Raw genomic sequence first — 118,270 nt, 5'->3', positions numbered from 1 at the left:
TCATGGGCAACACCTTATAATACAGCCTGCATTTTACGGTGTAACTTCCCGTCACTCATCATGTCATTTCCCGGAACTTACGATGTAACTTCCTCGTATGAATCCGTACATGTAAAAAACATTTATGTAGCACTTTTCAAAAGCAAGTTTACAAAGTGCTTCACAGACATAAAAACAGAAAATACACAGTGCAATCACAAATTAGAATAAGTTCAACGCAATCAATAAATAGAGAGACAATGAATAAAGATCTTGAGAATAAATATATGAATAAAAACGTAACAAAAAAAATAACAAAAACTTTTAATTAAAAGCCAAAGAAACTGGGGCCGGTGCCCACTGTAGAGCCCCAGGCCATAGGCTCATTCTCACCTTTTACCTTTAGATAAATTTGCCTTTTCATGTGGGCCCCACATGAGTTGATGGACGGCTATTTGGGATTCATTTAGGTCACTCAGTTGAACCCCAATAAAATCAATCAGCACCATATAGACACCATATATGGACATGGTCTGGAACATACTGTCATTGATACCTATTCTGGGTTTTATTCAAGAAAGTTATCCAGATGAGCACTGGTGGACTGTTTAGTTATGACTAAATCAGAATGAAATGCCCTATAGAGTTCCTCTATATGTATATCTGGAATGAAGTGTCCTCATGGTGCCCTTTCAGTGGAAGAAAACATAATAGTGCCCTGTAAAGAACCCTCAAAAATGAGAAAATATGATATGCCCTTTAAATGAGGAGGATGTAATGCAGTGCCCTATGATGGTGTTGTGATGGGGTGAGCTGGAGGTTCTGTATGGGTAAAAAAAAAAGGGAAAAAGTACAATTTAGGGCTTCCCTAAGTCTAACATACTGAAGTGCAGACTTGGGTGCTCTTTCAATGAAAAAGGTGCCCTATAGGGTGCACAGTATGGGAGAAAAACATTGTAAAGTGGGGGCCTATTGAATGCATCAGGTGACCTTTATATTTTTTCATCCCTGCCCCTGAGACAGCCTGAGTCCGCCACTGCAGATGACTCAGGAAATCAGCTTCTTAGATAAGATTGCTGACCTGCATTCAGAATTATGATCAACTTAGAAACACTAAATGTTTAAGTCCAATTCTTCAATGATGTGTGTAAATATTCATAATATAAAGGTCAAACATGACTGAGTGGTTCCTTATTTTTTGCATTTATTTTCTACAGCTTAGCAGAAATATAGTCCACCGCATCCAACTGTGCAAACCCAGGGTTGCTTGACACAAGAGATGTTCTCTGCAAATCTGCTGTCACGGCATGTTGCCCTGTCTGTCACCTCCCCCCATCACCTGTCATCATCACCTGTCATCTCCTAAACTCTGTGTAGCTTTTCACAACACAGAAGCTAAAGTTAGTGACATGCAAAATGAAAAATTCAAAAGCAAATGACTTTCAAAGAAGAACATAATGTCATCTCAATGCATATTTGCATAATTGTTAATAATATACATATATCATATACAGTATTTACAGTATGTGTGAAAAATTATATTATTGGTCTTGAATTAAACTTTTTCTTCAATTATCAGATAAATAAAACTGTTTATAGTTTTAGAACAGCAGCAGTTTAAATAATAGCATGGCCTATTTTATGACGATAACACTGTGATAGCTATCAAACAGTTCTGTCCTCTTGTCACTGAAGTCATATGAACAGCTCCGGTCTTAAGGAAACACATGATGTATTGTGTGTCACATTTGTTGAGAATTTCGTGATAATAAAACTAGAAACTGTTACTTAACTGCAACAGAATCAAAAGAGGGCTGTTAAGAAATTCTGGTGAGCCAAACATTGGCCAACAGAAAAACAGATCAGACAGCAAAATAACAAAACAACAGAATCATGTTGTCCAGCATCAAAACTGCTTCTTCAAACACTATGTTGATCTAAATGCATCAAATGGCTTTTAGCCTTCATGAATATGTGGATGGAGGGTTTAGGGGTTGGACAGTTCTTATGGGAAGGGTCATTTATTTGAGTGAGTCATAACCTTAAACCAGTCACATCAAAAAAATGATCAGTTTCATCACTGTTGGTGCTCTTTTGTCTTTTTTATTGGCGTATATAGTGCTGTGATGGTTTGGCAAAACTTTGGAAAGGCTTCACATAGGGAAACTTCAACCTGGACTATATTTTCCCATCTTTTTGTGTCTAAGTGACTAATGGGGACAACAATTTCTGAAATTGTTCCAGTATTGAGTGAGAGCGCTTCAGCCGGCACCTTGGTTAGACACAACAACAAACAGACAGGATCAAGCAAAAGGTAAAGAAAAACATTTTATTTCTCAATATGGTCCTTTCCATAATGTTGTCAGACACTTTTATTAGACACAAGCACTTTTATTGGACGTACATTGATAGAAAGCTATTGCCCCATCAGATTACAGTGCAGCCTGTTTTGCGGCTGCTGGCTGCAGTGCTCTCACTCAATACTGAACCAATTTCAAAAATTGTTGTCCCCATTAGTCACTTAGACACAAAAAGATGGGAAAATATGGTTCAGGTTGAGAAATAGCGAAGTTTCCCTTTAAGTTGAGGTTGTATGAGGCCAAACTGGGTGTGAACCTGATGGGGGTTTGCATATTGTGGAGGGATACTGCCCTCTATTGGTAAAGCACAGTATTACTCCTATAAGACAACTCACCCTTACAAATTAAATAAAGTAAACAGCAAAAGACACAACTGGACAAAATACAGATATTAAAATGCATATAACGTGTTTAGTAACAGTACAGCTATGGATTTCTGTGTATTTTAAATTAAAAGGTAAACAAGTGCAGAAAAACAACAGTCTTTTACAGACATAACAGGAGACTCAGAGGTCATATGAACTGTTAACGTGTGCTGGTTTGTGTCTGTTTTTGTTCTTGTTATTAGGATTAATACTTTTAATTAAAATCAATACATAGCTTTATTGACTGAGTGTCCACCTGGAAAATGCAAATTTAAAAGCATACACATGTAATGCAGTAAGTATTTTACATGAAAGAAATATTTTTGGTGCCTTTGTGTATTATTTATATTTCAGTTTCTTTTGTGCAAATATCAAGTTCACAGCTCATTTTCTAACAACAATAAATGCATTTCTTTTTGCTTTCACACAGAAATCAAACGCAGGATAAAAGTATAAATATCCAACTGACGCAGTGATGCATTGAGTAAGTCTTGATCTCTGTGTGCTCATCCTTTAAATCCTCACGTGTAAAATATTTACTGTTTTTCTTAATTGCTTTGGCACATTTCTTGAAATATTTTTAATGTTCTTAGCACTGAAGATGCAAAACACTAAAGTTAACCTACAAAAGACTGTTACTCACCCAAAATATTAAGTTATTGAGTCAATGAATAAGTCATTGAAAATGAAACATTCCTGCGAAATTGTGTAAAACCAAGGTGGTTGAAATGATTTTGTCAGAATGACAGTGGACTCTGGAAGTGTGCTCCTCATCTCCTCATCTCCTCATCTTCAAACAGTCTTGTCCTTCATGTTTTCACTGACACTGAATGCCTGCTGCACCAGACTGTTATTTTCCTGAAGCACACTGAGTTGCTGTTGTGTATCAAAGTAAAAACTTTTCAGACACTGATTCAACAGTACAAGGTTTCACATTCCACTTTGTAAAGCAAAAGAACACTTAGACTTGCATGTAATGTGAGGAAAAACAATTGTATTTTCCTGCAGTGGTCACACAACACAGTAAAATACAATAAACAGAACAAAACTGAAAATTAAAACAAAACATAGGTCTACTATATGCAGCAGTGTATCAAGAAAATAAAATCACAGTGCTGGGAATCACAGGACATCCTGTCACTCCTTTCTGCTTGGCTACAGATTATCGTCACCTCCTTGCAATGCAACGGGGGAAGCATTGTCTTGTATGCTGCAACCATCTGCACACTTCTGCTGTTATGTCATCACAAGCAGCATCCAGTGCAGCAAGCAAAGACATTATATTTTGTGGTCGATGATCGTACACCTCCACTTTTATACCGCCGTTGCCCCCGTCCAATGTTCATCTGAGCAGGCTCCTCCATGTTCACAAGTTGTAGTAATTCTGTTGCCCTCAAGCTCTATGAATCTATAAACACATACTCATGACTTACACATGTAAGCTAAGTGGACAGTACATGCCATTGGTTGATCTAAGATGTGAGAAACTCCCCATTTGTAAGTGAAGTTTGAGTTTCACCTGACAACAAACTTATTGGTATAGCAGACTTTACAACCACTCTATATCAATGCAATATATGTAACATGGGCTTGGCAGATTTTGGCAATTAGATTGATTATTCTGCATGTGATGAATTACACAATGAAGGAATTCTAACATGTTTGAGAGTAAAACTATTCAACTGAGAAGAAACATGTACAACCAATAATTGTTTAAATTGTAGACAACTGTGATCAGTCATTTGCCTAAATGTGCCAAAACATTTGCAAATAGTGACAAAGAATGAGAAATGCTGTTTCTGATGTGTACAAAATGTGAAGAATTTCATGTATTGTTTTGATAACGTCAGCTGTTATTCGAGATCTGAGCCAAAGCAACTGAGAAAAACTGTGAGACTGTCACAACCTTTCAAACTTACTGTGCTTTCAGTTTTCTAGTAGTGTCACAAAAATAAGTGATAGCAGATTTATCTTTAAATTCAATTAGTAACATATTTGTCAAAATCAAATTTTAGTGGAGTTTATCACATTTCTCAACAACATGGTGTAAACACATTTACACCAAATGGGGAAAAAGTGAGTTTTCTGATCCACAGTTACTGAACATGCAGCAGGCAGAGATCAGAGAAAGATAATGTGAAAGTAAACTGTATGTGTTGGTTTGTTCAGAGAGAGAAGTGGACTTAGTGGATCGATTTTTACTGTACTTTAATTTATTTTAACTTTCAGTTTTAGATTACTGTCTTATATTAGGTACTTGGTGTGTATTGGAGACACACCACAAAGCTGAACTGAAAAAGGTGTGAATAAACTGTTGAAACACACATTTATGTGGCATGATTTTATTAAATTAGGTGTAAATTTAAATAAATCTTACTGTATTGCTAAGTGACTGTAAGTTACTCTCAATTAGAAATTACATAAAAATCAAAATATTTAGTGACTGCTGTCATATTGACGCAGTTCCTTTGACATTTGACTGTCTTGTCTTCAGCAACGACACAAGTTAAATGTTACTGCTTGAAGACAAATGAAGGTTTGTGCTGCTCGTTATACAAAGATGTTTTGAGAATTGTTTCACAAGAAGTGTTTCACAAAATGAGGTTAAGCAACTGAAAAAAACTGTACTGGATTGTGGAGCCGGTACAGGAGAGGTGCAGAGGAGTCTGTGCTGATCCAAACAACCACCAGAGGACAGTGTTGAACTGTAAAACAGATATAAATTGTTCAGTTGTGACACCTTGTGTTTAGTTTGAGGAATTTCAACATTAGTTGGAAAATTTCACATAACATTTCATAACATTAACTGGCTTCCAGGTCTGCTTTTTGAACAAGATTAGGTAAATTCACTTTAAGTTCTTACATAACATTCACCAGTCTAACACAATAACTTCCAAATTCACCAACATGCACCTTTTGTGACACTGAGCCAGAAACGGTCATGAACTTGTTTTCTATAATAAAACCAGACTCCTTATAAGGGACATTATTACTAAATTTGAATGTAATAACAAATCTTTGTGTTACATAAATTATCTTAAACTTCTATTTGGTAAATTCCACAATGTCTTTCCCAAACATGTTTTTCCTCTGGTTGAATCTAATTTGTACATTGATACTTCAAGACTGTTGACACTGTTGTATTATGAAGAATTATTTTCTGTGTCCCCTGATTAACTTTATGTTGTCTTCCATTGTTATTATTGTTAACTCATTATTCTTTGATCTTATTTGATTATGTTGTAAGGATCTTATAGTGATTACTTTGTTTATTATTTTTATTTATTTTACATATTTTTTTATATTTGTATTTACTAGACATACAGTATAATTATGTTTTGCACAATGATATTTTGAATTGCACAAGAATGCACATTTTCTATTTAACTGCTAGATGTTTGTATGTTCATGATGTTCAATAAAAAAAATAAAAAAAACAAGACATCAACTGGATGTGTTCAATGCGTTTATCTTTTGTGTGCCACACAGGTTAAATATATTCATAAAAAGAGATAAATATTAGAAGCAATGCAGGTATATATCTAGAAGGGCGTCAGTGATACTGAACTCAGAGTGTAAGACTGCAAAGGCTCAACAACTCACACAACTTGGAAAAAAGTCTGCGGCATCTGAAAAAATATTGATTCGTTCAATTGAGAGAATATTTACAGTCCTCACGTGACCCAAGTCATGTGAGTGTTTGTACCTTTTTAAATCTTACTGACTTACTTCAGTGAAAGTGTTCTTCCAGTGTCTCTAATGGTAAGTGAGTGAACACCTCCTCCTCCTCCTCATTGTTTCTGTCCCTTTTCGGTGTTATGCCACTTTCAAACACAACACAAACAAACACAGACACTGAACATAGACACTACTATATCTGGGCCCTATTCTTCAAATGTGTTTAACTAATGCAGGCTAACATGCTGTTATCAGGTTAAAATAATCCTGTCAATTCTCATCCAGCTAATTTGTTTCAAGGCAGTTTGAGGATTAATTTGTTGATCCTGGATGACGTTATCTTGAATAACAAAGGCACAATAGGCACAAATCATGATCGGCATGTGCTAATCATGCAGTTACATAAGGTGGGTGTGTTGGGAACCCTCCCAGCATGCACTGGGACAAATGATTCATGCACATAAGTTTCATTTTATGTGTGTTCCTACATTGTGTTCTGCAATGTTCCTACTGTTCTCACACTTTCATCACTGTTAAACAGATCAGTTAATCAGATATCACCAGTGAATGCAGTTAGACTGCAAGTGATGTTCTTATGAAAATCAATCATTATTAAAATATGTCAAAAAGCAGGATTACATACTGCATGATCTGGCTCTTTTAACAATCAGAAACTTTTATTTGAGTTTGTCTCTATCTCAAACTAAATTTGTATTGGTTCCTTTTTAGGGTACAAACTTTTATTTGGTTTTATATTTTTATCATGTATAAGTATTGTTAACTCTTCATCCTAATGATATTAAAAAGAAATTGTGATAATTACAGCCGATCGTAATGGCTTATCAATAACCTGCATGTCATCACTTAAACCATAATTATTTCCACATTCTTTCATTATAAATCTAAGAAAGTGAGACATTTGTATCTGAAAGTTCATGTATGTGGTTCACCCTAATACGTCTTGGTCATGATCCAGCTAGTTGTCAATAAAACTGCACTTTACCAGGTTTGGGTTTAAGGACTTGTTGCCATAACAACAGTTCCAGATTAATTTTAAGCCAGCTTTGAGGATCCAAAAAACTCCAGACTCATGTCAAATCATCAATACTCTAATCTGGATAACTCGGTTATCCATGTATGAAGACTGTGACACCGCCTCTGTGGGCTTTGGATTTGACTCTGTCACATCTGCCCACATCTGGCACACAAGTTATTAGGTCATTAAAGTAACTACAGTGTGTAAATGACTTTCTGATCATACTCTGGTATACCTAATTTGTTTTACCTGCATAATCAATGCTGTAGTGATGTCTGCTTTGCTTTGTTTTGTTCTTCTCTGCTTAAAATCTTTACTTCCTGCTTTTTGAGTTTCTGGAATATACAGTAGAAACATAATGAGGAGCAATATAAGGTAGTATTGTGTGACTGTTCCTCTTGTCGTACTTTTCCATGTTGCCTCTCAAACAATTTCTGTTGCCACAACAATACTACAAGTGATCCATCAGAACATTCCAGTCCACATAGAGCTGTGTGACCCACAGTTCCTGTCAGATATTTGGCACGACTGTGGGATTTTTTGTAACCAAACATGACTATTCACTGATTTTGGCGCGGAAGCTGAGGGAGCAACTCTGCTTCAATATACATATAAATCTAACAATCTGCAATAAGCTGGTTAGCGTTTATAGTGTTGTGTATTTATAGAGTTGTACATTTGGCTGACTTGTCAAATGTGCAGTGAAGACACATGAATATGCACAAATAGATGCAGAACATTTGTAGAAATATCAGCCCTGTTGGTGGTTGAAACCTGCTGTCATCATTTGATCTCTCTAGTTTGTAGTGATGATGCTACTCTTTGGTTCAGAGGGATTTTAAAATCAGAAGTTCCCTTTTATAGAAATAAAAATAGGTTTCCTTCATCAGAATAGATGCATGTGTCTGTCTTGAGGACAGGAACATAATTGTACAGTCAACCATCCTGTCTTTGACTGACTATGGAGATAGAATTCATCCTCATGCTCCTCGCTCTACCTTAAAACAACCCAATGCAGTTCATCATTGCGCTTTGTGCTTCATTTCAAGAGACAAATATCATGTTGGTCCTCACTGGCAACAAGAAGAGAACTATATTTATAAATGTGTCAGAAGCTCAGTATATCACTTCTCTTCTCAAATTTAAAACCACTGCTCACCAGATCTGATCTCAAGACTATTTAACTTTAGCTACCCGTCAGGTAAATACTGAACTTGAGGAGACTGCCTTCCACTACTTTCCACCTCATAAATGGACTAAAATACAGAGGATTATAAAACTTGAATGTCTCCTCCCACTGGCTGATGTTAAACGTTTAACTTCAAATCAAGGTCTCTCTAGGATCTAATAATAAAATATAAAAACCAGACCTGGTATGGACTCACCGGTAAACTTACTGTTCTGTTACAAACTGAGTAGATTATTTCTGATAAATGCTTGACAAATGGGTAAAAGAAATGCACACACACACACACACACACACTGAAGCAAGCGCTTACACGTTTGTATTCATTTATCAATGTGGGAAACCTCCTGTGCTTGATTCTCAAACAACGGTGCAGGAATGCGGCCCTGGTGCTGACTCTTGGTCAGCCTTATCTGGCCCTGCATAATCTCTCCGAGGTGTTTGGGTTCCCAGCAAAAATACATACACATGCACATGCCAAAACATACCAGCATTTGGAGTGTATGCACACACACGAGGGGGGGGGGGGGGGGGTGAGAAAGACAGAAAATTCCTGTAGAGGTTTTTGTTATGGAAAAACAATAGTAATGACAAATGTGTTGAACGTACATGACAAATTCATAGGCGAGAACATGCATGCATACGTTTGTGGTTACGTGTGCGAGTGCTCTGGTTTATCTCTCGTTCCAGAGGAGAGTACATGAAATGTTCACGGTCCGCCAGAGGAGAGTGAGTGAGTGAGTGAGTATGCCAGCTCAAAATGTAAATGCATTGTCTTGGCTGTGGGCTTTCAGAGTCAAGTTAATACTTGTTTCTGCTGTCACACTGTACATGTGTGGAAAGTACCCGTCCTCGAGCTATGTAAATACACATTCTAAGTTTATGGATCGTAATAATTCACGTTTAGATAAGAGCAAAGCGGGAACAAAACAAGTACAAGAACAAAACAAGTACAGCACGTGACACCATCATACAATACATGCAGGGGGAAAGATGTTTTTCCTCCTACAGATGGCCACTTCTTACTTGGCAAAGTGGGTACAATGGCCCCTGCTCTGACCCTTGGACCCACTCATTTTTTGCCGCGTGACTGCCCCCCCCCCCCCTTGAGTCTAGACCAGGCCAGCTGTGGAACAACGGACCCCATTGTCTTCTGCTATATGAAACTGTTATGTAAGAAACAAGACAAGGAGTGAGATCACCATCTAACCAGCCAGTTGATACCCGCGCGCAACGCAGTTCACACCTCGCTGGCCCAGTCATGGATTAATGTGTGTGGAATGAAGGCAAAACGAAGAGAAGTAGATGTGGCGGTGAGGGGAAGTGAGGAGAGAAATCCAGCTCTGGATCTGAGAAGGTGTAAGCACTCGGAACAAAATACAATGTAAACAAATGACTGAACAGATTATGAGGGATTTGAAGAGCAAAAACCAGAACAAAGCCTCAACTTATTAGTCAGAAAATCTGTCTGTGGTTACATAACTCTCAAGAGACAAAAAAAATATTTTAATACATTTAATAGTGCACTTTGATTAACCTGTACAGAAATAATATTAATAAAAAAGATAAAACATTTATTCAGTTCTGTAGCACAAAGCTTAACATTTACAATAAAATAAAATAAAATGGTATGATACAAAACAAACATATATCTGAGGTATAAATATATTTGTTTTAAATTAACTGTCATTGTCATGCGTTATTATTTGGCAGAGACACAGTTAAGGTACAAGCACTTATGATATGAACAATGACTTTAGTGAATTAATCATACAACTCAACATGAAAGATGCGAGCCCTCAGATTGAAGCGTGAGTGTTACGAATGACGAAGAAGGTCAACTTTGTTATGAGGACCCAAATCTCTTACTTCTTTTAAACACTGACAAAACAGTACACAGAGAGAAGCTTACACAAAGATATTTTTCCTTCCTTTTGAAATCACACAAACATTCAATCTGCCCTCTTCTTTACAGTAAAACCTGTAAAATCTCCACCTTTATAAAAGGACCTTTTGTTTTTTCTCTGTTTACATCTCATCTTTTCTCTTATAGGAATAGCTCGAGGTTTCTGTTGCAGGTTAGAACAGTTTTATTTCTGTTCTTGTGTACATCAAAACAACTGTGAAATCAATATTTTTCTTATTTCCCAAATGTATAGTGTAGTGTAAGTGACGTCAGGCCTACAACAATCTCAAAGAAATGGGAATCGACTGTGCTCTTAACAACAACCGCTAATGTTTTTCATAGTGAGGAAAAGCTTAAGATGGGACTTCTTTCAGGTTTCTCTAAATTTGGTCCATTAGATCTGTTGGTCTCCTGTAAAATATGTAACGTTTGCTGTCTACAACACTGAGCCACGCTCACAAACAGTTTCTTATGGGCTCTTACTGTTCTTGAAAGTCACAGAATGATTGGCTACTCATTTTGCCCATGTATCTTCCAACTTCCATGTCAAACTCAGTGCACATTGAAGCTGAATTTGCATTCTTTTTCTATTTTTATGTTTGTAAACGAGGCCCGTTTTTGATCGTTCTTTTCTTTTTGGTGAGCCAGCCACCGATTCTCATCTGTCTCTGCCTTCCTCTACTGAAACCCTAAAACCCTCTGTGCTATCAGCCACCTGTCATTTCACAATATCCTGCCTATTGTCTCCACTCAGTCTGCATATTACCGGCACATTCGCATCTTTCTTCACCCATGGATTCATCAATCAACTGACCATAATATTGTTTACTATTCCTCCTGTGCTTTGCTGTAACAGAAAAAGGGACAGAGGTAACACATGACAGACACCAACCGTTAGTGTGAACAGAATACTGTATGTACACATTATGCTGCGACTGGAAACCAGTGCAAGGAATATGTATTTATGTATCATTTGTTGTACTGAACACTCATGCAAACACACATACACACGCACACGCACACACTCACACACACACATACATACGCACACACACACCTTGAATCCCCTTGCTTCTCAGAAGCAATAGCACCCCTTGGATAAAGTTTAAACCTCACATCCTGTATCAGTGACGTCATGTCCTTTGGCCCAGATAAATGTCTGTGTGACATGGCAGGACACGGAGTGCCCCCAAAGAACAGTTTTAAAGGATAACATCAGTCTCTTGTGATATAATCAGAGCAAAAAAGTCCTTCAATCCAGGATCCAGGGTTTGTACTTTAAATGTGTGTATAAAGAGGCTTGGACCCAGTCCACCTCTCTGTTGAAATGGGTGGAGTGAGTCATTTCAAATCCACAGTCGGATCCAAAAACAGTCTAGGCTTCAATGAAGTTGTTGAGACTATTGTTGCCCAAATTGCACACTGCTTTCTCATTTGTCCATGGACGCAGTGAATGAGTCACGTATCCGCGCCACCTCAGCAGCACACAAGTGTCCATACAGTTTATTGTACCACTCTGGGAAACGACCCCTGAAAAACAATGAAGATACACAGCGTTAGCAAATTTTGTCTCATTGAATCATCAGCTAAATTACTTTGATTGACCTAATAAAACATCTAAATCGTTCTCCCTCCTGTCGGTTATCTACTCACCTGCAGTCAATCCTGGAAATGTGTGTGAGTCTGGATTTGTTGGCTCCGCAGGGCTCGATAAAGTAGCGTGAGGTAAGGACATTTGCCCGGACGCCTACCGCTGGTGCCCCTTCATGGTCCACAGATGTACACACAAGTGCACATGCTCCTTTTGGCAAGTCTGTTAACCACGTTCTGGTTGAAAGAGTAAAGAGAGTTTGGTTTAAAAACATCATTAAATCAGAGGGAAATAGTGAAAAAACAGAACAGATTGAAGAAAAAAAGAGAAGTAAGATAGAGAAGGAGGAAGAGAAGGAAAATAGTCTACCTGAGCACCAGGTGGTCTCTGGTGGGATGTGGGGCCATGGTGTTCCTAACATACTGGTAGACCTCCGTCCTCTCGTCCAGGGTCTCCACCACCCGACTCTCGAGCAGGTCCTCGTCCCAGTGGCCCTGCTCCCGCAGCAGCCGTGTCAGGACCTCCTCAGGACTTGCAGGCACCTCCGCAGTCACCTTCCACAGCCGCAGTGGAAAGCCATCATGCACCTGGAGAGACAGATGGAAAAGCCCAATTACTTAACATGCTGTTCTTTTATAAATTTTAGTGGCATTTTGTGCATTTATTTGATAGCCTGAAGTAGAGCAATGAGAGGAAATTAGGGGAGAAAGAAATTACATGCAATAATGGTTCTCAACCGAACGTGAAACAGAGATGTTGTGTTTAATGGTTGCAATTTAGATAAAGTTTTTGACAGGGGACCAAAGTAAAATGTTGGTCATGAGTCCTGAAGATAAGTCTGGGCAATAATTTAGTTTCATTATTTCTCTCCTTATAATTGTGTTGTGAAAAATTCTCAAACTGAGATAACATGTTTCACAGTTCTCATGGCTAAATGATTGATTAGGTACTTTTTTTATCCAAATCTGTCACAGTGTGGGATCATGTTTTTTTTTCAGTACTTGAGATCATATATTTTTGAAAGTGAGCTGTAAGGGTTTAACATATATGAAATTCAAGTGTCTTATGTAAGCGTTTGGAACCTTCCTGATAATCTTATCAGTCATATTTACAGGAATTAGTTGTGGTAATCAAGACATAATTTTATGAACAACAGTTGGGCTGTGTTTCAAAACCCTGCATTGCCCTTTAGCCAAGTCAGCTGCTTCGTTCTGCCATCAGATGATAAAGAACACACATTCTCTCTCTGCCTTGTGACTCTCAAACTGGGGAAAAGATAAACCTCACACAGGGGCCTTGCACACCAGACACAGGAAATGTAGGCCTGGGATAATCGTGAAGTTGCGTATGTATGTACGAGTGTGTGTGTGACAAGCTGATGTCATTCTGGGATACAATCCAGGGCTGGGATGAGAATGAGAAGCCAAGGGCCAGGACGGTTTCACACGGAAGTGTTTCTATACAGGAAACCCTAACTGCTGGTTTTCCACAAGATATTTAGAGAATGAGGAGAAAGGGTAGGAAAAGACAGGAAACAGAGATAGTTGAAAAGACAGTGTGTGCTTCATGGATGGCGGCTTGTTTACACTCTGAAGACAGATTGACTGATGATCTGTTTTTACTCTCATTAATGAATCTTTCATGAATCTCAGTGCTTTTGCTTTGTGGCAGATTTATCACTGTATTCACTTTCTACCACAAACAAACACACCGAAAGCCATATCTGTTGAATGAATGATGTGTGAAACTGATACATAAGCAAGTGGGCTTACCTTCCTGTAGGCCAGCTCAGCATGCTCAGGGGTGGAGCAGCTGTCATAACCTTTGAACTTGTCCTTAGCCTCTTTGAGGAGGGCATCGAGGCTTTCCTGTAGGTAAGCCCTGTAGCCTCCTTGCCCGGCCTCTTCACTTGAGAGCTCCTCCAAGCGTCGTGGCAGCAGAGCCTGCTCCACATACGAGTTCCTGCAGCGATTCATTTCCTCTGGGATCTGGGGGAGAGGTGGAGAAGGAGGACGATGAGAGTCAGAACATTTATTCGTACTGTAAATTACTATTGAGTCACTGGAGGCCATAAGCAGCTAAGGTGTGTGAGGATTAAATGTGTTTGATTTGGCTCTGCTTCCTCATTTGTGAAAATTATCAGTAAGTTTCTACAACATTACTTTTCTGACACTGAGCATATAAAGGATTAAAAACTTACAAATTAGAGTTACAAGTAAGATAAGAGTCATCAGCACTGTTTCTATGCCTCCTGATTATTTTTTTGTCAGGCGTATCCATCTATTACACTAATTCCCTTAATTAATGGGAAATTGAATTAAGCATAATTTGTATAAGGATGCAAAATAATTAAATATGGGAACTATAGTGGTTCCTTAATTTGTTTGTGTTTTGTCTATTTGCATGTGTTTTCTTAAGTGGCAGTGCGTGAGCTCTGAGGGCCACCGTAGGAAACACACTACATGCTATTTTCATCTCCTTGTTTGCCTAGCTGACTCATTCTGACTCTCTATCTCTTCCTTTTGCTCTCTGTCTGTTTGTACGTGCAATCTTTCAGGTTTAATTGAATACTAACAATATTATTGTCTAAGAAAAGGCTTGTTGAAATGGAAGCAAATTACAGTCTGTCATTTCATAGGTCATCTTCCTTTTTATGGACCTCCATGAGCAAATAGAAATCTAATTAAAACAAAATAATTCAGGAGGTAATTGGGTTTGCTTGTTGTGTGATGCAACCATGACAGGAAGCCAGGAAGTTCTCCCACAATCTAATAAAGCTTTGAACAATAATGACACACAGTATGCAGCTCTTTAGCTTTTACTGTAGCATGTCAGATAAGACTGTGCTGGGCACAGGGCGTTGTTAGGTCGAATGGGATTGGAATTGGATTAGTAATCGCATAGTTTGCTGATTATTTCCTGTTTATCCGGTGAAGTGCTCTCCTTGTGGATGCACAGAACCAAACAGGCAGAGATGGATTCATCTTTGTGGGTTTTGTGGGGCTATGCTGTATTTGAACTTTCCTCAAAGAGGCTTGAGTTGGGTGTAAATGTACACAGAGACACAAAGTTAAGTCTAGTACTGTACAACGGAGGCATTTAAAGCAGTAGTTGGCACATTTACTTTATGTAATGATAACACTGTGTGAGCAAATAATAGCACGGACTGGATAAAGGAGTTATGTAACTTGGGCTATGTTTGTTTACAGGACAAACACTGAGACACAAGGTGTTTGGTAATGACATGGTACAGTGAGCCAGAGGTGACATTCATTCTGTAGCAAACACACATTGATTGACTGCGTTTGTATGTGACGATATTAGCATTTTCAGCTCTGGTGTTGTTAAGCACTGACCCGGAAGAGTTTCCTGCACTCCTGTATCATGTGTGCCAGGCCATGAGTGGCAGCCAGGTTCTCATTCAGGTCTCTCTGGTCCGGCTTTCCCAGTGTCTGCTTCCTGTTCATCACCCTTTGACCAAGGAAGAGGAGAAAAAAGGAAGAGAAGTGGACACAGAAAGATTAGTAACAGCATCAATCGTCCACACAACGGGTGTAAAATGAAGAGGAAGTGCCAGGGGTTGAAGGTGGAAAGAAAGAAACAGTGTTTTGCTGTTTACACCTGATGAACTGTCTTCAAGCTTTTGACAAATGTGGAACAAAATATGTGTTTCTTAATTAGATAAAGATGTTTATGTAACCTTTCTATTTCCCATGTCTCTCTCTCTTCCTCCTCTCTCAAGCTTTGCTCTCTTCCTTTGTCTTCTCTGTCCTCCATCTACAATATCCTGCTTTTTTGTTTCTTTAGAGTGACCCTTTCCTGTTTTCACAATATACAGCATATTGCATGTTATATAAGCTGCCACTACAATGACTGCTAATGACTGTAATCAAAATAAAGGCAATGATATAATAAAATGAACTAATTATAGTGGCGTAGAAGCAGACACACACACACACACACACACACACACACACGCAGACACACACCTTGGTGAGGAGCTCTCCTTGCGACGCAGGGTGTTGAGGTGGAAGAGGGACGGGGCCAGACAGACAGCCAGGTTGGTGGGGGTCATCTGGTTCTCGGCCACGCTGGCAGTCACGTCGCTCAGCAGGCACAGCAGCGTCCGCAGCGCCTCTCGGTTCTCATCGGGCAGCAGCAGCACGGCTGCACGTGCTGCCTGCAGACGGAGCTCTTTAGGCATGTCTGGAGAGAGGAAGAGAGAAGATGTCATGGTTCTTTTCCAATATTATATATTATATGCAGAAAATTACTACTAACAACTACAGCATGTCATCTTTTTTGTGTCTGATGGTTTACACAGGAAGGAGTTTGTATAGGGCCTTCCTTTCGCCTGCCTGGAATGAGTTATGAAGGGATCTGTGTCGACCTAAGTGGGTTATATAAGCCTGTATGTGTGTGTCTGCTGTATGCTTCATGCTTCATACTTCATGCACAGGACTGGTTTTGTTTCACCTTATATAAACAGTTCCTAATGCTACCATTACAATCATAATGTAACAGAGCTTGAGAGGATGTCCATGTTAACAGTGAGTCAAAGAGGGATGAGGCAATACTGTAGCAACAGTGTGGATTTACGGTATCACATATATCACCTCATTCCACAGGTATTTCCCGGACTCATCGTGTTTGTTTTCTTTGTACAGTTTTACAATTACTTGCTCCACAGCAGGCAAGCATCTACAGCTCTAAAACAATACCATCTTGTGTATTCCTACACACAATCCTCCCACAGATGTGTATGACTCTGTAGGATTTTGTGTTTATACTTGAAATGTACGTGTGTGTGTGTGTGTGTGTGTGTGTATTCTTACACTGATAGATCTGGAGGAAGGTCTCAGACAGTTTGCTAGTTAGCAGGGGTTCGGGCAAATCTCTGAAGTACTGCTTCAGCATGTCTGCAACATCATACGCTGATTGGCCCTCGTAGTTGACTCCTCCGCCATCTGCACCGCTCGCCTCATTCATCTGACGCAGAGCTTGGATACGAGATTTAACTCCTGATTTCCTGAAAAGACCCACCTGAACACAGAGAGAAATGGTTACATCATGTGAAGAAAGTTAGCTTTGAACTATAAATCCCTTATTAGTCTCAGTATTACCCTGAATATAATATTTGATCTTATCATTAGGGTGTATCAGAAATAATTCATGTGCCCAAAGCAAACAAAAAAGTCCTTTGAAGCTTTGGGAGTATATTGTTGAAAAAAATATTCTTGACTGATCCCCAAAATCCAGAGCTTACAGTCAATATGGTTACATCACAACAGATCCTGTTGACTGTATTTACATAAAGTTCCCATGAAACCCTGTAAGCATTCTTGTACTGACATTGTGTAGGACCTCATCAGTGGCCTTTTAAGGCTGCACAAAATGGCAATGTTGGGGAGGAAAAGAGAAAAAGGCCATTGGCTTGTCCAGCCTGAATACTTTCCATGAAATTTCACAACTTCAAAACAGAGGCGCCTTGTCCTGCTTTGAAAAGGACACCATCACTCTCTTTTCTGTTTTGCCCTCCGTTAATAGCTATTTTCTCCCTTTCCCTTCTTTTTTTTTTCTCTTTTGAATGTACACATGCACTCTTATCTTAATCTTTCATACTGTCTCTGGATTAAACAGAAAGACACAGCCGACTTAACAGCTGCACACTTTGACTCTCCCCAGGCCTCCTTGCAGCGTATGTGTGACAGGGAGAAGAGAAAAAGGGGGAAAGACAGAAACCGTATACACACACTGACTAAGTAGGTATCACACTTTTTCCGATTCACTGCTCTGTCTTATGTAAGATCCCATGAAAAAAATCTCAGATAAATATTTGACTGATTGCAGATGTCCTAAAATTCAGATATTATGTAACTTAAGCACCTTAAAGAAGGTTTTTCTCTTAAGCCAGGCTCAGACTACAGGAATTTTGGGCTGAATTATTCTCGATTCACCTCTCCCAACAAGCAGAGGAGAATTCCGGTCTGGGACCTTGGTCGGTACCGATGTGATGTGAAACTGAAAATTGTACTATAAGCTAAATGACCGGCTGGCAGAAATTTCCTAATCCATTGGAACAGTTGCATGTATATACACAGGATTAGAAAACTGTCCATATATAATATGTGTGTTTATTTGTGTACTGTATGTTACCTGGTCGAGACATTGGTTACGTAAGTAGCGCATGGCTTGCTGAATTCCCTGAGGGAGGGGTTGGCCTGTCCGCTGGACTATGACTTGTAGTGGCACACCGAACACATTCCTGTCTTTGTAGTCACGCACCTTGATCCGCTTCATAAACTTTGGCACAGCCCTGCAACACACAAGAAAAGTAGCTCATCAATATCTGCTACAAGGAATATTGACATAAACATGAGGATTCCTTTGACAAGGTTAACAATTTGATATGGCTGCATTAATTCCTACTTGTTACTGATGTATGAATCAAGATTTGGCTTGATTCTGTGCTACAAAGGTCCATGCAGAGGCTACTTTTTAATAAACAGCAACACATCATACAATAACCAGGATTAACCAGATCTGTACAAAACCCTACTGACATTAGAGATTTTGACTCACAAGACGGATTTGTTCACAATCTCTGACACAGTTGTCCATTTAGTTCATATTTAATAAAAAACACTGCGTCCCCAGTCGAATTGCTACAGTTGACTACAGCCTGTCTACCTAAGTGTGTGTGTTTGTGAGTATTTTATGTGTGTGTGTGCATGGAGGAAACCACGTGGCTGATAAACAGGGAGAGGGAGAATAGCGGGGGGGGAGTGGGATGTTCGCCAGGGTGTCAAAAGGGGAGCAGGTCCCACTGCTTTATACATCTGCACAATGACCCTGTCTCACTATTTGAAACTGTGTGTACTTGGGTGGAAGTGAACAGCAAGTCCACACAAACCCAGTTGACTAATCCAACTCTGACCGTTTCATAACGTGCCCACAGACATATGTCTGTCAGCCTGCCCCAGCCTGTCATAAGACTGTCATAATACTTTCTATTTCTGTCCAAGGAAGGTTTGATTTTGATGTGATTTTTCACATTTAGTTAATTTTCTTCATTTGACCTTTAAAAAGTAATGGCAATATCGCACCAGATGTTACAAAACAGGTAGTGCTGGGTAATTGCTCATGTTTATTTGACCCATATTACTACACATACACTACTATTTTGACTGTGAAGAATGTCCAGCAATCTGTTTTATGGTCAACGCTGTTTAGTCTTTAACTTGCTGGCAAAAGTAAGGCCAATAGCTACTGCAAGATCTCAAAAGCCAAGAGGATGGTACTCAAAAAGATATTGGGTGTGGTTGGATAATCATGAGCAGCATATAAAGTGAGTTCAGACAAGTGTTCCAGACTAAAGAGAGAAGGTAATGGTGGAGGGATAATTGTGTTGAGGCAGATCTCTCCAGCCTCCAGCTCTTGTAACACCATGCGTGTGAACTGCCATGATTGCTCTGTTGAGAAAAAGACAATGTACACCCCTTCCCAGCAATTACAGGCCTGGGAAAAGAATGTGAAACCCAACCTCTGCGGACAGCCGTCACCACACTATACAACAACCTGCAGATGGAGGGGATTTGGAGACGGGTGGGACGAAGGGGTAGAATGGATGGACGGCTGAATGGATAAATTCAAGGGCATTATGAAGAACAACTAATCAGACCCAGACAGTATTTTACAGGTATTAAAATAAAAATCCATATGTAAAAAATAAAAAAATTACTTACTTATATAACATATTATATGCACTTTGTTTGTTCCTTACATAAACCATCTATTTTCCTCCAGTCCACTCACCAGCTGAAGCCATGTTTGTTTGTAGGGGTGTGCCTCTCCAGCAGAGCAGTGAGCTGCAGCAGAGAAAGCTTCTGGAGGAGATTCATCTGTAGCACAGACTGACAGCTAATCTGGAGCTGGGCGGAGGCCAAGCTGGGCCGATGGGAGTTCTGGAAGCTCGGCCAGCGGAGTTTCTGTGGTCTGGAGTACGGGGAAAGGGAAAGAGAAGAGGAGGGCACAAATGGAGATGTGAGAAGAAGAATGTTGATTGAAAAAAAGCAGTTTACCTCTTGGAATCTGCATCATGCTTTTGTGAACACGTAAACTTAGAAAATAACACAAAGCCACACAGTTTTTCCAGTATTATCCTCCAAGTGATCAGTTTAGGGATTACAGGGATTTATGCACACATTAATCAAGAGATTGTCTAAAAGGCTAAAACTCAAGCCCCCCAAATGTAATTCGGCTTGTGGATTCCTGAAGCAACAGAAATAGTCCCCATGGAGACCAAGCAGCATTCCAGAGGATTCAGCACCATTACGTAAGGAGAGAAGTCTCAGCGTGTCCCCACGTTTATCCTTTGCTGTCACTTTCTATAGAAAACTCTTTTTTTATTGGTACCTCAGTGTTTGTCTTTCTATTGGACTCAGATTTGCTTTGTTGTCCTTGGATTTTCATGCAACAAGTTAAAAAAAAAAGTTTACCAGAAGAAGGCTGAAAGCACAAGACTGTTTGGAAGCAGCAATTTGGATAATATTTTTCTATCTTAAAAAATCAGTCCACCCAGATAACAGAAAGTTATATAAAATAACTGCTTTCATGGGAACTGCTTTCCACTTAAAAAAAAAGAAAATATAGTCTCTATGAAAACCGAGTATGCACAGACAACGGGGTCTGTGGATAATCCAGAGTAGCAGGGACACCATTTTTGGAAATAAAATATTGCGGAAGAGGCATAAATGTGGATATCTCAAAACCATGACAAGTGAGAAAATATGCTTTTTCATAATTTGGGTGAATTGACCCTTTAATGGTTATACAGCACTGGTAACACACCTGCTGGTTCTTGTTAAAGATGCTCCAACACCAGAATCTCTTCTCTCTCTCATCCCCTCCTCTCCCTCGCCCAGTGGGTTTCCTGTGCTGTCTTGGTCACTTCCGTTCTCCGTCTCCTCCAGTCGGTTCTGCAGAGGAGAGGACGGGCACGGGGAGGCTGAGTCCAATGCCGAATCCGAGTCTCCCTCCTCCTCTTCATCCTCCTCCTCCTCCTCCTCTTCACCGGCCACAGCCTCTGACCAGGCGTTAACAAAACGCTGCAGGCCGCTGACATGTTGTAGCACTTCCTCCAGTTTGCGCTCATCCCCCTCTTCCTCCTCCACGTCCTCTTCTCTCTCAGTGTGAGGGACGTTGTCATAAAAACTGAGCCGGCTGTCCACAGAGCCTGAAGAGCCACGACGCTGACGTCTGCTTTGCCGTCCTCTGAGGATCACTGAGTTCCCATTATCATTTACATTGTTATTGCGTGAACTCCCGTCCTGCAGGGCTTTGGGGAAAGTTCCGGGCTTGTGACCTTCTGGTAAATAAAAGAAGATCATGCTGTCCTCTTCCTCCTCTTCCTCCTCCTCAGCTTGTCTGCTATTGTCTCGAACACTGCGGTTGTTCCTACGGTTCTGCTCATGAACTGTCATCCCATTACTAGCTTGGCATGGGATGGCCGGGGCAGATTTGGGTGGGGGTGTTGGCTGTCGGTCTGAAGCTTGCTGGGGAACGCTGAAAGGATCAAAACCCTCTAAATACATTCCTCCTCTCTTACTAGAGCCTGCTGCTGTGCTGTGGCTGCGAGCGCGAGTCACTGGGCTTGGTGTGCTCACTGCACTTCCACTGCTGGCTTCAGATTGGCTGCTCCCAGTACTTCCAGTGCTGCCGTTACTGGTCTGAGTGGAGTAGGATACGGAGCGATTCCGGTTAAGTGTCATAGTCTGAGTAGGATTGCGGTGGTGATTGAGGTTCTGGTTGAGGTTGATACTGGAGATGTCCACACAGTTGAGCCTCCGCAACTTGTCGTCATCCAGACCCTCTTTGATAACAGGGCCACTGATTTCTATCTTCCCTCCACTGGTGCTCCCCTTCTTCTTTCTCTTGGAGGAGGTGCCGCTGCGGAGCCGTAGACTCTCCATCCTCTTGAGGAAGCTCTTAGCTCGCGAGCGTGTGCTTTTGCCACTGATGCCACCACGGTCCAGACTTCCTCCTAGTCCTCCCATTCCTGTTTTCACATCAAAGGTGAACTGTCCGAGTGTCTCCAGGGGTGATGGAGGCAACCCATCAGACAGAGAGTCCTCATTGGCACATCCTGACCCGCCTGTGCCTGAGGATGAACACATGCTAGCTACAGAGCTAGCACGGGTGGCACCAGCTGGTGCAGCTTCATTTGGTAAATGTAGGGTGGCACCATGGCTCTTCTCCTCTCCTCTTCCTCCACTCCCGCTGCTATGGATGGAGCCCACTTCAGGCTGTTCACTAAGATCAGTCAGCACACTCTCTGAACTGTTTCCTTCACGTAGGGTGAGCTTGCTTTTCTGGGATGCTTGGTCCTTGGGGAATGGAGGTTGGGCGTCATCTGTGTGCAGTGTGGAGAAAACCTCTAGCTCCTCCATACGGGACCAGCGCTTGCTGTCCCTCTGGAAGGTCCAGCGTCCACTGATGGCACAAGGCTCATCCTCATCTGAGTCCTCGCTCTGGATAAGAAAGAAGGAGGGGATAAGGGAGAGAAAGAAAGAGCGAGAAGGGAAGGAAAATAGAGAGGGAGGGAGAGGAACAGTTAGAGAACATTAGGCACTGCTATGTTTTCCATTTCTTTTCCAACATTCCTCACTTTGATCCAGGAAACTTTCTGGACTTATGGAATTTATCTTATAATTGTACTTACAGTTAACTATATGAAATATACTGATATATGATGGTTTTCAAATGCTTACACAACCCAAGAACCTTTACATACAAACTTCTAATGAAGAATTCACTTCTTTAAGTGTTTCTCAGAAGATATTTAACAGCAATTATGTTATAAGACAAACGTTTTGCATAATATAACAATTGAGGTCTTGTGATGAAGCATATGTCTTGATGAAGCAAAGCTATCCATGGGTCAGCTAGTAAACACGTCTCAATCACTTCCTGACTTCATGGACAATACATACACAAGACAAAGAAAAAAGAGGCCATTACTGAGCCACATATACCACACATGCACCTTTGCAAAATGCACACACCTCCCCCAGTTTGGTTAATCTATCTCAGGCCCTGGAGGGAGTTCAGGAAATTCCATTATGACCCCCATAGCTCACAATGCAGCCAGCCAGACTAGGGTCATTCCCCCCCTACAGTTTTTATCCCCTCTGTCTGTACATATGCACACACACATGGAGTGTGAGACAGTGTCACTGATACACTGCAACTGTCATTCCTTATTTTCCTTATCCGTGACAGAGATATCCACCCTCTCTAAAACACACACACACACACACACACACACACACACACACACACACACACACACACACACACACACACACACACACAAGCTGGGCTGGGAGATTCCACAGGTGACTTCTTCCCAGTTTCCAATCACAGTCCAAAGCCCATATAAACAAACCACAGACCACAATTTAACCACCCCCTTCTCTTCATCTTTCAAAAGCCCTATCTATAATCTGAATCCCCCCAAACCATGAAAACGTTCTTGTATATGTCCAAATGAAAAGTTTAAGAAGCAATCGACTAGAGAAGATTTTAAGCAACAAATAACTTGTGCCAGGAAATTAGCACTTTGAATAAAAGATTCCAGTAGAAAAATAATCAAATCCACAAAATCCATGTTCCACTGCTTGTGTGCCAGTGTTCCATTTTTCACTGCTCACATGGGCTCCACATAAAGGCATCATTAATTATATGTTTTGCAGTGGAAACATGATGTAATTTCAAATAAAAATGAACAAAGAGTGCGATCTATCCCTGCTACAAACAGGGCTTTTTATTAAAGTCAATGATTCAAGGGGGACAACATGAGATTTTCGTGACATTTTCAGATTCCATGGTGGCTTGTTTCTCAAGTTATGTTGGCTGGAATGTGAGATAACGGTAGTATGCTGTTCGTTGTGAATAGAGAGCGGCTGATAGGCCAATAGAGCTTTGACCATTTGTCAACATTCTGGAGATATCTTATCCTCAAACCATCAAACCACCAAAGCATTCACTGCAACACTGAACGTCACAGCAGCCGGCAGAATGAAAACTATTTATTATTACAATAAGAGATACAAGGAGCAAATGAGAAAGAACAAGAGACATGGAGATGGAGATTTAAGACAGAGGGAATGTTAAGACATGAGGAGATCAATGCATTCCTAAGCTGTCTAGGTGGGGGGGGGGGCGGTGTCGTCCCACACAAAGATGGCAAATAACCTCTTTGACTCCTCTACTCTTCTCTGTTGACTCCTGAAATGAAAGGTGACACAGAAAAGGTCATCCTAATGAATACCACCACACATGGAACAAGGATGTTACTATGTAGCACTTAAGGCCATTAGGGAATTAAGGTTGATTTGTGTGAAAGGGAGCAATTCTTGTCACAAAGTGACACTGTATCTCTGACTAGACACTCTAATTTATGTGAAACATGCATGGTCTAAAATCGGATATTCACGGAATTAGCCTCCTTTCTTTGAAGAGGAAAAACACTTTCCAAGAGGTCAGTTTCCTTGAAGGAGAAATCTGATGGTGAAGGGCGTTTAATTTATTGTAAAAACGTGATATCGCATGCACTCAAAGACCCTTACGTGCATCATCACGGACAAAAGATGTATGGTGGTTCGTTCTGCAAGAGTGCCACTAAAGCAGCGTACTAATTCCTTTTATGGTGAGCCAGAAGTATGAGGAAGTATTTGAGAAAGAAGGGGAGCACGCCTTGAGTAGGGGGAGGTCCTGGTGATTGCAACCCCTTCATTTAGACATTAAAGCTATCCTCCTTCCCCCTAGGGTCCTCACAACCCACTTCATACAGAAATAAACCCAACAGGTGCCTTCTCATTAAACAAGATGAGAGAAAACACAGCTTCGCCCTGTGGCCAAGAGTGAACTGATGGTCGAGGTGAGGAAACGCAATTGTGGTTGAGGAGATGTGCAGAGGGGCTTTTCAGAGAGGAGTGGAGTTCATGTGTGTGCATGTGCACTTAAACTTACTCGTTTTCTTTGTGGTGATATCTCAAGTCTCATTAGAGCGCACTTGTTGAGGGTGTTCAGTCTCCTGCAAACACGAAAAACACACACATACCAAACAGATTACATTTAAAACAGGATTTTTTAAAAGAATTTAAATATTCTAGCCCCCTAATTTTGAAACCTCTCACCACTCTGACATGGCCAAGAGGATGTATGATAGAAGAAAGGATGAAACAAGATGAAAAACAGAAGAGGGGAAGAGAGAGACAGAGGAGGAGCTTGGGTGCACCCAGGCTGGCTAATGACCTGCTGAAGGATAATCCCCACATGAGCGGGAAGAGAATGAGAGGGAGACAGAAAAGGAGAGACAGAGGAGAATGAAATCTGCTGGAGTGGCGACGAAAACCTGGGAAGGGGACAGAAAGCTTATCCCCCCCCCAGCCACCTGGAGAAGGGGAGTGAGGGTGGTGGGGTCCACCCTCTGGAGAGCTCTTAGAGCAGATCATGTAACAATGGAGAGATGAAGGGATGGAAACTGAGGGATAGTTGGGGGTGGTGAAAGGCTAGGAGAGGAGACATTGAGATGATAGCTTCCAGATGTATGGAGGGACACCTGCTGTGGTTTATTACTGAAAGTTGGAATTTGATGAAGGAGTCAACTCCATTAAAGAGCCGTTAACCTCCTCCTCATATGCTAATTAATATGCCAGTGCCACCAGCAAGGATGCATCCCAGCCTCCTCTATTGTTACTTTATTTCATTCTTACTTTGACTGCTATTTAGCCCTTTCTCACGAACATTAAGGCGACACAATGGATGCTGGAAACATCAAATAAACAAAGCTTTGAATCAATTTCCTCTCAAGTTGTGGATTGGCAATATGTCTTATGTCTCCTACAACATGAAAAGCAGGACTGAATGTAAAGAGCATTGCGTGACTGCAGCAACCTGCAGTGAGATATGTGCTTTCCAGGGCGATACAAAAGACTCTAATGACTGAAGTAAACGCTATCAGCCCCAAAGAAAAAAAAAAAGAAAATAAAGAGAGCAGAGGATATGGACATAGAAAACCAAGTGGGGAGAGGAAAAGTTGCATGTCTCCAAAGTGCTTATCGTGCCATTCTTTCATCTCATCAGAAACTTTCCAAAGCATGCCTCCTTTTGAAGTCATGCTTTCATGGTTTCATTTGGGGGGAAACAAGAGATAGTGTAGAAAAGATGAAGAGGAAGAATAAGAAGAATTATGTATGACATCAGAAGAAAGAGAAAGGAGGACAAAAGGGTCGGTATGACTTGTAATTTCACCTGCAGAGAGCCTCAATAGCATCCCGATCGAGAAAGTCGTGGTCTCTGGTGACCGAAGAGATGTCAATAGGAAACTGACCATCTAAAGAGAGAGAGAGAGAGTCAGGTTAGTGAGGGCATCTCCCTGCTACTGATTGGCTCAATGTGTTCAGATAAAACCGAAGATACAACCCGTAGCCCTAAAACACCCACCCACTCAAACACCCGCCAAGGCCTTCCGTCCCACCTTCTCCCCCATACAGCCTTGATGAAAAGCTAAAAGAGGAAGTAGCGTCTTAGCCGACCAAACAAACACAGCTGCAGCTTTCAGAGCCGGCAGGCAGGGGGGATGTGGAGCACAGAGGGAGAGAACAGGGGATTGATTGAAGAATGACAATAGGTACTCCACCGCTGCTCAGAGCTCCTACTTCCTCTTCTCCTTCTCGTTCTTTCTCTCAGGTCTACCTCATTAATAGGATTACTTATTCACCGAGTCACCAAATTAGTAATGGAGCCTGGTTAACATGAAGAATAGATCAACAAAACACTCAGGAAATAAAGCAAGTTTAGGTATAAGGATGAACACTTTTTAAAATTATTTGCTGGAATGCCTTGACCCAACCCAAAATGGGAATCTTGCATCCAAACCCTCAGGGGGATTAGTGATAAGAAAATGCTATTCAGGGGAGGCCAGCACCTTTAGCCTACTGTACTGAAACAGGCCTATCAGTCTGCTTATCTTTAGTGGGGCAATAGTCTTGACAGCACAGACAATAGAGATTGTCCCACGGATACAAGAGAAGGAAAAATGTGTCATGCATCGGCACAAATTCCTAATCGTGTGGAGACAGCTTCAAGCGACTAAGCAGCAAGGCTGTAAAATCTGTACAGTGATTGATTGTGGTTTGCAGTTTGCTTCTATGTTGCTGTCCATGTGTGTATGGAAACAGTCTCATCACCTTTGCAGAAACACAATAAGCTCTCCATTCAAATAGGAAACCTTTCACGGTTAAGTGGGAACGAGCAATGAACTGTTGACAAAAGTAGCTTGTCATCATCCTGTAGTTACATAAGGGGCAACTGGTATGCCCACGGTATGCCATAGTATATAGTTGGAGTGTAAAGAATGTTTGATGTATTTTGGTGAGTGCATATTTAAAACTCAAGGGTCGGGCAAAGCATTCTTTTTCAACCATTTGTCATTGCATGACTAACTTGAGAGGGTGTAGAAAACATTTTTTTGTGTTTGTGTTCATGCTAAGACAGACCTTTGGTCCTCATAAAGTTACTATCCAAGTTACATTATAGTCACAGTATAGTTAATGTTTGGAATATGGACTGCTGAGGTTTGTGTGGCTTTGCTTGTATAAGTAGAGTAAAGCGCTGGTGCTACAAAAAACTTTACTCCTCAGGAATGTTATGCTGTGTGAGGTGTGCACCAACATGCACGCAAGTCTCTGTGTTGTTGGTGTTTTGTGTGCTTGAATAAGGACATAGCGATTTTTTATATGAGCCAAACATTGTCTGGTGGAATGACTACTACTATCTCATTTTCATGCAAAAATGAGAAAAATCTCTGCATCTTAATTTAATCAAAATTCAAGAAAATGTGTTTCATTAGCTACCTAGCACTACTAGAGCTATCTGACAGATTTCAGTAAGGATTTTCTCAAACCTTCCAAATAACTCACAAATGATTCCCAACACAGCTATGGCATTCTTACACAACATCAATTCAAATGAAATGTTTTAATCCACTTATTTTCCTTTACTATCTTTGATATTATTAGCAGGGTTGGGAGTGTGGGCTGAGGTGTCTCATGACGGGTCCTTACCTTCATAAAGCTGGGCATACTGAGGGAACCCTGCTGCCCGGAGCCAGGTACAGGCCTCTTTGGCTTCAATCTCTGCAGATGAGAAAAATAGGAACAACACAGAGATCAGTTAGAGTTGTGAGACACAGCTCAACCCACCCACAAGTACACGTACAGTAAACAAACCAAACCAAATAGCCTGTGATAACAACATGACTGATTTACAAATTAACGCCCTTTTGAGAACAGCAAATAATGACACCCTCTGATATATTGACTTTTTAAAATCATCATTCAAGTGCAACGTCATTTTAAAATGATATCCTGTCAAAATATCAAAGTGAGACAAAACTCAAGGATAAAGCACAACGACATGCTAGCGGCTTATCAAATGTGAACCCCTTGACCTTATTAGCTATCTCACACTCGGTCACTCTCCTCTCACATGCTTCTAAAGCTAAAGCTCAAAGCATCATTCGTGCAAATTGTGTTAACCCACTCACACGCCAAGTGTGTGCCACTTAAGCTCACACAGACATCTCGAACACAGAAAAACCCTCTTCCCATATGACAAGACTGTTCCTACAGATGAATATGCCATTGTGTGATTTGTAAAACATTTCATTAAGATGCCTTGAAGATGCTAAATTTGTATTTCTTAGACTTAAAATCTAACAGCTATGCCTTTACTGTAGTCTTTTATGTTCTGGATGTGTCTTCAACACTGTGTCACAAACTCCACCATAACTCCTTTTAAAAACAAGGTGTGACATTTGGGCTTGTTATGCTAAGTACCAGACTGAATGTTGAGGTTCACTGTGTGTCAGAGGAGCCAATTATCCGTGAAAGCCCTTTAGATGACATATGCCAAATGGTTGCCCACACCCCTGCCTCCTCAATTGCTCCGTCACCCCCACAGCGAGCAGTTTGTAGACAGAAGACAGACAGAAACATGTCTCCAGGCCTTAAAGAGCTGACTTTACAATGTCCTCTTTAGTGGAGTTGACAGCAAGTACAAATGTAGCACAACCTTGAGAAAAACTTGTAAACAAAACCTGTGGAACAAAGCCAGGAAAGGACACTGATAAGAAAAAATGGATGAAAGTGACAACATATAGACTGCAAAGCACTAAAGTGAAATACTTGCTATTTAAGGTACCAGTGCAAAGCAAATCCATGCAACTGTGGGGAAAGTCTGACAGGTTAGTCAAATGTTTCTATTTCAAGTTCCACATTCCTTGCACTCAGACATTATAGTAATGCCCCTTACCCTTTTAGTTGGGGTGCAACGTTTGGCTGAGCATGACTGAGCTAATAGTAACCACCGGTGAGGAGATGCAGAGTGGTTTATTTTATCTTTTAAACACCAGTCTAGCAGTTCCACCTCATTTCAAAGCTAAATTACACCCAGGGATTGATACTATTTTAGCACTAGCTCAAGAACAGGAGCATGAAAGGAAAACAGAACTTGCCTCAGAAGTGAATGAATACATCTTAGTGAGATACAGAGATAAATGTGTAGTAAATAGTGACATTAAAAGTGTCATCATTAAAAGTGAGACATTAACAACAATTGACTTGACATGCACAAAGAAAGGTAACCATAAAAGACAGACAGAGAGGTCAGAAGAAGACTTTTGCTGCAAAGGGTCTGGCCTAAACCATATATGAGCATTTACATACCAACAACAAGCCTAGACGGCAGACAAACCCCTTGACAACAAGGTGTGACACGACCAACACAGGGTCTCCCCTCTGCCACTGCAGGGGCCAGCGACTCCTGAAGCAACCACTGTGACACTAGCATGCACCCAAGTGTCAAATAACATATTAACAGCTATGTTTTACTAGCTAATTCATTTAACAAATGAGCTCTATTTTTCCCTGTGGATGTGAGAAGGCATGTCTCAGTAGCCATGTGTGTGTGTGTTGCACCTAGTATTTTTGGAGCGTAGTGAACCAAGAGGAACATAGAAACCAAGGGGTAATTATACCAACATTCTTGAAAGAAAGCCCAGCGTAGGTCTACAGATTCTTGAGTTCGCTTGTGTATCAACGTGAGTGTGTGTGTGCGCGCATGCAAACTCTGTGTGTTTGCAAAGACCAACCTCATGTTTAAAGACAAACCACTCAAAAGACAGTAAAGCTATTGAAATGCAAATTAGACATACAAACACATGGTTAGCTTTCCATCCCCCCTAAAACTCTCCAAAAAGGACCATGGGATCCAATAAGTGCCTTTGGAGGGAAGCTATCCAGTGACACACCCCATTTGGCTAGCATGTGTGTCAAATCTACTTTACAGTGACATAATGTGAACTTGGTGTGCCTCGGAAACAAAATAATGACAACAGCATTCACCACGCAGATGCATCAAACTGAATAATATTTGTCAGTGCTCTACATTGTCTCCATTCATTCACAGAGCGAAGCAAGAATATTTTTCTACCTTTTGTTTGGCTGCAGGAAGTGAACAGGGGCATGGGGCATCTGGCACAAACAACCTAACAATAGAGCCGCACACACACACACACACTCATATGCATCTGGAATTTAAAAAAAAAAAAAAAAAAAGTTGGATCAGCAAAGCAATGTTCACAAGAATATCCCAGAGACTGCGGTCATAAAAATGTCATTCTGCAACACCCCTCCCAATCCTTTACATTTTTGTTTGCTTCGATAACTTGAGATTCGTGGGTGTATTTTATTTTTTGTCTTCCCTCTGCTTTCCGCCCCAATTCCTTAGCCCTCGCCAGGGAACTACCTCACTTCCTCTTCCTGCTTCCCTCACAGGAAGAGAGCCGAGCGGCGCTGCAGTGGCCACCGACCACCCGGCTGTAAGACCCTGCCTTCGTTTGTTCCTGGCCAGATAATAGGCGGGGACGCAGCCAAGACAAACAATGGCTCCGGTGATTGTGTGTACCTATCAAACGTCCTCATGGTTCAGACAGTTATAAAGCCACACTGGACAAATGTTTAAGAGCAAGCGTTCAACACTTAAATATGACAGCGAGAAATATCTATCACCTCAAAGTGAAGTTCGGCACCTTGATAATCATGGTGATATTTGGTTTGCGTGTGCCAAGTTGGCAGAAGTAAAACAGATTACAAATGTGAAAAGAATCAGGCCAGCACTCAAGTTTCAGAGCCAACTACACTACTGAAAATACTACACGTCCTGGCAAACTAATTATGCAACTGATTGCACGTAATTCCTTCTGTGCAATGTCATTTCTGGAACAGCACATTCGAGACACATTCTTTTTCATGTTTAGATTGTCTTTTTTTTAGTGACAACTGTTTGAGAGGAATGAAAGCAAGTGCGGATAGATTTAGCTGGTCTAAAATACACACCAGTTGACAAGTACTTTGTCAGCTTTGTGCCATTTTGACCCTGTTGACTTGAGGCTAGGAGCTATAGGAGCAACATAAGGTATCAGCAGCATGTAATTTCCTGACTGCAAAAGGTAACCTTCTGCTAGTACATAAACCAGACCTTCCTCGTGTTTGGGAACCCCATCATCATCACTGGTTGTCTGGTTGGCTTGGACGTAGAAAGACAGCTGGATAGATTCATCTCTGAAGCTGACCAGACCAGAACTTCTTGTCCTACTGAGGGGTCAACACAGGATGTCTGAAACATGTCCGTCAGCTGGGACAGAGACAGATTGAATGTGGCTAAAACTGAACCGGCCTCATTGGGACAACAGTTACATGGATTTTAGAAAATGCTTCTCTCTGTATTTACATAAATGTTTGACTACATGGAGAGAAATACAGAGAAATCCTCTCAGGAGGAATGAAAATGTCAGCAACACATTAGTTCTGGCTGATGTGAATGAGCAAAAACAACACAGTGAGACACACTTCTTCTCAGCGGGAAAGAGAGATGAGAGCGATTATTAGCAGATAACATGACTAATAAGAGCCAAGCCGAAGCTAATCGAGATCTCATATGGATCACGAGTGACTTTTCTCCTGGAATTTAGCCAAAACTGAACTGGTGAGTGGCCGGTCAGGGTTAAGCTTCATCCACTGCCCAACGGTATCGATTTCTAAAATGATCTTTTCTTTGCTTTTCTTTTGCTTGCTCTCACCCTCATCTCATCTGCTCCCTGTGCTTATTTCAACTCTGCTCTGGCCCTTCTCTCCTTTCCTGTGGCAGGAAATTCTCACAATTGCCGGCCACAGTTTCCCTCCATCGCAGGAGGGTCTGGCTTGGCTGAGTCTGAATGCTAAGCTCCAGTGGGAGTTTGTCAGCAGCTAGCAAACAAAGGATGCTGCTCCCCACCTCAAAGGCTCTGCTACATACATGGCAAACTGGATGTCAAGAGTCTGAATACAGTTATCACTGGGGCTGGGTCTTTGAAGTTGGCAGATTGAGAAGAATGCTTGACTAACAACTGTTGTGAATTGAGGTGGCTTATCTGGAATTACCCGAACATGGCGAGGTCTCGGAGTGCCAACTGTGAAACAACCCAAAAAGCAGTCAAGAGGGTTGTTATCAACTCCAGGTCTGAGTGGGTCTTTCTGAAAGAGCTGCAAAGTGGGTCTAGACAGGTGATGTGATAAACCAGGCCAGACTCAGTAGTTATCTACAATAATCAAGGCAAGGAGCCAAGATGCTGCCAGTGTTTGTCCTTTACCTCAACAGTGACAAGGACAAACTGTATTCTTGAACTTGAAGAACATGTTTCTTACTGATTCATGATCTTAGACTTTGTGAAACTATGTCCTGGTTGAACACAATGTCCATTACAGCTTGTGTCAGTATGATAACATCTGGTCAACTAGAAATACCTTTTTTTTTTAATGTGACCAATGTAAATTCCCTCGAGTACTCTGCTGGAATGCAAAGATGGGCGATAACAGATTTTATTCCTGATGGGTATCATGTTTTGTGATTCCACGACTGAGACAGCTGGCGTTCCCTGAGAAGCTCTGGCTGTTAGCTAAGTGAGACGGTGCCAGGAATATCACCATCTGGCTGGCCTCAAGCTATGCCCCATTGACACACACACACACACACACACACAAAAGAATAATGAGGTTACTACCACGGTCCAATCCAGTTATCTACCATCAGCCGGCGCAGGCACGCATACACGGACACATACGCATGCAAACACACAGCTGGCCAAGATGGATCATCACAGAGCTAACCCCAAAGGCCCCTGTGCTCCCTGATGACAGATTTATGCTCACACAGAGGGTCCTAGATGTGGATCAGGTGACCAGGCATACTGAAAGCATCTGATAGGCTTTCCACAGACAGATGACAGCGTACCTGCCAGGACCCCCTTAATAACTTTTCATAAACAGATGTCAGGACAGGGAAGGTAACAGCAAAAATGAACATTTGTGTCTTCTCACAGGACATAAAGAAACTGTGTGCCGGATGGATGTAAATCCTGCAGATAAGGCCTCAGCTCACATCCTGTTTCACAGAGTGACAATGAAACATGCTTCCTTCATTTGCTCTTCTCTCAGAACAGCCAGCATCTAGCCACTAAACTACTACTACTATTAAACCATCTTGTCCTATCCCTGATTGAAAGAAACAGAAACACGTGTAGTGACAGAGATTTGTGGTTCCTTTTATTACTGTTACCAGATTACTCTTCTGTCTATTTAAGAGTCACTCTTAAGTGTGTGTGTCAGTGTCGTGTCTCAGCTTATGGATATATGGCTCAACTGAACCCAACTGTGCTCCTATCTGTTCAGACCTGAGGTAGCTGATAAGAAGCCATGTGTTGGAACAAACCGTTGAAACAGTTGAGACAGAGGGCCAATGCCCACAAATTAAGTTACACCGGCCAACGCTGCTGAAAACAGGATCTTATACAGCTTCAACACATCCCCTCAAACTTAGCAAAAGGTCGGCACTCAGGCAAAAGGCACAAGCAGTTAAACAAAATGTATAGGCACTGAGATGGCAGAAGTGTCGCGGACTGGTACAATACCAATAATCTTACAGAACACTAAATACGATTTAGGCTGAATATTCCAGTTCACGACCCTGTTTCCCCACACGGATCAAAGTTTCGTTTTAATCCAATTCAAACAAGAGCGTGCTAACCTGCCACAGGGTCGCCTCGGCTGTGTGCGTAAAAGTGGGAGATTTTAGACAAAGATGTGTATGGAGTCTGGAAAGCATCCCTGACAAGCTGGTGTGTAATGTGGGAAAGGTTGTAAGTAAAATAAACCTGGGGGGGTTTTAGTGAGCCGTGAACAGGAGTGGGGACATTGGAGACACGGAGTTATGGGCAAAGCGGCGAGATTTCTTATCTGACAGCCCGCAGCAGTGTGCCTTAAAGAAGACTTAGAGAGTGTTTTACTGAAGCTGAAATTCAAGCAGATCTCCAGAATCTTACATATTAAAAGTGTCTAGTAACAGGCATGTTGTGGACTATTACTAACAGGTTCAGGCTGTATGTGTCTCCTTATTGATAATCACGAAACCACAGAATGTATCACCATTTTTTTTAACTTTTAAAAAGACATTTTAAAATAATTCTTTTACAAAACACTTATGGTAATTTCTAAAACAGACTTACGTGTTAGTATCATTTTATAAAGTCTCGTTCGCGACCAGCCTCAGCATAAAACTCCCGGCTGCGCCCCGGCAGGCTCCGACTGTCCAAAGTCAGGTCTACTCCACTGTTAAAGCGAAGCCCGCATGATAAATCCAGAGAAAACTCAAACTACACAATCGGCAACAAGTGTCCTCTGACCGTTGCGCGAGACAGTAAATCCATGGTTATAAATTGATTGGGCTGCGATTGACAGAATTCCACAATCTTCAAATCCTCCCGACGCCGTGTGTCCCTGCGTGCAGCGCGAAGCGGTCCCCCAGCAGGAATGTGAATGGAGAGTAGAGTGATTCAAGCTTTAGGAATGGGCAACTCTGCCGTGGCTCCACCCCACCTCCACCCGCTCCGCTGCTCCCCACCTGATAGAGGCTGGAGACACACTCAGTTCATAATGTGTAGGGTGAAGTTTATAACGAGTGCAATATCTGTCATAATGCGGTCAAAGCGCACAAATCATCGAAGCTGCTCTTATCAGATGCTCGTTTATTTTACCGTAACCTCTAATAATCTCATTTATTTTTCTGTTTGTTTATTTGCTGTTCATTTAATGTACTAAGTTATAAGCCATATGTTTCATAAATGTTACAGCAACCTTTATAAATCGAAAGTAGACTCCCCAGTATTCATTTCAGCTCAACCAAATCCGTCCAGTAGGCAGCAATTGACTCGGAGGTTGGCACCCAGTTTGCATATCATTAGAAAATACTGGAGACAACTGAGAGACGCTCCTTTGTGCGCCGAGATTAGTCTGAAAGGCGCAAGTGGTGCAGTGAAAAGAGAAATGTTGCAGGTATGGTAATGCCTTTGCCTTTGGCGCGCCTGACGCACGTACACCACGCTCAGGTTGACTCTGCAACAACAAGTCTGGATGATGTAAAGTTGATAGTATTACACTTTGATCACGCTTTGTAAGTATCTACAAAGAATAAGTAATTATATGACAAAAAGACGAAGGTAAAACAACTTCAATACCATGAGGGCACACAGTTTGTGGAGGTGGGGGGCGGAGAGGGGGGGGGGGTGCATTACTCATTTATAATTGGTCTATTTCAAAACAGCCTGTCGAGTTTTCCAGTTTCCCCTCTTCCCCACAATCCTTCGGGACTTTTCATCCACGGTTTTCCAAGAACTCTTCAACGACATCAGCATTTTGGCATCAGCCAGCTCTGTGTTGTTGTCATAGTAACACACAGGCGCTGAGGTGGTGCACAAAGGGAGAGCCAAACGAGTCACCATGTGGCAGGGAAATACATGTAATCCAAAGCTTGGACGGTGAGTGAGGAGTCAGAGTGGGGAAAGGATGATGCAGAAAACCCTGGCTAACTGTGCAGTCTGCTGTTGGCTGCCATACAAGGCCCAGCTGACAGAGTCACAAGTGATTCACTCAGAAGAGATCCTGCCAGCTAATAAAGTCAGTAAAATCACGAGGCTTTTATCATTAAAGGCACATAAGGAGGGCTGGGTATCATTTTAAATTTTTACATTAGTTTCGGTATAACAAAATAATACATTTTTTCAATACTGCATTCAGTTTCAAGAATATAAACATGTTTCACCTACAAAACTCTCCCCTTTTATCAAATTTCATAATGCATCAGTGCTGACTTGTCTTAATTCTGTTTGAGGCCCTTTTTGAAAACATGAAAACATGCTTAACGGCATCGCATCACCTCAAAACTTTACACATTTTCCTAATTTCATGGATGATTTTGGACAATTTTTTTTTCCTGTTTGGGGTCTCAGCTGTAAAACAATGGATTTTCATGTTCTCTATATCTGTCATTGGTGTTGATGGTACATTTTACTTAACACTATCCAACCCAAATTCCAAATTAGTCTGTTTGGATTTCTGTTATTTTACTTTATTTGATCAAAGAGTAAGTAAACAAAGAATCTGACAAAGCATTCAGTATCAACTTGACAGTTTTCAATATGTCACATTTCAGCCGGTACTCAAAAAGCATTGAGGTTTGCTACCCATATACAGCTAAAGAGAAAAATGATAGCTATATACTGTAGAGTAGGACTCAGTAATGTGACTAAAAATACACAGAGGATCATTAGAGGTCATACGTATTATGTCACCAGATCAGCACTAATATCAGTGCGCAAACAGCAAATACATAAACGGAAAACATGTGAGCTTTTGAGCTCATAAATTGGGGAAAACCTTGTGATTTCTATCCTAAATCTGTGACCTGAGGGTAAGGAGAACGATAATTATGTCTGTTTGTGTGTGTGTGTGTGTGTGTGTGAAGGAAAGCGGCTGAGATAGGGGAAGGATAGAGAGAGAGAGAAGGAGAGAGAGAGAGAGAGAGAGCAAAGAGAGGAAGGAGAGATGAAGAGAGATTACCAAACAAGGCCAAATCCCGGAGCCACAAAACCCGACCACCCAGAGGCTGCACCCAAAACCCCAACTCAAATCTACCCTCAGCTGAGATGGGTCAACAACCCTGCACAGAGATGAGAGGGTTCAAGCTCTCAAGTGTTTCTGTGGTGATAAATACACAATAATGCCAGCGCCTGTTGATGAACGTGTGTGGTAAAGTGTGAGAGACCAGACAAGCAGTCTGCTGCTGCTGCCAGTCGCTCGGGGGCAAATGAGTGTGTCTTAAGAGTGTCTACAATTTTCATTCATCAAAGCTTGCCAAAGTCAGTTGCTTGTTTGGCTTATGATTCAGATATAGATCAAATACGCGCGAGTATAATGAGGGCTTTGGACAAAAGAGAGGAAATCAGGAGATGCAATCACAAGAGATTAGAGTCTGCATTAAATTCAACTTTTCTTTGGAAAAGTAAAAGAAATAACCACTTTTTTTAAAGGTTTATCATGAGGGAATTTTAGTGGATTATCTTGTGATTCATAGTATATTGCACTCATGTTGCTAGCTGTTCCATATTTATTTAGAAACAAAAAAGCACAGGTGTTAAAAACAACACAAACCACAGACATTTTTATTTTTCATAAAATTGGCCCTTTAACTTGTTGCTGCTGGGTTGTTGGGTGAAGCTACTGTTGTAGGTTGTAAACTTTACAGTGTCACCTCTGACCCTGAGACACAAGGGGAGTGTCTGGAAGAGGAAAATAGAGAAAGTGAGTATGAAAAATGATAAAAGACCTTTAGATATAAGCCTTTATAGAGACAGTGATAGACAGAAATAAAGAGAAGACAGTGAAAACATATAAAAGACAGAAATATAAAAAAAAAAGAAAATTGAGAGAAAGATTCAGAATAAAGATGAAAGACCCCCCCCCCCCCCCCTCCCTTGCCATAGAGAGCCCTCCTATGGGATTGCCTTGGGGTTTATGCTCCCCTCCTCTACCATTCCTAACCCCAAACAGCGGGGCCAGGTGAGGGTCAGCGGACGGACGTGTCAGTCCAACACACACACACAAACACCCAAGGCCGTGTCAACAAAGACTCACAAAAGAGATAACCAAATTATGGGTCTGCAGAGGTCATAGCACCTCTCCTGAAATAGAGATGAACATGTGTAAATGTCTGTTTTTGTGGGTAAAATTTCTTTAAATTAAGCCCTGAAGATGCTTTTCACCACCTAGCACAACCAACCACAACAGGTGATTTATGTGTTTACTACAATGCCACTTACTCATCTTACTGTGTGTGTGATTGTGTTTTATTTAGAGACACAGAGGGCGAAAGAGAGAGAGGCTATCACTACTGATCTGTACGACCACCACTGTCCTTGAAACTTGAATCCAAATGCCTCCAATGACAAGCCCGTGTCCTCTGCCTTTCACTGATGCAGTTTGAGATAATGAGTTTAACTGCTGTGTGTTTGTGTGTGTGTGTGTGTGTGTGTGTGTGTGTGTGTGTGTGTGTGTGTGTGTGTGTGTGTGTGAGAGAGAGAGAGACCAAGAGAAGGGGAGGAAATAATCTTTTCATAACAGGAATCTCCAGAAATAGCTCATCCATGGTCTTTGGGATCAGCCCAATAAGACAGTGATTAGAGAGAGAGAGAAAGAAATGGAGAGAGAGAGAGAAAGAGGGAGAGAGAGAGAGAGCACATACTTCTACACACAATAGCGAGGAGGAAGTGTAGGGAGACAGCGGCCAGGACCAGCGCACACACAAACACACACACAAACAAAGGAAGTGTGAAGCAGACAGCGCACCAAATGCCTCGCCGACACCCTCTCCGGGCTTTGATGGACTGACCACGATCACAATAGAGGCAGGAGGCTGACACACACACTTACAAAAACAATGGATCTGTGTTGCACTAGCATGTATTTTTCATCCAGATGGTGGACTTCAAAAAAACAAGAGCTTCATGTTGGATCATCCATTTATAAGGTTCTTTTTGTCTACAGTAGAAGTAAGGGTGTATTTAGATTATGGCACAAGAACAAAAAAAAAAAATCTAAAGCAGGAAAAATGAACCATTGAGGGAAGGTTGTTGAAGATATGCATTGTGCAAGGATAATGAGCTTTTAAGTGATGGAGTCTTGAGTGTGGTTTAGTCTTCATACACATGCATGCATACATACACACACACACACATTTCTTCAAGGCAAATTAAAAAAAAAAAACTGAGCAGAATCTTACATTTTAAACAAACTAAACTGACCAAAAATGAAAAAACATCAAGTTTCACATTTGATTAAGCTAAGTTAGGTTTCAAGTAGCCTGGATAATGTCCTCCTCTTCATAACAAGATTGATTGTAAAGAATCTTCATACCACGGACATTTTTCCTCCCAAAGTACCAGACACATCATTAAAAGTATAAACTGTTGTGTCTGAAAGAGACTCAATTACAGATGCTGGGTACAAGTACAGATGCTATAGACAGTAGGGCTGCAATTTACCCACTTACCCACCATAAACCAATGGATTATGATACCCAGTTTAGAGGTCCACTCAGTATTTAGTATCTAATACCCAACACAGGGCCTGTTCAGTTTAATCGGGTTGGGTAGGGTGCCATTTCATTGCTGCAGGTCTTGGGTCTTTAGGTCTAATACAGAGTGGATCAGAGTGGACTCACTATTAGCTCTTTTCATGTGGTATGTCACAATTATCACAGGAGAAAATGCATTTTTTGGGGCGAGAGAGTATGAACTGTGAAATGCAGGGAAATTGTGATACTCTTTGACTGCGACTGCTCGTTACTTGGTGGTGCATCATATGGCTCTCAGTGATAGTATTAGGGTCTGTTCGGATTGGTTTATGCATAATCATTGTGGGGTATTTCCGGATCGGGTTTGATTGACCTTGGTCTCCTTTAGACTGGTTTTCCATTGGTTTGGTTCAATTTAAATCCAAAACAGACCTCTAACCTGGTAACATCTCAGCCCTGAACTTCTCAGATGTGTCAGACATCAGCAGTTTCATATTCAATTGCAAACTATTCTTTTACTCACATTTTCTTACTCAAACAAAAGGAGTACCTAGAACTATTAATGCCCTGAGTTAAATTTTTTTCCTCAGTTGACTGTAAATCCTGTTCTTTGAGAACTGACATCTTAAAAGAGTTAAATCACTGTTTCCCCCTAAATCACTACCATGTGTGGCTTTTGCTGAACCTTGGCTTTCAGACAATGGCAGCGAAAATTACAGTACTGGCCAACACTAATGTGTAAATGCTAAAGCAAACAGTGTGAAAGTTAACATATACATACATATGTACACTTACACACAGAAACACACATGTGCAAGGATAGTCACGCTGAGATCAGTGGTCCACATGTTGGAGTATCAGATATTATATTTACATTTAAACAGCCATGTTGCACACAATGTTAACTGTCTAGGAAATCCACTGATCAGCAGTTCTCTAATCTCTCTCTCATCCTGCAGGATGAAGAAGCCAAAAAAAGAACACACACACACATGCAAACAGACCCAGATTATTGCTCATATTTTTCATATTAGTCATGCATGAGGAAACCAGATTAGTGATGGTTTGCTTTAGGCTGGAAGAGGGATGGAATAGGAAGAGCAGAACCAGACAGGCAATTGTTTGGGATTTTGGAAAAAGGCAGAAAGGTATTAAGGGAGGAAAAAGTTGACATTAAAAGTTGCATTTGGAGGGTGCAGGAAAACAGAATAAACAGGTTGTTCAGATGGCAAGATGAGAAAGCAGGAAAAAGAGGAGAAAGTAAAGATTGTGAGGACACACAACAAACAATAGAATCCGATATTTATCATTCAGTGTTATTCCCTCCAAGTATTATAGTTAACATGTAAATTAAGTTGAACAAACTAGTATTCCACCTTTAAATGTTGTAAAAACTGCTGTGGTTTTACTATGCACACAGGTTTATTATTGACATTAATGTCACTGCTCAGACCCCAAAAACAGTATTTTATGGTAAAGTGCTGTTTTTCTAGGCTTGCAGTGAGTAAAATAGGCTGGTATGCTTTATTTCTACAAGCTCTAACACTGGAGAAATGGCATTTCAGCACATAAAGACTTACTATGTGTGTGACCACATTTTCTAAGAATTACAAGAGGTGGAGGTCTGCTTGGGAAACCAACTGAATACTTGGGGAGTGGTTAAGGATGCCAAGCATATGGCTGTGAAATGAACACACAGCAACATTTTGAGCTGCGCCGCTCTCCCTGGAAATTTCCAGAATTCCTATTCCAAACCAAGTGAGGTATAAAATACTTGCTGCTTGGAATAATTTGAGCTCTACTTCCAAACTGAACACGCTGGCTCATCAGCTAGATCAAAATAATCCAAACTAATTTGTGTCTCACTCATCCTACATGACTATATTATTCATAAAACAAGCACTTAAAATACAGTTCCTTGTAAGAGATGGTTTTAGTTTTAGTTTTTTTTGTGTTTTACATTAAGTCTGTTCTTTCCATGTTACCTCTCTTACCTCAAGCATTTTGTAATTACTTAAAGCTGCAATTCTCTATGGTCACCATTAAATTCCACAGTTCAGATTTCTTGGTCGCAATCGCGTTGCTGATCCCATGCCTTGCGTGTCTTGTATGCCAGCAGGTTATAGTGAGGATTTTGTCTCATTAGAGGGATGACAGAAATGTAGTGACAAGGATACCTGAGAATGTGATGTCTGTTGGTATTGTCTGACATCATGATGAATTGTTCTGGATAAGGGCAGAGTTGGCAGGTGTCTAGAAGAGTTGGCATGAGTGTATGCCAACTAACTTTCAGCAGCCATGAATCATGGGGCCTTGGGTGCAAAGTTTAGCCTTGCAACAACATTTGTGGAGGCTAAGTGAATAAGGAACAAGGTGGGAGTGGATGGATGTCCAACGTGCCAAAGAGATATATGACATCAGGATAAAAAAATGGGTGAGCGTGTGTGTGTTTCTTTCTGTTTGTATAAGTGGTATGTTATTATCTTGTAAATATTCCTATGTGTCCTGCATGTGCATGTCCATACTGAGGTGTCCCATTACACCTTTGACAATAGAAAGTGCAGAACTCTCTTCCCTCTTCTACTCTCTTTCCTGTTTTTGAATTTTGTCATGGAGTCCAATACATGTGGAGTGAAGACCAAATTCCAAAGTACCATATATCCATTCTTCCTCTGTGCAGAATCAGCCAATGAGTAACGCAGGAAGTTGATGCTATAGTCTTCCCTGCCCTGACCCATGACCTCCTTTGAACCCCGACCTCTAGCGAGCCACATGACAGACCATGCAGACATCTAGGCTGTCATGACAAACACAAACCAGGTTCAGCTGGGAGATTATTACTGATCCAGAGGCTCCTTTGCAAAAGTGCAACCAGGAGCCCAGAGAGTAAAGGTTTGAATTTCAGAGTGATTTCTGTCAACTCCCGACTTCTTACAGCTCCTGTGTCTTGTGTCATTTTTCAGAAGATAAGATGAGAAAGTGGGCTACTACAGATCAAAGAGAAATGGGATAAAAGACAGACATACCATGACAAATCCTACATCAAAATCACAGATATAAGTGCCTAAAATCTAAGCAATCAATCTCTTCTTCATTGTAGAAAACCTTATTTGATAAAACTGATGCAGTGATTGAACTTTCAAAAGTTTTGATACTACAAGCCAAGATGTCAATCATCTTGAAATTGTAGAGGTTAGAAAAATATATTTCAGTCACTTAAAATCTATTTGTGTAAACTAAAAAATAATGCTTTCTTGATCTGTTATAGCAGTCTAATATCTGATTAATTGCTTACCTTTGGTATATTGCCGAACCAAACAAGAAACATTTGGTGACTGTGGCTGATGTTGACACAACTACAACTTTAATGACTATTGCATTGATTTGACTCTGTTGTGTTTATTGCATTGGTAGTAATCATCCAGTTAACATTTACTGTAATAAATATGACACTCTTTACAAAAAAAGATAAATACTTGTCACTGAAACTAGCTTATTGACAAAATTGCAGGTGCAATTCCAATAATTACTGCTGTTCTGCCCTCCAAGTAGAACACGTCAGATTAAAGGACTTTTTTGTCTCTCATTTTGCTTTCTGTGCAAGTAATTTTCTGCCCTTCAGCTTTTGTTTGACAAATCGCAGCAGGGAGGCCGACATCAGCCAGGGGATATGAACTCATTCCTCATGTGACAACCTTGACCTACTAAACTGGAGATGGGCATGAGACTCACAAGACAAATGCCTTGCACATGCAGGAATAAAGGAGATTCAGGCAGAAATAGCTTTTTGAGTGCGCCTGAGCACATCTATGCATGTGTGGACGTTTATTTGCATGCTTGACATGTTTTTAAGGTAGGTTTCTGTAAGCACTGACCAACAAGGAAGGTTTTTGATATGATTATGAAAGGCTTTACTTCAGTCGGAAAATCTGAATGTTTATCTTTATGCATAGCTGGCCCAAATTCAGTGCACAGGAATCTAAGGAATCTGGTGAATTAAGCCAAATACAAATAAACAGTAGGAGGATAGTTTATGTGTTTAGCTGTAGAAGGAGAGGGCAACATCCCTGTAGGTATGCAGTGGACAGAACTTCATTATGAATGGACTGTAACCTGTGTCTTCTTAAAAAGAGAAAATTTGATACTGTAAATAGGATTTGGGTCAAGCACTTTATGGGCCAAACAAAATGATTAACCAGCAATTTTAAGTAGTTCATCAACTTTGTGCTTCCTTAAACATCAATAATAATAGCAGACAATGGTATATATATTTAAAAGTCTTAAGTCTAAGTCTCTGGTACATTTTCTCTGGTACACTTTAACACTTTATGTGATTAGCCCTGATGCCCTGAGTGCTCTTTACCCACTCTTTCTCTCTGTCCTACACAGTTGGTTTATTTACTTTAGGAGCTAATGGACAGCACTGATGTGTTTGAGGGTGGGGACTTCGGGTGATGAACAGGAGCCGCAGTCAGACATGTGACTCCCCCCTCGTCCCTCTGCTCCTCATCGCTCCCTTGGGGATGATAGCTCGACTCCTGAGTTTGGAGGGGGACTAATACCGTCCAGCTGGAGGTTGGCAGCAGTGACAGAACCTCCATATGCCCAACAGATTGGGCTCTGGCTCTCATCGCTGACCTCCCTCTGTTTATCCAGTCCCCCCCCCCCCCCCCCCCCCCCCCCAATTTCTCCATGAATGAAGACATTGGAGTGGACAGGAAACTTAAAACAGGGACACTGGAGAGATGAGCAGAAATGCAAGAATGATATTGTCACTGGTCCAAACCACTATGGCAGATGCATGAAAATAAAATATTATGTTAATAGTAGTTGTGACGAAAAGCAATGGGCTAGATCACCAAAATGTTGAAGTGCACTGGCAGCAGTTGTGACAGTTTGAAGTAGTCAACTCAGGAGCTTGCCAAAGCTGAAGTGAAATTTTGCTTTCTTGTGTTGCAAAATTGTTTTGAAAATAAAATGGGAAAAAGCTGTCATTTTGTCATTTAAATTGCAAGAATCCTAGAATTTTATTCAAAGGAAAGTCACATGATGTCACAAACAACTGTATTTTCTACAGACAATGATCCCTGTTTTCTCCTAGGACAACAGAGCCCTTGTAAAAGTTGTGTCGAGACGTTATAGCCACAGAGAGATCAAAACACGTCATTGTCTTAAGAGAAACTGTTTCAGATTTTAAGAACCATAAAAACAAGACAAAACCCCCTTTGCTTCCTGGCTTTTAGTGCTAATGGCTTTAAGGCAATGAGGCAAGCAAAGAACGAGCAAATAAAGAGTAGGAGAAGAGGCTGCATGTTTTGAACTCAATCCTCAAAACTTTCATGCTCCTGAGGCCTCAGACAGTCAGGCTTTTCTAGCTCACGTTTCAGTGCGTGCATATTGGTAAGAGCCACGCAGATGGTTCACATGACAGCTATACTGACCCTGCAGAAACACAGGCGGAGATAATAAAAGACCCAACATGTTTACTATTTATTAAGTTTCAAATGAAAGCTATCTGAGAAAGGGACCGACACACAAACAGGAATCTCTGTAAAAAAGGAAAATTGGAGGTCCAACGTCACCTCAGGCAAAATCAAACAAGCCCTCAACTTCATAGCACTCCCAGATCATTCATTTAACAACCGATGAATGAAAAATGTTGTGTTCAAGGGCAACTTTTTGACCTGTCAGGGCATTTAGTGCAAGAAATGCTGGACACACATTATGTTCACTGACGCTGACCTCACACACACACAAAAGACATTAAGTTGTCAAAGTGTCACTTAGCCAACATGCTAATGCTAAGCGCTCCAGTGCTTGTATTATTACCAGCTGTGAGGAGTTAAAGTGGAGGTTGGCCCGGACACGGAGGGTGACAACACTCAGCGAGTGGCCTTGTGTCCACCCATTCAAGGGTGGCAAAGGGGTTACGATCCCAAAGTGACTGTGAGGTGAAAGGTCACCAGCAACACCTCTCGATCTGAAGTAGAAAAGGATATTAAGTGGCTGCTCGGTCTAAAGAGAGATTATGTCAAAGCTCCGTGGAGGTCTCCATTGGGATGAGTGAGGAAAAAGACTCAAAATTAAGTTATACTAGAGAGGCCATGTCAGCACTAGTCCAGCGACTCAACTTGTGACTCTTTAAGATTGGAAAAAACATCTCAAGTCTCTCAAATGTTGCTACAGATACAGATTCTATACAGTTTATACAATGCTGAGTTAACTTGATACCATTTGGTAGTCCAGAACACAACTTGTGATGGATCACAATGTTGTCCTGACACAAGCTTTCCCTTTGAGATTCTTAGAAAAGGCTTTTAAAGGAACCGGCAGGGGCCTGAGGGCATCCATAACTCCTTCCTCAGAGGCTCACCAGAACAACTGATATATTTTTCTTGGTGCAAAGCTCCAGACCCCTAACAAAATTCTTACTGATCAACAGACGCTTGCTGGAATCACAAAGTCCCACATTTAGTTAACTATCCGGTCTAATTATTGACAATGGCTTTATCCAAGTACTGCAACACAATTTTAAGAAAACAATAGGAGGCCATAGTAATAATATTTACAACACTGTCTATCAGATCTAACAGAGTGCATGGAGGGCAGTATAGGTTAAAGAGGTCGATTTGAAAATGTTCCTCTTAGCCGGGATGCTTATGACTGTGATATGGTTTCAACTGTCAGGGATCTTCAGTTCCTCCCTAACACAATGACAAATGCAGAATGGAAAGTATGAGGAGATGGAAAAAGGGAAATGTCTTAGCCTGGGGATCCTGAGCGGCTGTCAACTTCCTCATAAATAAAAATACCAGTCACTTTCCAGCGTAGAGAAAATAAGGATTCAAGAACCAGGTCATGCATGCGATAGAGGTCGTATGACAGCCAAGCCTCCTCCATTAGTTTTTTTTCTGTCAAAGCACCAACATCGACTGTCATTCTGGATTCTGTAGAGCCATCTGTGATCAATTCCCTTCCCAGTTTCTTTGGCACATCCACTCACTCTTCATATCAACTACCATCTGTCCCATTTCTATTTTGATGCAGACAATGGATCTCATCCAACTTGTTTCTAGTACACATTGTATTCTTGTGTTTGCTTGCACAAACAATCCACAGAATCCACCTTTCTTCCAGCAGAAGTACAGCGTGGAAACAATGTGTTAGCAGAGGTCTAAGCATGCAACTCTCTCCTTGACATTTAAATGTTTGTTCACAACCCTAAATCATCTTTTGGTGATGTTAAAATGTTCAAATTTGTATACGACAAGTATCTCCAAAAACAGTGACAAGTCATCACATTAAGTTTGTATGATTTATTTTAATTTTATACACAGATGCGTTTTGTTGATCTGAGAACTAGACTGAATGAATTAAAGCATGTCAGTATTGAGTTCTCCACATTAAACAGCAAAAAACAACAAAAATGACAAATATAAGCGTTTACTGATCTAATGCCATTATAGACAGGACGACATCATTTGTTAGTGACTTCCAATAGCAAATCCATTTTATGATGTGACAATGCCATAGTTAAGGTTTGGTTAGGTTTAGGCACAAAACAGCTTGTTTAGGGTTAGGGAAAGATCACGATTTGGGTGGTTTGGGTTCAAATTACTACTCCAAAAGGTTAGACCTTTGTCATCATGGTTACAAAAATACCCAGTAGGGTACAGTTGGGGAATGGCTGCTGTCATTGTTAAAAGACAACAGTGTGGGCTGTCTGTAGGAAAGAACAAGTCTCAAGTGTTGAAGTACTGATTTACTCTTTCATCCAAATGACTTTTACTTTTTATCTTCCTTTTTTGGTTGTAACACCCTCAAAATGTCTGTTACTTTGTATTTTTCAACCTCTGGGACTCATGCAGTCTTGTGACCTCAATGGAAAAGAAAGGCATCTATTATGAGTACAAGATAAAAATCTTCATAAATATTTGCGATCAACTGTTCAGATAGATGATCATCCTCAAGTAAAGTATACTGTCTGGGTTATTTTAAACCGATGTGCCCGTGTCCCGTTTTTTCAATGATACCATCTTGCTTAAATGCAGCTGGCAGGCCGGTGGGATGATGATAATCACAGGGTGTCTCTTGCGGGTGACTGGAGGGACACATGAGAAAATGGGTCAGTTTTTGTTTCTGTAAACACTTGGACAACATCTTCACCCATTTCTAAGATCATTTCATTTAATGGGATGGCTGTTAGTGTCATACTGTTCTGTCAATATAATTAGCCATCCTTCTTTGGCCCCTGGGATTCTCATATTTTGACAGTAGGGCTAGTTGTCCCAATTGCCAATAGACTTAAGGACATCTGCCAGTGTTGTGAATCACATGGCGTTGTGTTAAATTGATGACTATCCAGTTTGACATCTGTATTTGGACTTTTCATAAGTGCATCATGCTTTTTCTTATTGGAGATTCCATTTCGAGACCAGATTCATTCCCATTAACTCTTTGTTGTATTTGAACGGTCAAAAAATACCAACAAGAGCAACAGGATTAGCCAAAAATCTCCTGTGGATTGACGGAGTAAATTAAAGATGGCTAACCCTCTGAGACTTGCAGGACCCTCAAAAAGCAACAGACACAGGAAATTAAGGCCCACTGGAGAGTAAACAAACAACATACCATGAGATCAGGCACCCCAAGAGGCAGTTAAGTCACCAGAGATGAGACCATTTTAATGGGGCACTAAAACATGTTGTAAGTACCCATCTGGAATAGATTCTTCCGGAATGTGGCTGTTTTACAACTAATGGCCAGTAACAAGTCGTCACGCCATCATCTTGTTTCACATCACAAGTCTTGTTAGAAACTACATCGGTATGGACAGGTAATACATCTTGGTGCTTTTAGGACACTAACTGCCATACCAAATATGAAAAAGACAGCTTTGTCATTCTGAATATATAGAAACAACTAATCAGTCCATATGGACATTTGCATCTGTTCACTGTTACTTGGATGTCATATTTTGACCTTTGCCTCCCATCTTCCCTCATACCTCACAGGCGTGGATAGATGGATGTGCATGGAGGAGGTGAACAAACCCTCTACATACGTACACACACAGATGGTCACACACTCTTATGTCAGTCTTCCATTTGAGGACAACTCCTCTGAATGTTTGGCACACATAACAGGTGAAATTGCCCTTTTCACAACCCATCAGTGTGCACTCTGGAAAGACTGTTAAACAGGGTGTACCCCATTAGAAGATGCAGTCCATTTCTCTGTGCACACATAACACGTGTTTTGGTTCAGGCGAAATCTCTCTCTCTCTCTCTATGTATCCTCCCAAAATACAATTAAAGGCCTTTTTACCTCATGCTGAAATGTCAAATATCATGTACTTGATTAGTAGAGATTTTCTCCAGAGGCACTTGCGTCACTCGGAACAGTGGGGTATCGATCACCTCACAGTGCATCATAAAAAAGGTTCCTAGGTGTGTATTCTGGCTAGTACGTCTGGGACTGGAACAGCTCAGCTGGATCAACTTGTGGGAGGCCGCCTTTAGGGTTTTATTTTGTAGTAAATCCATCATCCTAAAATCTCTAGTGTATAGTCATCATATACCGGCATTCATTCTTACTTGGCTGCCTCATCTGTTCTCTTCTTCCCAGAACAGACCATATCAGTCTTCTAATACAGTGGCACCAATCACCCCAGCAGTATTGATTAAAGCTGGGAGTGAGCTCTTCACACAGTGACTCAAGCTAATAAAGACAGCTCTGTCTGTGCCAACAAAGCAGTCTTGCTCACAGTAGCACGCACGCTATTTCTGCTGACAGAGGACGGAAAGGTATAGGAGTGGACCGGCCTGAAAGTCTGCGGTGTGAAATCAGACATTCTCAAGCGCCGAGGTAGGAGTGAATTCCACAATGTGTGCAAATATTTGCGCACGCCACTTTGGGAATCCCAAGCTGTGCCAAATCAGGAGTTCTGTGAGTTTCAGCTCTGCAAGGATCTGCTCCCCATCTCCGTGCAATGTCAATGGACACTTGAAATAGCAGGCGTGTTGTTCCAGCTCAGTTATATCTGGACTGGATTTCAGTCTGTGAAGGAGATGAGTGTTTGCCGAGTTCTGTGCTGAACAATCACATCACCTTCCAGCTGCTGGAGCGAAGCATGGGCAGTGAATGGAACAATGAGACGTCAAGAGTGTGCATCAAGTGGGCTACTTGTGATCTTGCTGAAAAGTGCTAGACGTCCCACTTGAGTGATGATTAGGGCTAACAGAAACAGAAATGAAAGAATAGGCTGATTAGGATTCTGTTCACGAATCAGCAGACTGAGACTTTAGCTACATGCTCAAAATGCTGAGGGCTGAGATCTTTGGACTTATGCTGTGTGTTACTCCCCTCTTTCTCCTTCTACAACTGGTCTTACCATTATCCACTGTCTACACAACAGTACAAGTAAGAACAGCATCAAAATAATTATTAAGAAAAAGTAGTGATCATTATATGTCTTTTATGTTGCAACCTCTGCTCTGTGGATCAATCATCCCTTCAAGGTCTAGACAGAATAAATCAGACATTGCCGGATCAATAAAACAGAGAGGGGTCTTTTAATGAGAGAGTCAAGAGACGCATTGAATGAGTTCATGTGTTAAAAAGAGAAAGTGAGGAAAGACTGAAGTAGAGGGAGCGTGGTAGAACAAGCAAAGTAAACAGGTTTGGCGTGAGCTTGGTGGAGTCACTGGGTTTAGCAAAACATTCCAGAGTCTTCGAAACAAGCGGCCTTGTGAGTGCACGGGGGCAGAAACAAGGGGGCTTTAAATCACTGAACAGGAACAGCGTTGAAGGACTCTAATTCAATCATAAATATCTCAAGAGTGTTCACCCTCACACACTGACATGTCAAGTTAAGTGACTACCACTCACCTATATAACAGCAAGACAATCAGTCCAAATAACCTGGCCAAACCTAATAAAATGGGAAAGGACAATATCGTTCAATGACGTGAGCCTAGTGTAGCAAAAATGACATATTGTCTATATTCTTACTGTTTCTACATTAAAGTATACAGACACAAAAATAACACTATGATAATTTATTGCACTGAAGAAATTCAAAAACCTTGGAAACATTACAGTAATGTATACAAAAAACGCTATCATTTATCAAATGTCATATTGCCTTATTTATTATGTTGATATAGGCATTGGTTAATATATAAATCACATCTAATTACATCTCTGTTGAAGACAAAACAGACTAAAGCCATTAATACATCATCTCACATCACTAATACAATGAGCTGAACTGCAGAATCAGACTAGTTGAGCCTTCACATGTAATTAATGTTAAAAAACAAAACAAAACAAAACAAATTGTGGCAAACTGGTGAAAAAATAGAGGCAGAGTCAACTTCTTTTTAAAGAAGTAATTTTAACTACCTAAAATCTTTCTGTTGCAAATAAGACACAGCAACACAGAAAATGCTGCAAATACTTTTTTCATCTATCATACACTGACTAAAATAAACGTTTAGGCAAAGACTTACACAAATAAAAGGAAAATCATTTAAAATATTGGATCATATGAACACATATGAACATATGTCATTTTGACTATAATTCGTAATAGACACAAAAAAGAAGAAAAAAGAGTTGCCATTGTTTTGTCAAACTACTATTCTCAAGGTCAAGAATTAAGCTATTAACTTATTAATTATTAATTAACTGCACATTGCCAAGTCTATATTTGGTATATCTTTACAGAATTTACAGTTTAAAAAAACCCTCTTATTTATACTGACTCTTTACACAGCACCTCAGTCAGCCTCTGTTCAAAACAGGCTGTTTTAGCTTGTGTATCTTTAAGACCCCACTCCCGATGAGCCTACTCTCTTCTGATTGGTTAGCTTCCAGAAGCTCGGGAGGCTACATCAACAAACCACAAAACAAACTATAGTCTCACTACTTTTGCTCATTCTTTACTCGAAATGTCAACTTCTCAAATACATTTGTACACATTCAAGCTGAAATCTGATCTGAAATATGAGAGTGGACAATGCATACAACACATGGAAAAAACTTAGCAACAAAGGCTATGGAACGGATGGCCCTTTATGGGTATGTGTGACGAGCCAACGACAGCTCGTCTCCAAGGTAGAAAAAACCATTGCAAATAAAGTGTTCAGAGCAGGTTGAAGGCTGGGCTTTTGACTTGCATCAATCATTTTCTACATACATTAACCTCAAGTTTGACCATGATTAACATAGATATCTGACATCATAACAGTATATAAATAACAGAAAATCACAAAAAGCATAATATGTCCCCTTAAAGCCAACATGGACGAGAAGAAACACTGACTGTGTCATACAGCTGAAGGCACTGGTGAAAGTGCGATTGTTTTGTCGAAGTATTAAGGTCAACCTTGAATTCTTGTTTTCTGGATACAATACATACAATACATGTGGCTTTTTTTCTTTGTATTTTTTTATTTTTTTTTTTTTAAATGTAAACATAAAGTCTTTGGCTGTAAACATAATTTTAATATCCTTCTGCCTGAGGGAATCTTGACAAGACAGACCTAGGTTTGAGTGACATGTTTTGAAGCCAAGTGCTGGGTAAAAATACCTTAACAAAAATGAAAACACACATATAGGAAATGACGGATGATGAGGCAGAGAGAAAATATGTCCCTGGCACATATCCCATAGTCATGTCTAGTCGAGATTGACTGTAATCTTATAGTGCACACATACGCATGCTAACACACTGAAAGAGTCTGTGCATGCTTTTAGGTATGCTCTTAATCACTAACTCACACACGCCCCCGCACACAAACACTGTTTTTATGAGTGTTTCAGCAGTTCACGTGCGGCACAGTTCACTCATGAGACACACATGGGCTTCAATAAAATCTCAGGCACAAACAGAGATGACAGGAAACAATGTTGGCCTACTTTTTTTATATCCTCATGACTAGGATGGGATGCAGGCACAAAAGTAGACAGTGGAGCAGTTCATCTGCGTTGATAAAGTAATAAGGAGGGGCTATTTATAGACACAAAGCAGCTTGACCTAAATGTGAAAGCATACTGAAATGTGACATGCCAATGAAGAAATTAGTGCCTACTAGGAACATCACAAGCTGTTGTACAGAATGAGCATCTTCAGGTGCTAAAATAAAGCCACTGGAATGACCGTGATAAAACATCAAAAGAACATCTGTTGTGGAAAATGAAAGACACCAAGAAACGATTCAACAATTACTGGAGTGTTGACATCAAGATGTAGTGGAGAATTTCAAGTGACAGAAAATGTGCTGTGAGAACTAACAAAACCTAACCAGGCTTGAAACACATGTTGGGAGCAAAACCACAAACACTTAAATTGTTGCTAAGACCACCATGGCAGACATGGGTGTTTAAAGTGGAGTTAACACTAAATGAGCAAAGTCCTATGTTATATAGTTTGATCTCAGTGCTAACACTGCTTGTTGTCTTGAAAATACGCATAAAAAATTCAACCGAAGACATGCACATTTCACATTTGTGTTTATCTGAAGTTATGTTCATTCTAATCCAAATGTTTTAAAGTTCAATTGCTGATTAAATTTTGAAAAGCTCTGTCCATCATTCGGGCGAAAGTATCTTGTTGAAGCTAATTTGTTACATGGTTGCTTGCTACGCTTTTATTCAAACAGATCTCTGCTGATGTCATAGTGCTGCACCCCTTCTGACTTCCTCTTTGGGCGTCCTTGAGGCGTGAAATGGCCCTGCTGGATCCCTGTAGAGTCCTGTAGGGCCACAATAGGCCCTGGACATCTGTTTGGTTTAACAGTAGGCAGGGCTTGAGTAGACCGGAACACGTCTATGGACCTCCCACTGGCCCACCCTTAAGCCCCATACAAAAGCCCGGTGGCACTTAACAATAACACATTCATGCACAAGTAGGGGCACACATACAAAGACACACACTCAAACACTGGCACTTGACCAGTGCATATATGTTTTCTTATTTAATATTTGTTTTGCAAATATTAAATAAACAAAACTGTTTAAATCCACACAGAGAACTAAAAATAAACGTATTGTACTGTATTGTACTAAATTATTGTTTAGGCTACAGATCATTTTAAGACCTTCATGACTCTACCAACTTGTACAGTTTTTATAGTGGTGTCTTCAGAATTTGTTTTACCTCAGTTGAAAAACCTTGACCAAACCAGTGTATGAACTTCTGTTTTTACACACACTCTTTTGAGTGCATGTAGCTCTAGGCATGGCAATGTCAACTGGTCCCTTGACGGGTCATTTGGTCCAAACCACTTTGGTTCAGTTGGTTACATGCTGATGGATTGCCAATTTCATCTGGTACAAGGCAGGTTTTTGTCTGTTTGTGCTTGTGTAGTCATTACGTGGTTTGTAAAGACTGGTGGAGTGGTGTAGCTGGGGGTGTTTTAATGCTGATTTGGTAGTGCAGTGTGATTATTGGTATCCTTTTTGGCATCACATTGTGGCTACACTAAGACTTTGCTCAAACACAGGCAGTATGTGCTCTTTCTTTGGCTTTAGTTGGTGAAGGGCACAAACAGGCCCCTATAAAGTCCCACAAACCCCTTCTTTCACTTTCTTACAAATTGCTCAACTAGTACACCTATAATTTTTTTTTTGGTTTAGCTCTTTGCAACAAATACTGGCTAGTTCTGAACCAGGGATGCTGCATCTACATGGCATCTGTGTTAAACCACTGGGCCACTAGGATGTCCACAAAGGTCCGTATACACATGTGCACACCAAACTCTAGGCTGTCACAGATTCCTATACTGTGACTGTAATTTGGAATATACAGTAGCAGGGCTATTTACATCTTGAGGAGGCATTAGTGAAGCAGATATTACTCCATTGAAACATTTAAATCTCCAGTACACGGAGGGCCAGATTTACTTATTAAGATGTGAATTTTAATCAATCTGCTCTTGCAATCTGAATGTAACGAGCATCTGATATAATCAAGGAGCAGCAAATTATGAAAGGACCAACTTGGACTTTCTGCTGGGTGTGTTTTGAGAGTGACGGAAAACTTGAGGGGTATAGTTCACTGTTACAGACACTGCATTTCACACACAAGCATTGCACACACTGAATAATTGCACCTCAAAATCTATCTGTACTTTCCACACAATGTTGGTTGCCTCTTAAGAGAAGCCAACTGAACTTCCAGCCCACTACAGATCTGTCAGGGTGTCATGGCAGGAACAGAAAGTGAACTGCTTTTAAAAGGTGTGAAAGGACCTGTTGGAGGTTTGTGTTTGTTGCTACATTTACAAAAATATAACCTGAAGTCATGTTTTTCTATCTAACAGACGTGTATATTAGAAGATGACGGTCTGGGTGAACATTTGACTGTATTAACAACTGATATAAAGAGATATATGTGAATATTGGTATAATAATATGCAAATACAGCAGCTGCATGCTTATCCATACCCACCAAGATACTGAACATTGAGAACTTGAGACAGAGCAAACCAGCATGACAGTAAATAAAGTGCAGATCCTTAAACCTATGAACATTTCTGTAACCACTAGCAAACAACTAGTTTAGACCTTATCTCAACAGTAAATTTAGCCTGAGAGATATTAACGAAACTTTTATGAGAGGGTGTTTGTAAAACCACTTTTGTCATGGAATGAGACAACAGAAAACTGAAATAATGTACTCATCTGCAGCTACATAAAGCAAACACTTACACATCTTACGCAATACACATTTGCTCAAACATTCTAAGCCAAGATAAAATCAACCAACCTATTAGGCCTATTACCTCCCTTCACATGACTTTGGAAAATGGACCGACTGATAAAGATCAAGTTGTTATGCAATAGCATTAGTCCGGTGGCATTTTGATGGGCATATTAAAGTAAATAGGCCTCTCAGGTAACCAGTCAGGAAGTGGTGTAAGAGGAGAGAAGAAATAACTTTTACCTTGATGCAGTCCATGATTACATCACACCACAATGCCACAAAAGTGGCACTACATTATAAATGAGAAAATGTGAATTTAATGTAAACATGACATTTATAGAGACTGTTACACAATATCCAGGTCACGCAAAACGTTTTAGTGCAAGAGCAGGATGGTGAGCACATGCGTGTCAGTTGGAGAAAACAAGAGAGTAGGTCTGCATAAGTGACATGGAGGAGAAAAATAATTCATATGCTGAGTGGTGCTGAAATACTTCAGTGAGCAGTTACTGCACATTCGCTGCTCTGTGCTGTGCTTCTTCGGCTTGTTTAGTAGTGTTGACACAAAATCCTCCCATCTTATATCATAGAAACCATGAGCAATCACCTAAAGAGCCCAGTTTACTTTAGGCTTTTAGAGCGGAGTGATTGTTACGAAATTGTTGTTGTTCTGTTCAAGCAGCTCAGCTCAAAAGCACTGATCTCAATCTGCATTACAGTAAACTTTACGACCTGATTTGAGTCCTGAATGAATTGACTAACGGGAATATTTTGCAGGCAGGTATGATGACAGAATCCATCGTTGTACTCTTTTTTCTTACTATCTGCCCTGATTTCAGATGCCCTTTGACCTCTCTGAACCTTACCACCAACCACTTAAAACAGAACAGAAGGCATGCCAATCATTCCAGACTCTGATCTCTTTTTTTCAGTAATTTCTGCAAAAAATGTCAATAACAATCATGTGCTTCCTATAAATCAATAGGTTGCTTTATTCATATATGCTCAACATTGTGAAGTATTGAAGGATTCATTCATTAGATGATCCGCACCGTTGTTAAGCCTCAATGGTTCAGTATCTGTTACTGTCTTGTTGGAATTTCATACCTTTGGCCTAAAAGGAAAACATAAAAAGCTGAAAGCTTTGGGTCATCAGCCCTTTATAAGGTCCTAAAGAAGCTCTGACTTGAAAAAGAGGTTGATTTAAGGGGGGCTTCACAGGACAATAACCTGAAGAAGCAGTGATCTTTTTGATGATGTATTCAATTCACAGTGTGCACAAAGACTTGCATGACAACTGGGTTTTGTCAATGGATAAACACAGTGTCCTCCAGGCACGTGTTTTTCCCTTCAGCTGTAAACATGCTTAAATATGTGATGTGATCATACCAGTGACAAGGGTGAGAAACATCAACAAGGCTATTGGGTTTCAGGATGTGTGATGCTGCACAGAACTGACATGCAGTCCTGGAGAGCATGGGGTCATTTGGGTCGTTTGGTCCTAAACACTTTGGTTCAGTTGGTTACATGCTGATGGATTGCCAATTTCATCTGGTACAAAGCAGGTTTTTGTCTGTTTGCGCTTGTGTAGTCATTATGTGGTTTGTAAAGATTGGTGGAGTGGCATAGCTGGGGGTGTGGTAATGCCCATTTGGTGGTGCAGTGCGATTTTTGGTATCCATTTTGGCATCAAATTGTGGCTACACTAAGACTTTGCACAAACAGAGGCAGTCTGTGGTCTTTCTTTGGCTTTAGTTGGTGAAGGAGCATAAACAGGCCCCTAAGTCCCACAACCCCTTCTTTCACGTTCTTAAAAATGGTCAAATAGTAAACCTCTTTGCCATGTTTTTCCCTACAGCTGTAACCATGCTTCAATATGTGATGTGATCATACCAGCAACAAGGGTGAGAAACATCAACAAGGCTATTGGGTTTCAGGATGTGTGATGCTGAAGAACTGACATGCAGTCCTTGAGTGCACGCCGTGAGTGTTATTTGCTAATGCACATGCATCATCAAGGATCACATGCCACAGTCGTGTCACCTTCACGTTATAGTAAATAAATATCAAGTTACAGCATCCTAGATGATTTTTCCAAGGCAGCTCAAGACTATTTCACCAGAGAAGTCAGTTAGGTGAGGAATATTTTTCACAGGTAGCCAACTGTAAAACAGTGTCACAATTAATTGCCATACTTTTGCACAGCATTAAATATAAGGAATAAACCTATATATAGCACAATTTAAAATACTATGAAGTCAGTGCAATTTCAAAATTTTAGGCAACTTCCACTCTTTTTATGATGAACTTTCAACAGAGGTTAAGGCTTGTCAAGCCCATGTGTTTACAAACATGTTGACTGAGAACACCAAAGGCTCTTTTGGTACAGAACAATATGTTTCTGCACAATATGTTTTATGGCTGGGACCACACATGCATGAATTCACAGTCATAATGTTTTAATTACACATGTAGCCCATGTTAAAGCCTCAACATTCTGCTAACATCCAGAAGAAAGAGGGAAAAAACGGAGAAATTAGTGACATGCCATGAGAGCTGTAATTAGATCCTGTCATAATTCTTTGACCCACTTTTCAACTCTTCCCACTTTCATGTGGGACAGTGAGATATGCTTACAGCCTGAAACATCCTGGACAGTGTTTGGCAGTGGATATTTATCACCTGGTGCTCTTTACTTCAATAGGGAGGTCAGGCCACAGGGCACTGACCTCTGGTTTCAGTGGGAAAACTGTGCCCCCCCTTTGAAAAGAGGCACACCAGCACCTGTATTGACTTGGAAGGTGTCAAGATTTCAAACATGATGCAGCCAAACGTCACGTCAACTGTAACCCTTAAGGATGATCACACCTGTCTTAAAAGTGCTTTGAAGTGGCCTGAACCTGTGTAGATGATATCACCGATCTTCGGTCAATATTCCTCAAGAGCAGCTCCGTTAATCCATTTTCTTTGCTGCTGCTCTTATAAGAAAGAGTACTATCTCTATTATTTAGAGGCAAGCAGCTAGAGCAGCTAGCCAGGGAGTTAGAAACCTATTCTAATGGACTCAGTCGTCCATGTGCACATCCAGCTCATTAGTTATACATGGGACAAGCAACTGTGGTGAAAGCAGGTAAGAGGAAAAATGACAACTCTGCCTAAGTCCGGCGTACACACACACACACACACACACACACACATGCACACACACACACACACCCACCAACATAGATACACCTGCAGTTAAATACAGCACAAGAAAAAAATCAATGACACAAGCCTGACAGTGATTATCTTCCATTACCTACAAATCTAAGCTGCAGCATCCACACACATCCATTAAAAGCTGTTTGTCAGAAACACTTGCAGCCCTGCAGCATATCCTGTATTCTCTCTGAGACAATGACAGTGCAGTTTTTCCATCCTGCTCTGCATCTTGTTAAGGAACCTGAAACCTTACATGTTTGGAAGAAATTACAATTGTATGTTCTGTATCAAAACAATCACACACATACACATACAGTATATACACTATGACATGCAAAACCCAGGCAAACAAACATGTACCATGTACATATACTGTACATATACCTTCATAGATCCTGATGTGATTCATCACTCACCTCCCAGTCGACTTTCTCGAGCGGACTTGCTGAGCATATCAAGGGCTCTCGAGGTAGAGGACCTGATGTGGTCACTGAAGGACCTCTGCAGCAGCAGCAGCCTCATAGAGTGAGACATGCCGGCTTGCATCCAGCACAGACCTGGCCAAAACTACGTCAGTCCAGACTCTCGCCTTGTCTCCAAACTGTATGTTTAAGCATTAAATCATAAGCTGACAACTGATCTGGCTCTGTTCTATCCTCTGTACTGTTCTGGTTTCTGCCTCCTTCTCTTTCTCACTCTGTTCTGTTCCAGTCTTGACTGTGCACTCCCATCTGCTGCAGCAAGAATCAGTGCGGTAACTGCTGGGACACATCCAGCCAGTGCTGCAATGCTCTCATATTCTATTCTGCCAGTGTGTGCGTATATATGTGTGTAAGTAAGTGTGTGAGTAAGTGCTTTCTGACACAAGCTCCAGCGCACTCTGTGAATATCTGAGTGCCTCAGAGTTACGATTAGCATCTCTCTCCACATTTTGTTTTTATCTCACATCTTAATTTTTGCCTCTCTTCTCTGTCACCTTTCTACTCCCATCCACTCTACACCCGCCCTACCCTGTCTAGACACAGACGGCATCAATGCCAGTTATATAACCCGTTGCCCGGGCAGCCTGCTTGTTATGAAGTTCCACCCGTTCTTGTCTACAAGCAGCTAAAGTGGCAGTCATCACAGAACTGAAACCAAAAGACAGGAAGTGTGAGATGATGAAGTGGTCAAAGGTTATCATCACTTAGAAAATGCTACAGGAAAATTAAAGGATTCCCGAAATGGTGAAATTTTTTAAAAGGAATTTCCCAAAAGGACAACGAGATGTCAAGAGAGAAAAAAATCATGGTGCTGAAATATTACCACAGGAACCTTTCAGTTATTCCCCACAGCCACTAATCAGCTTCCTCAGCCATTCAGCCATGGAAAATGGTCCAACCCATGACATGACTTTAGTGTAAATACAGTACATAAATAATAGAGTATATAGTACACACACACACACACACACACACACACACACACACACACACACACACACACACACAGAAACACAAACCAAAGTAATTAGCCATTAGCAGCTCCTTGAGAAATAGGCTTGTACTGTAAACCTTATGTCATAAAACTTAAGCTACTGAAATGGACAAAAACAACACAATGGAATCCATTACTTAGACTGAATTGATCGGATAATGCTGATTTAGCCTCCATCAAGCATGCAGAACTCTCTGGGGTCTGTGAACAACTTCAGAGTAGCTGTATTAACACTTTACACTAGGATCTATAGTGTAAACTTTTTTCGAAGATAAACGAATTACCTCTGAAATTTTAGAAAGAGCAGTGCAAGGTTATTATTCCAATCTCAAATATCAACTGCCTTTGTGTTGGCTTGACAAAATAAAGTGAAAGGCACAAGAATACAAGGGCCTGTACAATAATTTTAAAATACTCTACATTCAAGCTGCAGTATATTTTCTATATTTTCATACTAACAATAAGTGAAATGTCAATGTGCAAGGAATCGTTCATAGTGACAGACCCACAGATAAATCTGCAGTTCCCCTCAATGTTACAAAGCATTTTAGCATCTTTCAGCTGATTGTTTTGGTTTTATAGTTCACAACTTTACTGTTTTGGTTCACTCTCATCGTTTTCATTCAACCCGTTTCTAGCTGCCGAGGGATGCTGTTTTCAATTAAAAAAGCTCTGTTGAAACCCCAGACAACGCTGAGCTGTGATGTGATTTTGATGTAGTCACCATCCACCATATTAATTTTATGAGGTTATATGTAAATTATGTCGTTTGTTCCACTGCCACCAAGTGACCAAAAAAAGTAAATGTAAAATATATTTATCATAATGTACTTGATTTAAAAAATACTATATTTGTGTGTTTTTAAGGCAGAAGTTAATCATTAGCTGAGTGTGTTAGATTATTTGTACATGTAGTTGTGAGCAGCATGTGCTGTTCAGATTGCCCTCCATTACATTCCACACTAAGCTCACACTTAAGAAAATCAGCCAGTCGTGCTGATTGCTCCAGCAAGTGAAGGTAATGTACCCAGCATTGGCTTATTGCACCCTGCTGATAGCATTGTGCTTATCGCGCCCAATTGACTTTATGGCCTCCTGAGGTTTGCTGAGACTGATAAGGTTGGATTCCCGCATCTTTGCTTTTTCACAACCCTTCGGTCTGTGCTTCTACAATTGTGGAGTTACCTCTTTAACAACGTTATAAATGAGGATTAGGATGGGATACATAAAAAAACAAACATCCTATAAAAGTATCACATTTTACTATCCTCCCTCAAAACACCTGTTCGACTCACATGAGATCTGAATCAAATTATCGTTTTCATGCACGTGTACTCAAAGATACTCAAATTCAAACCATCTGGGTCAGTATTCATATCACAACAACATATCAGTGTGCTTTCCCTCTTGGTGTCTCGTTTATACCTGTGATAAGAGGGCAATACACAGACTGTAACCTGGATATGAGAGAAAATGTCCTGAATGGGGGGTGCAAAGGGGAGGCAGGGGAAAACAATGGAGTTCTCATACCTCAGGAAGGAAAGTCTTGCCGAATGCCCCTTCTGTCAAACAAGTGAACAGCGTGCCAGGAGTGTGTACCTAAAACTACCTCCACAGAACAGAGGCAGGAGAGGGTTACCTGCCAACATACTGACCTAGAAATGGAGACAGGGGAGGTGAAAAACGAGGGTGGGCGTTGTTTCTGGGAGAACTTCAAACAGTGTATATAAACAGTATGTGAGAGTCTATCATCAAAACATCTCTGAAAAACAATGCACTATACTCTATTCTTTACAGCACAGCCAAAAATCTGTCGGTATGTTGAAGCATGTATGTGTGGGTGTGCCCAAGTGTGAATGTAATTGTGTGCGAGTCCCTTTGATGTGACCATCTGCTTGAAGTCTTACTCTGCTATCAAACAGACACCCTTTCACACCTACTGTCTGCCCTACTTTCATACAACTCCATTATCACTATCTGATACAATCACACCTTGTGTGTATCTGTGTGCCAGTTAATACAAGAACAAAAAATCAGATATCAAACAACCGAACACCTTTAGATAACAAAAGGGAGCGGCTGTGAAACAATGAATACATTTTTATGATTTTTACAAACTCCCCAAAATGACTTATGTATGATCAGTTTGATCCATTCAGTCCATTAACATTTGGAAAGTCGAGAAGAGCTATATGATTAAATTATTTTATCCCATTTATGTGTGCAGGAAGCAAACAGGGAGTCAGTCGGCTTGGCCAGTGGAAGTCTTGGACACACATGTTCTCGGCTTGGCTGGAAAAAGACTCTAGTGTGCATGCTCTATGGGCCAAAAGTGCAGAAGCACAAGGAAGCCCATGCTTTTTCAGCGTATGAGTTCAGTGAGAAACTTTCATAGAAATGAATGGGGTATCCAGTTCTTCTTAATTCATTCATGGATAAAACCCACTGTATGCTACCTGCCCAGCATCAAATGTCAGACAAAGTTAGCAACTAGCTTGTGAACATAATGGAGCATTTAGCTGCAAAAGACCCAGACATTTATTTCAGGAGTTAGTAGAAACCAGGCTAAAAGGAAAGTGAATATTGAGTTTAAATTTGTCAAGTGGCCAAAAACACATCTCCTAATATTGCTCTGTGTCTGCTGGATGAGTAAATAGATAACTGTTAACACATGCGCCATATCAACTTTATAAGGTTACATATAAATGTTGTAAAAACACATAATACTCCATATATAGTATATCCAAACAGTCATCAGTTCCCATGCTCTAAACGATCTCTCCCTCTAACATCCAGACGAGGGGAATAAACTATCCAGGGAGTGACAGAGCCTGCTGGGCCAGGGATGATTCATTAGCCTGAGGACATAGTGGGCATCTCACACCATCAACACTGGGAGATTTACAGTCCTCTGGTTACAGATAAATGTTCCTGCTGCATCATTTCTGATGAAGCATTGGTTCAGGGCAGTAATAAAATGATATTCACAACAGTAAGGACGGACCTTTGCAGAAAATCACTCCTTGTTTGCTTAGTTACATCCCAACACGTTTTTCTTTCTTATTTAAAGAATGTAATTTCCCCGGACAAAAGCTGCTTGTCAAAATACAGCAAAATCATTTTTCATTTTGAATACCTATGTAACAGCACAGATCATTCTGAGGAAGGTTGCAGTGTAAAGGGAGTCGGAACTATAAGTAAGCCTTAAAAACCACCCTGCACCTGGACCTGGTACCAAAAATAAGTCACTTGTTCCATGGGCCATTAACTTATTGTCTACAAAATTTTTATTGAGATACGTTAACAAGACATATCCTGTTAACAAACAAAGGACTGAAAAGAAAACCTTTCTGGTGGAGGTAAAAATGGAATTCAAGTACTGTATACAACTGTCTAAAGTAGACCAGTGCTATATAATAATTTTTCATGGTACAATAAATAGTTTATTACCATCCATATATGGTTATTCATTGACTAGGTTCCCTGTGAAATATGCAAACAAAAAGTATGATGGCCAGTTTTCTATAAAAAGTAATACTAGATTTTTATGCATCTGTGTGATTCATCTATGTGTGATGGCATTTGAAAAAAAAGGTTTTACACATTTTTGTGTAATTCATCTATGTGATGAATCACACAGCGATCTGCTGCATGTACTGTTTACACTAAACTAAGAATAATGACACAATGCCTCTAAAGACTCTTGTTGTTGTAATTCTGGGATTCAAGCAAGCTGACTTCCTGTTGTAAATTCCCCTTAATGCAGTGGTTTCCTGTTAAGAGTGCTCTGGAGATGGATGCCCAAAGAAAGCGATCACAAAACTAACAAAGGACCAAAGAGGTTTCTGAGCTTTAACTCAAGTTAATCTCAGATACAAATCTGATACTAAAAGTACACTTAGAAAATATACTTTTGAAACCAGAGGGACCCTTACTGGCATTCAAGATGATTCAAGATGAATTCTGAATATTGAATATCTCCCAATTTAACAAAAAATATGTAAAACCTTTTTTTTCAAATGCCAGATTGTCAAATATAGCCATGATTAACATATTGCTTCCCAAGAGGAACAGTTAACGTTGGATCTGTAAATGTATTCACCACTGAGGTAGAAACACGAAATATAAATGGAATGAACTCAGTACAAAAACACTCTCCACACAGGAAGATGGAGAGAGAGTGTGTCAAATGGGAGGGGAGAGGAGGGGCTGGTTAGGGGTGAGAGTGTTGAGGCTGGCGTAGACTGACGGGGGAGGCCAGGAATGTGACCTTGCACAAACACCGTGACTCCTGTACTGTGTATGGAGGTGTGGCAAAAAAAGTGGGATAAGGCAGACTCAATCAAAGAGCAGGAACAAGTAACAGAAAAACAAACATCAGTCATGAGCTATTATTGACTTGGCTCCAGGCTGAGGGAGCTTCATAACATCTGCCAAAGCACCTTCTCAAATGAGAGAGATGTCCTCAAAGGGCATGCAGCTGCAGGGTATAAACAAGAGGAAAGTAGCTCAGGTCAGATATGGGGAAAGCAAGTTGATTTCACTGTGACATTCTCCAAATTAAGTGGAAATTGGTGTGGAAATTTCTCCACTTTGGGGACTCTAAATGTGGTCTGCTGGAGCCAAAAAGCTAAGTCACAAGATATGTGGATGAACAGGGATTTTAAGACACCATCTGTGCTGAAAAGACTTTGTTAGTTGTTTACCATGATGATCAAATCTGGCACATATTCCTCAAGACACAATCATATCCCTGTATGAGTTTTTATATAAAACAAAGTTTGACATTTTGGGAACTATGCATATATGCCTTTTTTTTTGCTAAGAGTTACATGAGAAGGTTGATACCACTTTCATGTTTATATGCTAAATATAAGGCTGGAACCAGCAGGAAATTAGCTTAGCTTAGCATAAAGACCGGAAGCAGGGTGAAATGGCTAGCCTGGATCTGTCTAATATTTAAAAAAAATATAAAACCACAACTTGCTGCTTTTACATTTTGTTTGTGTATGCATTTAAAAGAACTAGATATAAAGTGTTACTCTGTCAAATTTAGAAGTGCTGGAAGGGATTTTTTTTCACAACTTTGGACAGGGCCAGAATAGCTGTTTCCCCCTGGTTTCAGTCTTGATGCTAAGCTAAGCTAGCAGTATTGATCTTCTCATCTAACTCTCAGCAAGAAAGCAAATAAGTGTATTTCCCAAAATGTTGAACTGAACTGATTTAAGCACTAGGGGTGTGCCCAAATACAAATACATTATTCGGCAAAGCACAAATAGTGGGTTTTATACGAATATTTGTTTCATACAAATATTTTAAAAATTATTTGTCGGGGGTGTTCCCCAGAGATAAAGCTGAGCTACTGACACAAGCAAAGTGCTCCCAAGGGACTCTCCATAACCTGTTATTCCCCTTCTCCTTTCCACAAAGTTAGGTTGTAAAAAATAGGCGAGAAATGAAAAGTGCAAAGCAATAATTGCCTTTGAAGTTCCTCCCTACGGTGTGCTGTCTCTGTATTGTGGGTGTATAAATAGGAAGAAGTCTGTCTGCATGAGGCGATGAGTAAAGTTTTAGCTCAGTAATCAGCGCAGTCATCTATGATCTGGGAGACTCCAGTTCAAGACCCGATGTAGGGACCTCCTTCATAAGGAAGTTTATTCATGAACACTTATTGTAACACTTTAATTTTCTAAAATTAAAAGTGTCATAGAAACAAAAACAGGATTTTTAAGCGTCTTTCCACTTTTATTCGAATACAAATACAGATGCAAATAATTTTGCTGCCTCAACAAATATAGATACAAATACAAATACCGGGATCTCTGTACATCCCTATTAAGCACTAAATATGACTTCTGAAATATACAATTCCCTTTGGGTAAACAGATTGATGTTTTGGAGGTTTTTTTGTTTGTTTTTGTTTTTGTTTTGGTTTTTTAAGGTGAACGATGCAAGATACACCAACAGAAGGGAATTTTCAATGTGTGTAATAACATGATGATTAATATTATACTGGGATCCTCAGATGTCAACAGTCTGTAATTTTGTGAATCACTGAAGTAAAAACACAGCTGCATTTAAAATTAGCTTTAAATACCAAAGTACATGAATTTGTCACTGGTATTCCAAGAAGGGAAGAATATTAACAAGAAAGGGAAACGACGTATAACTAGAGAAGGAAACTAAAAGGAGACCCAGACAGACAGAAATGATGAGGCAAGTTATTCACAGGAACCACCAACTCCCTAATGTCAGAACACCCCTCCCATACAGGACCCCACTGAGGGTGCTAAACCACTTCCTCTTTCCTCAGTTTTCCTTTCCTCCACCTACAACCAATGCAAGTGGTGTAGACTATGAGTCTATGAGTGTAGGTAAAAGGTCAGGCTTTAACCCTGCTGTTGGTTGGATGCCCATCATTGTGTTCTGTTTATAAATTCCCACTAGTTTATATTTAGATCAGGAAGGCGCAGTATGGTTCCTCTAACCTCAGCTACAATCAAGGAAAAAAAAGATAGACCATTCTTGGAAGCAGGGATCTCTGAAGCTGGTGTTGACAAGCTCTACGGGTGTTGAAAGGGAGAGAGAGAGAGAATGAGAATGTTACACAGTCAGTTATCTACATGCTTCTGTCGCGTACATGTAATGAAAACTCATTGTGCTGACGTCTATCACTTCCCGTAGCTTGTACAAAACCGGTGTCATGTGAAGTCAGTTTCACAATCTGTAATCAAAACTAAGCAAACAAGGATTGTCAATGAGCCGAAGTATGTTATGACAAAACAAAATTTTACATCATGTGGCATGGAAAGTAACACGAGAAAGATTATCATGTTTAGAACTTGCAAGCATTCACATCACTGGACAATTCAAAACAGTGAGTGTGTTTAGTGTGATGGTTAAAAAATTCTTCAGTTGGTCAAGACAGCACAATATCTGCTATATTTGCCTTTAACTGATCATCAAAGCATCAAAGTTTACTCAATGTAGTCGGACAAATCATAGCTTTCAGAAGAATCTTGTCATTATGACTTAGATGATGAGATGATGATGTCTACTGTGTTTCCAAGTTAGAAATTGATAGTTAAAGTAACCGCCACATGACATGAATGTGGCGAGTTGTAATGCTGATAGCTTTAAATGCTCTCTTCACAATGACTGCTTTTATCCCTCTCATCCAGTCTCTAAAGCTCACTCAACCCCACCGACTATCATCTTCCCTACCATAACCTGAACTAATAAGGAGGGATAGCACTGAACCAATGCCTCCAGTGTTTGGCCCTTAAGGAGAAAGAATATAGAGGACAATTGTTAACCAGAATGAGAATTCAAGAACCACTCCTAAATAAATGTAAAATATTAAAAGTCCACTCTGTATTTTATCCACAACAGAGCAGAACACTTGTATATAACATGAAGTCCTCTCTGCCTTTGGTCTCTTGTCTCTTAATCTTTCCTTTTCTGTTTTTTCACTCACATAAGGTAAACCTGTCAACTTCCTGGATAAGAGGATGTGAGGTCACAGAGCTAAACAAGCTGCTTTTCGGGATAAGCACTGACTGATGTGGAGTCTTGTCTTCTTTATCAGACACAAATGCCACCACACACACCGTACTACCTGTGAGTTTGTTTTGTAGATTCTACTATAGGGACCCTAACTGAAAGTATTAATGTACTGTGTTGTATCAAAGATAATACCTATGAGTAAAGGACATTGGGAATTCAATTTCTAAGTTCAAACTTTCTGTTTTTTCCCATTTATTCTGATGATATGATGATACTATGAGGCAAGTTGCAGAGCCATGATAACATAATTAAGAACTTTCAATCACATTCCCCTGTGGGTTTTACACATGGCTGTAAAATGTTTCTACTTCTTATATGTAAGCTCAGTACAGTCCAGTATGTTCAAACAAAATAAATTAATAAACAAGTCTGTCAAAACAATTACATGAAAAATGCAGTAAGTCATATAATGAAAGTTCATTTAAGAAGTTTGCAGAAGGGTTTTCTCCTAAATGTATAAATTGTGATGTGTAATGCTTGGAAATAATGGTAATTTATGTGTAAACAGCATGAAAATGGATTGTTTTGTGCTCCATTTATGCCCCATTTAACATTTCTTAATTTCAATAAGATCAAATACACATAAGGTCCCTTATCCCATCAGATGCAAGTCATTTTTCTCCTAGAACATACCCTACTGATAAGGACAGTCATGCTTCATGCAAGTATGCATGACTGTCCTTATCATCTTCAGATGGCATGAGTTATGTCATTTCTCGCCACTCCAGAGTACAAGTGCTCTGCAGCTCAGGCTGTAGCCAGCGTCACAGGAGCCCCATAAAGAACACTTCCAAACAACAGGTTGTCAGTTGTAACCATGTAGACACATCCTCTTTGTGCACAGGGAAGCCGTGACACTGACCACTCACTGAGGTACGCCCGCTGCCGCAGGGAAGTCATCAACTGTGGAAACTTCTTGTTGATCACTAGTGTGCTTCCGTTGTCACAGAGATAGTAAAATTAACCATGAATGAGCTGTCTTTCATGGCAGTTTAGCAGGAGCCTTTAGGGCACAGCGTGTGATGTAACACTGTCACAAATGTGTCATTCCCAGGGGCTTAAACGGTGGAGATACAGAGGAGGCTTTGAAGTGTCACAATGGACACTGGGCTTTGTGCTCCATCAAGTCCCCCCAAAACTCCACCAACTCCCCATCATACCCCACCCCCCTCCAGAGTCCTGGGTTCCATCACACAGACCCAGAGATGGAGGTTACATAACTTGCTTACAGGAAGTCAGACTGATTTAAATGAAGAAAAATGACCAAGAACGTTTGACCTCTTTGAAGTTGGCACTGTGCATTTTTTGCAAGCTTTAGTCCCCTTGTAAAAAAACTTTTGGGACCTTCCGCCAAAAGGTAGTGCTCTCATGTGCCCACACACACACATACACACACACACACACACACACAAGAACAAACATACTGACAGCTTCTGCACATTTTCCATGAAAGGTTTTCAGCAAGTGACGGTAATTAGAGGGAGAGACAGAGCGAGAGTGAGTGAGGACTCCCAGCTGGCTTTGAGACAGCGGGGGGCAATATGAAAGCCTCGTCCCAACGTCGAACCACCTCTCTGGTATTGTTTACCAGCAGACTGACGACACAGGGGGGTGTTTAATGAACACTGCTCCCCTGCCGGTTGTCTGAAAGTAGGTCTGTCCATCCATAGTTCCCTGATGACCCTGTGCATTACCGTCAGACTGCTGACAGAGAGGCCGGAGCCAGAATGGAGGGAGCAGTCACTACAGATTGAGTATGTTCTTAAGATCGATTCCTAATAAAGTGTGCAAAGTGGATGACGGCAAGCATTGCAAAGTCATGACATAACATGTCAGTACAGTGAAGGCTATTCATCAGAAGGAAGTCACGAGGACTCATAATTGTAGGTCTGATGCTGAACAAGTTCTACAAAAATCCATGTCACAAAAATTAAGATTAACATATTTTAGGCATTAAGCTGTTTATTCTGATTTGCATTACATGCTGGGAAGAAGGTGAGTGAGAGATGAGGGGAAAAGGTAAATAAATACGGGTCAAAAGTTTTGGGCATCAGACTCGACATCCAGTCTGGCTCTTATCTTGAAAAGGCGACAGGCTTGATGGTTTAGTAGATGAGTCTAGGTCCTTATCTAGACTCACATCCAGTGTCTCATAGAACCAGAGCCTATCCTCCTCCGCTCCCTCCCTCCTTCTTTCTTGCCCCATGTTGTGAACACCAGACAAGGCTATCAATCAGAAATTGTACTGCAGATGCTCTTCACATGACACCAGACCAGACCCAGACCACATCAATGGCAGATAAAAGGTTTCTCAAAACACACATACAACAAAAAAAGAAGAAAAAAACAAACCGAATGCTATTACCTTGCATATTAAGATTCTCATCAAGCCAGTCATAATCTGAAGGTAAACTGAATACATAAGAATGATAAAAGAACAAGGACTCACCAGCTTTTTCTTTCTCAGGAATGGTAGAAGTGGTCTAGAGAAGAGAAGAAAAAAAAATATAATTGGAGTTTAGATTTTCATGATACTTTTTGCCATGTAACAACAGAGACTCAAAAAATCCCCTGATTTCTCTTAAGCCCTGTAAACATTCCTAAATAAACATATATGAATGTGTTTGTGTAATGGAACATACGGAAGGAACCACTGATGAAACATCAGTAATTTGAATCCTTTTGCACATTCTCCCTCTTATTCAATGGACAACAAAGAATAAGTCACAGGTGTTTCAACTCCCGTTTGTCGAATTGTGTCCAGTGTATTTGGACCATGAGGGTGAGTACAGTAACACGTGCTGATCATTACACACCATAACTGTAATCTGCAATGATCAACACTATCAACATATTTTCTGTTCTGTCCTTTTAAGAATATATATTTTTTTAAGACACACACACACACACACACACCAGGAACACGGTGGCTAACACTCTATCTGCATAGTTTTCCAATGTGCAAACGTCTTAATAAATGGTCACAACAGATAACGAACTCGCCAGGGACTTCTGAACAAATATCACATCATTAGAGGTCCGAGCACACAGCTTACTCTCCTCTGATTCAATGTTGATTCAGCCCTCACGAAGGTAGCCTGGAGAGACATTACTGATAAAATCACAACACATTTTGTAACCATAGTAGATTCCCATCATTCTGTGCATGTAATATTTCCTTCTTTGGCTCTATTGTTGGTTTTAGAAAATACTGCTACATCAACACAGGGTTTCTGGTTAAAAAAAAAAAAAATAAAGCAGGCATGTGTCATTGCATTAGTGTGAGAAAGAGAGAGAGCGAGAGAGAAAGAGTGTGTGTGTGTGTGTGTGTGTGTGTGTGTGTGTGTGTGTGTGTGTGTGGACCAGGTATTCCTAACACCACAGTCATGCACAGTCATGTTGTGGGAACTCACTTCCCTCATGGGTACAAAAAGCAAGTCTCCTGAACGTAATTCATCATAATTTTAGGATGAAGTTAAGGTAAGTTTAGGGTTAGGCAAGTAGTTGTTATAGTTAGGATAAGTCTCCAGGAAATGAATGTGAGTCAATGTAATGTCCGTTGAAGTGATGCAAACACAACTGTGTGTGTGTGTGTGTGTGTGTGTGTGCGTGTGTGTGTGTCTGTGTAGCGGGCAGCAGTCAGTTGGAATGCAAAGGTCTTTCTTGCCTCTGACTTTTGACCTCAGGTTCCTTGGCTGACCTCCACACCCTGACCTGTTTTAATCCACACTCCCCTAGAAGAGATCAGAGTGAGGAGGACAACGTACACTCTCAACCGCATTTATCCACTTTGTCCATTTTGCGACTTTGAGTAGAAACTGTAAATATCCACTTCTCCTCCTGATATTTCTACTGAGATAAAATGCTCTCCTCTTCCATTTTTTTCTTTGAGGCCTCATTTAAAAGCTTTAGCTGTGTATCCTGCTGTGACCATTTTAAAACCTTTTTACCATTTAGCACCTACTTACACAGCAGATTCAACAGTCAGAACCTAATTTAATCTTAATATTCTACTTCCATGTTTTGTCCATGAATTTTATAAATTTAAGATATCTCATGGTGTCCGTTTACAACATAAAGAGGCATTTGGGCTATCTGCCCATTTATAGTTTCTAAAATACTAAAATAAATCTAAAATACAGGTGATTTCTATGCATTTGTTGACATATTTGACCTTGATGAGCCTGCCACACACCTTAGTATTGAATATAAAAAAAATACAGGTGCAGAAAGGATGGAGGGCATAGAAGTGGGAGGAGATATTTTTGACACCCCTTGTTCCAGAAGTAAGTCTCATTCATTTTCTAGACAGACAGTGTGCTGTACTGATGACTCAACTCACCCAGTTGAGTCATCAGTATAAAAAACTAAAATCTATGGTGCTGTGTTTTGTTGACAAATTCAACAATGAAACATTTTGAATTTCCTACTGCTCTTATTTGTTCCTCTAACTTGCTCTTTTCCATAGCAACGGTGGTTCATCGGTATTATCTTATTTATATCCGTCCAAACTGGCGGACAAAACAGGATTTCTCGGAAATGTTGAAATACTGTTACTTAGCATCAAGACTGACATCATTCTTTTCACCGCGCCTAACAGTAAACTCTACACAAAGGTATGAGTTTGTCAATAAGATAATAATGCCTGCAAGATCTCAACACAATGTTGTGGGATTTCTTTATTTCCCCAAATTAGTCCACTGCGATTCCACATTAAAGCTTACAAATATGATTAACTTGAACTTTTGTAGCTCATAGGAATTTCTTCTTTGTTCCACTTTCTGTGGAAGATAAGCAGATCAGAATTTAAGATGAGAGCATGACGTTTATTGTTATTCATTTAGACTTAGAGCAAATACCAGTAAGAAATGGAATGAATCATTAAAAAGAAAAAATGTGACTAAAGGCCATTCGAGTCTCGAATCTCCAGGGAGCTCTTATATTTTCTGATGAACCACCATAAGCGTGACACAGTCTGGTGGGAGTGAATACAATGGCTGCTCTCATACGCCAGTTTGTTTTTGTTAACACGTTGTGTGATTAATGCTGGATAAAGTGTTGTCTTGGTCCCAATCTGTCTCAGTCAGATTCTTTAGAAGCCAGCGGTTGAGCTGTCCGTGCATACATCCTTTATCTAAAATCTTCACAACTCCATCACTAGTGGTATGCCTGCTGAAGTGTGTTTGTATGTGTGTGTATAGTATGCACATATGAATATGTGTGTATGTATTTGAGCATGTGTGTGTGGTTGTGGACAATGTGTGGGCAAAAAGAAAAGAAGCATTTAATTACTTCATGGGTCACATTTCAGACACATAGTGGGTAAAAAGTCCCTCTCTGGACAAAAGGATTGATTTCAAAATACTACTGTTGTTTTATAAAGCACTGAACGATTTAGGGCCAAAATATATTTCTGATCTGCTGCTACATTATGAACCATCCAGACTTCTCAGATCGTCTGGGACAGATCTGCTATCTGTCCCCAGAGTCAAAACTAAACATGGAGGCAGCGTTCAGATTTATGCTCCACATATCTTGAACAAACTCCCAGAAAACTGCAGGTCTGCTGCAACTGTGAGTTCTTTTTATATTCCCTTATGTTGCTTTTACATTTTGTCTTGATGCCTTTTATGTTTTATATAAAGCTCTTTGAATTGCCTTGTTGAAATGTGCTATACAAATAAACTTGCCTTGCCTTGCCTAAAAAAGACACTAGGGAGAAGCTACAGCCAAAGACTCCCTCTTGCTTCACTGCCACTAAATCACCAGCATAAACAGAACAACAACAGTGAGGTGAAATCAGAGATAGATTTATATTCAGTGCTGTTTCAGCTGTTGGACTCAAGTAATATTAGCTCTGCTTTTTCAGCCACAGTGTCCTTGCTGCATCCCCCTGTGTGTGTAAAACACTGCGAAAGCTATAAGACTCAGCCAAGACAACACAAACAACCTATTTTCCTTTTTATCAGTCCTATACAGATGGTCTAGGTAATCGACAGTGCACAGGATTCTTTGTTTTTCTCACAGTCACAGGTTTTTGATCCTATATGCACCTGTCAATGAGACTTTCTGGCGTACAAAAACATGATAATTGTTTCCTTATTTAATTCAAATGAGCATACTTTGTGTTTTGATTCTGATACAGTTAAGTATAGCATCACACAGGATGTTAATAACACTGAGCTTCATTATTCAGTATGTGGATTTGTGCCAAAGATGTCTTATGTCATATTGTTGCACATGTGGTGTACCTTATATAAATGACTTTCTTTATTTTCAACAACCATCTACAACTCCGCAACTTGTAGAAAGAATGGCCTTGAATAATGGAATCAATATGGGAGGTCTGTGTGGCTTCTCTGCTTAACACTAACAAGACATTTCGGTTCACCAGTGTGCTCCCTTCCTATTGTGTAAACACTACACCACGGGTTCCTGTCAATGACCCATGAAGTCACTTAAACTCAGTGAAAATCTCACCTTCACACAATGCCGTGTTTTCCGTCATAATAGCAATTACAGTTGAATAAATGTGAGTGAGAGACCACAGAGCCTAACAAGAATGTGAATGAATGGGTACCAGTGAGTACCAGTGTTTTCATAGCACCATGGTCACATATTTTCCTGATGTTTGCCTGTGTTTCCCCCTGGCATGCCACAGTGCAGGTTGTCTCAGTGTGGGGTTGTCTGGGCTGTGTCAGGTGTCCACTGGGGAGCTGTAGGCTGCAGAGCACACGAGTGTCAGCTGCCTCATTTACTGCCACTAATTTACTGGAAGTAGGTTGTGTTGGGGCACAGGGGGTATGGTATGTGTTTGCTTTACACATGTGTGGGTGTGTAGTGGCCTAAAAGTATGTGTGCCTGTGTGATTAACTGCTGTCGGGTCATTATTGTCATTACCGAAGCCAGAAGCTTAGTAAAATAGATTTTCTCACACATCATTTCAGTCTTAGTGATGATTTTACAATTACTAACAAAAGTTATTTTTTCAGAAATCTTGGAAAACTCTTGAAAACTTTTTCAGAGTGGAAATACTTTGGCTAGTTTGATTTGACCAAATCATAAGCACGCTTTTAACACTGGACATCAATGATACATGTTTACTCTGATCATTTAGTTTAGTTATTGCAATGTCTGATGGTATAGTTAGTGTTGAAACTAACAACTAGTATTGTTTGAAATATTTATATACTTGTGCAAATATGATGGTTCTGATACTAATATGCTTTTCTTAATACCTTACTTCGCCTTATTTTTCCCATATTCCCTTCAGTAGCTTCAAGGTCATTAAAACCATATCTATCTGACAGTATTTATTTTGTATCATCTTGTTCCAGCTCTTCATAGAAGAAATATGATGTTTACACTGAGTGAAATATGCAAACCCAACACTCCTTGTTTTTTTTTACAGCTTCACTATTCCATCAAATAGAAATATTCTACATGTATTGTGCATCACTTTAGACACAATACCCCAAAATTCTGCCAACATATTTGGTATCTTTGGAAACTTTGATATCTCCACTAGAATTTAAAATAAAGTTTTGAGACTTTGAACAAATTTTGACTGTGCAGCATGAGCTTGCTCGGACTGAGCAGTGGTCCAGTAGACATTCAATGCCAGCTTTTGAGAGTCAGTGCTGCAAACAAATTTTGGTCAGTACAAAAAAAGTATTAAGGATTGATACTTTGCCCTAGTAACAAGTTATGTTTTGTTTCTCCATTGTGTGCGGCTGTGTGCACATGCCTCTCTGTGTGAGCGAAATAGTCAGCGACGTTAAGCAAGCCATTGGCATGTGGCTCTTGCACAACAAACCCAAGCGGTCCACCATGCCTCACTCAACCCCACCACCACCCTCTCATCCACTACCCCCCTCCTGCACTGCAGCTGCAGTATGTGTGTGTGTGTGTGTGTGTGTGTGTGTGTGTGTGTGTATGAGTATGTGAGTGTGACCACCCATGGTCTGTGCTGGCCAAGGATTAGGGGGCTCAAGCTAACCCAAACCTTTTTCTCCACCACTTAACGCAAATGGCTAAATTGGTGCAGATGGCTTATGGTCAGGTAAGCTGGCGGCTCCATCACTAGACGTATAAGGTAACTGTGTGTGTGTGTGTGTGTGTGTGTGTGTGTGTGTGTGTGTGTGTGTGTGTGTGTGTGTGATACAGGGAAGAGAGACATTGTGTGTGTGCGTGTGTGCATGCGCATGCATGTCCAAGGCCCTTGGAGATGTTATCCGGAGCTCATTCTGTTTTTTGACTGGCATGAATGTGCTCTTTCTGCCCTGCACTTATAAAGGAATTTATTCTCCATGCTCTGTCGACCCCCAAGTGCACGTGTGCAGGGAAACGTGGGAAACAATTTCATTTTACCCTTCTCTTTGAGGAAAAGTCTAACCCCCCCCCCCCCTCATACTTTCTCCCCCGCATCCCCTTTCCACATTTTAATAGTTTCCATATGTCACACTTGGAGTGTGTCAACAGGAAGTGATGCGATGACTTGGTCTAATGATGCGTTGAAATGTTTCCTGCAGAAGAGGTATATTATTGTCCAGATGTTTGATTTAACAGCTATTTGAAAAGAAACGAAATTTGGTGACACTCGAAAAACGTCTCAGTATGTATTGACATATTGTAAAACGACCAGGGGAATTCCATTACATGAATGGGTGCACATTCAGTCTTTAGCTGTTGTAGGAGGTTAATGATTTTACAGTACATACTGTGCATCACTCATACACATACACTCTCAGACTGCCAGCTGAGGTCTTGTTCTCTCATTCAACCTTGAGTCATGGGAAATGCTCTGTATTGGGTGAAAGAGAGTGAGAGAAGTGGATATGCACACACACAGACACATTTGCCTTTGTTTACAAAAGTAAGCCAAAGCAACAAGCTTCTGGTTTAAGGCAGTGTCTAGTAGGATTTAGTGCTGGGCTCCTGGAGCATAGACTGTGAACTGTTGACTGGCCCTTGGAATCCATGACCGGATGAGACAATAACATTTAATTTGTCTGACAATAAGACTCTTCCTCCCATAAGGCAAACTAACTAGTCATCACTAAACTTCACTTTTTAGGCCGCATTCAGACAAAGTCCAGCAATATGTGAAAAATAGCAGCCCTCCCATTCATTTGAATGGGGGCAGTGTGTTTACGATGCAGGGGTGGGGAGCGCATAGGGCTCAGCAAAAAAACACAGCGGTCGTCCTGCAAAAAAGTTGAACCAGGTTCAACTTTTGCTGGAATGCAATGTGATGTCATCCGACAAGGTGCTACATTGGCCAATCACGTAAATAAGTGATCAGACTGAAGACACCCATGTATACCATGGTGCATTGCCAGATTGGACTGAATGCAGCCTTTGAGTTGTTCACACAGGTAGCTTATCTTACTACTCTGTGGGTAAATGGAAATGTCTGTAGAAACAAAATCTAGACAAAATATCAGATATTTCATGAATGAGGCCATGTGGTTCTAATTGTGTACTCCAAAACATTTATTGATTCTGTGTTTCTATCTTTGAATCATTTTAAGTGAAACACCTGGAATAAATTAAACAAAGGACAATTCCCTTAATGACTCCAATGTGAGAACCCTGCTTACGTTGCTAACTATTTCCTATCATTGGAAGAACATGAGATTACATGTTAGGGCTGAGCAGTATATTGTTTCAGCCTTGACACTGCAATCTTCACATGTGCAATAGTCACACGGCAACAGTTGCAATATAATAGGTTACTGTAAATGAGGCCCTCCATGGTACACTGTATACACCCTGTTACTGCTTGATGGGAAATTGAAACTAGTTCACTTTTTTTAAACAGATCTTGAAGACAAACACTGTAGTTCATCTGCTAAACAACATAATTTGGCCTAGTTTAATTACATTTTGGTTACTGATTTCACACACTCTGCCTGTATGGTCAATGACTCATCACAATAAGTCACAGCAGACTAGTTCATTTAGCAAAGAGGAAATAACAAACTAACAAGTTTGATAGTACTGAGTCGATTTTTGCATCCTATTTGATGTGTGATAAAGAGAAAAATCAGGCACTCTATAATATTTCTAAAAAGCAATGTAGAACAATAAAATTACAACAAATATCTACACTATTTTCAGAATACATTTATGTCACTCTTCCCTCTCTACATAATTGTTTAATCCAGATAGAGGAGAACAGTATCACACACAAACATATCTACAGACACACATTGACTGACTCATCGAGATGTTTTTTAAAATCATTTTTCTAGCCTCAGAAAAAGTTGAAAAGATTTGGTCAAAAAGTTTGGAAACTGGTGATAAAAACATGTTGAACTGTTTTATTCACATCATTCTGAATAAGAGACAAAATGTGTCACCTGTTCCCACTCACTGGGTTGAATTTGTGGCTTATGGAGCAGCGTTAATAGGGATAAGCCTTATGATCCCAACTGCACTAACAATGCTAGCCCGCGGATTAGCCGCTGACATTTTTGGGAGAAAGCAGAGAGTGGGTTAACAACACAGAGGGATTAGACTGTCCTCAGTAGAAGACTATGGTGGCCTCATAGCAGCCCTGTGGCAGACATACAGCTTACTGACTTACCAGAAGGACCAGTGGGCGAGACATTGCTGGGTCATAATTTTGTAACATTTAGTGAACACTCTTGACTTTAGAGGGCAATGCATTTCGCTAAACTAGGTCAGCAGAGCACTGAATTCTGGGTAACCTATCTGTAAACAGACTTTGAGCACAGATACAGTTTCAAAAGTCGCAGTAAGATACTTAGCTTTAAATGAAACACAAACATGTTTAATAAGTATGCCCTCTTCAATCCTTAGACACCAAAACTGAGGGCAAAGATGATTAATTGAGTGAGAAGCTCAGGTGTATATTGGCTGAGTTAATTAACTAGCTGAGGCAAATATCAATGGAAACACATTCAAAACAAATATGTGAACACACACTCAAGTCAAATATCCCAATTAAAACCCTGAACCACAAGCCTGCATAAGTGTTGCCTAAATTGCACCTGGTTTTACAGTGCATTCCTGTGTACATGTTTCAGCATCTATGAATTTGTGTGTGTGTATTTGTGCGTGTGTGTGTCTGAGAGAGCGTTCAGTTTGTTCGTTCTGTGATTTATGGCGGTTCATTATCAGCAGGCTGCAGGGGTGTTTCCAGATGCCTGCATTTTCCAGTCATCCATAAGATTTACTGTCAACAAGTACCATCATCCTACAACTATTCCTTGTGCTTTTTACTGTCTCCTTTATGTAATGTATATGCGTTTCGCTTCATTGACTCAGTGAGTGCTTTTGACACTACCGACTAGTATTTATTAGCAACAAACACACCAGAATGATGCCTTCACATTGGTTGAAAAAGTATGATTCATTTTAGCAAAAAAATACAAAAGCCAAGTACCAAAAACCATACGGAGACAATAAATCAAATCGGTGGTTAAGCTGATGTGATTTAAGCATCAAGCCACAGTTGTTGTCATAAAAAACAAACACAGTGAGAGGTGCCATTGACGCAGGGCTGTAATCACAGAGATTTATGTGATATCTGACTTAAAAAGAACACTCATTCTGTGAAATAATTAAGCGTATTATAATCTAAATCCATTTTGCTAAAATATTGAGTATGTAGACTGAGTCAGGCTGATACATGTGGACTATTTCAATAAATGTCATAACGGCATGTTCTAGCTGTTTGCTCTGCTTTGTTTGGATTTTTTTCTCTGACAAAACACTGCCAACTGCAAAAAAAAAGAGAAATGTATTTATTCTGTATATCCTTTTCTCTCCTGTTCTTGGAGTGCTTTATGCAATGGCTATAGCCTTGAATCGACAGGAAAAACAAGATTTCCTTGTGGGGGTTGAGGAGAAGTTCATTTTCCACATCCTGTTCCAAACACAAGCCTTTTCTTTTTTCTTGCCTTTTTTTTTTTTTAAAACCACAGCAGGTCTGTGTTTGTCTCCTTGTTACAGCTGTGCTCAGCAGAGGAGTGACCTTGGGGACAATGACACCACACAAAGCAGCTGGAGTGGCCTTGACCAGAGCAACTACTGGCACCCATTTCCAGACTGAATGGCGGTTGATTTCATACTTCCCTGACTCATTATGGCCAACTACAGTCTTTAAGCCAAACATGTGGGTGGAGTGTAGGCAAACATAATTATGCCTGCTGCACATGGTGTTGACTATTGACCAAGGACAGGCATGAGAGGGGGAGTGGGAGCAAATGCAGAGATAAATCAAAAGCAGTGAAAGTTGTGTCTTTTATCTGAGTGGTACATTGAGAAGGTGTGGTTGGGATAAAGGATGTTTGGGGACTGCGAGGCTTCCAAACCGGAACCAAGAGGAAGGACAGAGCAGAGATCTGCTAGTGACCTTAGCACGCAAACCACAGCACTTCTATTGTCCGCTGAACCACAGACAGATAAAGAGCTATGTACATACATAACCTAGTGACAGGGAATAAAGTCTTTTGTCATTCTAAAATTAAAATATCTCTCAATAATTCATCTCCCAAAAATGAAAACATTAAATCCAGACATGGAAGCTCCAGAGAATGGAAATCTGGTACAAAACCACCAAAGGAGATGACAGAAGTCATGTTTGGAGCGCTGTTGCCTCGGAGACAGAATACAGATCCAAACATGGGGTCAAAGGTTGACCTGTTATGGAATGTTTACCAAAGACAGAGAGGATGAGGGGCTGGTGTAGGCCTGTCACTATATGCATGACATGTAAAACACCCCTGTGCTAAATTTAACAGACAGCCATGGTCTGTGCCTTGTTCAGTAGCAGAGGTCTTCAGGGGATTCTGAGTATGTCTTGCTGGTGGGAAAGCTCAGCGCTGAAGGTGACTGATATGTTGTTTCCGACTGTAACATTCAGAGGAAGGTGGTCAGGGGTCAGCAGCCTCCACCCGCCTCTGTGGCTTGGCACATCCTCTGCAGCCACAGAGCTCTAAAAATAGAGTCACATAACAAATGGCTCTCTCAGCACGCATAACTGGAATTTGTCAATAAAGATTACACTTATAAAGCCAAATTAATGACTGCTAATACTGGTATGACAAGAAATTATAGTAATTCTTCAAAAATTAATAACAACATCACTAGATAATTTCACTAAAGTTAATACTACTCGGGATAGAAAATGACACCAAAGAAGGACATACTATGCAGTCAAATCAATAGTATATCAGATTGTAAACCAAATAAAACCCACCTGTTGCAAAACAACAATGCAAGCAAAACATCATTGCAAGACACCTGCTCCACTAAGCAAGTAACAGAAACCTGCCAACAAAAACACTCTGGGCAAAGAATAGCAGTTCCACCATGAGAAAAAAACACCTGCTGTGGCACAACATCCGCTAGATGTTAGCCCCACATTCGATGCAAGAATAACAGCCACCTGCTGAAGGCTAACAATAGCCACCAGCTATGCTAGTAAGGCCAAAAATCTATTCACTTGAACCCCATGCCTTATCCATAACAGCAAGTAAATGATATTGTACATGCCAAGTGAATGTGCCACTCATCACAAATGTACACAGCCACATACCACCACTTCACATTTATCATGGTTACATAAAAGGCAGAACAGCACGAGTGTGTGCTTCGGACAATCACACTGAAGTGTTACACCGAGTGCCAGGAGGTGTCAGGGGGACAGTAATAACACAAACACCAGTTATCCCTTGCATAATCCAACACATGATGGAAGGAATGCAAATACAGATTGATAAACACGGAACAATTCACACAGACTCTACAAACCTAAACACAAATGTACCCATAAACACACACAGTCTATTTTCCATTAAAAGGTGTAAAATGAACAAACACCTAAAATGCATTGATCCCAGTGTATCTCATCTCGGTGAACCCCTCACTGACCTTTTGCATGGTGCTGTTTATTTCAGCACTTTATGTGCAGAATCAAGGTTGTTTTGTAATATGGTGACATACTACTCCCTGTAGCTTAACTTCTGGGACTTGTCATAAATTACAGGAGTGTGTACCTGTACAGTAGCCATTTCTGCATTGATGTTTAAGGGTCGCATTCACCATTAGATTGCTTAAAAGATACATGTGGTGTAAATTGTATAAATCTGCAAATCTTCTTACTAAGATTGATGCAAACACATGCTCAAGGTAACCTATGCAAATGTTAGTGAAAATGCTATGTAGCACAGAGCCATCGATTTATTATCTGGCATTTTTCTCATTTTAATAGAGTTTTTTTGCCTTTGCCTTTGCCAGGACTTTGGCTGTTAAAACATTTTTGAACATATACAGTACAAGGTTTGTTTTAAGTCTATGATTTGATTGTTTGGGTGTGTCTATTCACTGCATATGAGGTAAACAAAGTAAAAGGAAAACCTTACAATTTAATATAATCCAAAACCCCTAAAATAAATCCTTTAGTTCTGTTGTCTGTAATGTTCAGCCTTTGTTGACACTGTGTCAGAGAGGTGTTGGCAGCGTTATCATTGAGACCATAGTTTGTGGTGGTGTATTTGTTGAATTGAAAGCAGTTCTGGTGATTCAGACACCCTTTGTTTAATTTCTACAAAAGTTGTAAAGGGAACAGTGTAATAGCTAATACTAGGAGAAAGAATCCAGTTAATTCCCATTATAACATGAGATTGCACTCACATCAAAGTCTAACAAAGATTAGACTTTTGCCTCTGGGAAGATTTTATGTTAAAATGCTACATGACCCTACATACCTTCCCTGTTATTTAGAACTGAGTAGTATTTGTATACAGTAACTAAAGCTAGTAATAGTAATTATACTGTACTTGAATAATCTATGATGTGTGCTGTATTTTTAATATCAGCTTATTATCTTGTAAAACACAACAGTCACGTCCGGTTGAATTCAAGCTTAACCTCAACCCTGGCTCTCCTTCACATCTGCCTTATGTTTACATCATTTAAAGGATTTGTATTGTCTAGCTAAAAAGATTAAGTGGGCGTCACAACACTTTAAGTCTGAAAGGACACAACAGTTCCCTACAACTATTAACTACTGAGAATCCCCTTCATGAAGTCATCATCTCTTTGGCCTCAATCAATCACCCCACAGGGCCTCCACTGTAAAAAGCCTCCTATTAGGTGCAGTGAAAGCACTGTTTACCCAAGCTTAGTGAGTTACCTTGGGTTACTTTAGGAGTGGAGGTTGTAGAAACAGTTGCCCAAAGAAATAATACATCATGCATCACAGAGTATGTTGCTCTGTGTCTCTTAAATTAACCTACACATGAGAAGGGATATCGCCTTCCTTTAAAAAGTTGTGACGTGCAAGAAAAAGCAATGTGAACCAGGAATTGCGACAGATAACACAGGAATGTGAGATGTCCTTTTTGTCAAGGAATTCCAACGTTTCCACAAGTTGCAATGTTTTGTTCTACAGGGCTATTTTTCAACAGAAACATCCTGTTCATTTGGGTTTTCCTATTGTGTATCACTACATCACAAGATGAAGGTCCAAACCAACATTTTTTTACATTTCTATTCCAACAAACCGTAACTTGTAAAAGCTTGCTTGAGTGCTCAGTCTGCTGGCTACTGGCCTTGTTCACATTGCTCTCAATCTGAAGGCAATGGCAATGCAAGGCTGACAAAGTCATTAAGTGAGCAAGCAAGGGGTTTGAAGAGGCATGTTTCACTTGAAGCGTGTCCCCCCTGCCCCCCCCCATCCTGGCTTTTCACCTCCCAGACCCCCCTTCTGACCCCTTTGTTGGGGCGAATGGGTCTAGAGCTCTGGAACCAGCTAATTATAGAGTTTTAACGTCTGCTTGGCTAAACCCTAAGTGCTGGGGGACATTCCTACAATTGGGAGATTCACTTCAACTATGTGTGTGTGTGTGTGTGTGTGTGTGTGTGCCCTCTCTGTATGCTGCTTTTATTTAAACTTCTGTACAACTATTTCCCAAGAGAAAAAAAAAATCTCTTATACAGGACACATAAAAAGCTGTTTCACAGTAGCTATATGCACAGCAGAAAATAATGCAATCATGGACTGACAAGAAAAAACAGCCACAACAATGTACAATCAATGTCAATGTTTCTTATGTTTCTCAAAATCATACAAATTGATTTTGGAAATCTAGTTTCAGCACTGTTCTTAAGCTGCGTAATTTCTTTGGGTCTGTTTGGAAATCTGTAAATATTGTAAGAATTACCTCCACACTCTAAACACATAAACGTGACTGTTTTGGTTTACATAAAGTTCAAAATTGAAAAGTGAAGGAAATGAAGCCCAAAAGGAAGTAAAGACTGATGGTGAGAAATGATAGTGGTAAATTGCATCTGTGTCTAAAGGGTCTCTTAATTGGTCTCTAAACAACTCATGCTGTTGTTATTTTGGCATGAAAAGTTTCTAAACTCTCACCCTATATTCTAGAAATGCAGTCTTTACATACAGTATGCCAATGTCTCACTTCATGCCTTGCTGTGATATAGATGTATGATGGTATGATACAGAGCTCCTGACTTACCCCACTCTTAGGTTTTGCCCCAAGGGCTGGTGTAGGTCCCGAGGTGGAGGAGGCAGGAACATGTGGAAGTGGAGGGTTTTGTGATGCTGCTGGCACAGATCCTAAATCAAACTCCTGCACAAGTAAAAGACAAATGTGACAATGTAAGCTTTCATTGTTGTGCAAAGAGCAGTGTTTTCCTTAGTTCATCAGTAGATGAATGTCTATAGACATTGCTATGCTTCATAAAGATTACTGTATGAATGAATGGATCTGGATCCACTGTGTGCAATATTCATTTAAACCTGCTATAACAGAAACTGTTTGAAATGCAGTACAGACTGAAGCCAAATCCAGCAAGGTAACATGCAGGTGAGTACCAGGAATTGTCGTCGATGGAGGTTGGGTTTGTTGTCCATAGAAGAGGTGACACTGAGGGCATTCTCAATTTCCTGGTCCAACTGGTCCAACTTCATCAGCAGCAAAACCATTGAGTCCAGACGAGCATGCTCACGCTGAACAAAGAGAGAAATCAGTGATGGAAAATATAGTCATTGCATAAAGTAGTTAGGCAAACTATTAGCATGTTACTTGTGGTCCTAAAAATGAATAATGCAGATCAGTGTGACAGGATTGTTTCTTATTGAAACAAGTGGGCAGCGTATAATCAATATAGTTTGATTCACTATAGAAAAAAACAGAGGACCCAGACTAAACAGTTGGCATGGAAGAAGGGCTGCAACGAAGAAACATTTTCATTATTGATTAATCTGCTGATTATTTTCTCAATTACTTGATTAATTGTTTAGTCTATGAATTGTCAGAAAATTGAAATGTCATACTTTGTCCAACCAATAGTTCAAAACTCAAAGATATGCAGTTCAGTCATATGTCACAGAAAAGTGTATATATTGACTTATATTGATTGAAAATATATATTGACTATATTAAAAATACCAATAAAAATAATATTTGTAACTGTCAATTATATCAAATATACAATTAATACTTATTTGTGACGTCTATTAATCAGTTCTGTTCCATCTCTAAACTTTGGCTCTTGGCCTTTTATGCTAAAAGATTTGAGGAACTCTGCTCTATTCTGTTAACCATGTTCGTCCATCTTTCCCTGCTCCTTACTTCTCTTTTCTCTTCCTGTCCAACTGCTGGTGATAACTCTTAATCTGACACTTTCACCCTCTGCTCTTCTGTATCCTTCTCCTTTCTGCTCTTCCTCTCTGCTGTTGTATCAACTCTGGTCCATTTTAAGATTTGTGCTTTATAAATAAATCTTTGCTTACTTAATTACTTACTTACTTAAAATATTTGCCCCTTAGTCCTCTAATTTGCACTGTTCAGTGAGCCATTCTAACACTGTGATAACAAGTCACACACTGACCTCAGGTGGCGTGTCTCCAGTAAGACAAGCTAGATGACGTGCAATCTATCCCGCCCTCACACTGCCTACCACTCTGTCATTCTCTGCTACCCCTCCATCCTGTTTTGTTTGATATAAGCCCTTGTTAGAAGTTCAAAAACTTGTAAAATCCCTCCCTGCAATTCTTGTCACAGTATTTGTTTTCATTTCCTTTCGCCTGTCTCTTATCCTGGCTCTGAGTCTGAGCTTCTTTCCCAAGAAGAACCCCAAGAAATGACATCACACGGTTTGTTCATTAGTCCCAAACAAACCTTGTTACAATCTCCCCCTAACAGGCCCTGTTCAACCCTTTATGAGGGTGAGCTCACAAGACACACAACCACTGTGATTGTATGTTTGTGCAAAGGTACAGAGGCATGTTAACATATGAATGTGAGCCTGGTTTTCATGTGCTGCATCTGTTCATAGGTGTGATACAATAAAAATAAATCTCACAGAGTTATGCAGGATGAATTAAGTACTTTGTAAATATCATAAACACATCCTGTGAAGTGGCTGATGTGGCTTGATCTTGTTTGAGTTAACTTTACAATGGGTGTGTGTGAATGACAACATTCATATGAACTGTGTTGTGACTAATGCTAATGTGTGTGGGGTTGACAGGCTTATGGACCCTCGATAGAATCTGCATCACGATAAACAGGCTGCGGCTCCAGCCCTGCGCCTGGCTCCCAACTCTGTCCCTAATAACGTCTTATGACTTGCGCTTACATTTATTTTCCAGTTAGTGCCCAATTACCCTGTCAAAAGCAGTTCCTATTGGGTTTGCTGAGCGAGCAAATAGACATTGAGGGCCATGTGTGTCATGGAAACGTGTCTCAGATTGATGCATTCGTTGGCATTCCTAGCTAGTGGTAGTGCACATTGCTACGTTGCATCTCCTTGGCAAAGTATCACAATGAATCATTGTGTAGTGGTAAAACAATGACATCTTTACGAGGCCTCACTGAATGAACAAAAGCATCTGACTGGAGATGGCAATAACAACCACAAAACAGCAGAGTAAAAAACAAGTGTAGTGCAATGTCAGGCGCCTCAGAGAGGCAATGTTTTTTAGGGGCATTCTGGTGGTTTGGGTGCTCTCAGAAGGTTTCTTTTCTCTCTTTCCCATCTTTTGAGGTTTCTGTTACATTCCTCTCCACTTCCTGTTTTTTGAGATGGGAGACAGTTCCCACACTGTTTGAACTCCTAGACCCCTCCTTCCCCTTTCCTTGCTCTCTTTTTCAAACCCCCTTGTACACCCGGTGGCCTTCATCCCATTTCTCAGACCTGTCCATTGAACTGAGGGTCTCTTTCTCTGCTGAGCTGAACATGGCGTGCAAATAATTATACATCATACTACTGCACATACCTGCTGTTTCATGCAAGCAATCTATCAATTAGCCATGACGAGCATGATTTCATTAATAAAATGAGGACAGAAAGGCAGAAAGAAAGATAGGGAGCAATGAGACAGTGATGTTGCCAAATTGTCTGCTGTCAGATAAACGACTGTTGAGCCAGTTTGGCCCTGAGGTCAGGATAAGGGTTTGTTGCTAAAACAAATAAACAGTAACAAAGCTCAATATCAGGTTAATCTCAAGCCATTATGCAAACCAGATGGGTTCATTTTACAAACTGAATCTGCAACAACAGCATGGTCCACAGGGAACATAATCATGCTTTGTACATCTTATCAGAGATAATTCCAGGCTGCTGTTGCCATTGTCCACTAAGAGATAGTAAAATCAGTTTTGTAATTTTCTTGATATTCAAGAGCTTCTTCTCCTTTTTCTGTATACTAAATACTGTACGTTACCTCTCTTGGGGATGATGATGCTAATTTCCACAGCTTAATTTCTTTTTTGTCATTATGACCTCCCTTAAAGCAGATTCTCTGAGTAAACTGGCTACATACAGTATACACCCCATGGTGAAAACCCTCAAAGAGGAGGCAAGCCATTACCATATGGTGGATGGATTGCCTTGGCGCCTTCCATTTTTATGGCTGAACTCCTCTTTTCAAGCTCCAGGAGCCAGTTTTTTTCGGTATTTAATCCAAAGATTTAAAGTCATCCAAAGATTGAAACTGGAGCCAGTGGTAATAAACGTGGCACTGGTTTTCCATATCCCAACACTAGACTGTGAGCTCTCGTTTTTGGCAGCTGACGGGGTGACGTCAACCTTGCTCATGACTAACAGGACCTCCAAAGTTTCTGTGCAAACAAGGAATTTTTGATAAAATAATGGAATGATAATATGCGGAATTACACAGCTACAGATACAACCAGAGTTTCAAGCAAACACTATGACTGGTCACATATGTTACTCACCCAGCATCATAGCTGATTCTAGGCTTTCAATTCAAGGTTGTTTTACTGTTTTTTCCAAAGGAGGTTGCGGTAGTCTGTATTAGCAACTACATGACATCACAAACCATCTGTTTAGATACAGTACATACAGAGCTAAGTTAAAAGCACAGTCTACAACTGAGCATGACAATACCACACATCATCACAAATTCAGCATATTGTTAAATTATATAAACTATCAGCATCAAAACAGCCTGCAGCTGACAGACCAACAAGCCAATATTATCTGTCATGTTGCACGCTTGAGTGTAGCACAATGTGTGTGATATCTTACCACAGGAATGCATCAACCTCAGAAAATAACTGATTATCCTGTTTACTTTATACAAGAAAAATATTAACATAACTAAACCTAGATGTGTACAGCCAGGCATTTTAAAGGTAATTGTTTTTTTATGAAAGAGTACAAATTTCTGTTTTTCTATCTGACATGGCCCCTCTGTAAAATTGCCGATGTGCAGCACATATGAGCCAAAATGAACACATTTTTATAACTAGTATGCAAAGACACAACTTTTAACTTTGGGTTTTCATACTACACTGTAAGAGTTGCTGTTTACAAGCAGATGACTGTCTTCAACCAGAACATATCACAAGAATTTAACTCTCAACAATATGGTACTTGTCTAAACAACATGCCTGCTTAATGCGTCCTGCGTTGTAAATAATGAATTTCTTGTTGTCATACCAAAAGGGCCAACACAGCAACTACTAATGGTGAATAAATACTGTGTCAGTTCTCTAGTCTTTACTTTGTTCCAGTGAGGCTAAATTCATGAACTGCTATTAAGTTTTTTGGCACTTTACTGTACCTAACAAGCATGTTGGCTAGTAGTGTGTAAATAGCAGAGCATAGAAGTTTGCTGGAGAAAGCAGTTTAAAGCCTTTCACCCAAGAGATTAGTTGAGCTTTCAAACCCCTCTACATTCATAGTCTCCATGCCCTTATAGGACCTTGTTTTGCAATGAGCGGTTGAGAAAGAGTAAAACATTTCACAGATCCCCCCACTCACAGATCTGTAAGCATGTGAGAGTGAAGTCATTGTTTTCCAAGACGCTTGCCAGAGTGTGGGACAAAAATTATTTGTAGGCCGTTTATGCCCAGTATGTGTCGGTTTATTTTTAAAAAGGACTTCATTTAAGGTGCTGAAGTGCCAGTACCACAATAACAATACAGAAACAAAGACAAAACTAATCTAAACTAATATTAATTATATCATACTGAATCCCTTCTACAACTATATCATATAAGGCCTTACCTTTCTCATGCGCACTTGCACCACGTTGTCCTCTTTCTTATCTCCAGGCTCACTCATCCCATCTAAAACAGGACTGGAAAGGTGTGTGTCACTGTAAATAACTGTCTGTGCTGGCTCATCCGTCTCCTCCATTCTGGAGACTGTGGTTCCTGGCCTGTGGTGTTCGCTCTGACCATCTGCCACCTCAGAGGCAGGTGACTCACTGAAGTAACAACCAGAGGCTTGGTTGCCATGGAGTCCCTCTAGTGAGAGCTCATCACTGACCTCTGCAGAGCATGGCAGCGGGTTTTCGGCATGCTGTTCAGTAGCTGCATGTTTATCATCCATATGGGAGTGAACAGCTGGATTTTGGGTGACAGCTGAGGCAATGTTCTTTTGAGGAGCCTGTACAGGGGTGTCACGTGCCTCAACATGGCTAACCTCTGGGATAGTGTCCAGCTTTGAGCAGCTATTTTCTAACTGATGAGATACAGTTTGGTCTTCATAAACAGCTAAGTCCTTGGACACTGAGGCTTCATCAGTGTTTTCAGTTAGTTGACTTACAGAAGCTGTTGTTTCCAAATACGGGTGTGCACACTGAATAGTGTTTGTCTGTGTGGGGTCTCCTTCAGCATCTGGTTGTTCAGACACCTTGCTGCAACACTGTCCTTTTACACAAATATCAGATGATACAATTGGCCCATACCTGACTTCTGCCGGTTTCTCGCTGCTTTCTGCTTGTGTACTTTCCTCTCCCTGAGGCCCGTTCATTGCTGTCATTTCAACATCATGCTGTTCCAACAATGTCTGGTAGGATATTTCACAACCAGGAGCCTGATCCAATACTCCAGCGCAGTCATGATGATCCTGCTCTCCTCCTTGAATGTCTCTTGAGGGATGTTTAAGTCCTGTATTTTCATTTAGTGTTTCTAGGTCATTTAATCCATCCAGCTTGTCAGCAGAATCTGAGCTCCAGCTTTCAGTTATCCCGCTGTCACATTCTCCGTCTACCACTAAAGTCACAACTGCTTCCACAGTTTTCTTAGCCTGTGACATGACATCACCACCCTCCATCATATTAACTGAACTGTGTAGCACGCCAACAGGTAAGGTTACATTTGCACAAGCATGGCCAGAGGTGGAAATCTTCTCTTCCTCAACATCTGGGAGGTCAGTCTGAGGTTCGAGTTCTGCAGCAGAGGACCGCTTTTGTGCGGCCTCAGAGATTTCAGGAGGTCTGCTGTAACCCTCTGTCTGGCTCTCCTTTGTTTCCTGACAATTTGGAAGTTTGCCAGGCTGTTCAGCAGCACATTCAGACAGTGGAGGCCTATTGTTTGAAGAGATAGAGATGCATTGTTGCTCTTCATGAGAGATATGTGGATTTTTAAAGACATTATCGTCATCGCAGACATCGTGACTCTGGCTACTCTCTGTGCCAACCTCACCTTCACCATTGATAGTTTTCTCACTATGACTGCTACTATCAGTTGCACAAAAAATATTTGCACTAGACCTTCCACTGTTTGAGTTACAGTGAAACTCCTCAGAATTCCCACTGCTTGCGGTTTGGAGATTCTCTGATTCAGAGCTCCTTTGGGGAATGTCAACATCCACCAACACATGAGAGTCATGAACTATCTCCTCCTGCAAATCCAGTGGAACTTTTCTATTGCTTTCCATTAGCTTCAAATGCTCAGACTGATCATCATCCTGCACAGCAGAGGCGGTCACATCCCGTGTCTGAGCCACGTCATCTGTTGACAGTTGGTGGCAGCCCTCTGGCATGGAGGCACACCTTGTTCGTCTACCTTGTTTGGAAGCCCCTGAACCCATCCAAGGCCCCTCACTGTCAACCCCATGACAGCAGACCAGATCCAGATCATCATAGCTGTACTGTAATCCTGATGGGTGAGTCACATGCTCCTCCCAACTTCTTTTCCGTATGGCTACTGGCATGGTGGACAGCCAGTGCTATCCCATAGGGCTGCGTTTGAATCCAGGCGAAAAACGGAGAACCAGATCTGCAATTGAGAAGAGGAATGGGGATAAGAAACAGCCAGTGATCCCAGGTCATGAGTTTTCAGTAACTGAATGCAGATGAGAATATGTTAAATAATGTTTCCCTTTTAAAGTAAACAGCTATGGAGCTGTGAGTGGAAGTTCAAGAGGGGCGTTACATTCAACTCTCTAGAAAGTATAAACGCTGATTGAAGATGACAGGATCCCCAGTTATGCTAATCTTACATGGGAAACTAATAACTTTTCAAGCAAGACATATTAAAATTTCATATTATAACATGCTTACTACACCAGAGGACCTTGATCTAGAACTGTTGTTTTTGCCTCAAGCGTTAAGCAATGCAGTCTGCATTCCAAAATATTAAGATAATCAGCTAAATAAATGTAGATGTCCCATGTTTACTTTTAAACGTCTTTACAAAGTGAACTGTGACCAAACCAGTTTGCCAAATTTACACCACAAACCCTCAGTACACATTGGACTTTAACTGTTAAACAAGTCTGAAATATTGAGGGTGTTTGTTAACTGTCATTCTGTAAATACCCATGCACCCACAAAAATGAGTTATTTAAAGGAAACAAAAATTTAATTTGGCCGTCAATGACAGCCAGTGCCCTAGAACAGCTGGTTCTCCGCAATCCAACATTGTCATAATACTTACTGTGTGTCCTATCACATAAATCAAACCAAGTTGTAGTGCATTATCCAGCTTTATACTGTGCTCTGTTTTTTCCGTTGTTTTGGGTCAGAATGTACAGAAGTAAAAGAAACACAAGGTTTCAATGAGCAAGATGTACACCTTTCAAACAGAACATCTGCTATATTAAATAAAACAGAATATAATAGAAGAATTAAGAGATACAGTACAGTTGATAGGACATCTAGAATATGGCTACTGTATCTGTTTGTGACATAAAACTACAGACTTGTTTTTTATAATATAATTTTCCATCATCATTTTTCATATGTAACAAGAGTCAATTGCGAAGAAACACATTTTCAAAAATATTCTAAAATAATCAGTATTTGGCACATTATGTCACTAAGCTGCTTCTTAACACATCCAAAAGTTTCTTAAGCAATAAAGGGATTTTTTTTAAGTTTTAGACATTTGTCTTTTCTCCACGTTCGCACCTTTTGTTTCCTCAGAAGGAGTGCTGGATGGTACAAACTCTCATTGCTACCTTTGCATGAATCTGCGCCCGGTTATTAGTTCAATAAGGAAAGTTACAAAAAATATCCCAAAGCAGTTGCTCCTTCAACTTGCCATTGAACCAACAGCAGAATTGTCACCTCAATATATTTGCAATATTTCATGCTAGAATAACAATGTTTTCTTCCTGTATTTTCTCCAGTGATGACACAGTGTTTTACAGTATAATCCAGTAGCTGTATATTCAGCAATGTAACATCTGGTGATAATCCAACAAGTAGGTTTCAGATCCAGTATTTGCTCTGAGTACAGTTATCCAGAGATATTTCACAAGTTGCATTTTCATTCATCCACTGAGCGCAATCCGTCCACGTTTGGGAAATATGAATCCATCTCTATCCAAGAGACTTGACACACGGTAAGCAGTCTTTACTCAGGGTTTCTGTAAGCCATTTCCTGGACTGCAGTCAGTATCTTCACTGTAAAACAGTCGGAAAGGCAGAGAAGACCCCAAAGCAGGCAGAAAGCCGGGGAGCAGTGAAAAGTCCAAAGACAACTTCCATCTTGATCACATTAGAGTTTTTGCTGACGCTGAATGCCGAGAGTCGGGGTGGTGTAAGAGGGGCTGGGTTTTCTTTCCCCTACTCCACCCCTGCTCTCCTCCGTTCTATCCCTCTCTCATCAGGTCCCCTCCCCGCTGGTTTTGACAGGGAGTCTGAGTCACATCTTAGGAGCCCCATCCCCCGTTCTCACACAGCACACTATAAGCATTTATTCACTCCACCCTCCTTTAATATGCTTTCTCTCCTCACTATTTTAGAAACTTCCTCTCAGGTCCCCTGTTCTCTCAAAACCGCTCTCTTTCCTCTTCTCAGTGGACTTTTTCTTCATTCTTCCTTAGCTTGCTGTTTCACTAAGCTAGGAAAGGCTCCCACCAGTTGGTTTAGATTAGTAACAGACAGGCTGCCTTGTAAGACCTCTGGCTGTGGGCCAAGAGAGATTGCTCTAATGTTTTGGCAGTTATATCTGAGGCATGCTTTTTTTAAAAATTTGTCATCTTGTAACCCTACAAGCATTCTTAACTAAACACACTGGCACTGTTAAAACAACTGCAAAACGAGATATCATTACAGACACTCTTTAATTAAGCATTTTTCAAATATTGTGTGAGCATATCTGGAAAATATAAATCTGACCACTTTTAAAAAGTTATATGACGATGGGGACAGTTTTAAAAGTGCTGTCAACCTGATTTCTTTGTCTTAAAGGAGACCTACGGGTAGAAAAAAATGACCCAAATGCCAGTAATTCATTTCCTAATATAGTCATTTGTCAGAGGCACTTCACAGAAAGAAACGGCAAAGCCAGGGATATTTACACTTGATGTGACTGAGACCATTTAAGACGAATGTTAATCAGTTAATTTGTCTTTGAACTTTTTGATACTTTAAAACAAGCTGAATGTTTTACACATTCTATTTGTGAAGTGTGCCAGTCAAAAAACTCCAGGGCCTCAGCCTCCTGATTTACATTAGCATAAAAAATGCACTTATAAATTAATAACACTGACAATAACACATTTTTCTATATTCTTTTGTGACATCCAAGTACTCCATAAAGTTATGTCGACAAATTCACACAATCCCAAGCACTGACCACATTTTTCAAGACTTTATTCCAGATGGGTCAAATGCTCAAAAAAAAGAGCAATGCATCAAACCAAAAGGGACAATCCAAAAACAAGGGAGAACTGGAATGAAGCCCCCTCCAACAAGTCCTGCAACCCCGGCCTCTAACCTCTGGGTCATCCAGATGTGAGGTGAGGCTCTGGATGAGCCTTTTCTTTGGGGCCTCGCTGGGAAACTGTGCACTGCCGTCAATGTTGGCTCTCCAGAGACACAGATGGTCGTGCACAAGGGGAAGGACTCAAGTTCAACAAGACTGCTCTGTAGCATGTCACATGATGTGGTCTGTGGTTATGCCGAAGTGCAGTGTAACGAAATACAGATCTGGTTGGTCACAGTAGCTTCCATATGGATATGGCTTGTGATTGAAGTGCAGAGGCCGACACAGACCATGACTCAGGCTATCCACTCATTACCTCCTGTGGACATCCAACACGAGCCTATAATTTAAAAAGCTAAGGCCTCCCCCTGCCAATCAGACCATCTTCCACAGCCACAGGGTAACCGGTCTACGTCATAATCTGATCCATCAGTGACATTGTGCAAACACATGTTCAATCAACAACATGTGTGAGCTTAGATCCCAGCAGCAACAATCTGCATGTGTGGTTGTGAGTGAGCTGGAAGAGTAGTGAAGCATTAAACCATTAAATAAAAAGTAGACTAAAAAATGATTCTCTCTCAGAATAACTTGGCACTTGCACTATGACTTCACAAAACTGAAAAACTTAGATGATATGAACACTGAAATATTTTCAGTTGTTTGTGGTCATTTGTGTGGATGTTTGTGGAGTACAGTATATGTTGGAATCTGTGTAAATGACTATGTACTGTATATGAGAGTTATTTCAGAGTATGTGAGTATTTATTTGCCTTTTAAGAGTCAACGTTACAGGCCAGACCCTAAGTCCCACTTCACAGAGGATGAGGATGACTATTCTCACTCATAGGCATGCAGCATCATTGGTCACATGTCTAGAGTGGTCACATATGCATGGTTAAGAAAGACCTATTCATGATTCACCCTATAATCCCCCACTGTTCAATCCCTTGGCTTCTTAAGTGGAGCAGTGAGGGCCCAAAGGAAACAGCCTCACATTCCTCACTGATATAGTTTATTATTGGAAAAATAAGCCAGTCTAAATCATGGGCATTGAAGAACACAGAGTGTTTGCCCATGTAGGAAAAAGTAGGTGATGCTTGTAGAAAAAAAAAAAAACCGTCCCTCCCAGAACTGAGTCATTTTAAGTCTTTGCATATACAAAGAATGCTTTGAGAGGATTTTGTTGCACTCTTTTTAAGGCTTCTTCAAATAACCATTCACTAGTAGTCATATGAAGTTGTAAAATCTCATCCGGGGTTCATTTACACTAAAAAGAAAACAAAACAAAATGCCAGAATCTCATCTGAGGACCTAAAAATAACATCAACAAACCACACCAAGATCCTTGCAATCCTTTCCTGTCACTTGCTATGCCCTGTGGTTAACAACTCCTTCTTAAAAGCCTACAGTCATGTCGGTTTAAATAACTGTGCTTGAGGCCTGAGTGGGATCTTGAGCAATCGCAATATTCTTGAATGAAACATTGTAGATGATGCAGCTCCAGAACATTTAAAAAAACAGCCAAGGCTGTATTGCTGTCTTAATTGAAAAATTATATTTAATCATCCGCTGTTTTTGACGTGCTTTGCTTGTGTGGGTCTAAATACAAGAAGTCGTCGTGGGAGAAACCGAGGGGGCCTTGGCCAGTGATCATGGGTTATAGTGTGACTGTTACCGTGGGAACAGGAAGTTCAAGTTATTGAGGATACAGACCATAACAATCTCCAGGCTAAAATAATCTATCTAATCTTCTTGTGAGAGGGTCTGTGTGTGTATGTGTGTGTTTGTGTGTGTGTGCGTGATACAAGAGAGGACATTATATGTGTGTGTGTGTGTGTGTGTGTGTGTGTGTGTATATGTGTGTGTGTGTGTGTGTGTGTGTGTGTGTGTGTGATTGTGTTCATGCACGTCTGTGTGTATGTATGTGAATGTTGTAGAAAAGTATAATGTTTTGTTTGGTTTATCAAATCAAATGAGACAGTCTTGTATCATCTGGGCCTTATATTATTATGACGACATTGGAAAATACTGTCACACGCTGAGAAACTACCCACAGTGTTCTCTGTGTAGCATCTGGTCTGATCTCATCTGTTTTTTAGTACTCTTCCATGGCTGAAAGGCCAGAATGACCAACAGTGTCACCATGAAGTCATTTGAAAGTCATTTGTCCTACTGGAAAACAAATATAATTTACAGTCATTGTATTTGTGGCGTAAATCCGGCCAATCCTATCAGTGGTGATTATATAACCCATATGAGCAAATATGATTTGTGTAATACAAAACCACCTGAACCATTCACAAGATCGTCATTGTTCAGTAAAGCTTATTATGACCATTATATATTCCAAACACACAATATTGTACTGCACACCAAACACACCAATATCATCTTTATACCCGGGTTACTGGAAAATCCCATTTTTATGTTGCTGCTTATAAACATGATATCCCAATAAGCCCTTATTTTGTTTTTAATGAACCTGAATATACCAACATATAGGTTTATTATAAAGTGAATAATATTGGGTGGTGGAAAAAATCTTCTATTGTAACATTAATATATACAGTATTGATATTGCGATAGAAATATAGTACAATATAATTTTAACTGAAAAACTGTTTATAAATTAATAACAACAGCAAAATGCCAATTAAAATGCCTGAACAATCAATTCACAACAAACAAGATATGTCATGAGATTGATGCAAAAGTCTTGCAAATCCAATATTGCCATAAAGCAGTCCTGCGCAGTTTTTCACAGCATTGTCTACAATAGTCTTTGGCCAGAACCAGAGGTATTAAAGGTTTCACTACATTGGCAGAAACATTATATAAATGTCTGACGATGGACACATTTCTATAATCTCACAGTGTATATCATCACATCTCCAACCCTAACACACCTGTAAACATCATATCTCAAATAAGACATTGAAGATACAATGAAATGGAGACTTCTATTTCCCTAAAACCTGCCACAGTAGTGACCTCATCCTGCACAAGAATGCTTAAACAGAAACTCAAAAACCAAGAAAACCATCAAACAGAAAGAAATCCCACCTCTCTGCCTCTCTGACCAAAACCAAACAGCCTTTCTCTCCTTAACTGATATCCTATTGGTTTGCGGTTTAAACTGTAAGATCCAAACATCCTATTTCAGTAGGAATTACATGCCATTGAGGGAAAAAAAAGATATCTTGTGTTAGAAAAGGATATGTGTTAGTGTCAGGGATCCATTTTTACAGGTAAATGCAGTACTCTGTGTTTTTTTGCTGAGACAGTCTACCAGCATCCCAGACAGACAGTCCCATATGGATCAGGGCACGGCTAGGGGGCAACAACAGCTGTATTCCATTTGTGTACTCAAACACATGCCCCATAACCGTATAACCACAAGCACCTGAGCACATTCTCACAGCCTTTAAATGTGTGCAGGAATGCATATAGCCATACCTACAGATACACACAGAACCCTCATATGTACATTAAATGTGGTAAATATTTCATGGACAAATAACAAACAAGCCCACCATCTAATATAATTAAACTGGTTCAACAAGCAAATGTTTAACTTTGCTTTTGTTTTGGACCTTTTTTAATATCAAAACTCAAATTCAGATTTTCTCTTATTTGGGCCAATTTGAAACTATGGTATTTTTCTTTAACAGTACCACAGGAATGAGAAAGCATTGGACAGCATTTGATTGGACATCATCATGAAAGATGCACTGTTCGCTTTAACAAAGGTCAAATGATTCACAAAGAAGGTATTGAGAGACTAAAAGGTGAGTAATTTATCACCACCCTCCATCCACCCATTCCTGCAACAAAACATTGGTACAACATATTCACATTTTGAATTTCATTACATCCTCCGAAGCTTGACATTTTCTAACAGCTCGACTCCTAAAAGTATCTGCAGACTGAGCCACATAATATTTATCGTCTTGTCCTGTTGTTTATGAGGAATGATTCTTGAGCTTGGACCAGACCTTATGAGGGCCAGGATAGTGACGTACTACATACAGCCTCCCCCCCACCCACCCAGGATTATGCTGAACATATGCTGTGCTGGCATTGACTTTTCCAGTAGGGATCCAGGAAAACGTGTTGTCCTTAGACACCGTTGCCACAGCAGCATCAGCAGGAAATACTTGAGACTAATAATCAGGAGACGAGGGGCCAAGAGTTGTTTCATCATACGATGAAAGACCTCAGAACAGTTATGTTTCCTCTCCATGTTCGTTCGCATTTCTGTGCCATCCTCCCAACATCTGCACTTGTTCTCTCGCATACATTCACAAAGTGTAGTGTTCATCATATTTTCTGGTCCTGCAACATATGCATTTCCTTACTCATAGGCCTATATGCTTTTAATCCATACAAGAAAGAAATTATCAGGTATGAGGGAAACATTAATGTGTTTATGTCTGGAATACAATGTTTTTTTAAAAAAAGGATTATGTAAAAGGTCTAAAGCTGCAGGAATTTTGTCCAGTTAGGGACACATCTTCAAAACTGCTCAGCTGTCCCTTCATAGAGTGAAAAGTGGATTGCCTAAGTTAAATATTTACCTTCCCTTGCAGTGTCTACGCAATGCAATAAGAGCAGGAGGAAAATAAAATGCAAGGCACCTCTTCTTCAGGAAACTGTTTGACATTCCAGCCCACTCAGGAACAGTACAGGTCAGGAAACCGTCACTATGAGGAGAAGAAATGTCTCAAAAAACAGCAGGTAGGGGGGGTGATGCCCCCATGAAAAGATGTGACTTCAAACATCTGAATCTGGTTAGGAGCCTCCAGTGGCAGCGTATTTTAAATAGTATGTCTGACCATCTTCAAGCCTGGTACAAAGAACACAAATTCAGGCTGAAACTGTTGGCCCTTATGAAGAAGACAGAGGTGAAGATGTACAAAGGGGCAGCACTGGACTGTCTCAAACATTTAAAGATGCATTACTGACACAGGATTTACCTGGGAATTCAAATGACTACCTTTCCCTTTGCTTTGACAGCAGCCTCTGTGTCAGCAGACATCCTTTCTCAAGTGTATCTGAGCAAGATGAAGTCCCACAGTCCCCTGGCAGCAGGGCTACCCGGGAGTGTCTGTAAAATCAATAAATTAGCATTTGATGGAAAAAAAAAAGAAGGTTGCAATAACATGACACAGACAGCTGGGGGAGACAAACACTCATATTTGTGAATGTGGGGAGCTGCTGTAGATGGGCAATCATTTGGTATAATAAACATTGAATATTAACTTGTAGCTTGATTGTTTTGAGCGCATTTTAAGCTCACTCGAATGAAAAGACATGCAGAAATGAAACGTTAAGGTAAAAGTGGCATTAGTTGTGTGTTCAGTCTCACTCAAACTCATTGTCCAGCCTCTCCTCTGCCCTCTCAAACTGAAATTAATTTAGCGCTTATTTCTAAGCTCGGTGTGGAGGAAAGGAGCCAACCATTCCCTTAACGTTTCAAAACGTAAACCCCATGATAGGAAATAGCAGACAATTAATAAAACGAGTTTAGGGTGCGACGTTGCTACAAAAAAGTCTCATAACCCAAACATAGACGGTGCCTAAAGCATTACTCACCATGTTCACTTCAGGCATTGCCCGCCGCAGGGTGACAACTCCACTAAATGTTCGTTTTCATAAAGCTTTAGCCGCCTTTTTATGCTTTGATTTTCTGGTCACAACCGTGAATTAAATTCATCAAAAAAAAAAAAAAAAAAAAAAAAATTCGTCATAGCAACAGTTACTTCGTTACTCCAGTAAACGGCGCCAAATTCTACACGTGCATCCAAACTGCAGACCGCTATGCTGCTTTCAGTGCACCTCGTAACTTTGTAAGTCATCCTCTATAGTAAATCTAAGTTAATTACTTAGAGATATTTTTCAACAAAGTGGTCTTATGATCGGGCATAGAATAATTGTGTTGTTATTTGAATAAGCATGTCATTCTTGACTGGTGTCCACTTACCTAAAACTGGTTTGATTTTTTGATGCATCAGTTGCTTCAAAGACGTAAAACAGTCAGATGCAGAGTTACCCATTGACAAAAACTAAATAACAGGCAAATTGAAACTTTGTGGGCAGCTTTTTTTTCAACAACTGCTATTGTTGCATATCGGTTATCGCGACGTTTCTCGGCGCTCAACTGCTAATTGTGATATATCTGACAGTCCCTGAAGGCAGCATGGTAAATTTGTTTTCTTCCGCATTTACCTGGCGCCGTAAACACAGGGACGAGTACATATGGGCGTATGTCACTGAATTAAAGAGGACACAACCAAACCCGTGAATTGCTACTTCGATTGAGAATAAATGTGCCATCGTAACGGAAGTAGGGAGAAAGGGAAATGAGCCGAAGAATCTAAAGAGAAGTTCAACCGAAGAAAAGTCACAAAAAAGTTTTGGTTTCGTTCGTTTAGCTGAAGTTCGTGCTGTCGTTGCTCACAATGGGCTGTTGCACCAGTACAGAGGTAAGTTAGCTCAAATATGGTGGAAGTTGTGGCTACTTGGGATCTGTAATGCTAATTCTCAGGGAGTCTGTGCGTGTGTAACGTGGTATGTAACGTCACGTCTTCAGCAGTAGTCAGCAGCTTGTTTTTTTAGCAACAACACAGCGGTTTGTCTACTGATTTTTGGAGCGGCAGGGTAGCTTCTACACCGCTCTCCCAACAAAAAAAAAAAAAAAAAACAGAATTAAGGATAACCGTCCATATCTATTATTTATGCCTTGGCAGAGAAAACGTGACTGGAAACCACTGGAGGAGCGCAGCTGCACGGACATCCCATGGCTCATCATATTCACACTGTTTTGTATCGGAATGGTAAGTCTCAAGTTGAATGAGCGATTGATGCAGTCTAATACATCAGCCTAGCAGTCGATCGTACCCTCATGAAAGTTATAGTACTCAGTTTGTTTGTCGAAACTGTTTTAGAAAGGTGTTGATTCAACTTTAAGGTCATTTTGGAGGCTGCTGTGTTGCTGTTTAATTGTATTGCGTTGTACTTAGCGGTGTTTCTAATATTTTGTCCACCTCATTTATATCAGTGAGGGTAACAATAACAACAAACAAAAAACAATCCTTGATTTTGATTTTTTTTTTTATTTTGATTTGTTAATACATATGCACAACGTACAAATCATACACACACAAAAACAAAACTGATGGAGAGGTGCAAAAAAAACCTTCAGAGGGGCTTGATCAGGGCACTCTCCAGTGCATACCTTATTCAATTAGAAAATGAGAAAAATATGAAAAGGATGGGAAAGAGAGAAAAGATAAGATTGTAAACACTAGCAGACATCCATATATGCAGGTACACAAAGTGAGTAAAATAAAATTTAAATGATTTATTATTAGGGGGAAGTTTACAAAGATAGTCTATAAGGATAACATTGTGGAGATAAAAACAGAGCTTTTATGGCTTTCTTAAATTTTGCAGGTGTTAAGTTTAAAATATGAGATGACAGGGTGTTCAATATCATCTAAATTAAACCAAACTCTAATTGAGATGTTCAAGCCTTCAAAATAACCAGAAAGTTGGATCAACACCTTTATAAAAAAGTTACAACAAAAGTTGAATATTATAACCATCGTGAAGGTTGCAGGGCTGCAGCACTTGTTTCAACAAGGTGTACCTAACTAATGGACCACTTATTGTATTTATGCACGCGTCTATTACATGTTACTGTGTGCTTTATACACCAATCGGTGGCTGCATAGAAATCAGTGACGTGGCCTCTTTTCATGCAAACAATTATCTACCTCTGCATAACAGCCCTGCAGTAAATTTAGTTTATGTTTAAACTGATCTAGAGAGGTGTTTATTCAACTTTATTGTAGTTTTTGAGAGTGTAGTATGTTGTGCTGTTGATGTTTATTGTGTCATATTGACAAATTAATGTTCTGTCCAACCTCTTTGATATAAAATGTACTAGAAACACCTCTGTATAAATACAATTCAACAGCGCCACAAACTACGGCATCCAACATGACCACAAAGTTGAATCAACACCTCCATAAAACAGCTTCAACAAAAACAGAACATCATAACATTCGTGAAAGTTAAATTTAGTTTTAGATAGATGTATCTAATAACCTGAAAATTAAGTGCATGTTACAGACATTTCCATTTTTGTTGATAGAAAATTAAAAAGCATGTCTTGATTCTAGATTTCTTGAAAATAACCTATTAAAAACGACTGCAACTACGAGTGCTGTGTGCTTATTAATGTACTACATATTTGTTTTTCACATTATTCTGCCGATAGTTAACATTATCTACTCTAATCTGTATCTTCTGCAGGTGTGTATCTGTGGCTTCACCATTGCCACAGGAGGTGCCTCCAGGATTATCTCAGGATATGACAGTTATGGCAACACCTGCGGTCAGGACAACACCAAGATTGAGGGAGTGGAGCTCAGTGGACGAAACATGATAGAAAATAAGTTAGTCTGATGTGATACTAATGCCTTAACAGGGATATTTACACCAGATCCATCAATTTCTGTCACTATGGAGTGAGACACTCTTTTTGAACGATGCATTCAAATCCCTGCTGTCATTCGAGACTTCTTTTGCCCTCTCTGGTTGAGAACGGGTGGTGCAGAAGAAGCCGTTTAGAATTACATGGGTGCATGCAAGGATTGCATCATGTGATCCTCATCTAATTTGCTACAAAAACCCGTTGCTGCATTTGTGAACACTTAACTATATCCCCCATTTTGTCTTACAAAGTTGATAAGTTGCTGTTCAGCACATTGACTTGAACTACTGGCATTACATATCCCAAATAGCAGTGTGATCATTCACTCTTAGACAAAAGTTGATGTAGTTGTCAACAGAAGACAAGTCAGACAAACGTTGTAACATGTTATGAAAAATACTCAGTTTTCTCTGACCATGTCCGTCTGATGTTTGGTCTGTGGAAGTGACTGATGAGTTTAAGATGTCAGTCAGAAGATTAATGTAGATACATTTCACCAGCACAGAGCTACACTAACCCATGGTGGCAGTGTTTTGCTGCTTACATTAGAATAGCGTAGTTTAAGAGCATAACTCCCTGTTTATAGTTCCTTATATAGTAAGTCAAGGTAAATGTGATATTTTTATCATCTGGAAAGAATTGTCACATATTCTCTTCTTGGCGTAGTTTTTGTGAGAAGTCTTTTATCATATTCCTCCTTTTTGGGCAGTAGCTTTCCATCAGCATGCAGCCTGCAGGCCCAGTTTTACTGAAACAATGGGTCATGCTTTATTGATGGGCTGATTGCCCATGGAGGCTTTGAATAAAAGGCGTTTCAGCTACAAAGACGGATCTGTGTGACAGGGTAGCAAATGTCACCATCTTTCATTTTCTGCCAAGACAGAACAGTCCCAACTGGCATAGTAATAACCAAATCCACTCATATTTTGATCAAAGGAAAGTTGTGGAATGCTGTCTCTGATTTTGGAAGAATCTGTGTCGGAGAACTTTATACTTAAATTAATTAATCTGAAATTCCAATTGTTCTGTCTGTCAGGTACGTCTTCTTTCTAGACCCGTGCAACCTCGACATCATTAACAGGAAGATCAAGTCCATTGCCTTGTGTGTTTCCAAATGCCCTGCTTCTGAACTGAAGACATACTCTGATCTAAAGCAGTTTTCTCTGAACAATGGTGAGAAGCACCGCACATGTGGAAATATTTCACAGAAAAAAATGGTCCTGTGTATGAATTGTGTTGAGTGTTGTGTTTTATTGATATTTTTATATATTCATGACATTGTTAGAGGATGGGTTCACAATTTCTCAAGTCTTTCTTAAACAACAGTCAGGTGCCCAAGTGAATATTGAAAATATGTTTTTCTTGCTATAATAATTCCTCCTGTTCATACTGACCATTAGAAAATCTCTTCATAATACACTTACAATGTAAGTGGTGGGCGCCAAAATCCACAAGCCTCCTCCTGTGCAAAAATGTATTTAAAAGTTTATCTGAAGCTAATATGAAGCTTCAAATCCAAATGAGTCAAATCAAGTAGATATCTTTCAATGTTACAGTCTTTTTAGTGCCATAGTCCCTCTTTTTGTTATACTCAGCTCAACAGGGAAACACTGTCCAAGGAAACACAAAGAGGGAATTAGATTCTAAAAAGACTGTAAATGTGGCAGATATCCACTTGATATGATTAACTCAGACTGACGAAGCCTCATATAAGCTACAGATAAACCTTTAAATGCATTTTTGCACAGCATGACTGTGGACACACTGTGGATTTTGGCCCCCATCACTTTACAATTGAAGCACTTTTAATAGCCAGTATGAACAGGAGGAATGTTTACAGCAAGGAAAACCTCTTTCAGTGTTCATATGGACACATGACTGATGTTTTAAGACAGACTTCAAAAATTGTGAACCTATCCTTTAAGACAAGTAAAATTGAACATTGAATATGTCAATTAAATATGATTGTACAGTAAGTACTTCAGCACTTGTTCTTGGTTTTTATTAAGGTTTTAGAATATTTTAATGAAACTGAATGTGTAATTTATTTTTTGTTTTTTTGTCAATAGGATCTTCACTCTGCACCTATGATATTTCACCTACAAGATACCCAAGCCATTCAGAAAGAAGCACTAAATGTCCCAAACTCCCTGTTCCACCAAGGTAATTCAGTTTTTTATAGACAGGATAGATTGGAGATGGATAACACCTCCCATGTGTGACCATATCACTGTTATGAGTACAGGAACTCTATAATTTATTATTATGTGTTTAACTTATTTCAGTCTTTAATTCTAAAACAGAATTTCACATAAAATACACTGAAACCTGACCTACTTATACACGTTTCATGACCAACAAGGACCAAATGAATAACATTAGAAAAGAAATAATAGTCTGCCACGGTCAATACTCCTCTGCTTCAAGAACTATCCATTGAAAATAAATTAACCTGTGTTCTTTATCTTTTCCTGTTTGTTGTAGTAAATCTGTTCCACTGTTCCACCGTTGTATTCCTGTGGATATTGGCTGCTATGCTGAATTCGCCCAGGCATTCATGACATTCGTCAGTGACAACAGTGTTCTGCGCCGGGTTGTCGCTGGGGTGATGGCCAGCAAGGACATCATCATGGGCCTTTGTGTGCTGGCTTTAGGTAAAACACACGGTTATAGCCGGCTTACAATATGTGTGTGGATATTTTAGGTGAATAATGAATTGATTTTATATAATGCCAAGCAACTGGTATGTTTTTTTTAAAAATGTTTCTGATGCTCCTCCTGCACAGCTGCTAACTTATTGCTCAGGAGGATTCAGGAGGAAGGAAGAAAGCTATTTTTGTCATAAAACAGGAAATGTCTGAGTGGTTACAGTTAGTGTATCTACTGAAGTTTGGCCCACAGGCTTTAATTTAAAGTCTGTTCTAACTCCTCCTATTGGTACGGCAAAAAAAGACAAAACTGATCCCACGTCAGTTTCAGACATCTATCATTTCAGTTATTTAATCTGTCAGTTGTGGTGTTGGTTGTCAAAGCTAGATGACTAATAGCAGTTCCCAACATGGGATGTTTGGGCTTTTGTCATTCACAGCTTCATGTTTTATTGTTTAAATGAAATGCAAACCCATGGCTTAAGTATTTTGCATAGTTCTATGTATTTTTTTTATTTAAGATAAAGCAATGTTTTATCAAACCTTACAATGGACAGATACCATAAAATTAGCCCTTTTCTGTAGCTTGATGTAGAGCTGCAATGATTAGTCAATTGATCATTTAACAGATCCACTATTCTAAAGATGATGATCATATTGTATTGAATAATCGGTTTATAAGTTTTTTTAAGCAAAAATGCCAAACATTTGTTAGGTCTAGCTCCTCAAATGTGACATTTTTATGGTTTTCTTTGTCCTCTCTGATAGTAAACAGAGTGTATTTGGGTTTTGGACTGTAAGTCATACAAAACAAGACATTTGAAGACGTCATCTTGGGCTGTGGAAGATTTTAACAGGCATTTTTCACTATTTTCTGACATTTTATAGACAAAATGACAAATCAATTAATCAAGAAAATATTTGGCAGATTAATCAATAATGAAAATAATCATTAGTTGCAGCCCAAGCTTGATGTAACTACTTTTATGTTTGTAATGTTTGACATATTTATGAGATACACTATGTTTTTATCTCTGATGCAGTTCTGTCCCTGATCATGATGGTCGTGATCCGTTACATCTCCAAAGTGCTGGTGTGGATTCTAACAGTTCTGGTAGTCGTCGGCACCATAGGTAACTGTCAAAAGCAACATAAATGTTCTACAGCTCTTATGATTAAACACTTTAAAATACAATTAATTTTAAAGTTTTAAGTTGTTTAATTCAGGCACTCTTAATTACATTATGCAGATACAGTATAGATCATTTTAAATTCTGTTAATGTTTTAGCTCTTTTCTGACTCTACACGTATGGGTGTGATGTTTTGCAGCTGGGACAGGCATCCTCTGGTGGCTGTACGTGGACCACAGGAGTGCCCTAAATAACAAAACCACCTCAGTATTTGGGAAAGAAGTGGGCTCGGACAATGTTAAGGCCCTACTTGTGTATGCAATTGGTGCTACAATTTTCACGGTATGTACAATCACAGTGCTTTGTATATGTATGCATTTGGTACGTGAAATAAGTGTATGTTCTATATTGTAAGCGAACAATATCTCTTTTTCACAGTTTCAGAAGTACACAAAAGTAAACAAATCTAGTACCAGGAAATGAAACAAGACTAAAATTCTACAGCCATGCTCGCGGCTCTGTGAGGCTGCACTTAGGCACAGCAGTGCTTTTAGCCAAATGCTAGCATGCTCACAATGACTTGCTTATGTATATCAAGTAAAATGTTCAGCATGGTCATCATTCAGTTTAGCATGTAGGTATGCTAACGTTCTCTTAATAGCACACAAAAGTACAACTGAGGCTGATGGGAATGTCATTAGTTTTTCTGGTATTTGGTCATTCATCAAAGCGTTGGACAAAGTGAAATTTTGAGCTGATGTTGAATCTAGATGAATAATCGAGGGACCATCATCTGGATTCATCTTTTTGGAATCATGAATATCTGTGCAAAGTGTCATGGCGATAGTTGTTAATAGTTATTGAGATATTTCACTCTGGACCGATGTTGAGGTCCCTAGAGCCCCTCTGCTAACATGGCTTAAAACAATCTGTGTTATACAGACAGTTATGTAGGAAGGTTACACATTTACTTCTCTAACTCCACAGCCTTATTGAGTGATTTTTTTATCAGGTGACTGGAAAACTCTTTGTGTAACCCTCCAGGTAATTCTCCTGCTGGTGATGTTCTTCATGAGGAAGCGTGTGGCTCTCACCATTTCCCTGTTCCATGTAGCTGGTAAAGTCTTCATCCATCTTCCCCTGCTGGCCCTGCAGCCTTTCTGGACCTTCCTCTGCCTCATGCTCTTCTGGGTCTACTGGATTGCTGTGCTTCTCTTCCTCGGGAGTGCAGGTTAGGAGGAAGGCTAGTGGGGAGTGCCTGTATTAGTAGTTCATACATGTGGATGTTTGACAGATTGAGTTCATAGGTTTACATTGTATGAGTACCACACTCACAATGCAAAATGCTTCTGGTGTCTCTGGCGCTCCAAAATACTGTTAAATGTCAATGCAGCACACAGACTAGTTTCTTATGCTAGATAGTGTTAGTGATACCATTTCCAAACAAGCAGAACAAGTTTGTTATTTGTGACATTTCGTGCTTGTTTTGTGGCATGACTAAACTCCCACATTCTCAATCTTGTGCTAGTCTCGTGATGTGGGAGGTTTGAGTCAAAGAACCACTTCTCTCATCTCCCACTTCTCTATTCTACTGATTTTCAATTTTTTTTTTTTTTTTAAACAACAGGCGATAGCAAGTGGAGTCAAAACATCACATTTTCTGTCTTCATAGTTACTGTTTTTTGGGTTTTGTGGTAAGTGTGGAAATGTAATCATGTTAGAGTGAAATTACAAATTAGGTGCTTGCAGTAAACTCTGACCTTTCTGAACTTGGATCTTTCCTAATTTGTATCTGTTGGTTAGATTAGTTCATTTTGATTCTAGACTTGTTTTACCTTCTCTTCAGGAGTGTGCAAAAAACAGATGGTACATATCATGGTTATAAATTAATCAAATACAGTATATTTTGACATGCATGTCAGACAGTTTTTTCCCCAGTTGAGTTTGGGAATTGCATGAATACATTTACCAAACAATTTGAAATGATAAAGGAAAGTAATTGGTTCATAAAGAACATAGTCAACTCAGTTGATTGATACAGTCGTGCAGTACATTAATAACTAGGGCTGTAGTCAACTAAAGAAAATCTTGATCGACTGAAATCTTACATAATCTTCAACTAATCGATTACCGGGGTGGGCACTTAAAAATTGTTCAATAACAGACGTGATGTCTTGAGAAGCTGCGTCATTTATTAACTGACACACTGTTGTCTGTACTGTACATTTACTGCCAGACTGACAACTTACTACTAACCTTTTCCTCTGCTCCGCTCACGTTCACCATCACTTACCTGCTGCTCGCTCTTTCCCACCCACTACATACACATATCACACAATGCCGTATTCCTCAACGGAGCTACGCTACCAATAGTTTCCCAGGCAACGACACAGAGGTTGACTTGCGTATTGGAACAACACTGCACAGAGACTCGCAAACGCTGTTGATTTCTGAAGGAATGGATATTTGGTGTTATTTTTGGCATTAAAAATTTTTTTTGGTCTGGCGGGGGTTCTTGTTGTTATCATTGTAGGAGAAACACTCATTCAGTAAAGTACAGTACAGACCTAGTAGACTGTCTAATAGACATAGTCCCAGCAGTCTCCATTAGGTTGGGCGAGTTCAAAGTTGTGAAAACAATGGGGGTGTTTTGAATACGTTTTCACAGGTAATTTGTTAGTCTGTCCCTCCCGCCACAGCAAATGGATCAATCCTGGAATGCTATTGATGTAGCACTTTTCTCCTTATGAAAGTAACACGGCGATTATTCAACCAATGAGAATTTGGTCAGACAAGAGCATATTGACCAACTAATTGACCAGTCGACCAGGAGACTACAGCCCTATTAATAACAAGTAAATGCCAGACAGGTAAAGTATTATTGTGTTTGTTTCCAGGTAGGATGCATGAGAGTACCAAGGAAATACAGAGTGCTGAACAGTAGAAGCACAAGTTTAAGTGTGAACACTGAAACAACCCAAACTCAAGCCTTTATTCCCTCACAGGAACACCAGTGAAGAACAACTCTACAGGTATGGTTGAATATCACGTGGTGGGGCCTCTTCAGTACACAGTGTGGTACCACGCTGTGGGTCTCATCTGGATCAGTGAGTTCATTCTTGCCTTCCAGCAGATGACCATCGCTGGAGCTGTGGTCACTTACTACTTCACAAGGTAGAAAGCTTAATGTTGTCTTTGCTGTCACATTTATTTGATAGTTTATTCTTTGTGCTATATGATGTTAAGTATGGTATGTCTTCTTTCTCTATGTGATTAACTGAAAGTCACAGTGGAAAAACCATTAGATAACTTCTGCAATGTCACTTATTTCAGAGTGAAACAGATTATGTGTGGGGAGAGGTATAATTTCGAGAGGGCGTTGATGGAATCCTTCAGATTTGCTCAAAAGTCGGCGTGGCTTAGCAAATACATCACAATACAGAGCTGTAGAGATGTGGAGTTGTATTGAGATATAGAGCTTTAGAGGACTGTTGGCCTCCATCCTCACCTCCACCACTCACGTTCAATCAGAGCGACCAGGATGAGGGAGAAATTAACCATTCTCTGATTTGATTGGATTAATTGATTCATGACGAGTCATCAAAAATATTCTAATGTTTTACAGGAAAAGAAGAGAGAAAGATTTTGACATAAGAAATACTCAAACATGATTTTTTATCATATCAGATATATTCGACAGAAACCAAAAATAACTTACACAAAACATTTTTAATTTGATGTTTATTACTTCTCTTTAAGGAATAAATCTCAGATGCCAGCTACTCCTATCCTTTCCGCTATGGCGCGTACCTTCCGTTACCACTTGGGTACTATAGCCAAAGGCTCCTTCATCATCACGCTCGTTAAGATCCCTCGTCTCATCCTAACATATATTCACAGTCAACTCAAAGGAAAGGTGAGCTGTAAAATTATACAGTGTATTTAAAATTGTTGCAAAACTCCATTTTGAACTCACATTAAGCCTGTTAGTAGTCACTATATGGGTGTTTTTGTAGATATTTGTTATAAGTTTGTTAACGTTTGAATTTATTCATTCTTCATAGGAAAACGCCTGTGCTCGCTGCATGCTGAAAGCTTGTGTCTGCTGCCTGTGGTGTCTTGAGAAGTGTCTAGCATACTTGAATCAAGTAAGTAATCTCAGGAAGAAAAGCAAGTATATTGTGGATACAAGATCCCAAGCATTTACAGTGTACATGTCTGTATCTCATTGTTTCAGAATGCTTACATTGCGACAGCCATCAACAGCACCAATTTCTGCACCTCAGCCCGTGACGCTTTCGTTATTCTGGTGGAGAATGCCCTCCGAGTGGCTGCCATAAACACTGTGGGGGACTTTGTCCTCTTCTTGGGAAAGGTACCACAGAGATTAATTGGGCCTCTTGGCTGCTGATGTTTGTCCATTTTAGGAATTTTGGAGTTTTTAAATGTGAGAATCTCCCCCAACCTGACGTTTTGTAACCAGCATTATATCTTTATTGTCAGGTGCTTATAGTCTCGTGTACAGCTTTTGCCGGCGTCCTGGCCCTGAACTACCAGAGAGAGTACACCGTGTGGGTCCTGCCTCTACTCATCGTCTGTTTGTTTGCCTTCCTGGTGGCCCACTGCTTCCTTTCGGTCTTCGAGAATGTAGTCGACGTTCTCTTCCTCTGCTTTGCTGTGGACTCTAAGTATAATGATGGCAGCCCCGGGCGGGAGTACTACATGGACAAGGCCTTAATGGTGAGGGCAGAGGACATATGTACTGTATATAGGGAATACAGAAGATACCAGTTTACTGTTAGAGGACATTTTTACAACCTTGGTGTTGTAAGAAGGAACATGTCTAGAGTTTCATTTTTGCCCCTACGATTGGAGTTTCAGAAGTTTTTTATGCTTTTTGGGGGCAACATTTGATAGTGTTTTCAAAATATCAAATGTTTTATTTTGTCATTTATTTAGTTTGACACAGTGGTTTGCGTGAAGTCAGCATTTCCTTTTACTTCCTTTTACTCCTTTACTTCACTACTTGTGAAGTGAGAACCAACATTTTCAACTGCTTCTGACAGTTTAAAATGCCTACTTTTCTTTGTGTCCAAAAAATGTCTGTAATTCACATCCAGAGCTCAGTGGAAAGATACTCCCCAAGAATAATTTGTGATCTGGTTATAATATTATTATAATATTAATATCATTTTTATTGGTAAAACCAAATTCTATTGGATACAAATGAGTGTCAAGCAAATGTTATATAATCCTGTTTTTTTCTGTCTTTCCCATCCCAGGAATTTGTTGAGAATAGTAAGAAGATGGGTCGGCACAATCCAGATGATGGAGACGGACGTGAAATGAAGTCCATGGTGAGTTAGAAAGTCTTTGGGGTCCTATCAGTATGGTTATTATTTGATTCAGAATAAATAAATAAGCAAACCAGCTGGTTCGGGACAACTAGGCTGTGTACAACTCTAATACAATGTGTGAATAGCAGAATTGTAGTTCTGAATGACAATCTGATGATGACATAGTGTGTAAATATTTCTTTGTTTTTGTTTTTTTTTTGTCTTGCAGTCACGTGGAGGAACTTTAGCTTGACGAAGTAACCAAAAAACAGATGCCAAAACCACTACAGATACTCCAAAAGTTTAACTCAGAGTTGACCAGCGTTACACTCCAGGGACATCAATAAGATAACTTTATCATTTAGATGACTTTATAGAGAAGCTACATTGAGTTTCAGCAAAAGATGCATTGAGTTTTATTTTCTATTTCTGAAAAGGAGATCTTGAAAGTTTCAAGTTTGACACTAATAGTTGTAAAATGGCAAGAGCTCATTTGGGTTTGTATTTTTTTATTAATAAGATCGGTTTGCTATTTCTTCTCCATTTTCTTATGCACGTGAGTCTCCCCTTTTATAACATTTTAAATGATAATAATAAGAACAATTTAACATGGTTTAACATGTTCAGTTTTCCTTTTTAGATAATTAGTAAGTGACTGTGTTATGTCAAAGACTGTTCAAGTTGTTTATTTCTTCTTAAATTTTGTACTTAAATAAATTAAAACACAGTTTTATTGTTTGATCTTGTGTCCACATCTGTAAAACCCTGCAGAGAATAGAAAACATAAAGATAGCTCACATAGCAGAGTGATATCAGAGCATTCATGGTCAGTGTGCTGCAGAGTATTAAATGCTGCCCATGCATCATCATTTCTAAACAGCAGGGGGCAGCATGAAATAAACTACGTTCAGTTTTAAATTTACATAATACAATAGCTCTAGCAGGAAGTGCAAATACAATATACACAAGATAATAGAAAAACTGACCTTTTTTTTGTTTGGGATATTGTACAAAAGTTTGTTGAGGATGTCACTTTCAAGTCCTTTTAAATCTCGTTCTGCTGGTATAAAATAGAAAAGGTACAGAAATACTTGTAATGTGCAGGAGACAGAAATGAATAAAAATGATTAATGTAAAAAAAGACATTGAAAGGAGCACTTCAGTCTGCAACAGAATAGTCTAAATGCTTAAACAAACATGATAAGGATTAGGTAAGGATAACTTGGCAAGCAAAATAAACAGAGCAAAATCAATTTGATTATTGTTCTGTTAGAAGCTGTTAGTTAAACATTAACACAAAATGTAATTTATTGATTCTTAGAGGTTTTCCTCAACTCACACCCTCCTCAAATACATTATAGCCAACTAAAAAGTGTTTTAGAAAAAGTTGCAGCATAAACCACTGGCATTAACAAAATGAGAGCATCTAGCTTCGAGCATCTAGCTTCAACCACCTGAGGGCAGCAACTCCTTTAAAATGAATGACATTTCCATTTTAACATCCACTATAGATGTCATGCCCTTCAAAGATAATGAGAACAAAATTACATTACAACCTCATAGCAGGACTAATATGTTTAGACTTCTCTGGATCCACTTCAGAAAAATAAATTATTTTGCCAATTTGATTTCTCATCACCTTTTTGACGTCATTTACATATTTCGTGACCTCATTTTTATTTGATTTAGAAAAGATGAAACCAAAATGAAGAAGTCGGTAGCTTTTGGGAAATTGGATGAAAAAGTTTAAAACTAAGTTTATATATGTTGAGAAAATATATTTGTACTGTGATACAGATATATACCAAATGTATCTCTGCAATGTTAATACCTATATTTTTATTGGTATCTCTAAAACATATTTTTCATCACTTATATTAAATTTCTATGTACATATTAAAAACATGTTCCTGGGGTATACAGTATATAAAAGAGTTTATTCCTTTAGGATTTCATTACTATGACTACTGAAGTTACTATACCTTGCATTTGGAAATGTTTACTATCATCTCCATGGAGGTAGGCTGACCTTCCATAAATCCAATTCCACATGACTATATCTGCAATCTACTGATGCATAGATTACTGCCTCATCCCCTCCATTTTCTTTCCAGTCCAGCATGGACCAGACAAGAATCAAGCCACTAAGCAGTTAGGTTATTGATGGGAAAGCTCTCTCTGAGCACTGCTGTCCACCTCCATAAAACACAGGAATCCAGAGGAAAACAGCTTGATGGCTGGTAGTGAGTCACACCTAAGTGATGTCTTCAGTACTTACTGCACACTAACCATTCCTGGAAGCCCTTTGTCATTGCACTAAAAGACGGGAAAGCGTGTTCTGCTTGGGGGCCGCTTCAGGCAGGAAGCAGCAAGATTTGACAACTTGAATTGGATTGTTCTCTTAAATGTTGTAAATCTTTCACTTGAACAGTTGTGGTGCTGACAACGCCAGTTATTATAGTACAAAAGGAAGAAGACTTGGACATTAAGTGACTGAGTTTTTGAGTGAGTTGGCTGAAGTTTGGTGACTTCAATCAATCACCTTTCACTTTCTTATGAAAACCCAAGCCACAGAAACCTATTTTACTTCTTTATATTTTGGAATAAAACTACAGAGTCTTGTTGTACACTAGTATCTGTAGACGTATGTGAAATTTATTTTAGCATCTCAGAATATATTATAAATGAATATCATGTACATGGTGATTTTGTGTCCTTTTTGACGATTTAAAACTTTAATCTCAACATATTCAGAAGTATAGGTGGATTTAATTTATTTATTTGAAAATGGGTGCTGCATATCATCCTATAGTGTTTTCAGCACAGGCGATACATGAAATAATCATTTGCTTCTTGACAAAAGCTCTAAAGCTCTGATTCAACTGGTAAATAGTTTACAACCATTAAACCTGTCCTGTCCCACTCCTCTATATGGATGTGTATTGTTTGTGCTGACTCAGCCGCAGTAACATGAGCCTCCTAAGTGTGTGTGTGGTTGTGTGTGTGCGTGTGTGTCAGAGAGTGTATTGACCAACGGTGACTTAACCATTAAGGTGAGACTTTACTGCCTCCTCAGCAGCTTGCCCTGGAAGCTCAGCTCAGGCCTTTTCAACAGTGCTTTCATTCAGTACACAAACAAGATTTGAGCGATGAAAGGAGCCCACAATGCTGCTGTACACATGCAAACAGTGTAAAGCTGTAACAAAACAAATAGAAAATAATGATGGTGATCGTAATCATCATAAGCCACGTTTAATTCGCTTCTCAGTCCACAAAAACAGGTCTTCCCATGCAACTTACTTTGTGGTATGACTGGACAAAATGGTTAAATATGGTATTAATTATACAGCACTAGAATACTTAACATGCAGTTTAACATAATAGCAAATGTACATGTAAAACAAAAACTTCATCAGCCCATTTTGGTAGTTAATTGTTAATTTGAACAACACATCTTTAAAAAACAATAACACAATATTTGAGCTTGAATGTTCATTTATGACCTTGGAAATAGTAGTTTGATGGATTAACTCTGGAACACTTATTTCTTTGTCTAAGCTGTGTTATTTTCCGTTATAATACTTGGGCAAATATCCTTTTGGCTGATATTCACACTTGGCAGGACACTGGAGGGCTGTCAGATCATAACCTTTTTTGTGGACACTTTAACAGCAGGTCAGATTGGCGTATGATGTTGAAACTTACTCAGTTGATGGAGAAAAATACTTCCAAACTGATGTTTCTAATGCTGCTATCTACAAATTCAGATTGTAATTGCATCTCATGCAGCATGAAAACATAATAAAAGAACTTGCGTCATAGGATAACGCTTATCCAAGAAACCTGATTTCCGAACATCAAAAGAGCTTCCTGCAATTTGAGGCTTTTCCCATCAGCTCTCAGTCATTCTGTCTCCTCATACGCTCACACATCATTTTTTATTGCTGGACGGTCTCCAACAACAGGCTCCGCTGGGTGGAAATGAGCCACAGAGATGGTATCTCGCCACATTTCTATGGTCAGCACATACAGGGGGAGGGAAAGTGTGTGAAAATGAACATTTGATATTTACCCAGTGACTTCCCTATCTGGAGCCACTGACAGGTCCTGTTGCCAACATATATACACACACACACACACACACACACATACATTTACACATTGTGTGAGGTCCTGCCACCTGCTTACACCGGGCCATGTAAAAAAAAAAAAAAAACTCACAGGGAAAAACAAACTTTTCCAGGTTAATGAATGGGCCTTTTTCTTGTACTTATTCATTTAGTTTTATGTGTTTGCTCTACATATCTCTATGTATATGCTGTGTGTATGCATGCATGTACAGTGCGGGTGTGATGGTGACTCATAAAATATTCACCTGTTCTCCTACATAATGCAATGATGTTCCTGCACACAGAACTCATCGCCTACAGACAAGCAGAGTTTGTCACTTGTGACCACTGTCAGTTTTCCTTCCCTTTACATTGGCTTTAAGTGATGCATAACTACTTTCATCTTCCACTTATTGCAGGTGTTGAGTCATTTTGTTTGAAAAGGACTCACCACACATCCCACCAACAGCTGTAATGTACATCTGACAATGGGAGTAAATAATGGACTTGTGTTTTCTCATTTCCCAGTCATATTAATACATCATAAAATAGCCTACAACTTCTCTTCCTTTTTCCTAAATATAAACATATAAGTAGAGAACCGAAACAGAAAATTGGTCTCCCAGAAACAGGTGTCACATATTCAAGTCTGTCGTCCAAGTAACACTCGTGACTATGCAGTCAAGCAAACATTGGTCAATATAGCTTTTATTTCAGCAAATCATACATACACTGTAAAAAATGCATCTGTATCATAACCTTTAAACACTATCAGAGCTGTGATGACAGTGTGTTATTGGTTGAGAGTGGCTACAGTGTCTGAGGTCATCAAAAATGATTTGCAAGTCATCACACTCATGAAACAGCACACTTTAAGACTGAAATATCTCCAGTTCGTAAAGTGGAGTGAAATTCCATGTTAAAAGGGATGAGGGAGAGCAAAAAAACAAAACAAAAAAAAAAACTATTGGACAGTTAGATGGCACTTTTCAGGTCTTAACATGGAATTTCAAGAGATGTTTGATTCAAAATGAAGCCCAACAGCAGATTAATAATTCAAAATTAACATAGGGAGTACAGCTGGTCCCAGAGCTGCATAAACAGTCACAGGACTCACCAAGAATACACAAATCTGGGATCAGATTTCAACTGCAACAGATATACACTATAAGTAGTTAGAGCAGATCAGGTACAAATTAAGCTTCTGAAACAAAATATAAGTAAACACTGAAAGATGATAATCTTTTCTCATATAAAGCTGTCTAAACCAAAGCTTTCTCTAGCCAGTGTACTAATATATAAAACATTTTCAAATCCAGCAGAGTCTAAGTGTTTTGTTTTTTTATATGCCTTAACTATCTCTGTGCTTCTCTACATTCTAGCTATCCTATGTAACAAATCAAATATCTGAAATATGGCCTATGTAACATCATCGTAAGAGAGACCCAAAACACAAGCCATACCGAAACCAAATAGTATCTGAGCTTGACAGCAAAGCCACTCATATTCAGTGTAATGACGAGCTTAAGTCAGGTTTAGTCCAGTAAGCATGCTTCTCCCACTATTACCACCATCTGTCATCACCAGTAAAAGGCACACCTTCACCTTTATCCCCCTACCAGACGTTTGCATGGCTCTGCGGTTTTATTACTGTGCAAGAGATTTGTTCCGTTATACCGTGTGCTCAAATAAGCCCAAGACTCAAATCTGAAAATTTACATCAATGCCACGTTTTTCTTCTGAACTGTGATGAGGTTGTCTGACGTATTAAAGATGAGTAAACATTTTTTTTTTATCCCACAGGTTTGTGGCTTGAGCTGTTCATAGCTATGTAAGTGTAGTTTCATCTGTACACGCTTGAGGGAATTTTTCAACCTCATGCTCTGTTATATTTTGAGTTCCACAAAGGTTTAGCCTCTGGTTCTACAGAGTGAAACAACATCACGCAGTGTTAGACATGCTACAACAAATCTGTTTCATCTCCTGTATTCATCCAACAATGGATTAGAAAAATAGATAATCATTTTTTCGCCCCAACACCACTGGCTTTTTTTTCTCTCCAAGCAGTAATTTGTCTTTCCTTGTTGCTGAACCTTTTAGATGATTTGACTTGATTTGTGTCTCAGTGAAAAACAGCTAGCATGTCGGTTTTGATTGTTATCCAACTCACACTGTGTTTTAGCCTTAATTCTCCTAATGAAGCATGTCTAACTCTTATCTTGTTTTTCCACACAGTTACAGTTACAGTTACAAATCAAGATCAAAAGAAACCTAAAGAGTGCAATATTCTCTTATCTACATCATCAACATCCCACCTATACACAGGAACATTTGATAAGGAGTAAAAGGGTGGGGGGGGTGGGAGGGGGAAGAGGGAGAAATCTCTTTAACATTGCGCCTCAGGCATCAGCACAATCAGGCATCAGAGTGCTGCAGAAGG

General features: G+C 40.0%; 3 protein-coding genes across 10 annotated transcripts in view; 1 reads left to right on the top strand and 2 right to left on the bottom strand.

The window, feature by feature from the left end:
* Nucleotides 1–10,131: 10,131 nt before the first annotated feature.
* Nucleotides 10,132–99,841, bottom strand: dlc1 (DLC1 Rho GTPase activating protein). Of its 8 annotated transcripts, none has more exons than XM_042389023.1 (20): nt 99,702–99,841; nt 99,083–99,213; nt 98,684–98,809; nt 89,167–91,166; nt 84,500–84,634; nt 84,141–84,254; nt 70,076–70,109; nt 28,232–28,303; nt 26,418–26,499; nt 25,134–25,197; nt 20,952–22,630; nt 19,917–20,096; nt 18,258–18,417; nt 16,937–17,144; nt 16,091–16,307; nt 15,458–15,572; nt 13,874–14,089; nt 12,471–12,688; nt 12,164–12,337; nt 10,132–12,040 (listed from the first exon to the last, which is right to left on the bottom strand). In XM_042389023.1, the coding sequence occupies exons 4-20, from the start codon at nt 91,099–91,101 to the stop codon at nt 11,941–11,943; spliced, it is 5,703 nt and encodes a 1,900-aa protein (XP_042244957.1). In that variant the 5' UTR covers nt 91,102–91,166; nt 98,684–98,809; nt 99,083–99,213; nt 99,702–99,841; the 3' UTR covers nt 10,132–11,940. The 8 variants fall into 8 exon arrangements, with proteins under 8 accessions (XP_042244957.1, XP_042244951.1, XP_042244979.1 ...); XM_042389017.1 differs by having other exon boundaries at nt 98,744–98,809; XM_042389045.1 differs by lacking the exon at nt 89,167–91,166 and having other exon boundaries at nt 98,744–98,809.
* Nucleotides 99,842–100,081: 240 nt separating this feature from the next.
* slc44a1a (solute carrier family 44 member 1a) lies at nt 100,082–112,462 on the top strand. The gene is made up of 16 exons (XM_042389079.1): nt 100,082–100,591; nt 100,856–100,942; nt 102,426–102,568; nt 103,643–103,779; nt 104,676–104,769; nt 105,091–105,260; nt 106,298–106,387; nt 106,585–106,727; nt 107,430–107,616; nt 109,391–109,559; nt 110,145–110,301; nt 110,450–110,533; nt 110,623–110,760; nt 110,889–111,125; nt 111,668–111,742; nt 111,951–112,462. Exons 1-16 carry the CDS (start codon nt 100,568–100,570, stop codon nt 111,972–111,974), a joined length of 1,959 nt encoding a protein of 652 aa, XP_042245013.1. The 5' UTR covers nt 100,082–100,567; the 3' UTR covers nt 111,975–112,462.
* Nucleotides 112,463–116,511: 4,049 nt separating this feature from the next.
* The window catches only part of spock3 (SPARC (osteonectin), cwcv and kazal like domains proteoglycan 3), a 20,770-nt gene continuing 19,011 nt past the window's right edge, over nt 116,512–118,270 (bottom strand). The window contains exon 11 of the mRNA XM_042397337.1: nt 116,512–118,270. This exon is cut by the window's right edge and continues 537 nt beyond it. The gene's annotated coding sequence lies outside the window, so the exon portion shown is untranslated.

Source organism: Thunnus maccoyii, chromosome 2 (assembly GCF_910596095.1).
Source record: "Thunnus maccoyii chromosome 2, fThuMac1.1, whole genome shotgun sequence".
In the NCBI taxonomy this organism is placed as follows: domain Eukaryota; kingdom Metazoa; phylum Chordata; class Actinopteri; order Scombriformes; family Scombridae; genus Thunnus; species Thunnus maccoyii.
This window is presented reverse-complemented; position numbering and strand designations above follow the sequence as displayed.

Coding starts and splice junctions, on each gene's coding strand:
- dlc1 (XM_042389023.1), bottom strand. CDS start 91,101: ATGCCAGTAGCCATACGGAAAAGAAGTTGGGAGGAGCATGTGACTCAC. Junction 84,635..89,166: donor TGCAAGTGCGCATGAGAAAG/GTAAGGCCTTAT, acceptor CTCTTTGTTCAG/CGTGAGCATGCTCGTCTGGA. Junction 17,145..18,257: donor GTAACCAATGTCTCGACCAG/GTAACATACAGT, acceptor CTCTGTGTTCAG/GTGGGTCTTTTCAGGAAATC.
- slc44a1a (XM_042389079.1), top strand. CDS start 100,568: ATGGGCTGTTGCACCAGTACAGAG. Junction 100,592..100,855: donor GCTGTTGCACCAGTACAGAG/GTAAGTTAGCTC, acceptor ATGCCTTGGCAG/AGAAAACGTGACTGGAAACC. Junction 100,943..102,425: donor CACTGTTTTGTATCGGAATG/GTAAGTCTCAAG, acceptor TATCTTCTGCAG/GTGTGTATCTGTGGCTTCAC.